A 142,234-nucleotide genomic window follows, 5' to 3' on the forward strand; every position below is an offset into this window, starting at 1 on the left:
AAAAAAAAAAAAGTTAAATATATACTTACCTTACAACTCAGAAATCCCATTCCTAGGTATTTACCAGGGGAAATGAAAACATATGTTCACATAAAATTTCTACATGAATGTTTATAGCAGCTTTATTCATAATTGCCCCAAACTTGAAACAACTCTAATGTCCTTCAGCTGGTGAATTGATAAACTGTGGTACATCCATGCTTCAGAATATTACCTAGCAATGGACTACTGCTGCTGGCAACACCATGGCCGAATCTCTCTGAGTGAAAGAAGCCAGACTCCAGAATTTGTTTATGTAACATTCTGGGAAAGGCGAAACCTGAGGGGAGAAAAATAAAACCACCACAGATTAGATCGATGGTTGTGAGAAGCTGGGGATGGGGGAAGTTGTTGGCTTTACAGGTGTATGAGACAATGTTTTGGGGTGTGGAATTGTTCTGTATCTTGATTGTGGTGGTGGCTACTCAACTGATGTGTCTGTCAAAAATCTTGAGTTGTATTTTACTTGGTGTAAATTGCACTTTAATAAGCCTGAATGAAAAAAGAAACAAAAAAGAAAATACCACATAGTTTAGGTACCAGGCTACAGGAAGGCCCAGGGAGATTTGCTTTCTGAAAAGATGGCCCTGTCACAGCCTGATGGGTTCTTCTTGCCCATTGCCCTGAAGAAAACAATGAGAACAGCAGGTTGTTGCAGCAAAGAAAGAGTTTAATAATCTCAGAGCCAGCCACACGAGCGTAACGGGAGAAACTTCTCAAGCCTGTCTTCCGGAGAATTCCAAGGCTAGGGTTTCTTAAGGGCACTCTGACAGCCAGGGGGCTGGGAAACTGCAACAACTGATTGGTGGGGGATGAGATCACAGGAGTGTCTAAAACTGCCTTTATGCAGCTGAGGCAGGTACTGGGAGGGGGTCTCAAGACCAGGTGGCATCTCTTGGTCTGCCAAAATGCCAAATCTGAAAAAATATCTCTAAAATATCTCAGATACATATGGGGAAGTTCTTTAGGATTCACAATAGTGATGTCATCTATAGGAATAGCTGGGGAAGTTATAATCTTGCGACCCCTGCTTACATGACTCTGGGGTAGTAAAAAACTTCAAGAAAAACATGCTAAGCCGTGGCAGGTTATTGCTTAACTATGCCTGTTCTTCAGCAAAGTTAGAGCCCTTACCATGATTCTAACCACGTATTACAAATGCAACTTCAATCTCTGAACAAGGAAGGGGCAGTTTTTCTGGCCTCAAAGTTTAACTGTAAACCATATTCCTCTCATGGTTGTATTGGCCTCCAGACTAGAATAAGCAAGAAACCAATTTAGCCTGTGAGGTTAGAAGCAAGATGCAGTCTGTCATGTTAGATTTCTCTCATTACTTAGAATTCTGCAAAGGCAATTTCAGTCCCTTCCTGGTGGTGAGATACATAGGAAGTGGGGCAAGGAGGATTAAGAATGACTCAAGGTAGAGGGTCGCATTTTGCTGAAAGCAACAGAATAAGATGATGGCTAAGGGGATAACCTAATCCTAAGAGAGGCTGAAATGAAGTTTTGCTGGCCAGGGAAGGAAGCAGGAGCTGGATTCTGAATGTCCTTAGGAGTGTGTTCATGTGGGTGGTGGAGGCGTTGGGGTAGTGGTGCTATCTGGAATGTATGGATGCCAGAAGGACATGGAGGCAGCGGGAATAAGGATGGGCCTCATATCAGCTGAATTGGGGTGTGTACAGCACAGCACTGAGCCAGAAATGTACTTAGAGCCTCAGAGTCTATTCGTTCCCTTCAAAGAAAACCCCTAGACAGCAACTGCAGTATAAATAGCAAACAAACAAGCACAATGTTCTTCTGCATCAGAATGGAGAAAAGACGTTGGTCCTGAGCAATGTGGAGTCCAGCAGCAGCCCTCCTGGGCCCCAACCCCTCCCAGTGGCCTCCTCAGCTCCCAGAAAACCAGTGCCTTTCTCCCCAGCAAAGCCCACCCTACACAGACTCCTGAGCCTCCCACAGCCAAACAAGTGATGAATAGCAGCCCTCTCCCCAACGGTTCTGCCCACAGAGGCCTGCGGGCTGCCTGCTAAGTGGAAGCTACCTCTGGGGCTGCTGCAGTTTGTTTTGCTGCAGGCCCCTTGGCAGATGTTGCTTGCTCAGCCTGCCCAGCAAGCCAAAGTGAGAAAGTGAGATGCTTCAAGAGAACTAACCAGGAGCTAAGAAGGAGACATCAGAAGGAGCAAACATCCCCATAACAATGGCACATTAAGGCATGGGGTCCTCGGGTCCGGGGAACACAGACTTTAGGTCTCTCCTGGTATTTGGGTCCCTTGGGGTACAAATGCCAAGGGCTTAAGGGGAAGAAATGGGGCCCATACGAAGAGCAAGGGGGTCAATCTGGGTCAAGAATGGCAACAACAGCTGTGGCAGACTTATAGCTAGGAGCAGAGACTGGAGCTAGGCTGGGTTCAAATCCCAGCCCTGCCACTTACGGGTTCTGTGCCCTTGGGCAAGTCGTTTTACCTTTCCTCATTAGCAAAATGGGGATAGCAATAGTACCTACTTCCTACGGTTGCTAGGGAGACTAAGGGAGTTATCCCATGTAAAGTGCTTAGAGCAAGCCTGGCTGTTCCTAAGGACTCAATGAGGGTTACCAACAATGAATGACTGTTTCCAGAGGGTCTTCCAAGAACCTTGCAGAAATTCTTGCTGCTTCTCATTAGGAAAGTGATGTCCTGGGACTGGATTTATTTGTGGGACCAGGTTTGTTCTGCACTCCAGCCCCTCCCCTCCTCACTCAGCCCTCCAGGGTGCAGTTTCAGTGTTGTGGCTATGAATGTTTCAATATCTGATCCTTTCAGTCAGCTGAGACTCTCTCCCCATGCAACAGTGTTGGGATCTGGTTGCCACAAAGCTGGTACTTGTGTCCCTGATCAGCCACTTAACTTGCTTTCCTGACCATTATTTCTCCCCCTATTCCACAAGGCTGCCGGGGGAATTGGGTGAATCGTACCTAAGCAGAAGAATGGCTGCATCTATTAAATGCTCCACAGAGCCTCTTCTGCCTTCATAGAACTTCAAGAGCCAGTCCCCACCCTGTCCCTAGCTCTCCATGTAAAAGGGGAACAAGGCTACATGTACTTATTTTGTATTCCTGCTGTCCTCTGAGGTTTAATGTTATCACATGGTAGGCTGGGTCTATCTATGCTGAAAGAATGAATGAATGAACAAATGACAAACAAGGTAGGAAGGTAGGTGCAACAAGTCACTTGGGAAGGTCAACAAAGGAACCAAGGGCCTTTCTGGGGCTGGAGCACCAGCAGCCCAGTTTCTCCGTGTTTTCAGGAGGAGAGGGTCTAGTGCTCGGCAGGACCTACCCTGTCCTATCCACCTCCAAGGGCCTCTTCCCTGGCTCTGAGTTCCTCTTCGGGGCCCCAGAACAGGCTCCCTGGTGCTAAAATGGAAGATGATGACTACTGGGGCCTTCTCCAAACCTGAGAGGGTTAACATTTGACATAAGTACTGTTGTAATGCAAGAAACTCAAGCAGCCCAGAGGAATGCAGAGTTCTTCAGTGTTGCCTGGGAACAGAGGCCTGGGTGACTTCTTGGGCAGCCCTCTCTAAAAGCTCCTTTGGGCTCTGGCTACAGCCCTCTTCTAGCAGCCTAAAACCTGATTGCTAGGGGCCATCCTCTGGGTGGGAAATATTTTAATTTATTTTATTTTATTTTATTTTATTTTATTTTATGTTTTATTTCTGCTGCTGGAAACTCAGGGAGCCTGAGAGTTCTACTGTTCACTCATCAGTCACTTGTAAACTTATTTTCCGAGGCTTCTAGCCTAGGAAGAACCTAAACACCATAAAGAAGATCTTTCTCTGAAGATGCTCGAAGAGTGTGGGGAATGGGCAAGGTAAAACAAGTCACTAGCATAGCATCAATAAATTCTGTTTTGATTGCAAGTGGTTTTGTACTTTTTTTTTTTCACTCTCCCCCTTCTTTTTCTTTCTTTTTTTTTTTTTTTCTGAGATGGAGTCTTGTTCTGTTGCCCAGGCTGGAGTGCAGTGGCACAGTCTCGGCTCACTGCAACCTCTGCCTCCCAGGTTCAAGTGATTCTACCGCCTCAGCCTCCTGAGTAACTGGGATTACAGGTGCGTGCCACCATGTCTGGCTAATTTTTGTATTTTTAGTAGAGATGGGGTTTCACCACATTGGCCAGGTTGATCTCGAACTCCCAACCTTCAGCCATCTGCCTTGGGAGGCCTTGGCCTCCCAAACTGCTGGAATTACAGGCATGAGTCACCGGACTCGGCCCATTCTCCCCCTTCTTTCTCCCCCTCCTTCTCCGGAGACGAGCAGGGATCCCTCTTAGGGGCCTAAATAAAGAAAAATCTTGAGTTCCTTCCAGGAAAATTGCAGGCTCCCGGCTAGCCTTGAGAAGTAAATGAGCAACTTGGTAAGCAGGACGGTAACAGCGGCTTAAAACAATAGCCAAGGAAGTTAAAGTCCTGTTTGGTTCCCTGTAGAAACTAAAGATAACATCTCAACATATGTCCCTGAGTTTTTTTCAGAAACCTGGACCTCTACCAAATGGATCTGCTGGCATGTCAACCTCAGATAAGGGGGTACTAAGGACTGAACTGCGACCTCTGTTCTTTCTTCTAAATTTCTTCCTAAAGGGCTTGGAGGAGATCATGCCCATGAGCCAGAACTAATATTCTTTTCTGCTGCTCCCAAATTTTTAGACAAAGCCTCCTTAACCAATCACAAATCAAAAAAATCTTTGAGTCCACCTATGACCTGTTCCTCTCTCCCCTACTTTGAGATGTCTTGCCTTTTTAGGTCAAACCAATGTACAACCTCTATGTGTTGATTTATGACTTTGCCTGTAACCTCTGCCTGCCTCCTTGCCTTTAAAAACTCTTACCTGTAAGCCACTGAGGACTTCAGGGCTTAAGCCTTGGCTGCCCAATTCTCTTCGCTTGGTGCCCTACAATAAATGTCTTGGTTTCTCTCGCTGCAGTCCCAGTGTCTGTGTTTGGCTTTGCTACCCTGGGTCAGAAGACACCTGTTCAGTTTAAAAAAAAATAATAATAACTTTCTTTTTTTTGTATGCAAAGTCCCTTTTGGAATTCCTCAGTTGTACCAAGAATAACATAGGAAAGAGACTCCCGCACCCCATCCATTTGACCAGCGAGAATGGGGGAGCTTTGTACCCAGAGGAGAGAAAAAGACCAGAGGTAGAGATGCTTGAGAAGGACTCTCCCCAAATGGAGACCCCCATTCAGCTCCCCTCCTCACTGAAAGCTTGCAAGAGCTTGTTTTTTTTTTTTTGTTTTTTGTCTTTTTGTTTTTTTTTTTTAGAGAGGAAGGCTGGTTGCCTTCCAGGCCTCAATTTGTTCCCCAAAGTAGTCTTTCCCACTGGAAGAGCTGCTTCTTATTCTATGTATAAAACTGGATTTTTGAACCTACCATCAGTCTCCCATATGAAATGTATCCTGTAAACTGGAGTCCTTTATGTAAGGGCCACTTTGAGCAACACTGTGGGTCATTTGATGACCCTGTTTGGAGTGGCCTACATATTTCTGGGTGTCTGTCTGTGTTGCCCAGACGTGCTCCTATTTAACCTTGATCGTCCTTTCTGGCTGAAGGATGCCAAAGTGAATACCGGTCATTCTATCTCCAGCAGCAATCTTAGACAGCCAAGGAAATGTCAACCCTAGAAAATAAACAGCCCTAATATTAGCCTAGATGTGTGGACATGTTTCCCCAGCAGGTGTGGAAAAAAACCCTTTAAATTCTCATGTATTTTTAAAGCATGCCTCATGCACCAAAATCTCCCAGGATGTCACTAAATGTATTTTGGCCCAGAACAGCTGTTATTACCGTATCTCTTACCCAAGGGATGAGCCAGCATCCAGCCCTCAGTTTCCTAGGCTCAGGATAGCTGGCTGTCCCCAAAACAGGTTGAAAAACCCCACCACTGCTGACCCCACATGTCCCCTTTGCCATCAGGCAGGCAGCCATTCTAGAACCACAGCACACGTTAACTCCCTCCACTACAGAAAAATGTGCAAGTGACAGATGCAAACAGGTCATGAAGCAGACACCAGAGGTCATGCTGTCACCAAGGAGCATTTCCTGACAGGGCCTGTGCACAGCATCCTCTGTTGTTCCCAGGGCTATCCTAGATGATGGGGTTACGCGGAGTCTCACCACAGGTGCTCAAGGCCTGACAGGCGGGAAAGACAGGACATCCTCATCCTGACAAATGCTTATTATCAAGCCTGACTGTGCAGGTAAGCACTATCGGAAAGCCCTCAGAAGAGGAAAAGACCAAAAGGAGGGGGTCAGGGCCGAAGAAATGGGACCTGAGAAGTACCTTGTCACAAATCTAGACCTCCATTAGTAGGGGAGAGGAAGGGCTTCTGGAGAAGTACTGGGGAAAGGTGGGTTTGACAAGGTTGATAGAGACAGTGAGGCAGAAGCAGAGCTGTATTGCTAAGAAATTAGAGCTTATCCTATGACCTTCTGGGAGCCAGAGTGGGACAAGTAAATGGGCCTTAAAATGTATGCTACAAGAACCAGAAACTCTCTATTGGCCTGAAGTTTAAATTCACTTTCACAAATGCAGCGGCTGCAGATCAAAGAGGTAGGCGCTGGGGCAGGGTAGGGTTGGGGAAGTTAGGGAAGAGGAAAGGCACAGAAAGAAGAAGAAGCAGTCACTGAGCTCCCAGCTGCATCAAAAGACAAAGTACTCTATGATAAGAAGCCCGAGGTTGGCTGGGTGCAGCGGCTCACACCTGCAATCCCAGTACTCAAGGATGGCTTGAGGTCAGGTGTTCGAGATAAGAAGCCAGAGGTCTAAGGCAGTATACAATAAGCATCACGTAATCGCTATAGCACCCAGAGTCTGTTCTTTTAAGCAAACAAATATTTTTATAACTTTATATTTTATAAGCATTTATTATATAATTATATCTTTATAGTTTTAATAAAATGGAATCAAAACCTATGGCCTCATTCACAAGATTTTAAAATAAGGTAGAAAATTTCGTTTCCAATTCTTTTGTAAGTGTACAGGTATGAGAGATTTAAAGGTATTACAAAACAGTGCTTTGGGCAAAATTGTGTAATGATGGAAACATCTAAACATCTGTTTTCAAATGTTTTTTCCTTAGCATGTCGTCAATTTTTAAAAGATGATAAAGCATCACCTTTAAAATGGAATGCTTGTTGTTTTGTATAAGAAAAACAAGTAACTTTTTAATTTTGATAAATCTTAAGTACTTGCCATGAGAAAATTGGTAAACCTTTATGGGAATCAAAAGACCTCCCTGGTCACTCCATATCCCATTACAAAGTGTTGTAAGAATTCTTTTATATTTTACAGACCTTCTTTTTATGAAATTAACATTACCAATGACAATACAGCATTTTGCACACTTATGCCTTTAACTTCTTTGCTGCCCAGTAAAGGAATATTAAGTGTGGTTCTATCTTTGTAACCGCACCAGATCCCTCTTTTTATTCCAGTCAATACTTTTTCTGTAAAGCATTTTTATTAAGGAAGTCATTTACTCTTTTCTCACTCATCTTCCCTTTAGTGGCTCAAAAATAGTGCTTTCTCATATAATTCTCGTATTTCAACAAAATGTAGCAAATTCCATTATCTGAGATGTTAGAAATCTCTATACTTTAAATAAAATATATAACAGATTTCCTATCAGGCACACTTTGTCCTAATATTCATTTACAATTTTTTCAGAAATGTTTTTAGTGCATCTTTCAATAAGGCTTGCTGACAAAAGATTGCAATTTTTATTGCCATATTGTTTTTCATGTCTTATTTCAGCCATTTTTCATGGCAGAAAAAGCAAGTGTTTCCCTAAGGGCATATGGCTTTTTGTGTTTTGCAGTTACTAAGAACTGCAAAGGATTCATGCATATGTTTATCATTAGATTTAATGAAATGTTGTTAAATACCGGATTAAGCATTGTAATAACTTTAAGCATCAATGAAAAAATTGAGAAAGTTTTTCTTCATGGTCTAGATGCTTAATTTTTAAATATCTTACTAATTGGGCAATTTTCTGCTATCATTAGCTAATATCTCAAGACAAAAACTCTTAGGACAATATCCTTCATTAACAATAATAAATGGCAACCATGTTTCAGAGGATTGTCTTTTTTTTTTGAAATGGACTCTCGCTCTGTCGCCCAGGCTGAAGTGCAGTGGTGCAATCTCGACTCACTGCAAGCTCCGCCTCCCAGGTTCACGCCGTTCTCTACCTCAGCCTCCCGAGTAGCTGGGACTACAAGCGCCCACCACCACACCTGGCTAATTTTTTGTATTTTTAGTAGAGACGGGGTTTCACCGTGTTAGCCAGGATGGTCTCGATCTTCTGACCTCGTGATCCACCTGCCTCAGCCTCCCAAAGAGATAATTGTTTTTTAAATGTTGCATTTTTTTGTCAACTTCTTTTCAGATCTGATTGGATTCTCATTACTTTTGCCTTATAAAGTGGCTAATAAAGAACTTATAAAGAAGGAAAAGGGTCACCCCAGAAATATTCTTTTCGTTTTTTATACTTTTATTATTGATATTATCTCCAACTCGGATTTCTTTGCAGGAATCTTTTAAAGACATTTGTTCATTTTGTGAAGGTTATATAGACACATGGTAGGCACTCGAAAACATGTTGGTTGATTGAGAAAAGCCTGAAACCCGATAGATGATATATTCATCATTTCCTCTTTTTTTTTGCATGCTATCTAGCCTAAGATCATCAATTCCTCTTTACAAAGTCCTAAGATCTTACAGATCCCAAAGGACTTTCAAGATCTACAATCCATGGGGCTATCAGTGGGAAGCACCCTTATGCCCTAAATGGTTTGATAAAGAGAGGGAAAAGCCCTTCTGTTCCTAGTTCAGGAAGATCAAGTTTTTAATTCTCAGGGACTTCTCAGCCAAGATGCATTTTCTTGTATGCCACATTCTCTCTTGAGAGGAGTAAAAACAATCCATGGTATTTTATTCTTCACTTTCTCCCAGAGTGATAAATACAGATGAACAGTCAAAGAGCTCAGCCTCATCCGAGATGCATGCCCAGGCCTGCTGGGAGTTCTGCTGGGACAATGCAGCCTGGCCAGGTCCAACCTAGGAGGAAGTGAACCTGAGGACAGAACCTGGACAGGAAATGCACATTGGTTGGTGAGTCTGCAATCACACAAAAAGGCACCCTCTTTGACAATCTTTAGGCATCACTTAAAATTGTATTTGGCTCCCTGTACTAGAAACCCAAACATGCTGGCTTACCCAAATGAGGCTTTTATTTGTGTCATATAACAAGAAATCAGGAAGTAGACAGTCTAGAGATGTTGTCAAGAAAGTCAAGAAGAACCTCAGATCCTTCTAGCTTCCTGCCCCACCATCCTAGCATGGGGCTTTCCTTTTTAGGAGTGTGAGACAGCTGCTTCATTCCCAGGCATCTCCTCCTCCAGGTGGGAAGAAGGGAAAGGGTAAGGTCAAATGCAGCCTTATTTTCCTCTTGGGCCTTTCTCTGCAGGTACACATACCCGTCCCAGAGTCCTGTACCTACATTTCATGGTCCAGCACTGTGAACATCTGTAAGACAGCCTGAGAGATCAGGTATCAACTGAGCAAATAAAATTGACATCCATTTAGAAAGATGAAGGGGAGGAAAGATTCTGGAATAAGTAGGAATGTCTGGGCTCATCTCATGAATTAAGTACCCGTGCTTCAATTCCATATGGAATAGACTGATCCTTGCTTGTCCACCATCCCCTCTCAAACACCTGTTCATCATGCCTTAGACAAGCAGCACATTGAGAGAAAGTCTTCGAGTGGGTTCCTCATGTGCCCTAGTCACATGCTGAGCTGGCCTACGATTCATTCCTGAACAATTTCCTTGCGGACAGAAGGGGTCAGGATGCATGGGCCCAGCCTTTGGTTTACTATGAGGAAAAGGAGACTCCTCCAGGTCCTTGACCTACCTTCTGGGTGCTTGAGGAGGATACCTCCGATTCACAAGGAAACGGAGCCATCTGTGACAAGCTGTGCAAAGGCTAAGCCTCACCCGCAGAGCCACAGCATCCACCCCTGCTATTCAGCTCTGAGTCCAGATGGGTGTGCAGCCCAGCAGCCCCTGAGGGCATTGGATTTCAGTGTGGAGAAGACCTTGTGTGGGAGGTGCTCCCAGACAAGAGGAGATGGGAGCAGGAGGAGGGGAGGCTGAGGGCTGGGGAGTTGGCTGTGCGTGAGGCTGTGACTCTCATCAGTGCCTTGGAGGATTTGCCACTTCTGCTCCATGCCTCCTCCAAGGGTGATATGGTAGATTTCATTCAAGCTGAATAGAATTGATATTTTGCTCAAATCCTGTTTTAAGAATTTTTGTGCCATCCTCATAAAAGCAGCATAGCCTAGGTGACTCTGGGCAGGGTTAATAGTCATCTGTGTGAATGATTTGAAGGAAGATGGATGGTTTTTTTTTTCTCTCATTGTCAAATCAACATATACATGCTGAAGAAAATTTAGAAAGTACGGAACAATTTTAAGATGCAGGAAACGGCCGGGCACTGTGGCTTACCCCTGTAATCCCAGCACTTTGGGAGGCCAAGGCGGGTGGATCATGAGGTCAAGAGATCAAGACCATCCTGGCCAACATGGTGAAACCTCGTCTCTACTAAAGGTACAAAAATTAGCTGGGCGTGGTGGTGCATGCCTGTAGTCCCAGCTACTCAGGAGGCTGACGCAGGAGAATCGCTGGAACTCAGGGAGGTGGAGGTTATAGTGAGCTGAGATCGCGCCACTGCACTCCTGCCTGGCAACAAAGAGAGACTCCATCTCAAAAAAAAAAAAAAAAAAGCAGGAAACAAAAACCCTTCATAAATCTTAGGCGAAATACAGATTCTAGATATATGAATAGTGTCTCCATACAGTGCCTGCGAAAGTGTTTATGGCAGAAATTTCTAGTTGCTCCCAATATCATTCTTCATTCCTACCACAAGCTCAAATCTGTTTAGCATAGCAGTGTGCCCAGGTAAAAGACAACATGTCTTAACCTCCCTTACTGGCAAGTGCGAAAGGATTATAAGTAGAACTTGGATGGGATTGCAGAAAGACTCCTAACGGGGCAGACAGGTCAGGCATGCACGTCATGTCCTTTTGTTCATTTCTGTTCTCACTTTTCCTGCCTGAAATGTGGATGTGATGGCTAAAACACCAGCAGTAGTCTTGGACATTTTAGGATTAAAGCTGTGTGCAAAAGACAGTGATGCAAAAAGCTAGAAGAAAGCTGCATCCCTGATGACTTGGTTAAAGCTGCCATACCAGCCCTGGAACACCACCTCTGGACTTTTTTTTTTTTTTGAGGTGGAGTCTCGCTGTGTTGCCCAGGCTGGAGTGCAGTGGCATGATCTCGGCTCACTGCAAGCTCCGCCTTCCGGGTTCACGTCATTCTCCTGTCTCAGCCTCCAAGTAGCTGGGACTACAGGTGCCTGCCACCATGCCCGGCTAATTTTTTGTATTTTTAGTAGAGATGGGGTTTCACCATGTTAGCCAGGATGGTCTCGATCTCCTGACCTCGTGATCTGCCCACCTTGGCCTCCCAAAGTGCTGGGATTACAGGCTTGAGCCACCGCACCCAGCCCCTGGATTTTTTTTGGGGGGGGGCGAGGAGGGGAATCAAATACAATTTATTTTAGAACTAGATAGGAAAGATTGAACTGAAGAAAAAGTTTTACCCTAAACTTTCCCAATTGACATCTTCTGGACAGGCTCCATGTTATCAACTGTGTCATTCACATCAGTGGCCTGTACAAATTGAGTAATTCGATTGAAGAGTCAAGTTTGCAAATAACAATCTTTCCATTCTCTGTGCTTTAGAACAATTCTCAAAACACATTTATTATGCTCCCAACCCATAACTGTTTAATTAGGTTTTTCTTCTAAAAATAAGTTGGATCAAGAGAATCATTTACTTTATACATATTCAAAAACAGAACTCATCCATTTTCTTCAGTGTTCCACGGAGGGGAAAACTGGTCCAACCAAACAGATGTAGTAAAAAGTATGTTTCCTGTTTTGGCTTCGTTGTGTTAATGACCAGAGAAAATCTTTTGTTGTTTTCATCTTGGCTTCAACATAATGTATCAATATCCCTTTCTTCCTCTGATTCTTGACCTGGTATCCAGCATTGATCTTTTATACTCAAAAAATGAGTATTTCAAAACTTTGCAGTATCCTTCCTTCAAACACTGCAGAGTGGATTTTCCTTCCTGGACCATACAGTTCAACTGCAACAGACACACACACAGGTCCTCCAGCTTGTCCTTGTAATACTGGGGCATGACGGCACTTCCCGTCCACTGCAGACTCGTCTTTCTTCCACTGCAACCGCTGCGACCTGGCTGGGAGCGAGCAAGGCCCCCGTCGCCGCTGGACTTTTATGAGAGAGACGTAAGCCCCTGTTTAAGTCACTGTGGTCAGGTCTTCATTAATCACAACTAAATGTAATTCTTAGCTGATCCACTGCCTGACACAGGGTGATGTCCAGTAAAAGCTGGAACATCTGGAAAGAGTTAGGGGTGATGAGAAGAGTGGGCAAAAGGATCTTGGCCTTGCTCCACTACAAGTTCTGAGTGACCAAGTTATGTGCTCTTTCGGGGCCTCAGTTTATTTTCTCTGAAGTGTGAGGGTCACACTAAATATTCTCTAAAAGATTCTTTGGGCTCGTATCCCTCTGAATCTATGGACTGGAGAGATCTAGGTGCTTTTCTGGTTCCACCCTTAATAGCTTTGTAACTGTAGGAGGGTTTCATAGCCTCTTGGAGCTTTGGGTTTTCATCTCAGTTGTCTAACATGTCAGGTACACAGGAAATGTTTGTTGAATGCAGGAGGAAAGTGGGGATCATGCCACCTGTCTTGGCTGCTTCCCCAGATGATAGCAAGAATAGGGTAAGATGGTCCTGTACAGTGCCACCCAGAAAAGTGGGCTACTGTAATTCTGATGGCTGCAGGACTGACCTAGCCTTCCCCAGCCTCATGCAGAGCTTGTGTTCTACGTATCTGCCAGAACTGGCCTCTACTACAAAAAGACCCTGCCACCTTCCTCCCTGAGCAGCTTCCAGACTGCTTCTTGGGTGGCCAGATCCCTTTGTGGAAGGAAGGGCCAGGAAGAGAACTAAAGCCATCCACAGCAAGTGTGAGTGAGAAACAGAATCAACCCCTCCCTGAATGAAGTTCCAGAGACAGTGTCCTCCATCTTCTGGCTGACCCCTTCCAAGGGTGCCAGGGACCTCTGCCATCACTTGCCTTCAGGAGAGAAAGCTGTGGCCATCTGAGGAGCTTCTTGATCCCCATTGGCCCAGAGATCCACCTGTGCTGTTGTTTCCTGAGAGGAAGTTCAGTTGTCCTGGCACTCAATCTCCATGGCAACCCTTGCTTTTGAGACACTGAATGGAAACTGCCTGGTGTAGGGAGGCCAGTAGCAGAATACTGATTTGCCTGGGTGTCTGTAACAATGACTGCATCTCAATATCTTTCCAGATACCCAAAGAGCTAAAAATACACCCGGCTCTGTCTAGGGCTCTCCAGCCCCACTAAGCATCTTAAAGTATATCTGTGCTGACTCTAACCTGCTAATATTAGTTATCTTTGGCAACTTGTGCTTGGGGACATGGAGTAGGGTGGTGAATGCAAAACTGCAGAGCCCAAGTCTGAGGGGATGTGTTGGAGAGAAGAGGGTGAAGTGAGGAGGACCCCCTGAGAGGAAACCAGGGGGTTCCAGGGGGACAGCCAGCAGAGAGCAAGTCTGCAGAGCTTAACTCCCTGCAGAGCTCTAGGGAATTTGTCCAACTCAGACGATCTAGGCATTTGCTCATTTGCCAACCATCTATTAAGCACCTACTCTGCTCCAGGCTCTGTGCCAGGCCCTGGGATTACAGGGGTGAATAACAGAGAGTGTATGTTCCCTGCTTTCACCAGAGTTTACCAAATGTCTTAAATCAGAATCATCTCTGCAAGTTCAGAAATACTATCTGTATATACTTGGATGTCTCCTCTGCTATGCAGTGAGCTTCTTTAACTTGACGATTATTTTACTTATGATGCTGGCACCCTTTTCAGAACATAGTAGGTGGTGAGCTAATACAGAATTGAATGGAATGGGATGGACTGGAATGACATTGCTACAACTGCTGTGTCCTGTTCTACAGCACTGCTGCAGCCTTCTTGTGGGCCTCCCAGAGGCTCTGGCTGCCTCTGCAAAGTACGTGCTCAGGCTGTAAGGTGCTGTATTTGGGATAGACGAGGTGACTGCTACACTGACACCTGCTAAGGGAGCTCAGTATAAGGTGATAGTTTGAATTTATTCCTAGTCTCCTTGGCAGGATCTACAGACAGTCCTCCCCGCAACTCATCTTCTTCCCGTAATCACTGCACATGTCATTCAATTATTTCTGCATTTCCCAGGGCAGGAAGCTGTACAGAGTTTAGAGAAAGCAGCCTGTGGCAGGGCTGTTCTCAAAAAGCAGGTGTCACACACTCAGTCCGTCTTTAGCTCCAACCTGGCCTCCTCCACATGGCAGATAAGCCACAAGATGGAGAAATTGAAAATGACCATGACTCTCTGGGGATGTTCTTGGATGTGCAGTGGGTGCTATGAAGGAACATGAGGTGCAAATGATGCACTGGATCACATGAAGATGCCACAATGACCCTGATCATCCTCCCAAGCCTCAGGGGTCAGCCAGGTGGCTGGCTGGTTGGCTTAGAGCAGAGAGAAGGGGCTGGGCTCCTGGATGCGCCCAAATCCTGCAGGCTGTCTAGCTGAGAATGGGAATGGTTCCATGCAACCAAATCCTTCTTTCTGACAAAGCATCTCCAGATATGTCTGGTGGGGACATCCACAGCGGAGCTGCTTGGGGCTCCTGGACCCCTGCAGGCAAAACAACAACAGCAACCGCCCCCACCCCCAACTTCTGCCTATTTCTTCCTTCTTATGAGGCAGTAACAGGCCTCTGAGGGTTTTCCTTCCCCTTCCTGCCAGAGGAAAGATCCTTAGGGTACCTAGAGTTTGGTCTGCAACTGATCACCTGCCTCTATTCGTGGCTCTCTGCACGGCCATGAAGTAGGGCAGGGGCCCTATAGACCCAAGAAGCCCTGAGGGGAACTGGGAAAGTCCTCTCTTGACCAGGACCTCAGCCTACCCAGGTGACTGGAGTCATTCAGAGCTTCACCTGAGATGCTTTCACCACCCCTGCCCTCTGACTTTTGCTGCCCTCAGAGCCAGTCTGATAACACTGTCAACAAGGAAGGCTCCCTTCTCATGGCTCTGTGGAAGAAGGAACCGTGGAGAAAATAAGCTGATTAGGACATGTTCCAAGAAACAGTTGATTATCTGTGGCCTGAGCAGAGGAAAGAGCCCTAGACTCAGGATCAGAAAATCTGGGTCCTGGTCCTGCTCTCCCACTGACCTTAGCTATAGCACTAGCCCCTCAGAGCCTGGGCCCCACTTCCCACTGTTTTCAGGAGGATGCATCAAGATAAGGGACATTCAAGTGCTTTGAATAATAACATACAGATGTGTGGAATTTATTCAACACTCTGTTTGTGGTTGACACTATGCTAAATGCTGTGGCAGATGCATGCATATGGCCTCCACTGCAAAGACACTTGTAGAATCTAGAGTTGACATCTCTGGGCTGTAAGCAATGAGACATCTCTCATGATTGGTTGTTATTCTCTAGGGAAGACCAGAGCGGGCAGGAACAAGGCATACATGGGCAAAACAAGAAGACGCATAAACAGACAACAATGAAGTGCCCTCATGGTCAGTAAATGTGTTTGGAGATTGGAAAGGGGAGGAAGGGATGATCAGCATGGGGTCAGCATGGCTCCAAGTGCTAGGGAAGCCTTTGTGAAAGGAGCCATTGTGCATTGGACTGGGAAGTTATACTGGCTTCAGAGAGTTGGCTGAGAGGATGGGGCTGGGGAATAGTGTTGAGTGGAGGAGACCTAGCAAAGGAAGGGAGGCCCCACTAAATATGGGGTGAGGGAATCAGCCTGCCTAAGAGAGCAGGGAGATAAGATCACAAACATACACTGGGCAGTTGCTTACCTTGGGCAAGCATAATTGGCCTATAATTAGCCTATCTGAGTCCCAATTTCTTCTCCTATGAAAAGTTGATAACAACACATACCTGAAGGGACTGTGGTAAGATTACAATAGATCCAAGCCATGGTTCTGCAACTCACTAGCTGCCTGACCCAGACAAGTTAACTTACCTGATGCTCAGATTTCTCATTTTTAGAGTGGAGATAATAGCTTTTTGGAGAATTGTGTTAGAATTGAATGAGATATGTAAAATATTTGGCACAGAGTAGATGCTCAATGAACGTGACATTGTACCAGAGCCATTCTCGGGAGGCAGGGCATTGGGAAATTTCTTGAGCAGAAAGGCAGGGTTTCAGCTGAGCCATCTAACCTGTCTCTGGTGATCAAGGAAGAACATTTCTTTTTTTTTTTTTTTTTTTTTTTTTTTTTTGCTGTTGTTGAGACGGAGTCTCGCTCTGTCGCCCAGGCTAGAGTGCAGTGGCTGGATCTCAGCTCACTGCAAGCTCTGCCTCCCGGGTTTACGCCATTCTCCTGCCTCAGCCTCCCGGGTAGCTGTGACTATAGGCGCCCGCCACCTCGCCTGGCTAGTTTTTTGTATTTTTTAGTAGAGATGGGGTTTCACCATATTAGCCAGGATGGTCTCGACTTCCTGACCTCGTGATCCGCTCGTCTCGGCCTCCCAAAGTGCTGGGATTACAGGCTTGAGCCACGGCGCCCGGCCCAAGGGAGAACATTTCTAAGTGCTTCATCCAGGCAAGTTCCATCTGTGCCCAAGACAGAGAGCCAGTGGGAAGCTAAGCCTCTCTCCACCCTTCTCTCAGGCCTGAGCCAGTGAGTTAACCAGGCCCAACCACAGGTTTTGCAGGGCAGACTTTCATCCTGTGAAACCCAAATGACCAATTTAACAGCTGTAACCAAAGTAGGGAAGGAATTTGGAGAGGGCTGTGCTCTGGTAGCCAAGGATGGGTTATGAACCTCATTTCTTGGTTGGAAGGAAAAAGAAATCATTTTAATGGATTTATTTTCTTACGGGCACACTGAGAGTCACAGAACTTGGACATCCTCCCCTAGCCAGGAGGCCTCTGAGCTCCCCAAGCTCCCCCTGCCAATGCCTGGTAAGATCAATGAACTCAAGCTCCAGGCTTACTGGGTTCTGAGCACCTTGATTAGGAATGGGGGTGAGAAGTTGGTGAGCTGTGCAGGCCTGGAGTGACTCAGAGCCTGCCCCACCCCTTGCTCCCTCCTTTGGCCCCTCATCAGAAGGGCTGCCTGGAGCAGCTGGAGCACTCACCATCATGGGCTTGTTCTCAAAGTCCCCCTAATGTGGGGCCCCCATTGGACCCATGAAGTAAGGAGAGGTAGGCTGGTTAAGCTAGGACCCTGGACCAAGGATGGAAACACTGGGGTCAAACCCCAACTCCTCTACTGATGAAGTGAGTGGTCAGTAAGGGCCTTAACATTTTGTGCCTTGTTGTCTTTGCCTGCATAATGGGATCGCTGTTTCTGCCCTGCTCCTCTCATAGGGTTACTGTGAGGACCATTTGAGTTAATGTTGTCAGCTTAACACCTTAAAAGTAATTGTGATAACCAAGTCACTTAAGTTCCTCCTTCTCTCTTGGGTAAATAATCCCAAATGCTTGCCCTCTGAGCAGATTCAAATTCTGTCACTTTCTACTATAGACTTCATGTTTGTATTAGTCTGTTCCCAAGCTGCTAATGAAGACATACCTGAGACTATGAGTAATTTACAAAAGAAAGAGGTTTAATGGACTCACAGTTCCACATAGCTGGGGAGACCTCACAATCATGGCAGAAGGTGAAGGAGGAGCAAAGGCATGTCTTACATGGCGGCAGGCAAGAGACAGTGTGCAGGGGAACTCCCCTTTATAAAACCATCAGTCTCATGAGACGTATTCACTATCATGAGAACAGCATGGGAAAGACCTGCCCCAATGATTCAGTTATCTCCCACCAGGTCCCTCCCCAACACATGGGAATTATGGGTGCTACAATTCAAGATGAGATTTGATTCAACATAACAATGTTCTTGGCCTGTGGAGCTTGAAGTCCTCTAAGTGGACTCTCTAAGCCAAGCTGGACTAGCATGCAGTAACGTTGGGGCCCCTCACATGGGGGTCCTATAGGGACTCCTGCCAGCAGACCAGACTACCCTGTAGGCACTCCCCTGCCACCCTCTGGGTAGAAGCAGCTGCCACAAGGGATACCTGACTGTTTCTGTTTGCCTAGGACCTGTCTCCCCTCTCTGCCTGCTACATGGCCCTAGTCCCGTCCCCCAGAACTGACCAAAAGCTAGAGTATAGCTAAGCCTCCAGGAGGTGAGGCCAGGGCTTCAAGGCAGTCCATGCGCTTGAGGCTTCAGGAACAGCCATCTGCTTCCCCACCTGATGGGCTTTGCCTAGCCTCCCCTACCCCAGCCACTCCTCTCCTCCTCCCAGAGAAGCCCAGGGCCTCTCCTAGGAGACTGGTCCTTTCCCAGAAGACTGGCTGTGTATGAGCACACAGTACCTCCAAAGGGGTCCTCTCTTCCTTTCCTCTTTTCCCTTGGGGGCCTTGCCAGGTGCCTCACTCAAAGCAAGTGCCACTGCATGTTTGTAGGATGACTGAGTCAATAAAGGAAGGAATAACTGTGCTGAAGGTCTCAAAACTAATTCATCCCCTTGGCAATTTGCTTTTCCTCAGGACGGGAATCTCTATCCACATTGACAGTGCCTCTGGCCCTTCCTTACACCAACCATGCAGGCATATTTCTCCAAGAGGACAACTCCATCTCTTTTCCTGGGAGTTTCCAACCACAAAGTGGCCCAGGCTTGTGCAGTGGTGCCAAACGTGACACATGAATTATTCTAAGCAACTCAAAGGTTTGGTAGGTGCAAGCCATACAAAGAGACTGATGGGAACTGTGCCCTTAGGGAGCCTGTGGCCAAAGGGAGTGAGTGTAGAAGGCAGTAGGGCAAGATACAGGGTGGCCTACCAGATGGCAGCCTGGAGGACATGGAGGAGGGAGGAGAGACCCCCCCCCAGGGGTCTGTCTGGACTTCTGGCTGGAGATGAGGGTTGAGCTGAGTGGGCATTAGCCAGATGAGTGTGCGAGGCCTGGTCATATGGGAGAAGGGAGGTGGGGGAGCCCGGGAAAGGGAAGCTGTGTCTGGGAACCATTTGGAAGAGAGTGTTTCATGTGGCATGAGAAAAGGAGTGATGACCCATTCCTGTTGTCAGCAACTAATTCTAGCTAAGGTGTTAACTGTTAATTAAGGAAAGTGTTCACTGATAACAGCTTCAAGGTGGGACTTGAAAACGTATGATTCCACTTACATGAGGTAATAGTCAAATTCACAAAGACAGTAGAATGCTGGTTGCTAGGGACTGGGGGAGAAGAGAATGAGGAGTTACTGTTTAATGGGTGCACAGTCTCAGTGTGGGAAGATAAAAAGAGTTCTGGAGATGGATGGCCGTATTGGTTGCACAACATGTGAATGTGCTTAATGTCACTGAAAAAAATGGTTAAAATAACACATTTGGGTTATGTTTATTTGACAACAATTTTTTTAAAGCAATGTTTTTATTCTCCTTTTCCAGAAGCAAAGCCTCTACCAATTTCTCTTTTCTTTTAAGGAGAGCAGACAAGAGCAGTGACACTTCTAAAAGGTCACTAACCCTGAGCTTGATGCCTAATTATCAGCTGATCCTGCTCAGACTCCCAGAGGGGGGATTGATTAATCAGTGTTCTGTCCAGGCCAAGGCGTCTATATATCAGGTTCATTGGAAGGAAGCTGGCTCTGGTGCTGAAGTCAGGCCGAGGGAGGGGAGGCAGATTAGCATTCACTGAGTGTCTGCTGTATGCCAGGCAACGTGCTAACCAGGTGCCAGGCATACAAATCAACAGCTTCTGTCCTCAAGAAATTTGCAAGCAACTTTCACCCTCAGTTACCAGCCTGCCATCCCCTATTGTGGAGACGGACAGGAGGGTAAAGGGGAAGAGACATATTCTTGCAATTGTCTGCCAGGATGCAGGACCGAAAGAACGTTTTCCAGGGCCCCCAGAAAAAAGGGGCCTACTCTGCTACTGACCTCTAACAACAAAAGTGCCTCTGTGTCCAGATGGTGAGAAGCAGTTAGGGTTGTCTGACAGAATCGTCATAGTGATGTAGTTGGCCATGGGGCAGGAAGGTACAAGAGTCCTATCTGGGCTCCATACTTCCTGGAGCACCCAAGATGGATGGACGGGGTGGGAAGCCTGAGAGGACCTCACCCTTGAGCTAATAGAAGGGACTTGCTTTGGCCAGCATCCCCTTGGGATCACAGGCCCCCAAACTGGGAAACTACCCAAATAGTCCAGGATCCTGAAAAGAGGGTCTCATCTTTCCTACATCTGCCACTCTCCAGATATGTGTGGCTGATAGGGATCCCACCACAAAGTTTGTCTGGCAGTTTAAAATTTCGGCCTCAATTCTAAACAAGTGCTTTTTATTCATTCAACGTTTACTGAGTCCCTACTTAATACTAGGTATGTTAATAATTGAGTCTCTGCCCTCAAGCCGAACAGGAGACAGAGATATGTCAAAGTATAATTTCCAAAGAGTTAGAAACACAAGTCTCATACAGTTAAAGTATGAATATGTATCAAAGATTTTATTGAACTCATTAACTGACAAGGGAAAAATACAATAATAAAGTTGATTCAAAGAGCATTTGAAGAACTGGGATTTAAAAGAAAGGCACACCAAAATAATTTTTTAAAAATACAAATCTAGTTAATGTCCTATAGGGAAATAAAACTGGGGTTATTTTTCCTACTGGATACAAATCATCTGAATCTCTATCAGGCAAAAAAAAAAACCCAAAAAAACCAAAACAAACAAAAAAAACCTATAAAGTTAATATGTAACTTCACACTCTGAGTCCTTCATTAATAATAGCAAATGACAAAGTCAAACAATTATTGTCTTCTACTGCAGCACTTTCCAGTGGATATATAATGTGAACCAGGCATATAATTTAAATTTTTCTAGTAGCCACATGAAAAAGTAAAAACAAACAGGTGAAATTCATTTTAATAATTTATTTAACTCAATACATCCAAAATATTGTCATTTTGACATGAGGCACTAGCCACATTTCAAGTGTCCAGCAGCCATCTGTTGATAGCAAACTTCTAGAGAATTAATAATCTTCATGACAGACAAAGCCTTAGTATGATATTGAAGGAACATGCAGGCATCCTCCAGGTCACAGTTACATTTTGGATCATTTTTCCTACATAGGTCCCTGTGATCTAGTTGGCCAGGACTACAGGAAAGGTGTGTCTAATCTATGGCCCTTGAAAGGGCATGTGGAAAGCAGCCGAGTAAACATCTAGTGCAACAAATGCTCTTGTAAAGGCATATCACTGGCTGAGGGGCAAAACATTCTGCTGGTGGGACAGGGTGGAATAGAAAAGACTTGACAAGGCCAGGCGCGGTGGCTCACACCTGTAATCCCAGCACTTTGGGAGGCTGAGGTGGGTGGATCACAAGGTCAGAGTTCAAGACCAACTCGACCAATATGGTGAAACCCCCATCTTTACTAAAAATACAAAAATTAGCCGAGTGTGGTGGCACACACCTGTAGTCCCAGCTACTCAGGAGGCTGAGACAGAAGAATTGCTTGAACCCAGAAGGCGGAGGTTGCAGTGAGCTGAGATCGTGCCACTGCACTCCAGTCTGGGTGACAGAGCAAGACTCTGTCTCAAAAAAAAAAAAAAGAAAAGAAAAGAAAAAGAAGAAAAAAGAAGACTTCATAAAAGAAATCAATATATCAAAAAGAAAGCCAGGCCTGGTGGTTCCCACCTATAATCCCTACACTTTGGGAAGCTGAGGCGGGAGGATTGCCCAAGCCCAGAAGTTCCAGACCAGCCTGGGTAACATGGCAAGACCCCATCTCTACAAAAAAATTAAAACTTCGCCGGGCATGATGGCATGTGGTCCCAGCTACTCAGAGGAGGATCACTTGGGCCTGAGAGGTCAAGGCTGCAGTGAGCTGTGACGGCATCATTGCACTCCAGTCTCGGTGACAGAGCTAGACATTGCCTGAAGAAAAAAAAAAAAAAAGATACCTGCACTCGTATGTTTACTGCAGTACTATTCACAATAGCAAACACATGGAATCAACCTAAATGCCCTGTCTACCAACAGATGATTAGTAGATAAAGAAAATGTGATACACATGCACATGGAATACTATTCAGTCATAAAAAGAATGAAATTATGTCTTTTATACCAACATAGCTGGAACAAGAGGTGAAATAAGTTAGACACAGAAAGACAAATATCTCATGTTCTCACTCGTAAGTGGGAGCTTAAAAATGTGTACACATGGATGTAGAGAGTGGCATGACGGACAATGGAGACTCAGAGGGAGAGAGGGTGGGAGAGGGGTGGACAATGAGAAATTACTTAATGGGTACAATGTATGTTATTTGAGTAACTGATACCCTAAAAGCCCTGATGTGGCTATTGTGCAACTATGCATGTGATAAAATTGCACTTGTATCCAATAAATGTGTACCAAAAAAAAAAAAAAAAGAAAAAGAAAGAAAAGACTTCACAAAGGATGAGCAGATTCACAAGGTGGAGGAAAGCCAGGGGACACTCCAAGCTAAGGGAAGCATGTGACCCAAAGCAGGAAAGTACATTCATTCAAACACTTCTATGTGCATGGGATTGAAGTGCGAGTGTGTGGGAGGGAGGGCAGGGACTGACTGAGGCCCAAAAGGGAGGCTGACCAGACTGTGAAGGTTCTGGGGAAGCCACGCTGAGGCATCTAACCTTTATCCAGCAGGGAGTCAGAGAATACTTTTCAGAAAAGGAAGGGCATGACCAGACTTGCTTTTTAACAAGCTTGTTCAAGGAGCTGTTAGTCCTGTGGCTGGAGGAATCTTCTCCAACTCCCTACCCTCTAGTCACACGGTTGTAGATGGGGATGAAGTCTGAGTCATGGTTGGTAGCTAAAAATATTTTCTGGACCCCAAATGATAGATGTGATTCCTAAATACAGGAAGAAAGCATTGGCAGAGGGTTCAAGGTGGCTTCTGAGGTCAGGATGGAGTAAAGACTCCTTCTGGGATCTGCAAAAGGCTGCAAGATGACTTTTATAGATTGGTGATTTAGTAGCTGATACTCTGGCATCCTTGAGGTTGGGTTAACATGAGGTCAGAGAAATCCCAGTTTGGCATTAGCTTAGCCAGTGAACAAGTGAGGCAAGCAACGGGCTTGGACTGTTTTTATCCCCATCATCTGGATGGAGATAAGAGCTGGCTTTGATTTTTCTTGCCCTTTACATCTGAGAAGCCCAGAGTACTTCATGGGCATTCCTTACAATGCTGGTCACTACCTCCTGCAAGAAGCAGGTCAAACAAGGGCAGCCAGAGCTGGAACAGGCATACAAAGAGCCAAGAACCTCTTCGTTCTCTGCAGCATCCTTCTTGATCCCCACCCTCTCAACGTCAGAAAGAGGAAACTCAACTTCTAGTTCTACCTGAAGACAAGATACGTGCACTAAGCAAGATTCTTCAGGCCAAGAGCACTTGCCTAACAGGAAGAGAAGAGGCAGTGTGGAGGAGAGATTTTGGTATGGTTCCATAGTCAAGCCAACTCTGTTGGGGGTGTGTTATGGGGGCAGGGCCAAGGGGTCTTAAATCAGCTTCCTTATGGTTGCTGATGTGTTTCTAAGGGGCTAGTCTTGGAAAAGAGTGGACTTTAGGGTCCTATTTCCATTTAGGGTTGTACAATCACCAAGTGCAGGATAACTACCCAGTCGAAAACACTGACCAGAGATAAGTCTTCTTGCTTCTGACACTTGTTGCCATGAACTGATCACCAGCTGGGTCTTCATGTGAATGCCTTCTGATGACAGAGAGAGCAGAGAATCCTGAAGCCCAGAGCAGCAGGGGGAACTAAGTTAGAACTTGAGGAATGGATCTAGGTCTGCCAGCTCTCAGCCCCATGTTTAAAACTGAGCTCCACAAAATGTCAAATATTTTATTAAAGCCAAAATCCAGTCTGATTTCCAGCTGTGATCCAAATACCATATACAGGTTCAGTTGCCTCTCTGTCACAGAAGCTGCCAGCACTTACGTTGAGACCTTCTGATCACTCATCTCTCCCCTTCCCTCCTCCGCCAGACCTACCCCTCCAGCCCCAGCCCCTCATGGGGAGGCTGTGGGCTGGGCTGTGTTCCTTTTCTCCTCAACTTAGCTTTCCTCAAAGGTTCTCTAGTGAATTGGGAAAGGTTCTTAGAGCTCATCCAGAAAAGAAGGGAGAGAAGAAGGAAGGAAATTAAACCTTACAAAATGTCAAGTTATTGAGCTAAGTAGAAGAGACACAGAATCTCATTAGAGCTTTATGAGAATCCACTGAGGTGGGCAGTATTATCCCCAATTTTACAAACGGGGAACTGAAGCTCAGCCGTTAAGCAAGTTGCCAAAGACTGCATAGCCCATGGTGGAAGCAAGGTTAGAGTTCAGGCCCCCTAATTCCTGTCCACATTCAGTCCCAAGTAGAGCTGATCTAAATTCTAGAGAAATCAGTGATGGAGCAAATGCCCCACAGTGCGGATTCCTTGGATTGGGCTAAATGGCAGCTCTTGGGGCCACTTGGCTCCAGTTATCTTCATAGCCTCTGCTGGTCATGTGTCTAATTTCTAGATTGAAGGTTCTTCATATTGTGTGTCAGGGGCTGTGGGGAGAGGAGGGGAGAAACACAGAGGTGGCGCTGCTGGTGATCAGGGAAGGAACCAGCCCATGGCAGAGCCTCAGGTGGCCTGGGCACCTCCCAGGGTGAAGTGTGCTGGTGTGTGTGAGGCATGGTGCAGTTCTGTGAGCTGAGACAGGCAGAGGCCCTCAGGCTAGTCCTGACCCGTCCTGAAACTGGGTTTTGTTCTTTATTTTTTTAAAATTATTTTTAGACAGAGTCTCGCTGTGTTGCCCAGGCTGTGGTGCCGTGACTAATTTAGAGGTGCTATCATAGTGCACGGCAACCTCAAACTCCTGGGCTCAAGCCATCCTCCCATCTCGGCCTGCTGAGGAGCTGGGACTACAGACATGTGCCCCTGCACCCGAGTTAGGGTTTGTTCTAATAAGGAAAAGGATATTCCATTACACAGCTTAGATTCCTAAACCTCCATTTAGAAAGTGGATTAAGATCTCTTCTCCCAAAGCCAGTGGCATCCACAGTTACAGTAAGAACCCAGAGTGGTCTTGGTCTCAAAGTAACCCAAACCTTCCACCTGCCAAGGATGGGGTGGCGTCAGGCTAATCCCGCCACCAAGCCAGCCTGTTAAAAATAATGATTACATAAAGAAAACATCCCGGAAAAAGAACCCCGACTAACCTGTGCTGGACTGGAAAACATGCCTCTTGTTCTGACCCACCTCCAGCGTGAAATGAGCCTCTTCTTCCTTGCATTGTTGTCCCTGTTCTGCTCATTCACGTGCTTGCTCAGCAGACACCCAAACAAAGCGTTTGGGGTTTGCCCAGCTGTTCTATTTCCAGCCTGTTCAGTTCATTTTAGGCCCCGCAGCCTCTGCCCAGAGCCAGGCAGTCCCTCCTCCTTCCCCTTCTCTGCCCCTCCCCCTTCCCTGCCTGCTTTTTCTCTCACTGCTCCGCGGCTCCTGCTCCTCTCTCTGCCACTCTCCCTTCCCCCTCCTCCTCCTCTTCATCTTCCTCTTCTCCGCTTCTGAGATCTGCTTTCAATCTTCCCCTGTGCTTCCTCTCACCTACCTGCCTCCTTGAATCCCATTCCCAGGAGCTCACAAGTATGTGTAGAAAGGACTTGGGGGCAGCTCCTGGCCCCTGGTCCTGGGGAAGTGGGTCGAGAGGGGAATGGAAGATGGGGCTAAGGTGCCCTCGCACAGGGAGCAGCCTTTCGAGCCAGCAGCTGTGTGGGTCTCCCTCTGGCTTCTCACTGCTTCGGGAAGCAAGCACATAGGTGTCACCACTTCTGGGTCACCAAGGGGGAAATGGCCATGACAGTGAGCACTGGTGTCCCAAGGCCCTGCCTTAAGCTGGACCTGCCTCCGTCCTCTCAGTCAACAGTGAGTGGCCCTAGCAAGGAATTTCTGGAAAAGGGCTTCCAGTGCTTCTGTTGTGCAAATCAGGCTTGCCAGGCAGGGTCTCTCAGTGTCGATGGGGAAGGACACACAGTGAGCGCTGTTTACTGCCTGGGTCTAGAGCCGCTTCACATATGCCACCTCCATTTACTCCTCTGGGCAAAATCTCTACATATATCATTATCTCCATTTCACGGACCATGCTTAGAAAGGTTAAGTCATTTGCCCAAGGTCACGCAGCTCACAAGTGGCAAAGCCAGTGGAGCCAGAATTAGCAATCTGGCCGTGGACCAGGAATCGATGGCAGTGGTGGTGCTGCTGCCAAGGGGCTGGCCACAGAGCCCGCGTAGGAGCATGGTCAAAATCGCCTGTGAAATCTATCTGTGAGATCTCCGTCAAATTACTCTCTGGTTTCCTCACCTGTAAAATGTGAGTGATAAAAACAGCCCTTACCTCCTGGCATTGCTCTGATCCATTAAGCCATGTAGGGGGCTTGGGCTGGTCGTAAACACTCAATCCATGTTAGCTATTATAACTTCCAGAGGCACCTGCCCTCTGACTCTGGAGGAACACCCAAGTCCTTGAGAGAAAGCCAGAAGAATGATAACCTTTTGCCTCCAGTGGTGCTTCAGGAGTTCCAAAGGACCCATCCATCCACTCTCAATTATCATCCCACCTTGGATGAAGGCAGGGGAAGCTTAATTCCCATTCACAGATGTGGAACCTCAAGCCCAGCAATAGCACAGGATTGGCTCCGACCCCTCTGGAAACAACACTTGCCAGGCTCTTTTTCTATGTCCACTTATGTAGCAGGAGTTTCGTCCAAGAGCACAAACCTGAGCACCTAACTAGCACTCGGAGAGCTGGGGTGGGTGCGAGGCTCACAGAACACCACTAATGAAGACTCAGAAGGAAGAAGATGGAGGGAGAAAGGACCCAGGACATGAGCCCCGCTGCTGTTCTAAGTTGACTGGGATATAAATTGTAGCTACTAACATCAGGAAAGAAAGGCCCAGATGGCTGAAGCCTGGAGAGTTGAGGGGAATGGGGGACTTTGGAAGGGAGCACTGATAGTGAGGGTGGCGTGGGTGAGAGGGGACTTGGCTGGCACATGGTGGTGGGATGGCAGAGTGAGAGGCCCAGCATCCCAGATAATTATTCTGGACAAATCTTATGACCCAACCATGGACTAGAATGACAGGGGTGAAGGACAGAAGTCAGCAAAGCGCAGCTAATTCATTCAGTCCTTATTCACTCACTCATTCCTTTGTTCACCTTTGAGCTCCTGACCACTGAGCAGGGGTTGGAGGTAAAAACATCAACAAGGAAGGCATCCATAAATGAGTAAACAAGCAACAAGTTATCATTGTGGTAGGTGCTATAATGGAGGAATATACAAGGTTCTGTGAGAACATAAAAGACAGAGGAATTCTCCCTGTGAGAGCCCAGGAAGGATTCTCAGAGGTGACAGTTGAGTGGGCCTTGAGGGATGAGTAAGAGTTTGCCAGGCTGAGGACACTCTAGTGGAATGTAAGAGGGGAGCACAAGGAGCAGGAAGATCTTCCAGACAGAGGCAGCTTCTATTGCATATCACTTTGGATTTCTCTTCTGTGCGCCACGTCCTTCTTTGTTCATTGGAGTCAGGCCAGAATTCCTTGCAGAGCTCTGGCCTCTAAGTTGACCCATACAGGAAGTTTTGGATTTCTTCCTCTCCTAATCAAAAAATTATCTATCCTGCTTGGAGCCCTCTAGTGCTAGGACCTCCTGTCACAGAGAACAAGGCTCTCACTCCACAAGTTAAGAGGTCAACAGTCCTGTCTCCTGGGAAATAAAATATTTTCATACTAAATTCATTCTAGAGTGCTGATGACTGACACAAGATATTTTCTTGTGCATAGATCAGAAAATGAAGAGAGTGAAGAGAGCAGGACGACTCTGGAAATGTGTGTGTATGTTTGGGGGCCAGAATGTAAGGGGATAGTAGTTAGCAAGAGCCCCTGGCAGGGATGGGAAAGAATCCAAGAAGAAAGATGGAGAGTATTACAGAGCAACTCTCCAGTCCTGTCCAGGGAAACACAGCTTGTCACCACCTAGCACTGAGGCCCAGAGGGAACCTGGTATCACTGGAGCCTTCTTACTGGTATCACTGTTGCCCTCAACATCCCGCCCCCGGGCGCCCTGGGAGCTGGTTGCCATCTCTAGTGGGGTGCTGAGAGAAATGAGGTCCCTAATCGATTTTCCAGGAGGGCAAATAGTGTCGTCCCCTCAGGGGAGGAGCGGGTCCTGGGGCACACAGCGGGATGCTGCCGGGGTGTTGGAAGGGGGCTGACTGTGACTCCTGTTCCCTGGTACTGTGGCTGCCTGGTGCAGTGAGAGGATAGCACAGACTGGTCTCTCAGCAGTCTAATTAGGAGGGAGGCCCCAAGAGCAGCTTTGCTGTGGTGGCAGCCCTGGTGGTGGTGGTGGCACAACTCTGCTTCCCATGGCAGCTTAGGAGCCGCCACCCCAGGGAGGGTCACCGTGGCAACGGCTACTCTGGGAACAGATCCTCTGGGCCTCTGAGGCTGGCCCCTGGTCTTCTCGAGGGCAGCTGGCAGGCCTGGGCTGGGCATGGGGAGGAGGCAAGGCCCCTGTCTGAGCCGGGCCTCTGGGGCCCCAGGGCTGAGGCATGGAGGAAAGCCGGTATTTGTTTTCCTTCGTTTGCTGTGAACATTTGATCACTGATGCTGGATTTGGAGTTAATCGTCCTTAGACCAGGGGCTCAAAATGAGGAGCTGAGGGGAAGGGAGCTGAGGGGAGTCTCTAGGGATCTCAGAGATGGAACTGGGCCTCGGGTTAAGGAATCCTGGGCTCTGGTCCTGCCAGAGGTCTCTTCAGGAGCAGCCTCTCCTGCCCCGGGCAGCCCGGGGTCTGTGAGCTGAGAGCTCAGGGTGCCCTCGGTGTCAGTGGCAGGCTGGAGGAGCCCTGCTGTCACACCTAAGGCTGGGGCAGACCCAGGAGGCTCTGAATCCAGGAAGACTGGAAGGGGTGGGGTAGGGTTCTGGCTTGAGGTGGACACCGGGCCAGGGTTCTCTTTCCCTCTTTCCCACTCCCTGACCTCACTTCCCTCCCTCCTTCTCTTCTTCACTTTTCATCAACCCCTTTGCCCCTCCCTCCTCTTCCTTTTTCCTTTTTCTCACTCTTCCTTCTTACTCATTGCTTCCTTTCTCACCATCTTCGTCATTCACTTCAACATTTTGCTGAGCACCTACTCTTTATGGACCACCAAGCTTGGCCCTCGAGTGGGAGCTGGGATGAACCAGCACCTCTGAGCAACTCGCCACTGCGGGAAGAGGAATTTGACAAGTACCAAAAAGTACCAGGTAGAAAAAACGGTAGGTTCTAAAAGGAAGAGAGAGGAAGGGCTATGGGAACTCTCTCTCTCTAAGGCTTCCTCATTATTCTGACAGTTTCTCAGGCAGGAAATGCATAATGTAAAAAAAGCTTTCACGTTATTCCTCAAGGACTCCCAGGAATGCCCTAGAAGTGAGGTGCAAAAGCCAGCTGGAGACAGGGCTTGTGAGGGATAAGAGAGGATGGAGTTCAGCAGCTGCTTGTGCCAGGCCTATCTCCGGCCCATTCATTCATTTGTTCATAAAATATTTACTGAGCCCCTATAGGCCCTAGCAATTTACAGGGAAGCAGGCAATACACAATTTATAGTTACAAAGGACTGTAAGTACCATGAAGAAAATGCACTGGCTGCAGTGATGGAAACTGACAGAGGCAGAGGGGCGTGGATGTGTGAGGGGAAAAACGCCTCACCAAGAAAGTGAAATTTACAGCCAGGTCTTCTGGGTCAAGAGAAGGAGGTGGGGTGAGGCTGGGCTGGGGGTAAAGTGGTCCCTGTGAGGGAACAGCAACTGCAAAACCCCTGAAGGTGAGAGAGCTGGGGATGTGTGGGAAACTGACAGCAAAGTGAGCTGCTGGTCTCAGGGGCTGACAGCAGAGGCACGAATGGGTCTGCAGAGGCAGGAAGGGCCTGAGGAGCAGCAGGGCCTCACAGGCCCTCCTAAGGAGTCTAGATTGTACACAAAGTAGGAACCCAGCCATTGACAGGGTTATAAGCATGACATGATCTGATCCAGTTTCCATTTGAAGACACTCTCTCTCTGGTGGCTGGGTGGAGACTGGTGGCAGAAGGGCAGATGGGACCCAGGGAGACCTGGGAGGAGGCTCCTGCAGGAGTCTGGCTACAGGAATGGGGTGAAAAGCAGGAAATGCGAAATCCCTAACATGTATTTCAGAGCTAGAAATGTAGAACTTACTAATGGGTTGGAATATGGGTGGGAGACATTTTTTGTCTATTGGTCTTCTGGCCTCTCTCCCTGATTAGAATGTAAGTCCCATGAGGGCAGGGATCCTGTTGGTCTTGTTCACCATTGTTTCCCTAATGACAGAGTACAGATGTTTAATAAAGATTTAATGCATGAAAAATGAGTGAGTGAATTAAGGAATGAGAGGGTGGTTTTGACAACATCTGCCTCAGCCTCAAGGTGGATGGTGGCAGCACACTGAGGCGGACCAGGGAGGCAGAAGGGTGGGATCACAGCTCAGCATCAGGGAGCTGTGAAGACACCCAGGCACGGCCACGCAGGCGTGTTTGTGAGCAGGGAGAGCATAGGGGAAGGGGTGTCTGTTTGGGTCCCTGTTGTACACCCAGCATGTAGAGCAGTACCTGGGACAGAGATGCCACATATGTTTGCTGAATGAATGAAAAAATGAATGAATAGAGCTGATAGGGGATTTCTGGACTGGAACTATATCTGTGGATGACACCAGTACCTGGAAGATGTTTAAGGCAATGGGAGGGGATGAGGTCACCCAGGAAAGAGTATGTGGAGAGAGAAAGGGAGCAAGCCCTAGCCCCCATCAGCCAACCAGAAATTAGCAACTCTGCTAATTTCAGAAGCAGAGACCCTAACTCAGCCCCAAGTGGAAGCCTACATTTCTGGTGGACTTGTATTAAAGGGCTATAGCATATACTTGCTAACCACTGCTCTTCTAGGGATCCCTGGAGAAGCAGGCAGATAAGAGCAGGGAGTGGAGGAGCCCCCCCAACCCTGTGGGGAAAGAAAGGAGAGGCTTCCAGCGCCAACATCAGAAGGCCTCTGACCCCTCTGACTTGCAGCTGTAGCCGTTTGGCTCCCTCTCCTCAGCCCCTAAAGCTGGATCAGGCCCAATTGAGGCTGTCCAGGAGACAGCCTTGTCCCCAGAGTCCCCGGCAGCCCTTTAGCGTGATGCTGCATTTTGAATGTGGTTACCACAGCCCCAAGTGACTGAGCCAGCTCACGTGCTACCTCTTGTGTGGGTACCAGTGTATGCACACACAGGGCTTGGAGCCAGGAAAGGAAGGAAAGTGCTCACTGCAATAATGCCACAGGAGCCCCACGAGGGTAGGCACTGGTTGGCATCACGACCCAGGCCCAGGACACTCCCGTCACTCCAGACTAGAGGAGACACAGATGTTTCTCTGCCCTGCCCTATACCCCTGATGGGCTGTGAAGAGGCAGAGAAGAATTTAAGGAAAATCTTGCTAGGAAAGGAGTTCATCTGAACCCGGTCTGAATACCTGTGTTCTGGCCCTGCCTCCACCACTAACTAGCTGTGCGTGCCACGTGAGTCAGAAAGTCTTAGGATTGGAAACAGTCTTCTAATTCCACCTCCCACGCCAAGCAGAAATCCTTCCCACAAACCCTGGTGCAGCACATGATCATCCACTGTGTCTCCAAACATGTTCAGGGAAGGGAACTTCACTACCCCGCAGGGAAGCCCATTTTGATTTGGTAATTTTGTTAGAAAGCTTCTTTTTCAAAAAGCCTGGGAGGACCCACACCAGATGTTAACAGTGTCACCTCTGGGAAAGAAAGTGGGACTGTGGAAGGGTGACAGGGGACTCCCTGTTGATTTGGTATGGGGATGGTTTCCAATACCTTGTATTAAATAAATGTTTGAGACACGGTCTCATTTTGTCACCCAGGCTGGAGTGCAGTGGTATGATCATAGCTCACTGCAGCCTCAACCTCCTGGGCTCAAGAGATCCTCCCGAGAAGCTGGGACTACAGGCACACGCCATCACACCTGGCTAATTTTTTTTTCTTTTTTTTTTCTTTTTTTTTTTGTAGAGATGGGGTCTCGCTACGTTATCCAGGCTGGTCTAAAACTTCTGGCCTCAAGCAATCCACTCTCCTCAGCTTCCCAAAGCGTTAGGATTACAGGCATGAGCCACCATGCCTGGCAGTATTAAATTCATAATAGCAAGGGAAACAACAGAAAATAAGGTTCTTATATATACTTACTATGTACCCACAAAAATCACAAATCAAAAATTTCATTTAAAAAAGATTTTTTAAAATTTAAACCCAATCTGCCCTCCTAATATTTCCACCTATTATTTCCAGATCTGCTCTCTGCAATCAGAGAATAATCTAAACCCACTTCCTCATAGGTACCCTTTAAACACCTGGTAGTTGGGATCAGGTTTCCAAGACTTCTCCAGCTTGAGCCACTCCTCACGTAACGTGGGTTCCAGAGCAGCCCTACCTCTCCTACCCACTCCTGTGTGTCAGAGAATAAAAATCCAGTGGGGTCGCAGAGGGAAGGAACCAAGCAGTCACTGAGCTAGGTGTTACCTGCTGCTACTTAATGAATGGATCCCAAGAGGTCATTCCTCCTCTTTCTGTGTGTGTGGGGTGTGGTACATACACGTAAAAGGGAGAGTGAGTTTAATGACTCACTTCTCCAAGCCTTGGTTTCTTATCTGTAAAGGGGGAAAACAATACCTTTGCTATGAGAATCTGTAGTTAAGGAAATAACATAAAAAGTACAAACTCCTACACTGGGGGTTATGACTCACGAGCCCATTCAGTTCAGAGAGTGGCTAAGCATTGGACCCACAGAGCCTGACTGTTTAAGTTTGAATCCCAGCTTTGCTAGTTAATGGCTGTGTGACTTTGGAGAAATGACCTGACACTGCTGTGTTGGTTTTCTCCTCGTAAAACAAAGGTAATGATAACATCAATCTTCGAATGCATCTTTATAAGCATGAAATGTACTGCCCAGCACTCAATAAATGTTCGCTGTTAGGCATAATCATCCCCTCTCACTCCTTCACAAGGAGATAAGGACCTCACTGAAATGAGGCTGATTCATTGAAAAGTGAGGACATCAAACCAAACTGGTCATCTGTTACTAAAGTGAATTGACCCAAAATACTCCCCTCTCCCTCTAGCAATGGTTATGTGCTAGGCACTGTGCTCAAGGCTTTGCAGGCACCGGTTCATTTCTCCTCATGGCTCAACGAGGGAGATACTACCTCAGGCAGAAACTACATTTAAAAGATGAGGAAATAGAGGTTCAAACAGGTTGAGTAACTTGCCTAGGGTCACACGACAAGGAAGTGATGGAGTCAGGACTCAAACCAAGTCTGCCTGACTCCAAAAATCTGTCTTGTTCTTTTAAACAATGTCCTGTTCTTTTAACCAGCTCCCTACCTTGGGCTCGACTCCAGCTTTGGGGGACAGGAGGAAGCCAGAGCCGTTTCTTCCTTGACAGCACGGCCTGCTGTTTCTGTGAGGTGGGGAGAAGGGGCGATCTGCTGCTTCTCTTGCCCACCCCTCCACCCTCCTGCACACTGCCCCCTCCTCTTCCGGCAGCCTGAAAGGGTCACTGGGGACCCCAGCTGCCACCCCTTCAGTTCCCTCAGGACCACTCTGGTATCTGGTACCCCTGCTGCTGGCTGGGTTCTCAGCCCCTGACCATGAAATGGTTCCACATCGATCTACAGAAAAAACAGCCACTTTGGCCGTAGGCCCTGATGCGTAATGTCATTATGGAGTCAGCAGCGCATCCCGTCCCATTATCGCCTGGCCAAGCTTTTCCAAGGCCAGCCTGGCTGCAAATGGCTTTCTCCTGTCTAGGGGGGCCACAGCTGCTGTTTGCCCTCCACTACCGGAGAAGAGATTTTATCTTTAATTGACACTGGCTGTCTGCCACCCCCTTGCCTCGGCTGGCCCAGGCTCCAAGCCCGATCTTTCCTTACACTTCAGGAACAGGCTTCCCCTAGCTTCTTCCCTCTCCTCGGCCATGCCCTCCTCACCCTGCTGTTCTACACTGCCCGAGACAGCTCCCGGGTGTGTTCTTATCCTTTCTTGGTGCAGGTGGACACAGAGATCTCAGAAATCTGTGGAGAAAAGTCTGAGAGTGACAGGAACAGGGCAGGGAGGGAACTGACACTGTACAGCTACTATACATCATGTCACAGGTAGACACATGACACCAGGTCAGGCTCTCCACTCTGTCTCTGAAACAGGGGCCATCATTATCTTCTAACAAACAGGGAAACAGGTTTGGTGAGTCACCCCCAAGTTACCCAGCTAGCAAGCAGCAAAGCAAGACTTTAAATTAAGGCCCCTATGGCCCTACGTGGATGCCCAGAGTAAGAGTGAGGAGTAAGACAAGAATAAGGAGAGGTGAGCAGGCAACCAGACCCGCCAGAGCCCAGTGCAAGATGGAAATGCAGGGCCCCTCTTCAACCATTATTAATTTCATCATGGTAACAGCCAAGCATTAAACCCAGCGTGGGGCCCTTCTGAGTGGCCGCACAGGTTGCACACCCATGAAGCTGGCCCTGCGTGTGCCCCTATGTGAATGTGAGAGGGATAACAACAGTCAGAGCCAAGGGCCACATCTGACCATCACTTGCCATCTCCCTGTCCTATCCAGGCCCAGGATGTGTTCACTCTCCATCCGTAAGTGGTCCCCAGTTGTGCTACCAGTCTCTAGTTGGCCTCAGTTCATCAGCCATCCAGTCAATAACTTTGGCATCCTCAGAGCCTTGGCCCATTTAGAACTGGCACAATTGCAGGGAGGAGGGGAGGCCCGCTGCACAAACGGAATACAGTGGAATTCCTTAAACAAAAAAGTCTTTTCTTCCATGTTATGGCAGGGGCTTAATTAGGGACAGCAGTGGAGATTAGAACACTGTCTGGGACGCGGGGTCCTGAGTTAGTCCTCTTTGTGTGGCTGTGGCCCGATGACTTGTCCTCTCTGAGCACTAGTCTCTCCTGTTAAATGCAGGGGTCAGGCCGCACTGATGATTCCTGCTGGAGTGGGGTTATGCTGAGTGTGTGCACTCCTCAGGTGTCAGGGGTGAGAGCCCCAGGAGGTCCCGATATACACAGAGCCAGAAAGGAGAGGCAGAGGCAGGTGCTCACACAGCAGGAGCAGCAGGATGCTCCAGATGTCTTTATTGGGGCTCGAGCACAGCATGACAGTTGGAGGCACGCAGACAAGGCACAGGGCCCAGCCTGAGCATGCCCCAGACACACACGAGAGGACAGCTTTAGAAAAGGACTGACCAACACCACGGAGGAGCAGGGAGGGAAGGCCAAGGGAGGGGCAGAGGCCAAGGCTGAAGGGGTCACCTGGCCTCTGCTATTGCACGCATCCTCTGGCCACCGGCCAGGAAGTACAGTATTGCAACTGGTTTCCTCTCGCCCAAGGCTTCCCTTCTCAGACCCCCTGGGCCAGATGGGCAGACAGATCCTTTCCCTGCCCATCTGCCCAGCAGCATCTTTGACAACAAACAGACGGAGACAGAACAAAATCAAAAATAAAAGACAAAATGCCCCCCTAAGTCAAGGACATAGATGGGGTCGAGGAAGGAGTGGAGGAGGCTGCAGAGGAGCCCCCTGGAAGTCCCCCCACAACGAGGGTGTGGGGTGGGAGGTAGAACCCCAATCTGGGGTGGGGTGGGGCTAGTGAAGCAGTGACCATGGGGGGCAGTCTGGCCTTCAATAGACTTCACCAGGTTACTTGCTGACAGGGGAAACACCCCTAAGACAGGAGCCTGGGACCACCCAGCTGGACTGGCAATTCCCAGATGCACTTTTCTTGGGACTTTCCACCCACACAGTCAGCAGAAACAACAGAAATCAGTGAAAGGGATGGGAAACTCTGAGTGGGGCAAGGGCTTAGGGAGACAAAGCCTAACAAAGAAGACAAACCACCAATAGCACGTGCACTACACACAATAGTATAGTATGTATGAATATAGATACTATATGTGCATATATATCTCTTCAATGTACAGTAGAACAGAACATCAGACCCAGATGGCTCTGGGCCCCAAGGGTTGCATGGGAGGTTTTCCACCAGTCCTGTGCAAACAAGGATATCTGAGTCTTTCTCAGCGAAAAGATTCTTGTCTGGGTTCCAGAGTTTCCCTAAGCCTCTGGCTTTCTGTCTGTCTGCCTGTCTCTCTCACGTTGGTGCCGCTTTAAGAGAGGGTGAGGACTTCAGCCTGGGCATAGTTGGATGAGAGGGCATCTTGGCAGGTCTCTGTGTTTAAAGAGCACAGGTGTGAGACACTGGGACGCACGCTTTCGGCTCAACATTGCCTTCTGGGTTGGGGGGAGAGGGAGTTCAGCAAAAGTAAGGGAGAAACAAAGAATGAGATGTTAGAAGGAAGTCAGCTGCTGACCCATAGGGTGCAGGCTGAGGAGCAGGCCAGGAGCAGAGCTGGAAGGCATGAGGAAACCAGGGCTAAAAGGCCAGGAAGAGCATGGATGGGTCAGGGAATGGGGTGAGCCCTTCACCCCTCTGCCAACCCAACTCTGGTGACTCAGGTGATGTTGTAGCTCATCGCCATATCTGTTCAGGTAACCACTAGCTCCAGGAACCACTAGCCTCTTAGGTCTTCAAAGCTCCAGTGCAGTGGAGAAAGGGACCATAGCTCTGCAGCCTTGCATGGAGGCAGTGGGGAAAGTTCCTGATGTGGCCTGTGGCTCACAGGCCATCACCCCAGCTGCTGCCTGACCAACTCGAGTTCTCCCCCAAGTAGCTCCATCTGCTGTCACCACCCTGGGATATTCCATTGTCCCAAGGAGCTGGTGAAGAAGGCTCCTGAGTATGATGCCATGTCGTGCCCAGCCCCCTTCCTCAATGTGGCAGGAATAGAGTCCCAGCAGTTGGAGGGCATGCAGCCTCAGGTGAATGTTGAAGGGGAAGGTCACGGAGAACGAATGTGCCTGTCTCAGGAGAGAAGGTCAGGAAATAGTACCTTATTGAGAAACCCGACCCCTCAGAGAGCCCTTTTGGGATCCCATCCTCAGCCTGGGATGTCTACGACTTGGGTCTTTCCTTCCTCTACCTTACCAGTGGGAGCACAGGTAGGGCAGGTAGGAGTACCGCTGTCCCAGCTGTAGATCTGGGTCAATAGTGGAGGTGGGAGTTCCAGACCCGCTGGGACAACCCCTGCAGCTCTTGGGTCTGAGGTCTAGGGCTAGGCCTCCTGTCAAGGCAGAGTGCAGACGTGGCATCCAGACCTCACAGTTTCCATCCTGGGCTTTGGGTGCCTCCATCACCTTTCTAGGAAGTGGTGTCCTCATCTTGGGGTGATGCTGTTTCCATCTTCTTAAGACTGTATGCCCCAGCCACCTCCTTAAACACTGCCCCTTTGGCTACGAGTGTTCTGGGCCTCTGAGTACTATCCTTGAAATCAGAGGAGCTCAGGGTTCTTCAGAGCCCCATTTCTGAGGACACGCAGACAGAGCTGTGGTCTTGCCCTGGACTCCCGTCTGCGTAAATTAAGCAACGCCTGCCACTGATCCCCACTCACTAGGGGACAGGGGAGTGCCTCTGGGCTCCCTGCAGGCAATTAGGCCCTAAGATGCACTGGTGAGAATGCCTGGGTTACTGAGGGGACTTAGATGGGCACTGTATGAGACAGAAGGAGTCACAGCAAGGCTGTCAAGTGTCCCAGAAGCCAGGGAGCAGAGCAGCCCATACTGAGATAAAGGCCTTAGATTGCTTTTCCACTGGCTTCCATGGACTCTCCATCCTCAGGGACCTCTTAGAGTTGGGGAAGGGTCTTCCTAGGAATCTCGTCCTGGATTCTTACCTATTTGACCCACCAGGGGTGGGGCAGGGATTTCAGAGGGTGACACTGGCCAGAGCAGAGCAGGCCCTCCTCTCCCAGGAAGCTCTGTGAAAGGGCAGCCTAGGCCCTGCGGCCAGTCCATGGCCTCCCCTCTGGCTCCTGTCAGCCAGCCACTAGGTTGCAGTGCTCTGCCCCCTGGTTCTACCTCTCAGAAGCCCTGAAAATTGGCCTCTAAGTTGCCAGTAGCCCTGCTATAGACTGGAAGGTGAGGTTGTGAACTCCTACTCAGACTGCCTCCCAGTTCTGTGGGAAGGGGCTGAGCTCCAGCTGCAGGGGAATGGCGTCTGACAGCAAAGTAGCGGGTGCAGGTCCAAGTCTAGTCCGAGGAAAACAAACTCTACTCTCAGATGGTGGGTGGGAGAGAGCCTTCTCCCAAGGAGGGAGGCCCAAGGCCTGGGTAAGCCTGATGCCTGTGCAGGCAGCCACTTCCTGCGGCAGTGCCTGGTATGCAGGGGTTCTGCAAATGCCTGGGCTCACCCTGCCCTTTCCCAGGGCCCTGGGCAGGCCCAGAGGTGCTAAGAGGTAATAAGGGCAGACAGTCTACTCAGTCCGCCTGCTATCTGGGTTCTGTCTCTCCCAGATGAAGCCAGAGAGCCAGGAGGGATGTGTGGGAGCCAGCTCCCCAAGGCATTAGGGCTCCAGCCTGGCACTGCTGCATCTTGTCGCCCAGGGACATCTGTGCCCACCATAGGGGTGCCATGAGCAGGCCCAGCCCTGTGGGAGGGAAAAGAGGGAAGGAGGCGGTGGGTGCCGTGGAAACTTGGGCTCCTGACAACTTGAGGGCTGCCACAGAAATAGCGGCCTCGGTTCCCTGAATCAGAAAGGCAAGTCAGAGGAGAAAATAGCAGTGGCATCCCTGTTAACCTGCACACCCGGCTTGTTGTGTCCCTGTCAGAGTCCAAGCCCTCTGTGCCAAAGAGCCCTGTCACCGTTGGGGGAGTGGCCCTTGCATCTCCATCCTATTCCACAGGCTTCCCCATCCCTGTCACTTCAAGGGCCTGCTCCCTCCTGAAGGGCAGTTGCATGGAGGCCCCCACATCCCCTCTTCTCAACTCTTAGGGGTCAGGTCACTTCATTCTGAGAGCAAGTGGGAGGCAGACCCCACAAACCACTGCAGGGTAGGGGCAATCCTAGCACCCACTCTGAACAGACCTTTCCAGAAGGACATTTCTGTGTCTGCCCAAGACTGAGGGAGGTGCTGAGATGGGGACACTCCCGGCACAGGCTTTACACAACACCCCCAACTCCATGCAATAATCTGCTCTGCCTCTGCCCAGCCCTGATGCTGCCCTGCCGTCCTATCTTTGCCGACCACGGAACGAGCAGATCTGGACCTTACTTAGTCATTCTCTCCGCAAAGTTGCATAATCTGACTCTAAAAATTGCCAGGCGCACGGCTCTGCTGTCAGGTCTAATTCCCATCAGGTGAAACAGGAAACGTCTTGGCTGAGGCAACCTTGTTCCTCAGGCTGTGGAGGGCCCTCTTCCTGGGAGTGGCAGGAGCAGGTGGGGGCAAGATGGCCTCTGTCCCCACACTTCCCCTCAGCTGCCCCTGCGCAAGGTGTACCCCTGCTCACCCAGTGACTCACAAACCTGTTGTGCTCCTGGGCTCGTTAGGTAAATGAATACACTTAATTATAGAAATTAGATGAGTCTCCGGTTCTGGCAGGAATACAGAGCGCAGAGGCTGGGTGGGAACGGCAGGTGACTCAGAGGCAGGGCTGGGAGTTTGAGGGAGAGGGAGAGAGAAGAAAAACTGTCGCAGAAGCAGAGGAAGCAACGTGGAGAGCGATGCCGCAGCTTGGGGTGCAGAAGGGACACCAGGTGCTGCCAGTGGGAGTCACCACTGAATCTGGGCAGAGGCTTCCTGAGAGAAGGGCCTCCCTCGCCTAGGCAGCCCGCCCACGGCCTGCACCAAGCCTGAGGCTACAACGCTAGGGACCTCCACCTGCGCCCCAAGCCGGAGATAGAAAACATCAGGCCTCTTCTCCCAGGGCAGCACTGCTCATAGGCACTGCCCTTCCAAGGAGTCAAACCACCTTTACACCAGCAGAGATGCCCCACATGACAGCCTTGTTCCTTGCTGGTCTGGGTGTGGGGTGGACAGACAGACAGGCTGTTTGGCTACTAGTTAAAGGCTATGAGGAATGGAAATACATTCACAGTGATTAAAAACATTAACGTAGGCCTGACTGCTCAGCAAGGCTGACTGGCTCCAGGCCACTGTGCACACATACACGCCTGGTGGCTGAGACTGGCCCTGATGGGACCCCAAAAGGGAGGCAAAGCTAAAAGGCAGGTCTGGGGTGTGCACCTACAGCCCAGGAAGAGTCCAATATGGGGAGAAGCTCTGGGATCGCTCTCCCCTTTGCTCTCCGGTTCCAGAGCTGAACTTTTCGGGAAGCTAAGAGCTATGGAGGTGAGGCTCGGGACCTAAGTTCTCCTCTGTCCTGACTGCTCCCTCCTGCTGCCCCCGTGGGCCCTGGGGAGTCAGCGTTGAGGGCATGGAAGGGCACCTGTTTGTGCGTATGTGCCCAGAGGGGAAGGTGCAGCTAAGGGGCAGAGTGACCAGGGGGTGGGCCGGTGAGGGGGTGGAAGGGGGTGAGCAGGAACTTTCTCAGAGGGTAGGGCGAGCTGTATCGTGATACCAGTGGAGACAGCCCCAGGCTGGTTCCAGCTGCTCCAGCTATGTTGTTTAGACTCCGGGACTTTCCACAGCCTTGGTGAAGAAAAGGCACATGGGTCAGTGGGCGCAGCTTCTCAGGGTCCACGCTCCAAGAGACACTGCAGAGCAGGTGGCCCTGGGCTGGGGTGGAGGGGCCTAGCCCTCCTTGACTCTCCCTGGCTTCTAGGTCTCCTGGACTCCTGAGGACAGACTCCAGGGGCCCACACCCAGCTGACTTAGGTCCTGTCCTGCCCCCAGTTAAGCTCCCCACTAGCTCCTTGATAGCCCAGCTAGACAAAGACCCCACAGCCTCCAGCATCAGCCTTCTTGACTCTAAGAAGCCCTAATTATAATTAGCACCTACCACCATCCTCCCAGGGAACTGACACTCTGACACACGGGCTTGTGTGGAGGAGGCCCAGGCCCACTCACTCCTGGTCTTAAGCGTAACCTGAGTGTGGAGAAGTGCGGCACGGTACGGTGTGGGGAAAGTTGCCGAGTGCACATGAGGAGTTTGGCGATGTTAACTGCCACGCTTGCTTAGCAGGGCCTGTTTCCCAGCAACCCACCTGTTCTTCTCGAAGGTCACTCTAATTGGCTGAGCTACATGCTTGTTGCCAAGAAGCAGTGTGGAGGCATCTTGAAAATAGAGCAGCCAGGCCCCAGAGGAACCCCAGGGATATTGGATGGTGGGACGCTGGCTCCCCTGCCCCATGCACGTGCACATGAAACTCCTTCCCCAGGTGCAGTCCACTCCCAGCACCTCGTGGTCCCTCCTGACTGCTACCCTCATGGCCTCTGCCACACCTATTTCCACTGAGCCCCTCACAGCCCAGGGAGGAAAGCAGGTGTGTGTGGCACTCAGCTCTGTGTGCTCAAGTCCTACACAGTGACCGCTCGTTCCAGATTGTCCGCTTAGCGTGGTCCAGCCAGAGCAAGGCTTTGGGCCTGAACAGGACACAGTGGAACCCGCTGCCTGTTTGGGATGGTAGGCAAGAGAGAAGGCCAAATCCAGGGCTCCAGGACAGGGCGCAGGGGTGAACAAAGGAGCATAGGCGAGGATAGAGGTCTGAGCACCCTCCATCTGCAGTCTTTTGTTGGGGTTGCTGGACCACCTCCTTTTAGGCACCAGATCGCGATTCCTGTTTCTGCCAGTCCACAGAATACATGCCCAGCACAGCTGGACACACACCTTTCAGGGGCTGGTTAGACTCAGGGTGGCCTGGGGCTTCCATGGGAACAGTGGTACTGAAAGGGCGGGGAAAGAAACTAGAAGGTGCCCAAGAGCCTGCATGGGCTGGCAGGCCACGGGACATCTTCAGAGGGACAGAGGCATCACAGGCTATTCCCGTAGCTGCCACTGCCCCTTCCTCACTCAACCTAGTTTGGGTCTGGAGTTTGGGGACAGAGGGATGTGGGGGATGGGAAATCCAGCTGGTTAAGAAGTGGCGGAGAACCTGGGGAAGAGCTCTGTTTTGGAGGGAGTCAGGGTTTATTCCAGAAATAGGCAGAATGTTGAGGGAGGTTAGGTAACAGGGACAGGGCAAGGGAGATGAATAAGCGATCGAAAACTGGGTAGGAGGGCCTGGTCCTAAGACCCCTGGTTCTCAGCCACCGCAGGCCCTCCACAATCCTTGGTCACTCCTAGCCTCTTTCCGAGGCCAGGAATCCCTAGCTCCACAGCCTAACCTCTGCCCTTGCCTTGCTCCAGGCTTAGGGCCTGGGGATGGAATTTCAGCCTTTTCTGACAAGCAGAGGATGGACTGCTCCTTCTATCTCTCCAAATACTCAGAACATTCCTCAGATGGGACCCACTCTTCCTGCCCACCTACCCCACCCCCTGGTCATCTCTGGCACTGCCTCAAGAGGACAGTCAACCCCTAGGTGCTTGCAGATGGAAGTCCGGCCATCCTGTGCTCCAGGACACCTGGCGCAGGATGGGAGGATGTGTGGGGCTCCCTGACTCCTGAACATTGCTGGCACCTCGAGGGGTGATCTACTTGGGAAGGCTTAGCTGTGTTTAAGGGAGGCCTAGGGAAAGGCTGGCAGTGACCCTGTGGAATGGGGCCTGAAGGCAGCAGTGGGAATGAGAGGTAGAAAGAGATGCAATGGAAGCATCGGGCGGGGACCCTGGCCTTGTGTGCCCTCAACCCTCTAGCGCTGCTCTTTCCCATGGGCAGCTGGATGGGAGCCGTGTGCCCTTTGAGATGGAGGAGGCCTTTCTAATCCAGGGACTGGGAGATCAGGTATCCATTCTAAAAGTGAGGGTGCATCCAAGGCAGAGGAGATGGCGGCCACGTTCTCAGGGGAGGGGGGGACCTCAAGCTCTTGGGGGGTGACTCGGGAGACTCAGCTCTGTGGGGGCTCCCCACCTGTGCAGCTTGGGAAGCCATACCTTTCCGGACACTACCATCGGCGCAGGCATAGTCCCCAGCGCTGAGCAGGAAGCAGGCAGCTGCCTTCTTGTTTCTGTCTCGAGTGGTGGAGCGTCGCAGGGCCCGGCGCTCCTCAGGGGTGGGGGAGGAGGCCAGGGGTTGGGTGAGGCCAGCTCCCTCCTCATCGGACAGCACTGCGTTGGCATCGCCATTCTGCTTAGAGTCTGAAGGGGGCACACAGAAAGGAGGCTGCGTGAGGGGCCACCCGGGCCTTGCTCATGAGTCATCCGGGGTCTCCCAGACCCAGAGTGTTACTTCCTCAACCTCAGGAGGGGCCTAGCATCTACCTGGGAGGCAGTGTTGTCAAAGCCAACGAGCAGAAGGCAAAAGGCAGGATGCTGCACTTGGTGTAAAATGACTTCCCTCCCAGCCTCAGCCTAGGGTCTCTCCTCGGGGATGAAGCCACAGCGCAGAGGCCCTAGAGCAGCGACTCTTCAAATCTGCCTGCTGACGGCTGCCTCAGGAGATCAGCCCAAAGCAGGCCGCAGACTCTACTTCCTCCTTGGGTCTGGCTCAGGCTGACTCTTGGATGAGTCTGCATTCCCTTGGAGAATACCTGGCTTGCTAGGGGTGAGGGGTGGCACGGCAAGGGTTAAACCTATAAAGTGGTATCCATGCTTTCTCCCTGGATGACAGTCATTCTTGTTCACTGGGCATCTAGGCCAGAGTCATGTGCCCAAAAGACCTAGAGCCCTCTGCAATTAGGGCTGACTTTGTCTGAGGAGGATACCATGGGAAAAGCTCCAACGCAGCTCCCAAGTGCTGTGGGCTTAGTCCCCACCCCTTGCCTCTGGGCCCTTGGATCTGGAGAAGGGGGTGCTACTCTATCTGAAGACAGTGGCCCTGCCATTGGCCAGGCATGCCCTTACTGTGGCTGCTATCAGGGTTAGGCTAAGGGCAAGGCTGACAGGGCCACAGTTAAGTGTACCTTGAGGAGCTGACTTAAGGACTTCTACATTTTAATACTGGGATTCTCTTTATGCGCTGAATGGGCCTCAGAGTGCAGCTGAAATTCCCCGGGAGATTAATATTCACAAATTAGGAAGCAGTGCCACTTTGGTGGGGGAGAAATGGGAAGCCTGATGGGTGCTGTTCTATCAAGGCCTTTGGAAGACCCAGGCCCCTGACACGACCCCAGGGAATAAGTGGACCCGGGCATGTATGACAGGCACATGCCAAAGGCCACAGGTGAGTGTACCAAGCTAGGCGCCTCTCCTGCAGGGTCAGTCCCACTTTGCCCCAGAGCTTACCCTTAGTCTCCTGGCTCCAGTCCAGCTCCCCATACCAGGAATTCCATACCCTTCCCAGGAGACCAGCCTACACATAACAGTCAGGATGCTTTTCCCTCTCTCCAACCTAAATCCGTGTTGCTGGGGATTAAACTGTTTTCCATTCCCCAACTCCTGATTCAGGGGTGGAGATGAGCTTTCTTGGGATGGCCTTTCCCGTCCTTAAGGGACAGGATTCAGATGCCCAGGCTCTCCCCTTCCAGGGCACAGATATTAGTTTCTTCCATGTTCCTCCTCTTCCCAACACTGTCTGGGCCACTCCTTCCTCAGTTCCTTTCCATCCCATGTCAAACCCTGAGCCCAGGACTCAATCTAGCTTGTGCTGAACAGAAGGCAGCCTCCCACTGCTATTACGTTATCACATTTATTAGGCCAAGATACCAGACTCGAACGTTTGCAAAGAAGTGATTCATGTGTTGACGTACCTTGGAAGAACAGCTGCCCTGCTCATTGGCTAATATTGACAGTGCCTGACATTTGTAAAGTGGTTTTAACTTCTCAAAGTACTTTCATATCTGTCATTCATTCGGGTCTCTCAAAATCTTGAGGGTAGGCTATGATATTATTCCCATTTTACAGGTGCCTAGAGAGGAGGGGTAACTGGCCTCAGGGCACACAACACAGTGGCCAAGACTGGATTTAAAACCAGGGCGTCTAATATACAGCCCCATGTACTGCTCATCACACCCTACCCTGGGTGGAATACTCAGTCCAAAGATCTGATGTTTGGGAAGCTATCAGAGACCCAGCCAGAGGATACAGAAATTCGGCCTCAACACCCTGCCCTCATAAAGGCACCTCTTATGCTTAGGGAAGCCCCACACAAAACACACGCCCAAATCCCAAAGGCTGAGGTTCATTTGGAAACTCCCTAGGCCACTGGGGGAAAAGGGATTTTCCTTCCCAACCCCTAATCTCACCTGCCCGTTTCCTCTCGATCATACCCTCTTCCCGGGCAGGGGGGCTGGTGTCACTGTAGGTGCTGTCCCGGGGGGAGATCTCCTCAGACTTGCAGTACATGGGTGACTCCAGCTGGGCCGGCCGTGGCACGTGCTTCTTCCGCTTCTTGGGCAGCTTCTGCTTGGCCATGGCCAGGGAGTAGTACATGCCGAAGTTGTTGACGATGACAGGCACCGGCATGGCGATGGTAAGCACGCCAGCCAGCGCACACAGTGCCCCTACCAGCATGCCTGACCACGTCTTGGGGTACATGTCTCCATAGCCCAGTGTTGTCATGGTGACCACAGCCCACCAGAAGCCAATGGGGATGTTCTTGAAGTCCGTGTGGTCATTACCCCGAGGGTCGGAGGGCCTGGCCCCGATGCGCTCAGCATAGTAGATCATGGTGGCAAAGATGAGCACGCCCAGGGCCAGGAAGATGATAAGCAGCAGGAACTCATTGGTGCTGGCCCTCAGCGTGTGGCCCAGCACGCGCAGCCCCACGAAGTGGCGTGTGAGCTTGAAGATACGCAGGATGCGCACGAAGCGCACCACGCGCAGGAAGCCCAGCACGTCGCGGGCTGCCTTGGATGACAGGCCGCTCAGCCCCACCTCCAAGTAGAAGGGCAGGATGGCCACAAAGTCGATGATGTTGAGCAGATTCTTGATGAAGTCCAACGTGTCGGGGCAGCACACTATGCGCACCAGGAACTCCAACGTAAACCACAGCACGCATACGCCCTCGATGTAGGTCAGGATGGGCTCTGTCTCTACCTCCCGCCGGAAGTGCACGCTGGTGATGTTCCCCACGCGGAGGATCTCTGTCACATTGCGGTCGATATTAAAGGCCTCATGTGTCTCCAGGCAGAAAGTGGTGATGGAGACCAGGATGAAGAAGAGAGAGGCAAAGGCCACTACCTATGGGCAGGGGAGGAGAGCAGGGGGCAGCTGTCAGACACGGATGGATGGGCCCAGCTGGGGACATGGACTTCTGCATGAAGGTTACCAGAAAGGGCATTCCAGGGTGAGAGGTGGGATTAACATGTGGAGACAGGGCTGGAAGTCCCTCCTCAGAGGGTCTTTATCCATATGCTTGGGGGCTCTCAGGCAATGATTCCCAATCTTTATTACAGAAGACTGAAGCTGCTCTTGGCCGGAAGCAACTGGTCAGGGATCTACAGCTGCCAGACCTGCCTTTGATAGCTTTGCCCACCTCTGACCCATATGCATTTTAAGGCTTCTCAAGCTGCAACAGGTATCTTGTTACAATGCACTCCTGATCCAGAGGCTTGGGGCAGGTCCCATGATTTTGCATTTGTAAAAAGCACCCAGGTGAGGCTCTTTGTCCAGGCACCACAGTTGCAGTAACTGGGCTTTAAGGCAACGGTCCTCAAAGTATGGTCCTGGACCAGAAGCATTAGGTCTCTGGTCCTTTGGTTAGAAACGCAAATTTCAAACTTTACCTAAAGCTACTGAGTGAGAAATGCCGAGGGTAGGATCCAGCAATGTTTTAACAAACCTTCTAAGTAATCCTAATGCATACTAGTTTGAGGTCCATTGTATGAAGGGATGCTCAGAGGCAGGTTGCTGCAAGGAATGGACCTGGACCACTTTCTGCTGGCTGAGCCTATTAGCCATAGTCTCTTCTTCTGCCTCTCACCTTAGGATGTCCCCGCTGACTGCCTAGATGGTGAGGAAGTCCCCGAAGGCAGACAACATGCACCATGGCAGTGGAGACGGTGGTCTGGTCACAAGAACCAGTCTCACTCCTTCCTACAAACTGACATTTCCTGGAACTCTGAGCTCCAAAGAAAAAGGAACCACACCCATCGGCATCAGAGTGGCAGGGGCTAATCCCGACAGCTGCTGGGATCTCGGCTAGAAGGATGACAGCAGCACTCGGCAGAGGAACGGCGGCTGGGTTTAAGTGTTCAATCATTATGAATGGAGATGAAATGCATGTGTAATAACACCAATTATGGAGCCTTCATGTGTTATTCATGCCGTGCCATCCACCACTGTCAGGATGCCCACTGATGGGGTCCAGTCTCATGCCTCCTGCTGCGGCCTATCCTGCATGATGGCTGGACTGGGCTTCCTCCTTGACCAGATATGGCTGTGCCTAAATAGGTGGGTAAGGGAGGTCTGTGGCCTCATGGTACCATTTGGTAATCCCCATGTCTGTCTGACCCACCCTGATTTCCACCTGGCTGCGTGGGCAGGCACTGGCATGTGCCCATCCCCTATCCAGTGAGGACTCAGAGAGGTTTTCCTCCCTGGGAGTCTGCACTGGGAAGGGGAAGGCATACCTTGTTCTTAGTACTGCAAAACACCAATGAAGAATACAAGGGGACCTGGGAAAATGAAGCAAGCAGCAGCACCTCCAGGGCTTCTGGAGTAGGAGAAAGTTTGAGGGGGGAGATCTGGGAATGAACAGTCCTCAGCTGTCTCTTCCGTGCCTGGTACTGTTAAGCACTCTGTATATGCTTCAATCGCCTTCAGTCCTCCCTACGACCCTGTACAGCACGCCTCATCATCCCATTTTATGCAGGATGAACTGATCATCAGAGACGTTACATACGTGCTTAAGGTCACACAGTCTGGAAGGGGCAAAAACCAGATTTGAACTCAGAACTGTTTAACTTCAAAGGTTGTACCTTTTCTTTATACCACAATGTTTTCACCACCTCCCAGGCAGGGTCGATTCACAGGCCTGGGAAAGCCATCTCTGAATCACTGATCCTGTTCCCAGTTAGTTCCCTGACGACTGCTATTTCACCCATGGGAATGTGTGTCTCGGGCTTAGGACCAATCCCCCATCACACACCTCAATGTACCTCATTTACACTTTAACTTGGATGGATTGGTCAGAAACAGCACAGAAGGAGAAGGCTGGGCCCAGGGGATGAATGGAGATGAAATACGTGTGTAATAACAATTACACAGACCCACTTTCCCTATTTTACAACATTACTGGAGTTTTTCCTGCTTGCTTCTCCCCAGTGAAGGTAAGTTTAAGTTCCTTTTCTGGCCTTATTCTTCCTCCTCTGAGAAAGGGGCTGCCAAGTCAATACAGGCTGATGTGGGCATTAAGTAAATGGCTCCAGCCTGTGGGCTCTCCATGGCCATTCATAGGTGGGCTGGCAAAAGTGCCTGTCCATGGCCTTGGTCGTGCCGGGAATCCAGTCCTGGCACCACCCTCTCCCCTGAAAAACAGAGTGGTTGAGGTAAGGAGCAGGGACAGCATATCCCAATTCTGCCAGGAACAATGGGAAGCAGAAGCTGGCTCTCTGAGGAAAAGTTAGCCAGGAGAGTAGGCCCACCTGGGAGACTGAGCGTAAAGTTAATTAGTGACTTGGAAAAACAGGTTCAGGAAGAGCTGCCTAGAGGGTGAGCAGAGGGAGGGAGGGAGGACGGCGTGGCCCTGGCCATCCTCTCATAGCAGGGCCAGGGAGCCTGCCTCGCTGCCCTCCTCACCTGCCACCACCACGGGCTCATTCTGCAGCAGGCAAGAGAGTCCTTCAGGCCCCATGGGTACCAGCCACATCCTGGATTAGGGAACAACCCTCTGGATTCCTGTCTGCCTGCTCACCTTTGCTTTTTTTTCAAAATACAGAACTGTTCCATCTACTGTTAACTGCTATCCCTCACTTCCACCCTGAGAAGAGGAGGGGACCTAAAGAGTGGTCATGTGTGCCCATTTTTAAAGTGAAATAGAGGCACAAGAGACAGCAGATGATTTGCTTAGGATCACACTGAGGCCAAGTCTCCTGACTCACAGCTCAAAGCTCTTTCCAATTGGCGCCTCTGACCAAGCAGGTGGGTATAATCCCCTCCTCCTTTGTTGAAGCCTTAGTGGGGCCTCGGTCTCCACTGTGGCCTCTCCAGGGCTGGGGCAGCAGGCACTCAGCAGGCCCCAAGAAGCCCTCCCTCCCTAAGGAGACAGAGATGCGGCCTGAACTGTGGCACATTGCTCCAGGTGGGCCCTGAGGTTACAGGTTCCCCTTCAGGGCCCAAATTATTCCTTTCTGACCTAAGTTGCTCCCCAAACTGAATTATTTCGTAAGTAGTTGACCCTGCTTGCAAATGGTGCTTTTCCCCAGGCCTCCTTCTCTGGAGGCAGGGATACACAGCTCCCTTGACTAGGGCTTCCTAGCACAAAACAGGGCCAAGGGAAGAAGAGGTGGTTGCAGCAACACCACCCTGCTTAGAGGCCAAAGCCTCAGCCTCGAGTCTTCTATTCATTCCCCACTGGACCATCCTGCCATCCTACAGAGCTGGCAGTGGAGATGAGTCTCCCTCCCATGGGCTCCTGTGCTGAAAGACTAAGGGCAGAGAACAGCTAAGGAACCCTACACTAGAAGCCTTGGGCTCGGGTTTAGACTTCCAGGATTTCTCATCCTGGCCCTGCCACTCAACCAGGTAAATGAATGGTAACCTCTGTACCTGTTTCCTCTATATAAAATGGGGACAGTACTAGTACCCCCTTCACAGTGTTACGGTAGGATTAAATGAGCTTCTACATGGTAAATGCCTGGCACCCAATAAGTGCTCCATAAAGTGGAAATAAGAGTTGAGGAGGGGTAGGGTCCTCTGCGTGCAGCTTTTGGAGGTGAGCTGAATCTGGAGCCAAAATATCACAGAATCTTTGCTTTTTAGAAGTGAAAAAGACTGAGAGTTACCCAGTTCAACTCCATTTCTGCTGTTTTACAGATGAAGAAACTGAGGCCCAAGGAGGAGTGGCTTGTCCGGATTTTCATGGCTGAAGCTGCTAGTTCTTTCCACCACAAAGGGCATGGATTCTGCTGGAAGTCAAAACTTCCCAAGTAGAAAACTGCCGGTGAACTGGCTCCACTAGGGGCAGCTCCTCTCCTGCTGGGAGGATGCAGGAGGGTCTCAGCACCCTGGACAGCAGGCTCCCATCACCCAAGCAGGAGAGTGTCTCTCCTCCCAACTCCCTGTGCCCCCTGGGCTCCTCAGACACACTGGCTGGCTGTGTCCTGCTGAAAACCCATCCATCTGCAAAGGCACAGGTGTTCAGCACTATTACCAGCCTCCTCCACCAACCCCATCGTTGGACTGTCCCTAGAAATGTAAAGTCACACACTTCTGGGTTCAAGCTGGGTTCTGCTACTGACTGCATATGAGACCTCCATGAGTTCCTTAACCTCTCCAAGCTTAAGGTCTTCATTTATAAAACGGAAAAGGGAGTGCCTACCAAGTACCAGACATTGCGTTTGGGAAAGTACCAGACAACCACCCTTGCCCCTGGGACCTTACATTCTAGCGGAGGCAGACTGTTAACAAACAAGCAAAATACACAGTATGTCAGGTGGTCTAAGTGTTATGAAAAAAATAAAGAGAAACAGGAGATAAGGGGTGTGAGGATAGGGGAGTTGTTTCCAATAGAGAGATCAGGTAAGGCCTTAATGACAAGGTGATACCTGAACAGCCCTGAACAGTGAGGGAGTGAGGCATACGAAGACCCAGAAAGTTCGAGGCAGAAGGGATGAGTAGTGCAAGGGTCCTGAGGCTACAATCTGCTTGCTATGTTTGAGGGGACGAGAGTAGTATTTGCTTTGTACAGTTGTTTTGAGGATGCAAAGGAATGATACTTGTAAAACTCAGCACAAAGCCTAGAGCGTTCCAGGAATCTGGCACAGGCTAGGTCGAGGGGAGAGGTGATAGACACCAATCACTGGGAACTGAATACAATCAGCGAGGGCAGGGGAGGAGAGCCCAGGGAAGAAGGGCCAGGGAGACAGATGGACAGATAAACATAAGGAGACTCAGGCCCAAAAACCTATATTAAGGATGAAGTGTAGGAGAAAGGAAAATTGAGAACACAGCCAAAGACACTAGCAGAGTAAGATCTGTGGGGATGGGGTGAGGGACTGAGGGAGTGAGCCTTCCGGGGAAGCAAGATCCTCATGCCCAGGCAGTGCTGGAAGACCATGGGGCAGTCCTGGGGGTAAGAGGCAGGAAATGAGAGGGTCTGCCAAACAAAGCATCTCTGAGCTATCCCTGGTTCCTGGCTGAGGGCCCGCACTAAGGCCCAAGTCCCAGTAGAGAAACATCCCCTCCTCCCCGCTAGGAACAGGACGTGGCCCTGCCCCCACCCCATGTTGAGCCAGGACCCTCTGATCCCAGTGTCCAGAACCCACCTCTACCTATGCTCACCCTCCGATGAGCCAGCACTTGGGGCCTCTCAGGGCCTCTGGGTTGCCCAGAACAGATGAGTCCCTACCTACCCCAGAAGGAATTCAGTTTAGCCTGAATCACTAACTAAGAAGCCACTATTCAGTCTAACAGAATTCCTGGTTATTGCCCATTTGGGCCCCAAAATGTCCTAGCTCTGCTTGGGCTGGTCCCCTGACCAGAAAATTCCCCCTTTCCCTAATGCTGCGTGGTTTAGCACTACCCATACGGAACTTTTATTTATTTATGTATTTATAATGTACCTCTTTAAAAAATTATTTAAGGTGCTAATTCAGTATCCTACAAGGCCCAGCCAACTCAACTTCTATTTCCTTGTGGAAGCCTCTCTGAACACCTCCTACATCTCATCCCACGTAGAGGTGGGATTGATTGATTCCTCCTCTCATTTCCTATTGAACTTTACTTGTTTATGACTCCTGTGGCACCTCTCCTGATCCATCTTGTATTACTGTTGCAATTTCTTGCCACCTAATTTCCCTTGACTGCCACTTACTCCACCCGACTTGGCTTTCGTCAGGAGCAGGGGACCCCCTCTGACTCATCTTTGGCTTTCTAGAACCCCATGTGTGTATGGCATGTGTATGGTAAGTGTGCAGTAAGTGTTTTCTGAATGACTGGGGCCAAGGTGACCCCCTGCTCTCTCTCCTGGTCCTGGTGAGCCTGTCAGAAGAAGAGGTCGTCAGACCCACTGACTGGGACGAAGTGACAAGGGTATATGCCCAGTAATACCTCTAGGGACTGGGGCCCTAGGACCTTTGCTGCCCTCCAGGGTGAGCCAGGTCCACTTCCTGATAAGGACCCTTGCTAGAGACCAGGTGACCACCCCTTAGCCAGAAGAAAATTCCAGAAGGGAGCAGGGCCAGAGGTCATGGCAAGTCAGTTATGCATAGGGAATAAGGGAGGCACAGAGCTCTGGTGCCCAGCATCCCAGGCTGACACTGCCCATGGGTGGGGGTGAAGGGCCCAGAGTCTCCTACCCTCAAGGCCAAGCTGCCTGGCTCTGCTCCTGCCTGCCTGCTCTTCTCCCAAGTCTCCAAAATAGCTTGTCTATTTTCTCCCCTTCCCCTACTCCACACCCCACCCCAAATGTGACAACCAGAAACCTCAGCATTCAGAGAAAAGATGTTCAGAGACAAATGTTGGTTTGTTCAGAACAAGAGAAGAAAACAAACCCAAGAGGAAACCGGGAGGTTGCCCTGAGGGCAGGGTGTACAGGGAGTCCTGCAGCCTTCAGCCTGGCCCCTGCCTGCTCCTCAGGAAGGAGATGGAGAGGCTGCCCAGGGCAGGCCGGCACTGCCCTCCTGGGGAGCTCAGAAAGCCAGGGTACTGCCCTCCTGGGCTCACGTTCCTGGCTCACCCTAGCTCAGAGGGCACAGCATCAATGAGTACTGGCCCTCACTCTAAAGCCTGTTGTGACCACTGACCTGTCCCCCAGGCAATGCCCAGACCAGAGAAGCCAGGGAACTTCAGAAGCAGCAGGCAGGAATGCAGCTCCGCTCCTTTCCTAGAAGGCCTTGGTTTCATGCTCTGCCGGGGCGAGGGAGCTTCCCTTAGTCTTTTCTCCTAATCATGCCTCCCTTCATTTTTCCTATGGAAATCCCACAGTAAGAAGAGAGGTTAGACTTGAGCAATTCTAGGGAGTGAGAAGTAAAGGAAGAGATAAGAGCAGAGTGGAGGAAGAAGCTCTCCAGTGAGGAGCCACCCTCCGGAAGCCAGAGATCCTCTCTGGGCAGGAGCCAGAGGCCATAGGAGGAGCATGGACTTAGATTCATGAGACCTGGGTTTGGATCCTACTTCTACCACAAGCGGTGTGACCTTGAGAAAGCCCCACCAGGCCTGTTTCCTCATCTGTATACTGATATACAGATGTTAACAATACCTGCCTCACCTAGGCCGGATGAGTAGTAGCAGAAAGCACAGGCCAAGCCTCCCACATAGTAACTGACACTTAACAAAGGGGAGGACCCTGCTGGAGCTGCCTTCATGGAGCAGGGAGTTCCTGTGGGTCCCCTCCTCTACTCAAAAGGGAAACATCACAGGAAAAATGCACTGATTTAGCCAAAGGAGAGGAACTGTAGTCCTTAATAAGGCTGATAGCTGAGCTAAAGCCAGCCCTGCCCCGGAGACCTTGGAGACTTGGGTAGGGGAAGGGGGTCCTGGCCCCATTCTTCAGGCCTCTTGTCCGCTCTCAGAAAAGAAGGTGCAGGTTTCTAAAGCTCTGGACGCTGCCAAACCTCCACTGGGCCCCCTGAGGCTGTGAAGTCTCCATGGTGAGCCTTCACTCTGCCCTGGGCAGTAGGCAGGTGGGGACAGAACCAGTCTGCCCCTCGTGCCTGTTCCCAGCTCAGGCCACAGAAACAGAACCACAGCAGCAGCTGCCCATGGGCCCAGCACAGTGGAGCAGGGTTGAGTATCCCAGCCCAGGAGGCTGCCTGAGCGGAACAGCTCCTTGGGCCAGGTCTGTAGCTAGGCAACAGGCTCTCATAATCAGCTCAGTTCACTTTCCATTTGTATCATTTTGCTCCTGTCATAATGCACTACTCGAATGACCAGGCTGATGTGTGCGAAAGGATGCCTCAGGGCACAGCACTGCTCCTCTGCCCCTCTTCACCCACCACCCCACAGTGCTGCGGGCCCTTCCAGGAAGGAGGTAGCTGTGAGCGAGGGAAGGAAGCACACATACCCAGGAGAACAGGGGTGGGAAGAAACGGACAGTGTGACTAGCCAGGGGCAAATGGAGGGGGGAAAGTGCAGCCCCAGAACTCCCCGCATGACACAGTACCCTCAGGCCTGGAGGGGTAATACAGTAAGTCTTCCTTCTGACATCTCCATCTGCCCCTGGGTTTTCTGATGCCATCCACAGGAATTACAGAACCTCAGAAGGACACCTCTCAGGCCAGAGTAAGAAACAAGCTCTCTGCCTCAAAAACAGCCTAGTTCAGTGGAAAGAAGGTGTTGTAATCACAAGAGCAAGGGCTTGGGAGTCAGGGACTCTGGCTTTGATTCAAAGCCTGACCACTATCTGGCTATGTGATCTCAGGCAACTGTTTACCTTCTCACAGCCTCAATCCATTAAACAGGGATAATCACTGGGTTTTAAGTTTATTGAGAGGATTAGAGATTAATGTAAAGTATACATAGCAATGTATCTGTCTGGGGTGCTCAATAATGAGCAGTTATTCATTAATTTTTAAAAATTACGTATTCCCACTTGTGTGTCCCGGGAGCAGGTGAGGGTTGCCTTTGCCTGGGCTCCTCAGCAGGAGGCAAGTCCTCTTTTGGCACATGTGCTGGCCAGAACTCCATCCAGGTATTCACATCAGGATGAACAACCAGAAGGCTGGAAACTAGGGGTGGTTTCCTGGCTCTGCTATTAGTTAAATGTCTTTGGCAAGAAACTTAATGTCTCTGAATCCTGGTTTTCTCAATGTTTAAATGAAACAATTAACCTTACCCCATCATAAACTTCAAGACCGCAACTGGAACGCCTGGGCCGATGTGACTCCATGTGAAAGGGGCAAAGCACACCTTGGGTTCCTGGAAGACTTCAAGGGGCAGGCCAGGCTCTGAGCTTACTCAAAGAGGCCCCCCTGGCTTGGCCATTCAGCAGTGAGTTAGGAAGAAAATAAACTCAGTGATATGTGGGGTGCCACTTGGAATTCCAGAGAGGAACAAGAGTAGGTGAAAAGCCCCCAGAAATCCCAGAATGCTCAGAAATAGGGCCTAGCTCCCCTAACGACCTCATCCCATCCCTGCTTCCCTGGTTTGTCCCCTTTCCCATCTCTCTCTCTCTCTCTCCTCCCCCACCCCCAAGAAAGAGTCTGAATGATGTGTGCCTGTCTCTCTCCCCTAATGCAGATAGCCAAATGCTAACACTAGCAAGGTTAGTGATCTACATAAGAAGCCCGTGGAATTCACAGCAGACTCAGACCAGGGGCATCACTGTGCCCTCACCTTCTGAGCCGGTCTCAGGGCTACAAGGAAAGAAACCCAGGCCGTTGCCTCTAGCTTTGTTCTCAGTCCTGCGAAAGATCCCTGCCTTCTCATGGCTGCCTGCAGCCCCAGCCCAGTATGCCAGGGCCCCTGAGACCTCTGCTCCTCCCTTCTCCTCCAAGCAGAAGATGTATCTGCCCTGGCCTGGCATTTATGCCAGCCTCGCTTTTCCCTGCAGGCCTGTTCCCCAATTCTCTACCCTGCCTTCTTCTATGTCTAGGACGGAGTCCAGCACAGGAGTGCTGGGAAAGGGAGGGCGCTCTGAGACTCATTAACATGACAATTTGGGATGCCGGAAGAACCAACCAGGTTCCACAGCAAGCAGCAGTCCCCAGACCCAACAAGTTACATTGCTCTTTCCTGTCTCCCAGACAGACCCCCCACCAGCCTTTAGGCTGCTGACCATGAGATCCGACACCAACCCCCAGACTTTTCTTTCTTTGAAGAATCTAAAGCCATCCTTCAGGGATTTTTTTTTTTTTTAGCTGTCCAAGCATAATGGGGCAAGCATCTCCTTCCCCATTTTCCCCTTCCACCTAAAGGGGTTAGGGAAACTGGATTTACTTGGGGAGGAGGTAGTAGGTCTTGCCTAAATCAACCTGTGCTTCCCCCTTCCCTCATACACCCATTTCAAGCAGTAATCTGAACCAGGGCTTTCTGGAAAGATAGTTTGTGCTGCAGCAGAAAGAAAAGCGGCAACAAAAATCTGGTATAATCACCAGCAAGCCTGTGGCTGGTCACTGGCGGTGGGAGCCTGCAGGGCCTAGAACATTAGGTCCTTCCTGTTTAATTTTCTTCTCACCCCAGCTGAGGCCAGGACATCCCAGGTGTGCAGGAAGCCTGGGGGGCATGGCATTCTCCCTGGGAGAAAGAAGGCCTCTCCTAAACCTGGAAAGGAGGCCGGATTGTGGTCTCAGCTTTGCCTCTTCTGAGCTGAAGATGCTGAAGCCTATATCCTCCTCTCTGAAGTGCATAGTTGTGGGCACACTGAGCTGCTGGGAGGATGTAAATGAGGTGGCATCGCATGGAAGCATCTAACAAAACCCACCCTAGTTTCCTTCCTCTCAACCCTGCCTGCCCCCAGCAGAAGGCCAAATTTCAGCTCTCCAGGACCGTAGCCCTGTGCGGAGTGGAGGGCAGCTGAAGATAGGGCGGCCTGTGCAGACCAAAGAAGGTGGTGGAGGAGCTGAGCTGGGCACCCCACTCACTGGAGGGGATGCGGCAAAGCAGGCAGCTGGGACTGGGTCCAAGTAGTAAGTCAAGTGTGTGCAATCTCCTGATGGAGCGTGCAGGGGAGAGGGTGGGAGTGTGTAATTCCCCTGCGGGCCTCGGAGGGGGGATGAGAGGAAGGCGGGAACAATCTGCGGTGGTAAGTTAAGTCAGGCTCGGTCCCTGCTCCTCCCGGCCCCTACACGCCACCCACCACGGACCCCTTGCAGACCCAAGATGGGGAGACATGGGCTCCTGCCACTCACCCTAGCCGCCCGTGAGGAGTAGGGATCCTCGAAGAGCGCCCACATGCGGGGCTGCCAGCCGCGGCAGCCCCCAGACCCGGCGCCGTGGCCCGCACCTCCCTCGTGGGGACCCAATCGCTGCAGGGCCAGCTCCCGTTCATCGTCGCCGGCCTCGTCGCTGGGCCCCGCGCCGCTGCCTCCCCCGTCCGGACTCTCGAAGATGTCGAGCGCCTCCTCGGCGTCGCGGTGCTGCCGGTAGGTCATCCAGCAGCAGGGTTCCACGTCGGTCTCATCAATGCCCCAGAAGGTGAGCTCCTCCTCGAAGAGCGGCCCGCACACGTCGGCGGGGCAGTGCAGCTTGCCGGTGCGGTAGTAGTTGAGCACGTAGGCGAAGACGCCCGGGTGCCTGTCGAAGAAGAACTCGCAGCCCCCGCCGCCGCTGCCGCCCGCGCCGCCGCCCGCGCCGCCGCCATCGGTCTCGGGCCGGCCCCCGCCGTCGGGGTCGGCCAGCCAGGCGAGGCGGGTTCCCGGTAGGGTGCGCAGGGTGCTGCGGTAGGTCTCATGTCGCGTGCCGCCCACGTTGATGATGATCTTCTCCGACGCCTCGCCCTTGGCCATCTCCTCCTTCAGACATGTTTTGGACGGAGGCTTGTTCCCCGACTTGCGCCCGCGGTAGGAGGAGACACACACCGAGCTGATCATAAGAAGCGCTGCGGGGCTCCGGCTTGGGGCGGCCGCTGCCCTCCAAACACCCTTCCCGAGGAGGCAGCGTCAGACGGGGGAGGGGGAGGAGACGAAGAAGAGGCAGGAGGCGGCGGCGGCCCCCTCTGCGGCGTGGCCCTGCCCCTGCCTATCCCCCCTAGGACGCGGAGCGACAGCAGTTGGATTTCTCTGGTGCACAGGTGGTTGGGGTTAGGGCAGGAAGCTCCGGAGAGAGGGAGGCGGAGAGAGGGAGGACCCGGGGAAGTAGAAGCAAGCACACACGCGGTCCCCGCTAGGACGGGACAGACAGACGCTCTGGGCCGGGGACACGCCCCCGCCGTCACCCCGATCAAAGACAAGGAAGCGCACAGTTCAGGCGCACCGCGAAGGTCCGGGGCGCGCGCGCTCACATTCACACGGGCCACCCTCCGGCTCCCAGACCGCACCAAGCCCCGGAGCAGCCGGCTTCCCCGCAGCGGCGGCAGCGCAGCAGCAACAAGTCCTCCGAGTGGCTGCCGGGGCCGTGCTGACACTCTCACGGTAGCCGTAGCTCCGTGGGCCCGGGCTGCTTGCGGTCAACACGAGGCGGCGGCGGCGGCATGTGGCCTCTTCCCCCCATTCATAAATCCAGCGCCGGGCGAGGAAGGCAGGCGGGGCAGAGCAGAGCGCGGCGGCCAGGCGGGCGGGGGCTGCGCAGGGCGAGGCGGCAGCTGGAAAACAAGCACGCCCGCAGGAGCGAGCCTCGGGTCCTGCGTCCTCGGCTGGGAGCTGAGCCGGACCCGGCGCAGCGCTGCGGGGGCCGCGCTGGGGCGGGGGGGCCTCAGACGGGGCGTCCTGCGCTGCGCGGCGCCTGGGGGGCGGGGCCGCTCTAGGGAGCCGGGCTCTGGGCACTGACGAAGGAGTACCCGGGGCGGCGGCCGAGCTGCCAAGGACACCTGCAGGCTTCCCGCGCCGCGCGGAGAGGGAGCCTCAGCGCAACGCCCCGGCGCCGGGTTCCTGCGATCTGGCGGCGCTGGGAGCCACGCCATCTACGCGTCTGCCCATCTCCGGGCGGGGCGCCGGCCTTGGCTCGCGCGAGGCAGGGGGCGGGCGCGAGGTGGCATAGGGGAGGGGGCGCCTCGGCTCTGGTGGGCTGGAGCCCTAGGGGCTCTTGGTCTCCCTCCCGCGCTGGCAGCGGCCGCCACGCTCCAGTGGCGCCTTTTCTCCGGGGCCCCGCCTCGCCCAGGCGCGCCCTTCGCGGGCGGGGTGGGCGGGGCGCGGCGCGGGGCCGATCTGGCTAGCTGCAGGCCCCGGCGACCGAGCGCAGTCTTCCTCCCCGGAGCCGAGCCCAAACCAAGCGCGTCACCTCCTCGCCGCCAGTGCCCAGCCCAGCGCGCCGCCCCTGCGCGCCTCCGCCGGCAGCCCCTCCCGCCCCCCTCCGCCCTGCTCCCCTCCTCCCCCGGGCCCGCAGCTCCTCCCACTGCAGCCCGCTGACACCGAAGCGCTTTCAACCCCTGACCTCTAACCTGCCCCCGGCTCCGTCGCCCCCTCCCCGCCAAACTGGTCGAACTGTTGCGGTTTCACTGCGGCTGATGGAAGGCTAAGGAAGAAAGAGGGTAGAGACGCTGTCGCGAGGATCAAGCTGCCCTCTCCTTTCCCAAGCACCGTGTTGGGGCCTTCTGAGCACCCCGCCCCGCATCCTGCGCCTCGGAGGCCCAGCGGAGCCCAAGACGCCCATGGTCTTCATGCTCTTCGCCTCTGTCCCAGCCACCAAAGCCCCCGCGATGGAATGGGGGACGGGTGGCCTTGGGCAGAGAAACGCCTCTTGTGCCAGTTGGAAGGAAACCGTAGCTCTGGCTCTGTTCATCGCGAAACGTGTTATGGATGTGGGGTGGGTGGGTGGCCCTGAAAAGTCATTAGTTAAAGCCTTTGCTCGTCATTACTCTGGGGTCCACATAGGAAGTGCCTGTGTCCTGCCTCATGACTTCCTCCTGCTTCTACTCTTATTCCACCCATTAAAATTTGACTTTGCCTGTGTATATGCCTCCTCTCCCCTCCCTAACCCTGAGCTCCTGCAGGCAGCATTGTGCTTTTTCCATCTTGATAGCTCCCACAGTTCCTGCCTCTGAGAACCTGTTTGCTAAGTGATTGAGAAGCTGCCATACCCAAAACATAGGCACCAACAAGACTTTACTGGCCCTATCCCAAGAGCAATTTCCAGATTGATTTGTTTTTGTTAAGTCCAGAACCTATTTTACATCTTCATATTAATCCCCAATGTTTTTTTTTTAATTTTTAATTTTTTATTTTTACAGCTTCAGGCAGCTTCCATGCCTGTCTGGATGATGTAAGGAGATCTTGAGGCAGAAATGAAAGGTAAATGACACACCTACCCTGGACACCTGTGCACCTTCCCATTTCCAGATCAGGCAGTACCTAGCTCAACTGGGAAAAACAAGACGAGAGCCTGTGTGTGTCTCAGGAAAGGTTAAAAGCCCAGTGCCAATGCAAGGGAGTTTTACAAGCAAGTCTCGTTATTAATGAGGCCAGAAAACCAAAATGGCAATGATCTTTGATGATCTGTACTGATACATATGGGAGGTGTGTTATCAGAAACACACATTTTCTGGCACCCCCTTTGTGCCCAGTCCCTGCTCCTCGAAACTGATGTTTGTATTTCAGAGTTTAGCTGGCTTTGAGTTTGCTGCAGTGAAAAGAAATATCCCAAGAGTAACTGGGAAGAGAAGACCCGGGACATGCCAGAAGCTGGAGTGAGGAAGAAAGAACCATAGAATATTAATGTAATGAATAACTTTCAAGTCCTATCTGGTCCGTGTCCTGGCAAAGTCCCTTGGGGTCTCTCCCCTGCTTTCCGTTAATCAGGATGACGGAGCTCAGTCATTGGAAGAAAGGGAGTGTAGTGGGCAAGGGGAAAAAACCCATAGTATCCCACCCCTGATTGACTTATTCACTCAATGAATACTTATTGAATACCTACGATATGCCAGAAGCAGTTCCGGGCACTGGAAATACATCAGTGAATAAAACAGCCACTCGCCCTAGTAAATCTGTCCAACTGGTGCTTCCACTCTGCAGTGCTTATGGATGGTGATGAGCACCTGGGGAGATGGGTAGAGGAAGAAAGTTTCCAGGGAAAAAGGAGGCCAGGAGGGGAGGGAGGGAGATCAGAAAGTTGGGACATGGGCATGGGAACCTAGGAAGAGCTGACAAAAACAGAGAGCCCAGCCTGAGAGAGGCAGCTGGGTAAAGGTGCATGGGACCAGGTCTCCTGGCTCTGTGCACTGACCAGCTCCGGAGGGGGGAGCTCAGCCTCAGTCCTGAGGCCTCTAGAGAATGCCTCACCCTTACTGGAGATTTATTCTGGAGCTCTGGGCTCACCTGTTACCTGTGCCTCTCTGTGGGAGTCGCTATGCTGCAGTTAGCACTATGGGACTTGTCCCCATCGGTTCTTTGTGTGAGGTCTTAGTGTTCCCTCAAAACGCAGAGCTGGAGAAGGATAGGAGAGCCCCCTGCCCAGGCTACTGTGACACAACCTACCATGGATGTGAGGGTGCTGCCCCCTGGTGGTGCTAGGATGTCCTGGCTCCAGACCTTGCCCTGAGCTCTGGGGGCTGTGATGTGGGCAGATGGGGTGGCAGCTGATTCTGGGCTTCCTCTTGATTCCAGGACCTCAGGTACCTCTTCTAGCCTAACTCTGCCATTGGGACTCTGCCTACTCCCTTCTTCATTCCTCCAAGAACCTTGATACCTGACAGGCTTAAGCAAGACCACAAAGCAGCCACTATTGGAAATTCCTAGTTCCCCAAGCTTCTTTCCCTCAGTTTCACCTTTTCTCTTCTGTCCTCTCCTGAGTGTCCTGGTTTCTTCAGGCTGTCAGGGAAGAGCACCTGTCTGAGAGCCAGTTCACAGACGGTGTCAGCCACAGTGGATTTCCCTCATCAGGGGTGAGGGTGTGGCGAAAGAATAGGAAGAGAGGGCCATGGGAGATTCTAGAGGGGCACCGATGGAGGCTGTCAAGCACCTGCACCCTTTTCAGGCCCACCCCCCCCCAATAATAAGGTCCTCACCCTCTGAATGCTGAGGCTGACCCTGTCCGTAGGAAGCTGAGAGCCTGAAATCAAAGCCATTTACCCTTCCCCTTTCCACACTGGGAGCTTTGTATGGGCTCAGCCTCTTTAGAATTACTGGAGCCATCCAATCTCCTCTCCATCTTCCTTCTTTGAAACCCGTTTGTGGTGAGGGGCTGTAGGCCAAGGCAAGGTCCTATCCAGCGGTGCTCACACTTTCCCTTTTTGGTATTCTAGCTCCTGCCAGGGACTGACCCTCCTCCTTCAGGTCCAGGCCAAGGAGCCAGCATCCTTTCCCAGCATGCCTTGCTCTCTCCCAGCCGGGAAAATTGAATTGCTTTATCAGAGTCATTGGAAGGTGATAGGGCCTCCCCGCTCGGGGAACAAGAGAAGGGAAGGCAAGAGCAGGCTGGCAGCCTCCTGTCTGCGTCTCAGCTCATGTCATCCTGCCTCCCCCCACCCCAAGCAGCCTGCAGAGACTTGCAGGCTCCAAATCAAAAGTGATAGCCTTCCTGGCGGGGGCGGGGGGGAGGGGTTGTGGGGGGGAGGGGGCTCTGGGGAGAACCTAGCCCTAGTGATTCAGGTCTTGTGAAGATCAGTAGAACGGCTCTGCCTCAGGACTGAAAGCAGGGTTGGGTTGCTGGGATAATATAATCCCAGTGAAGTTGTATCTGGGGCTCAAAGGCAAACTTTGAGGGCCCCGCTGTTAAAGAGAAGAGACCAGAAGCTCAGGCCTGGGCAGGGCTCAGGGCCTCATACACTATGGACCTGGAGTCACAGGGTTGGAGGGGACCTGAGTGTTAGCTCATGGACACATTCCCCCCACTTAGGGATGTCAGGCCTAAGCAGCAGCAGCGAACTCTGAGAGACTGAGCTAGGGCTGGGGTTGGGCCAAGGACAGAGAGCGACGTGGGGGCCACCAGCTGAGTGGACCCTAGAGCCCTCCTTGTTTAAGGCTCCTAGGCTGGGAACTCAGCCTGCATCCAGAGAGTACCCCCCTGCCCCCGCCGGCCGGCTGCCCGCTGCACACACGCTAGCCCAGAGTCCGGCAGGCAAGACCTCTTGACACTTAGTATTTCTCCATCTAGAAAAGTACAGATTCCTCCCACCTGGGCTAAGTTCCAGGAAAAATTGGTTCATTCCATTAGAGTAGTTAATTAGTCCTGATGGGCTAGTTCCCTCAGCAATGTCCTGGGGAAAGGGGAAGCAGCTGTCTGGAGAGGCAGGCCAAACTCAGGTTCCTCTTGGGTGCCCCTGAAGTCCAGGGATTCTTCCCTGCTTGGGTCAGCCCTGGGCAGAATGGAGGGACCCAGAACCCAGGCAGCTCAGACCCAGGGGCAGAAAGCAGATCCCCACTGAGTCTTTACGCTCCGCAGCCAGCACTGTGCCTGGCATGGATCAATCTTTGTAAGGGTTTGTGGTTGAATGACAGGCATAGTCTCCCATCTCGCAGGTTTCTTCCTACCTAAGAGCCAGAGACTCTTGCCTAGTCTTTTGTATATTCCCAGTGCTCAGCACAATCCCAGGCACTCAGAATACCTGATTCATGCATGGAATTAATGAGGTGGGGGGGGTGGCGGGGGAGGAGTCCTCCCTGTCAGTTTCTTGCTGTGTGGCAGAGAGTGCACTAGATTGGGAGTCAAGAAACCCAGGCATTGGCCCCCAATCTTCCCCTTGCTTGGTTGTGGGAAATCTGATCTTTTCCTCTTTGGGCCTCAGTTTTCCCCATTGTTATACAAGGAGGTTTGGCCAGATAATCAGTAAGGTTCATGTTCTGGTTACTATTGTTATGAAACAAATTACCCCCAGTATGTAGTGGTATAAACCCAACAGTCATTTTATTTTGCTCATTATTTTATGGGTCAGGAAATTAGGAAGGGCTCAATTGAACAGTTCTTGATTAGGGTCTCATGCAGCTACAATCAGATGTCAGCGGGCTGCAAACATCTGAAGCTCAGCTGGGCTAAACATTCAGTATGATGTGTTCATGTGGCTGGCAGTTGACACTGGCTGTTGGCTGGAAGCTCAGCTGAAGCTGTCAACCTAAGCATCTGCAAACATATCGCCTCCCTACCATGGCAGTCTCAGGGTGGTTGGCCGTCTTACATGGCAGCTGGCTGCCTCTAGAACCAGTATCTCTAGAACACCAGGTGGAAGTGGCATGGCCTTTCCTAATCTAGCCTTCGAAGTCATATAGCATCATTTCTGCTATATCATGTTGGTCAGAGGAGGCATTTGCTCACCCAGATTCAAGAGGAGGAGGATAGACTCCACTTTTGATGGGAGAAGTATTAAAAAGAATTTGGGGCCTTTTGTTAAAAAAACAACAACAACAAAAAACAAAAACAAAACCCCACCATAGCCTTGTGGTCTGTGGAATACTTTAGCCTTGGCCCAAGTCCCTGTGACTGGAGCTGTCTGGTGGTGACTGCTGGGGTGAACCCAATAATGTACAGGATCAGTGAGACCCCCACACTCTGGTACTTCCTTTCCTGGAGAGAGTTCCTTTCCTCCCCTCCTTCCTTGGTTTCTCTGGATTTTAGGATGAAACTGTCCTTTGTGAATAGCTTTAGGAGATGGCTCATTGCATGGGTGATGGGGCCCCAGAATGAAGCAGGCCCCTTGGCCTTGCCCAGGATGGCAAGAAGGAGATAATATTTAATGAGCACCTATTGTATCCCCATATAGAAAGAAGTCGATACTGTATTCCAGTAGATGTTACTGAAGTTCATTTTTCCCTCATACCATCTCTAAGGAAGATATTTTATTGTCGTCCTCCTTTTACAGATCAGAAAATGGAGGTTCCAGGGTTTAAGTGGCTTCCCCAAGGTGGTATGGTTGGTGACAGACCCATGATTCAAACCACTCATGCCACCTGCCCTGGGGCAAACCTGAGGCAGAAGCAGCAGCCTCACCTGTCCTCCCGCATGCCCTTCCCATCTTCCTCCCTAACTGCTCCCTCCACCCAGGGCCCAAACTTAGCCACTCACCTCCCCACCAGAAATGACCTGTTGTGTGTCCAGTTCTGTGTCTCTAAGCTGATAGCCCCTCAGGAGGACGCTTCCGCCCAGGTGCTGGTGACTGATGACAAAGATCCCTAACGCTCTAGAATCGGCCCATAACATGGGCAGCCAGATTTTCCCCACTCCCCATCAACAAGTGGGGGCTTCTGTGTGCCCTCCCCTTTATTTGGGCGGATGTTGTGACCCACAGAAGATGGTGGAGGTACTGTGCCATTTTCCAGGCCCAGGCCTTAAAAACCTGGCAGCTTCCACCTCCTGTCTCTTGAGATGGTCTCTCTGGGCATCCTTAGCCCCTCAGTCAGAAGTCTGGCCAAGTAGCCATGCTGGAGAGGCAGTGGTAGCTGCTCAGTCTGGCCGGCAGGCCCAGCTGAACCCAGTCTTCCAGCCATTCTCACTGGAGTGCCAGGCATTTGAGTGAATGTGAAGGCAGCTGCCTTGGACCCTCCAGACTAGTTCGCTGCTAGTTGAATATCACTGAGTGACCTCGGTTGCCACCAAAAGAGTTGCTCAGACAAGTCCTGCCTGAATTCCTTACTCACAAAACTGCGTCATAGAATGGTTGTTTTAAGCCACTCAGATTTGGGGTAACTTGGAACACAGCAATAGATAACTGGACCAACATGTGTTATCTCACTGAATCTATTTATTATCTCTGTTTTACAGACTAGGACATTTAAACTCAGAGGGATTACATGACTTGCTCAAGGCCTCCCAGGAAGCAGGAAGCTGGGTGGCATTTGAACTTGAACTTTAGAAGTATGACTCTAGAGCTCCTTCGAACCAAAGCCCTTGTTATGCTGCATCTTGGCGGGTCTGGGTGCCCCTCCTGGCAGAAGGACTCGCATCTCAACCAAAAACATTATCTTCAACCAAAAGACTGATACTTTACAAGGTGTGACTTTTCCAGCACCAGGCCATTTCCCGGTTTGAAAGATACATGGGGAGATGTGGAGTCATAGGGCAGGGCCCCTCCCTCTACCAAACTCAGGAGAGCAGGGGCTGATTTTATCTTTATTCATCTATAGCTGGCATGGAGCCTGTCCAGGGTGGGTACGTAATAAATGTTTGTTCAACAAATAAACTGACCTACAAAGGAATAAATGATGGAGAGGAAAGGAAGGCAAGCAGGCTACGATCTGGCGAGAAAGGTTTTCCTGCCATCTGGTGGCTATTCCTGGAACAACACTTTCTATGGCAAGAGAAGAAAATGACAGGTTTCATCAGGGTCCTTGGCTGTGTGTGTGTGTGAGTGCAAGCAGCATCATTCCAGCCTGGAGCTAGGTGGGGTGGGGGTGAGGCCTCCTCCAGGAGTCAGACTTCTTGCCTCTTTCAATGTCGGTGCTCCTAGAGGGTGAGGCAGGAAGAAGAGCTTCCCCAGGCCCCAGCATATTCCGTTCTTCACAGTGCTGAGTATTCAGTGGGTGTTTAATAAGTGAATACTTGGGGCTGGAATGTTAGAACAGGGGTGATGTCAGATCCCCTAGTTCATCTTTACCTTCTACTGAAGTTTGCAAAAGGGATAGCTATCTTGAAGAGAGGGGCAGAACTTTAGAATATGCCTGTTCCAGGGGAGTCCACCCCGCAGCACCCAGGAGTCCCCTGCCTCCTAGTCCTCGCTTTCAGACCTCTGAACACGGGCACCTTCCCACCCTTGTCCTTCCCTGGGGTGGGCCTCCACACACCCCGCCCTTGCCAGGCTGACAAGTATAGCTTTTCCTGGCAGTCAGACGGGACAGGAGTTTCCCCTACAGGGTCTTTAAAAACCACCTTAAAGTGGTTCAAGGTCCTTTAAAAAAGACCACCAAATACCATCCTTATTTCAGATGCAGTTTCACCTGGAAAAATCTAGACAGCAAAGGATCTCCCTCAGGAAATGGTTGCAAAGATGACAGGAAATTAGATACGGGGAATCGCTGGACCCCAGTAGGGCCCTCTGCAAGTGTATGCGTTATTAATACCTATGACAGTTCCTAGGAAAATACAGAGATGAACCTGCCCACACTTCCCATGCTGCTCCTCAGCCAGCCAGCACCCACAACCCCCTCAGCAGTCCTGTCCACCCATCCCAGTCCAAGCTTTTCCCCCCAGAGTTTCCCACAGGATCCTTGGTCACCCATCCCTCTCCCTCATTGCAAGAGCAGGTGAGAAAGGCAGGAAGGGTTTGGTAAGAACAGACACTTTATTGCACACCATGGTGGGGGAGAGAGGAAGAAGGGTCTAGGCTGACAATGCCTCATCCCCTCCCCTGGGCTGAGTGGTTTTGACCCAGGGCTCTGACCAGCCATGGGACACAGGGACTTGAATTGTTCTGAACTTATGCCAGAACCCAAAGTGACAGCCTGGTGTGTGTGCTTGCGTCTGTACAAAGCAGAGCTTTCAGTGAGAAGGGGCCCTAGGCCCCCTCCCCCAGCCGAAGTCACCAGGCCCCAGTGAAGCAGCAGACCTCACATCTCAGGGCCTATTTGAAGGATACAGGGGTGCTCAGGGAGCCAGGTTCATTCTAACTGGTTCAGTTTCCAGCTCTTTTCACAGTAGGGAGTACTCTGTGGGAGTGGGATGGGGAAGTTGGGGTGAGGAAGGGCAGAAAAGCAGCCCTTCTGCCTGGTAATACCGTAGACCTGTGCAGTGCCTGGGACCATGGCTCCTGGGTCCCAGTCCCATGACCCACACAGGCTGACTCAGAGCGGGGGTTCTCCTGGCACTGGGAAAGCAGCAGCCCCTGCACATGTATTGCTGGAGGGCAGGAGCCGACCTCACTGGCATTCACTGATGTGCCCTACCTGTTCAGCCCCCATCTGGGCCTCGGGCTTCATGTTGCCTCAGTGAGGAGGGCAGAAGGCTCCCTGAGCAAGAAGCTGGTGATGGGGCTGGAGGGCAGACACAGGTAAGGGATCAGGAGACTGTGGACTCTTTCAGGCACATCCCGGCCCTGGAGTTCCCTCTGCCTTCTGGTGGGCACTGTTTGGACAGCACCAAAGCCAGTGGGGGTGGGGACCCTGTGAAAGGACTTGGGGACCTGGTCCTCTCCTGCTCCTCCAGGATTCTGGGGCTGGTTCTTAGCTCATCAGGTGACCCCACCTGCCTTTGACTCCAAAGGCGTCAGAAGTACAGTGGGGAGGGGGCAGGTGGCCCTTTCCAAACACTGTCAGGACCGCATCAAGGGCAAATGCAGCAGTGCTGTGAGATTCCTCTTGGGGTCTCGCCATCTTAAGAATCCTAGTACTTTTCCTCTGGAGAAGAGCTAGCGATTCTACTGGGAACAGCAAGAAGCTGACTGGTAAATACATTTGAGGATTTTTTTTTTCCCCTAACGCCCTCCTTCCCTGTTTCTGGCAAACCCAGTGGTGTGAAGGCAATGAGTCACCAGCAAGAAACACATGCCTTTCCCCAAAGCAGGGGGCTCCCGAGGCACCCTGCTGGCCCTGAGACTCCCCATAGATAGAGCCGAGAGGAGGAGGAGGCAGGGGGAGGGAGCGTGGTCTTTAGGAAGGTGGTGAACACTGGGAGTCACAGATCAGCACACTACACACACCCACACTCACGTATGTGCACACCATACACGCACGCACACACACACCCTGAGCTCTGGGCCCTACGTCTAACACACAGCGAAGACACAGCAAAAGCTACAGGGAGCACTAGCGCGCCCACACCTAGCAAGCATACAGCCCCAGCTCAGCCCCTCCCGCTGAGGCCTGGCCCAGCCACACGCTACAAAATTAAAAATATATCAAATATACAATGAAAATAGATCTGTACAGCACTGAGGATGAAAATAGTCCACCAGCCACAGTATAATATTGGGTTTGTCATTTAACAGCATTTACACCCACATGTACAGAGTGAATATACAATAGAAACAGAATATATAGAAGAGTATATATAGTAGAGTGTCTCTCCTGGGGCTTTGCTTTTCCTGTTGCTAATTCTGTTTGGGATTTGGCAAGGGGCCAGGTAGGAGGTGTTGTCAGGTGAGGGGGCCTGCGGTGGGATGTTGTGCCCCAAAAGCTCATCTCTTTGAGAGGTGGGTCTCTCTCTCCCCTCAAACACTCAGGAAAGGCAGGTAGGGCAGAGGGGGCTAGAAAGGGGAAGGTGTGGAAGAGGGATGTGTAAGAGAGATGGCAGGGTTGGGGGATAGACCGCTTCCAGGCTTGGGGGGACAGTAAGGAACTGGGGGGTGAAGGAGGACACCCTGATTCTGGTCTGTCCCTCCAGGTCCTAAGAGCAGTCTGAGCCACAGGAGTGACGTGGGACCCTTCGTGAGGGTGTCCGGGTTGAGCACTGTGGCCTGTTTCTGCCCTGCCCACCAGAGCTCTCCGAAAGATGGAGCCAGTATTCCCTCCTTTCTCCCTCCTTTCCTTCCTTCCCCCACCCCATCCATCCATCCATCCATCCATCCAACCCCATCCCCCAATCCATCCATCCATCCATCCATCCATCCATCCATCCCTCCCTCCCTCTGCAGACATTAACTCTTGGGTCAGGTTCCTCCCTGGCTGCACTCTGAGAATGGGTTCTCTTCCAGAGGAGGCCCTGAAGGTAATGGTGGGTGGGGTGGCTGTTGTCAGCTGCACCCTTCTGCACAGGCTGGCCTCCATTCTGAAGACCAGCCCTTGCCTTTGGCAGCCTCTACTGCCCACAGCACTGCCTGTGGCACTGGTCACTATGGGCCAGGAAGGCTTGGGAAAGGTTTCCAAAGTGTCTGCACATGATGTGCACACTGGGTGGCTGTGCTTTTATAATAAGCAGAGTGAGTGGTGGCTCAAAGGGGCAGTGAAATTATCTGTCTTTCCCCAGGAGTGAGGCTTCCTGGGGATAAGCCCCTGAACTCCGGGGACCCCTGTTCCAGGGGAAAAGCTGCCACTAGACAGAACATTGGACCCCAGCTGAGGAGGGCGGGAAATGTGCTTCACAATTGTGCTCCAAACTATCTAATTTGTGCTGGGAACCAACAATTTGTGCTCTGGAAACCTCTCCTTGCACTGTTTCCTTCTCTCTCCAGGAAAGAGGCAGAGGCCACCACTGTGGGCTGGGGAGGGGTGCTGGGGACAGGGAGATGGCTAAGTCCTAATTGAGGTGGGGAAGGTTCTGGTCCCAGTCACTGCACTCCCAGACAAGATGCAGGAGCACACACCACCCACCCCGGGCAGGGCCAAGGACATGGGAAGATTCCACCCAGGGACCAGGGCAGAGGATGTTCCTCACCTTCTGCTACCAAGGCTCATGCTCAAGCCGAGGGCAGCACCCACCTCCGACAACAGAACTTGGGGCTTCTGCCTATGCCCTCCCAAGTCTGAGCCCTGAGCCCTTCTGCCTTCAAGCAGGTAGCCGCTTAGACTAGGAGCAACCCCGTCTGGGCTGGGCAGGATGGTGTCCTGTTCTCGTGGCAGAGTGAGCCAAAGTCCACTCTCCTTCCCTGGCCCCAAGGCCTCTCACCACCACCATCTGGCGGCTCAGGGCACCCCAGAGCCCTAAGAACTGCAGGTGGCAAGTTACAGGAAGAGAGGGAGGTGAGTGACTCCTGCAGTGGCCACCTGGAATCTTCCAGGGACTGGGAAGCCGGACTAATGGGTTGTTCCAATTACATGGCTGCAATCTGGTGGAGGCTCTTGGAGGGCTAGACGAGTGGGGTCCTGAATTGGGAAACAGAGCTGCTTCCAGCCTCCTGCTCAGGGCTAGGGAGCAGAGTCTTCTGGGACTGAAGAGGGGAGTGAGGCAGGGCAGACCCTCTCTTCTTGGGCAAAGGGCCTGGCCTGGGCCTGGTGACCACCTTGAGGAAGAAGCCAGGCCTGGACGAGTGAGCAGGTTGAGTGTGGGGGGAGAGGCGGACAGGGCTGGGGCAGTGGTCACAGCTCCGACTCAGGGGTGCTGGCCAGGAGGTAGCCGCTCCCATAGCGTCCATTGGGGTTACCACCAGTTTCCAGGGGCGATGTGCTGCCGGGCCCCAGATAGGAACGGTGAGTGGGCATGGGGGAAGGTGCCTCACTGGGCACCTTGCTGAGGATGAAGCGGGTCTCATCGTTCTCCTCCAGGTTGGAGATGTCCTTCATCATGCGGCCCTTCTTGTAGGACACGGAGAGGGTGTTGGAGCCATCAGAGAGCAGGTGGAAGTGTCGCAGGACGAACACCACAGGGATGGGCAGCGTCGCCACGACGATGAGGGTGATCAGGAGCGCCATGGCCCAGTTGGGGAAATACAGGTAGCGCTCGGCCGCCTGCAGGTGGGCTGCCTTAAGGGCTGCTGCCGGCACTGTGACAGCCCTCCCCTCCCAAGCCCTCCAAGACTGCTCTCCTGCCCTCACCCATGGCCTTCCACTCCTCTCCCCTCCCACCATCCTGGTCAGGCATAGCCAAGGATGGGGGTTGATAGGGGTTTACCTGGTCACCTTGGTGAAAGGGTCTAGGGTGATTTCTACTATTATAAAATGGACTAATTCCACTCCACAGGCATGGAGAGAGAATATGGGTTAGAAAGACTGGATAAGTGCATTAATCCTTCTAAGCCTCAGTGTCCCCATTTGTGCTACAGGGATGATGCCACCTCTGTCTTTGGGCTGTTGTAGGATTGCGGTTTAGGTGTGAGGCACCTGGCAGGGCCTGGCACATAGCACCTGCCCGAGAAAGGTGTATCCCTATCAGCGGTTGCATTAAAGGCCTGAGAAGATGCAAATGTCCCTGGGGTTTGGGGCCCCAACCCTCACCTCCTCCTTGATCCAGGCGCTGTAGCCCGGGGGCGTGACCCCCAGCTGAATGACGCTGGCTGTGGTGAGTATCGCCATGCATAGTGGAGACACGAACTTCCACATGTAGAAATAGAAGCGGTAGGGGCGGAAGCCCAGCATCTCCGTCAGCTCCTGCATGAACCTGCCAGGCATAGCAGAGGGTCCAGCAGTTGGCATCCCTCAGTCACACCTCCCTCTTCCCCCTTCACCATTTCCTCCAGAAAGTCTTCGTTTCCCAGTCCCTCCCTCCTGGGCTCTTCTATTCTTCACATTCAGTGCTCATTGTGTGTGGTCTGGCTGGCCCCTGGGAAGGCTCTACTGTCCTCCTCTAACTTCCTCTGATTCTGTCACATCACACCCCATCCAGAGATATGATAGGGCCCACCAGACACACCCTGGGCAGGTGCACGTCTGTTTTATGTATAGACAGCTTGTGTGTTCAGGGAGTGCCTAGCCCTTTCACACTGGCCTGGCTGAAGGTTCCCCCTGCTGGAAAAGCAGTAGAAGTGCACTTCTCTAGAGTCCAAAGGTAGAGAGCTGCCCTGACTCAGGGGTTTCTCACGAAGGGGTGAGCAGAATTCGGAGGGCCGGCAGGTTTGTGCTTGAATGGCATACAAAAGAATCATCTTTACCTCAGTAACCCCTAACTGAAATATTGCATTACTTTCTATTATATTATGAATGCAAGCAACCACAGTAGTATTAACAATACCCGTGACTGTAGCCAATAGATTAAATTACAGATATTTTCATGTTACATCCCAGTTATGGAAGGTAGCGTCATTGCTGATTTTCATCACTACTTCAAAGTTACTATTGTTATTAGATCTATAGCTAGATCTTGTAACAATGCATTAAAAATAAAATGCTCATACATTACTATATCACAGATTTTAAACAATATTTCGCTATTTTTCAATATTATTAGTTTCTTATATAATCCTACACATTTTATCTTATGCATTTACAATAACAGGAGTACAGGGACATCACCAGACTGCCGAAGGAGTGCGGGACACAAAAATCAGCCAGAGTCCCTTGTGGCAGTGTCTTACAGCCCTGGCCCACAGCGGGTGGAAGCAGAGGAGTGTCCTTTCCCCCACTCCCTGTCCCCTCCTGTGCTCTCCTAGGAAGCAGACGGCCCCTGAGAAGGAGCCCCACTGCCAAACCAGGTCCAGGCATCAGGGAGGGTCAGACTGAGTGGGTTAGTGGAGGTGGGTCTTGCCAAGGACAAAGACAATGTGGTCACGGTTGATGCTAAGTGAGTCAGAGAGACCTAGTTCTAGAACTCCTGGGAACACGTATTTGCCCTAACTTGAGGGATGAGGCCAAGAGCTTACAGTAAGTGTACGACTGCCCTAGGCTTAGGCTGTGAGACCCAATCCTTTCTTAGGGCTGAATCCTTTTACTCTGCACGACCCCAGACTTGGGGCCAAAACCACACCTCATCTCATACCCCTATCTAGGCCCTTACAACTGTGAACAGGCTGCTGAAGTCTACACGTTCTCCGAGGGCAAGGGCCTATTGTAGACCCACTAAGCCCTTCATAAAAACTTAACAGAATTCTGAAGAGTTGGTACCCAGGAAAGGTGCTACGGTAATTTAAGGATGATGCGAGGACCTGCACCCAGGACACCCAGTCCTCAGACTGGCTCTGTTTCTCCCTGGACAAGTGGCCTTAGGCAGCCCTGTCCTTGCACTATGCCTCGGTTTCCCTAAATGACTTGTAAGGGTCCTTGCAGCTCTGCCATTGTGACTCTATGATCTGCCTCTCCAGGGAGTCATGACAGGACAGACCCCTCCTCCCGTCCCACCTTTCCCCCATGTCCCCCTTACTTCTTGGTTCCATAAATCCAGGCCACAGCGATGTTCTCAAGGATGACAATGAGAGTGAGTGGCAGGGTGGCCGAGTAGTCATCGAACATGGTGACAAAGTAGTTTCCGGAGCGCTGGACGAACAACAGCCCCACGAAGAATGCAAAGACACAGCAGCCCACTACAGAGAGCCGGGAGGCCGGTGTGGGGGCAAAGGTGCAGGGTGGGTGGGGCCCTGGGGGTCTTGGGGCACCCAGGCCCCTCCTATCACATCCCTCCCCCACGCATGCCTGCAGCCCTCCTGCCAGCAGGCCCAGTCCTGCACGAGGGATCCAGATGCTCAGGTTCTAAGCCCCGCTCTACTAGTCGGGGAGCAACTGAGGAAGGCATTGTGTCTAACTTTCATCCCATGCCTCTGCCCCAGCACAGTGCCTGGCCCATGGCAAGCGCTCTACTTACTTGCTGCATTTAACTTAAATGATTCATCTGATTGTTCCCAGTCTTTTTCTCCACCTCAGTTTCCCCATTTGAGAACAGAAAGATACCCGCTCTAGGGATGCAGGTGAGAGGTATCCCTATATGGGCCCTAGATCAATTCAGCAGACCCCAAAGGGAACTGTGGACCGGAGTGACAAAGATGGAACAGGGCGCAAGGCCAGTGAGCGCCCCTGCCCAAGATGACTCAGCACCCCTACCCGAGATGACTCAGCAGACCCTTGGGGAGAGGGGTAAGTGAACCAACAGAGAGGCCTAGATGCAGGCCTCCCAGCTCATGTTTGCTCCACATTTCCAAGTAGCTTTCTCTTCCTGGCTTGTGAGTGCTCATCACTGAGTGGCACAGCCAGGCTCCAGCTGTGTCCCAGTGCAGGGTGGAGCCTTCTGGGTGTGGGGTCATGAAGGACCCAGTCAGAAGCCAGAACAGGATTGCTGTCCACAAGGGCAGCCTGCGGAGCCCGGGCGTGGGGGCAGGGAGGAGTTACCTGTGAACATCTCCTTGGGTACCTTGAAGGTGTCGATGATGGGCGTGGTGATGCCCGCCATGGTCCCGATCATGCTGCCCAGGCCCAGGTTGATGAGCATCAGGAAGAACATGACGGACCAGAACGGGGAGGCGGGGAAGTGCGTCATGGCCTCAGTGAAGGCGATGAAGGCCAGGCCTGTGCCCTGCACGGACTGAAGGTGGAGTGGAAAGCAGGACCTGTGAGGTCACCCCTCCCCGGGGAGACTGCTGCTGCCTTCCTTCTGCCCTTTGAACTCTGGAATAACTATTCCCTCTTCACAGGGGTTCCCACCTCCACCTAAATCCTGTTGATTTTGGCCAGTGGGTCTCCAACTTTAGCAGGCATTGGAATCCCCTAGAGGTAGCTCAAAAACACCAACTTGGGAGTTCACCTATGGGACCTAGAATCTACAGGTCGTACCAGGAGTTAGGTGATTCAGAAGAAGATGCTCATGTTTAGAAATACACCCAGCTCAGGACCCTGCTCCTCTAAGATGTCTTCCTAATTGCTCCAGCCACACTGTGGCCGCTTCCAGCTCAGAACTTCGGAACTGCAGATCTTCATGCAGTGGTCTCAGCCTCGGCTCTCAATGGAAGCACACTGGGGCCTTTAAAACACCCACACCTGGGTTTCACCCCAGGGACAATGACTAGACTGGTCTGGGGTGAAGCTGGGTGTCGGAGTTTTTTGTTTTTTTTTTTTAAAGCAAAAACAAAAAAAACCCAGGAACTCTAATAGGTAGCCAAGGTAGAGAATCACTGCTTTAATGACTGGGCCATGCTTGTGGCTCAGGTGACACACACTGCCGCCTGTCACTTATACATTGCCCTGTAATATTCAGTGATTATAAGGGAACATTTCTTCCCCACTAAGTGAGTGTATAATTCTTGTCATTTGAGTGCTATCGGAGTTGTATTTTATGAAAACACTGCTATAGTTTTATTCAGAGAACCAGGCCATGCCCAGGAGAACTGGGCAGGGTTTTAGAGAACGTGAAAAGGGGAGGTCCTTTATGCTGCCAGTCACCTGGGGAAGAATCCAGGGCAGGGGACCCGAGATTGGGCTCTCTTGCTCTTGATCCCCGGGGAAGGGGTCAGGGTGCAGGATGCAGCTCCCTCAGCATTAGGACGGTGCCAGTCCAATGGAGCTGACTTTTAACATGGAGCCCGGGAAAGCACCCTCTTCCCCGGTCCCATGAAGGACAGGGTTGACCCAGGCTGATGGGAGCTGGCTCTGCCCCATGTGAGCCTTGGCTCCAGCCTGGTTCCGAAGACGCTGTGGGTATGTCCCTTTCCTGTTACCCCTTCTGACAGAACAGTCATTTTGAAAGTGTCCAGCTATGTAAGTATAAATAGAAGCAAGGTGTCCTAACTTGGGCCTGAGCATTAAGGAGCAGTCAGCAACCCCCAGCACCACCCTAAAGTCTAAGTATCATCGTGGCAGTGAGATTGGAATGGGGACAGGTGGGGGAGGGCTAGAAGCATCAAGGGGTGGTTCTGAGCATGGGCTCTGGACCCAACTAACTGGATTTGAACCCTGCCTCTCTCATTTACTAGTTGTGAGACCTTGATCAAGCCCCCCACCTCATAGGCTACTCATCTGTAAGGTAGGGAACAATATGAATACTCAATTCATAGAACTGTCTTGAGCATCAAAGGAGACAGATAGCAACGGACAAACACTAACGTCAACACTTCTTTGATGCATACCAAGTCAAGGCACTGTTCTGAGTGCATTACCTATGGCAGTGACTGGTGCACGAGAAGCCCACTCAGTAAATAGAAACATCGTCCCATACACTTACTGTGACTTCTGAGAGGTGTGTGTCTGCCCTACTCCTTGTCTAGGCTCAAGCCTACCTCTGGGCAGGGACTTTGGCCAATACCTTTCTTCCCTTTCACTCCCTCTGGACACATAGCAGATCCTTGCTTACTAAGTAAACTAATGACTACCTGTCAGCATCCTAAGGCCTGAGCCCAAGCTCCAGCCAGCGACAGCTGCTCTCTGGGTTCCTGCCTGTCCTGGGAAGGGCAGCCTATCCCCGCACCTTGTCCAGCTCATCCTCCAGAAGGCAAGGGTCAAGGCCCAGGGCTGAGAACTGGTCTTCCTTCACGGTCATGATGACATTGTACATCTCCATGTAGTCCTTTGTGGTCAGGTGGGAGAAGTTGACGTGGGGTGGGATGAGGTCCCGGCTCAGGACATTGGTGTTGAGGTACCCTAGGATTTTCTCAGCATTCCTGCAGCACAAAACCGAGGGAGCCAGGTAAGAAGGCAGGGATGGGTAATGGGTGAGATCCTGGAGGCTCCTCCCAGGCACCCAGGTGAGACCCTCATGGGCCACCAACAGAGGCATTTCTGAGCTTGTCCTTGTGGACCAGAGCTGGTGGGGACAGAATGCTCCTCTGATCTCCATTCCTCAGCCTGAGTGGAGGGGACCTCTCTCCCCATGCACACACCCGCCCCCTACTCCCAGGTAAGGTAGACAGGGAGAAGGAGGGACAGGAGGAGAGATGCCACCTACTCGACCACACACTTCTCATTCATGATATTGGCCTTGAAGCCCAGCACGGCAAATACCACGAGGGTGGCCAACACTGACGTGAAGAAGTTGATGAAGGACACCAGGGCGGCATCGAAGTGGCAGTTGTTGTCCTGCTTGTTGTAGCTGGAGAAGGCAATTACACCACCAAAGCCCAGGCCCAAGGCAAAGAAGACCTGGGTGGCTGCCTCCCGCCACACCTGGGGGTCCAGCATCTTGTCCAGCTATGGCAGAGGACCAAGCAGAAGGAAGAACAGAGACACAGAGAAGATGGTTTTATTCATGTGCACACCCCCTTTCTCACATGCACACCCCCTTTCTCACATGCACACCCCCTTTCTCAGCCTCAACAGAGTTCAGAGGCAGCAGCCCATAGTGGTAAGAAGCTGTGTGAACTTGGGCAATTTCCCTAACTCCTCTGAGCCTCAGTTTCCCCAATATACAGATCACAAGAGTATCAACTTCAGAGGATGATTGTGAAGCCTTGGTAAGACAACATACATGCTGAGTGCTTACATAGTAATTTAACTGCTACCATGGCTTACCATGCAGCCATCATACTAAGGAACATCATCAAGGCCATCACATACGGTCACGTAGTGCACAGCTCTAGAGAGGGCCATTCACTTAGACTACAGTGTGACAGATGCCTCCTAGAGTCCTGCAGTGAACAGCTTGCACAGCAGCACAAGGAAACTGAGAATACCAGAATGTCCATGATGCCTTCTCCACCTCAAACTCCTCTACCTCATGGAAAGAAAAAAAAACAAACCACCTGCTTCTCCCCACCACCACCCAAGCGGAAGCACAGAGCCTAGACAATTCCTAGAGAAAGGGCCCCCGCCTAAGCCTCCATCTGCCCTCACACCTGACAGAAGCCTGAACTGCAACAGCATTTGCATGGCATGGAGCAATTTCCAAAGCCCCTTTCCAACCCATTTTCCTTTTACTGTTTGTTCCTTGGGGCAGGGACCAAGCCTTGGACCCGGCATGGAGCTTTAGAGTCTCAGACAGATCCAGATCCAAATCCTGACTCCCATGTTTAAATGGCTATGAAGCCTTCAGGAAGTGGCAGTGACTGTGTTATGAGCCTCGGTTTACTCATCTGAAAAAAGGGAATAGTAATAGAGGCTCTGAGTGAATGTGAGGATCAAATGTATAGCAACAAGTAATGCCTGTACATAGTGGCACTCAATCCTAACAGAGTGATGCTGACCTAGTCAGGACAGGGTGTTTTGTATTTTGCGGGGGTGCAGGAAGCAAGGATTACTATTCACATTTTTAAAGGGTAAACTGAGACCCCAAAGATGAAATTGCTTGCTCAAGGTAATGGAGCTGGTTAGTCAGGGCAGAGTGGTTACTAAAATATAGATATTCTGGGCCAGGCCCCCACCCCCGACCCCAGCACTAACTCCTGACTCAGTTTGCCTATCACTTATACTCTTTAAAGCATTTTCCCCTGCAACCTGTGCTGCTGAGGTGAACCTAAGTGACCTCACTCCAGACAGACTAAGGAGGTAAGGAGCCAATTAGAGAGTTCACTTCCCTGTGGTGACAAGCCCTGTGTGGGTCCTGGCACCCCCCTTCTGAGTACCTGTGGGTAAGTCCACATCTGAACAGTGAGGTGTTGGACTTTAGGGTCCATCTGGACCTTAGCTGTCTTTAATATCACAGCCCTAAATAACATCCACGTCACAGGGCCCACTTGCCGCCATCTCAGCAGCTTCCTAGGCACGTCTCAACTCCTGGCAGCACTCCACCAGCTGATATGTCGGCAAGCTCAGAGGATTGGCAGAGCAGTGAGGCTGAGGGTGGCAACCCCCCATGCTGAGGGGAAAGAGGTGGGGGATGGCAGTCGAGCCTTTGAGCTTCAGGGCCTGGGCACAAATGGAGACCAGGAGGACTGTCTGGTCAGAGAGCATGTGTGCTCCAGGGGAGATTAAGGTCCCCTATCCAGCACAAAATAAGTAAAACCATCTTTAGTCCACCAAGAAAGCCCAGAACCCAGAACTTAAGGATCTAAGGGCCCGTTGGCATCCATGAGGAGACCCTCTCCCCAGCCCACCCCTGGGTACTTATTAGGTGTAAGGTGTCAAGGCCTCCCTGTAGCAATGACATATAGCCACTCATCCATTAATCTCTGAGCACCTGCTGTGGGCCAGGCCTGGTGCCAGGCAATGCAGAGACCACGGGGAACAGAGGCAAGCAGGGTCTCCGAGTTTACACTCTAGTTGGAGAGAGACACATTGGTCAAATGATCCCACGAACAAATGCTAAATTGCAAATGTGACAAGGGCTGTGAAGGCTGGGCACCCAGTGCTCCGAGAGCCCATAAGAAGGGGATTTGAACAAGTTGGGAGGCCAGGCCAGAGGAAGAGGTCCTCAAGCTGACATTTGAAAGCTGATGAAAGCGAGGCCATGAGGGGAGGGTACAGCATTCGGGAAGAAGCGTAGACAGAGGTTCTGAGATGGGACAGATGATGGTGTGTAAAAGAGAATGGAAGCTGCCAGGGTGGCTGAAGCAGTGAGGGTGAGGTGGGGGTGGCACAGGTGGGGCTGGGAGAGGAGAGAAGTTAGATCAAAGGCCTGTACAGATCTTGTCTTTAAGAAAGCACGTAACCCGAGAAGCCACCAAGGGATTTAAAGAAGTGGCGACACATTGTTCAGTTCCCACCTATGAGTGAGAACATGTGGTGTTTGGTTTTCTGTTCTTGTGATAGTTTGCTAAGAATGATGGTTTCCAGCTGCATCCATGTCCCTACAAAGGACGCAAACTCATCCTTTTTTATGGCTGCATAATATTCCATGGTGAGAACTTAAAGTATAATAAAAAAAATGAAAAATAGATAAATAAATAAATAAAGAAGTGGCGACACAATCATGTGCATTTCCAAAAGAAATAAGTGGATGCAGCAGACCTTCGAGGAAGCAGCTTCTGGGGTCCAGGCTGGAGGGGACAGTGGCTTTGCTAAGGGGCCGGATGGTGCCAATGGAGAGATCTTCGCAGGACAAACCAAGGAGACCTTCGGGATGGACTGGAGATGGGAGATGCTGGAGAGGGAGAGGCTGAGATGAGGGCCATGTCTCTGGCCTGCATACCTGAGCAGGTGGAGACGGGGACAATGGGACAGGAACAGGTTGATGGTGTTGGGCAGGGAGGATCAAGACATTAGTTGTAGAAAGGTTGAGGTGAACATGTCTTTAAGACCTCTAAAACAAAATGCCAAGTGGTCCGCTGGACAGATGAGCCTGGAGTCAGAGAGAGGCAAGCTGGAGATAGACTTTCTGAGTAGCAGGTGTGCCGGCAGGAGCTGAGGCTGTGGCTGTAGTTACAGAGGGATAAGAAGCAAGAGCCTGCTCCTATCTCCAACACTGAATGCAGGGAAGAGGGAGAGTCTCCTGAAAGGGAGTCAGAGAAGAAGTAGCAGAGGCAAGAAGAAAACCCAGAGCATGGAGGAGGAAGGGTCAGCGCTGCCAGTGACAGACCCTGAGGGAGTCCGCACAGGAGGCTGCTGGGGGCTTCAGGGCTTCCTCGGAGTTGCTCCCTGGTGAGAAGCCAGGGGAAGTGAAGAAAGGAGAGAGGTAGAGGGGAGGAAATGGAGGCAATGTGGATAAGCAGATCCTCCGAAAAGCAAGCCACGGATGAGGAGGAGAAGAGCAGTATCAGAAGAAGGCTATGAAATCCACGAAGGGTTGCATTTTTGTATGTTGTCTTGATTTCGTTTTTGTTTTTGCTTTCGATGGAGTGTCTTGAAAAGCTGGAGGGTAGGATGTTGGGCGGGGCGGGGTTGGGGGAAGCTGTCCTCTATAGGACTACCCTTGGGCTACTCATTTGAGAGAGAAGGGAGGGAGGACAGGATGGGGCAGCTGCAGGCAGGTTTTATGGTCGGTTTCTGTCTCTGTCATCTGAGGGAGTTTCTTGGCAGCTTCTGTTTTCCCTGTAAAGCAGGAGGCAAAATCATCTGCTAGGGATGAGTATGCCGGAAGGAAGGTCAGAGGGTGTGGAGGATTGGAAGGGTTTAAAATAGCCACAGCAGAGCATGGGAGAGCCAGGTGACCAGAGAAACAGGGCAGGGCTGTCCTGTACTGCTGGGGGCCCACCCCCTTGCATAGGAGGATGACCAGAGAAACAGGGTAGGGCTGTCCTGTACTGCTGGGGACCCACCCCCTTGCATAGGAGGATGTCTGGTTTTTAAAGTAAGATGAAATGTTACCTTCTTTACAAAAGTAATACAGGCCCACGGTTCCTTATCTAAAAGCCCTGGGGGCTGACTGGTTTTGGAATGCAAGCTTTTGTTTCTAATTTAATTTTAGAGAGGTAATGTGATGCATAAGCTACTTAATTACATAACACCCCCAGCGGGGTCTGGGGCAGCACCCTGTAATCAAACATATTAGTATTTCTGCAGCAAAATATGAATATTCACACCAAGTGAATCCATAAAGACTATAAATAGCCTCACATCTGTGCAGGTCATTTTGCTTCCAAGTGAGTTCTGGAGGATCAAAACCAAACCAAGGCCGGGCGCGGTGGCTCAAGCCTGTAATCCCAGCACTTTGGGAGGCCGAGACGGGCGGATCACGAGGTCAGAGATCGAGACCATCCTGGCTAACACGGTGAAACCCCGTCTCTACTAAAAAAAATACAAAAATATAGCCGGGCGAGGTGGCGGGCGCCTGTAGTCCCAGCTACTCCGGAGGCTGAGGCAGAGAATGGCGTAAACCCGGGAGGCGGAGCTTGCAGTGAGCTGAGATCCGGCCACTGCACTCCAGCCTGGGCGACAGAGCGAGACTCCGTCTCAAAAAAAAAAAAAAAAAAAAAAACCAAACCAAACCAACTTTTGTTTTTCAGGACTCTTTGGATTTTGGTATTGTGGATAAGGAAATGGGGGCCTGCACTGTGCCTAGTAGAAATTTGGAGAATAGAAAAGGAAAAGAAAATAATCATAGTTCCACTGGGAAAGGACTTGTGTTCATTCCCATCTCTTGGGTGAGTTTTTGAAAAATAATTTTTCAAGCATGCTCCAGAAATGGGCATAAGGGTGACTTCTCTGGTATTCACAAATGTCAATCACAACAGCCCTACTGCAATCTGCTGGAGCCTGGGCGCTTCTCCTAGGCTAGAAACCAGGACCTCATGGCTCTGAGCAGTTTGGTGAGTTCTAACTACGAAGAATTATGAAATTTTCTAAGAGAAGATATGTTGGGATGATTAAATCAAGTTTAGCCGAAAGCTGCCTCCTTACATATTTTAAGTTTGGCCTAAAGGTTTCTCTGTACATCATGAACTATAAGAAGTGGAGGTGTAAACAGACTGTAGCCTACTCTTGTGCCAATCACTGAGTTCTGGCCACCAATCACTGAGTTCTGGCCAATCAAATGTGGCCAACTGTTCGAACCGACTTCAAATAAGGCAAACGCCGAGCTGTGACCAATCCAGCTGTTTCTGTACCTCACTTCCGTTTTCCATAAGTCACTTTCCTTTTTCTGTCCTTAAGTCTTCTTCCATCACATGACTGCACTGGAGTTTCTGAGCCTACTCTGGCTCAGAAGGCTGCCCGATTCACGAATCGTTCATTGTTCAATTAAACTTTTAATCTTAATCCAGCTGAAGTAAGTGTGTGTGTGTGTGTGTGTGTGTATGTGTGTGTGTGTGTTAACAAGATGAACACAGCTCTGTTCATGTCGCTTGCATGCTGAAAAATCTTTGATGGTTCCCCACTGTCTTCTAGAAAATCTTTTTCCATTCCTTTATATTCTGAACATTCTAAATGCAGGTAACTTACTCCTCTTCAAAAGCACCATGGTCTTTCACACCTCTGGCCTTTGCCTAGGCTGTAATTGTTTCCTGAAATTCCTTTCCTCCTACTCAGTTTCTGGTAAACTCCTACATATTTCTCAAAACCCAGCATGAATATCATCTCTTCTTTAAAGCTTTTCCTGACTGCCTCTGGTCCTTGAGCTCACAGCTCTTGTCAATACCCGCATCACAGTTTTATGTGTCTTGTCTTCCTTTTAACACTTTGTGCTTAGGGGTGGAGCCCATCTCCTCTCCTGTTTGTATGAATAGTGCCTGGCATGTGGTAGAGAAGGAAAGAGTCAGGAGCACGAGAGAGAGAGAGACTGGACAAAAGTTGACCTTTTTCTATGAGTTGTGAGCTGAGCAGGAGGGACCAGACAAGGGGCTGCAAAGTCGTACCAGCCTTTTGGGCTAAGACGCTGTTTTCTAGAACAAGAGGATAATCTTAGGACTTCAAACTTCTACTTTCTAAAACATGGCTATTTTAACACTGGCTTCATTTTATTACCCTTTCCTCTTCTCTTTCTTTCTTTCTTTTTTTTTTGGTAATTATTTCCTTTTTTATCTATGTCAATCATTTTTACAAAAAGGTCCAGACTATCTGTAAGACCCAAATTCATACCATCATTAGGATTTCCATCACTCCCTAAACCTATAAGGTTTAGGATAAATGAAGATGTGAATCAATTCCTCAGCCTAGTCACAGTTCAGGGCCAAATTTCATAAATGGAGGCAGCCACTCCTGGGAGGATACCACAGTGCCAAACTGCAGATCAGAGCCGGCCCTATATAGCTTGGAGAGTTCTTGGAGGATGGAATATTCAACAACTTTGGATTGAACAAAAATTTGTTTGTTAAGATTGCTCTTTTTCCACTAAAAAATTATGGAATATTTATTATAAAATGTACAAAAGTAGAGAAGATAGTGTAATGAATACCCATCACCCACACACGCATCACCCAGCAAACTGATGGAACCAAATCTGACATTGATAGGGCCCAGGAAAGCATCTGAGGGTGAACTTGACCTTTGAGGAGAAAAGTGCCTGGTGCAGGTGGTCCTCCCTTCCAGCCTGCAGCTTGGAGGGGTACTCTTGCTGATGGAGATGACCGCAGATGCCCAGCGCTAATCTGGGGGTAAATTGAGCCTGGCACCTTCAGTACATAATGAATTTAAGGCTCTTTCCAGGATTCCTGGGGTGATGGTGCATGATCTCTAACAAGCAACAACAGAGGATGAACCCTTGCCCAGACTCAGAAAACCCCACCCCCCTTCCAGGCATCAGGATATGACTGCAAGAGGAGGATGGGCAATGGGCTTTTCCCTCAGAAAAGAGGGCTCACCCCCTCCTCGGGGTGTCTGCTCTAAAACAGAGGAACAGCTTCCTGCTACTTCTTCAGCATGATGGCTGAACTACTTCCTCATGCAGGGAAACAAAGTGTATCAAGGCGTTTGACTCATGCGCATGAAGATGCTTTTGAATCCACAAGCAGTTGCTGAGCCCTAGCCTGAGCGCATGTGTGACAGGAGCACACGCCCTTGCTTCTCAGCACTGCTGTGCACCTGCCGGTGTGGAGCCAGCCAGGGCCACGAGGCACCAGATGGCACTGGAGCACCAGGCTCCTGCTGCCCAAGAACAGTGTCACCTTCACAAGGGATGAGGATAATAATAGCTAACATTTGCCACATGCTCTCCACTTGCCAGAAGCAGTCCTAAGCACTTTCCTGACGACCCCGTTGGGGAGGTGCCACTGTCCACCCCATCTTGCCATTGCAGAAACTGAGGCCCTGAGGGCAAAGGAACTTGCCCAACAACTGCTGGGTGATGAGCTAGAGTCTGAACCAGATTGTCTGGCTCCAGAGCCCACGCTCTGGTCATGAGGCTGGGCCTCCTTCATCATCCTGCTGAGAAGCCCTCTCTCTAACTGTGAGAGTCAAGAAGCTCCACCCCTAACCTCCACCCCTGGACCTTTAGAACTTGCAGAGATCCCACTTCTCTTCTCTAGGAGTCGATGCACACCCCAGATCCCTCGGTCTCCTTTTCCTCATCCCTGTATCCTGTAACACCTAGTTCTTCTCCTCCAGATGTATGCATGATGTCAGTTTCCTGTGTACCCCCCTGTGATATTTTATGCATATACCAGCAGTATACACTCACACATACATTACATGCACATATACATACACACACATGAATAAGAGTGGGTGTGTTCTGCTTTTTCCCTGCTGTCCACACCAGAGCTGTCATGGAGCTCTCCACACTCCTGGGGCCACTGTCCTTGCTCCCAGCCTCGGCACTTCCTCAACATGCTAAGTTGGGAACCCACAGAGTCCCAGAGCTCCTGGCACACTGCCCCTTCTGCTCTTGTCCACTCACAGCCCCCTCCCTACAGTTATCCACCCTTTCGGTGCTTCAGTTTTCCCATCTGCACAGTGGTGATGAGATCACTGACCTCTCCAGGGTTGTTAGGAGGTTTAAATGGGTTCATATGTGCAAAGTGCACACAAAAGTGCCTGGCACAGAGTAAGCACCATCCATTGTAAAACACAGGCTTGTGGGCCGCGTGCGGTGGCTCACACCTGTAATCCCAGCACTTTGGGAGGCCGAGGCGGGCGGATCACAAGGTCAGGAGATTGAGACCATCCTGGCTAACACAATGAAACTCCTACTAAAAATACAAAAAAATAGCCAGGCATTGTGGCACGCGCCTATAGTCCCAGCTACTCGGGAGGCTGAGGCAGGAGAATCATTTGAACCCGGGAGGCAGAGGTTGCAGTGAGCCAAGATCGCACCACTGCACTGGGGAACAGAGTGAGACTCCACCTAAAAACAAAAACAAACAAACAAAAAAAACAGGCTTGTATAATTACCTCACTGATGGTTGGAAACAGCGTGCTTTCAGAGATGTTCAAATGTGAAAAACTGTCCATCTTGGAGTTGCAGAAGTGTTGGCGATCTCCATGCTGGAGAGTCCACTGCACACTCCTGACCCCTAGCCTCCAGGGAGCCCTTCATGCTGCCGCTGCCCACACATTTCCCCCATCTCTTACACAGTTACTTCACACTCACTCCTCCTTAGCCCTCCAAGTCCTCCTCCTCCCTTCCTGCTCTCAAAATGATCACCTCGTCTCCTACTTCACGGCAAAAAAATGACACAATCGGCAGAAAGCTGCTCCCCACACCATCTTACCTGCCAGCGTCCAGGCGCCATGGCCCGGCCTATCCCTCCTGCTACTATGGGGACTGTGTGTGGTCCTAGCTGAGACCAACTCCTCCAGCTGAGCACTGCAGTCTCTCCCTCCTGCTTATTTCTCCTCTCCTATAACATAAACTTCCTCCTCTTTTTTGAATTTCTTAAATGCACAATTCAATCGTTTTTAGCATATCACACTGTTGTGTAACTTTTACCACACTCAATTTTTAAAACCTCTTCATCACCCCCGAAAGAAAACTCAAACACTTAGAGTCATTCCGCATATCTCCCCCAACCTCCCCACAAGCCCAGTACTAACCACTAATCCACCTTCTTTCTCTATAGATTCACCTATTCTGGACATTTCATATCATTGGAATCATACTATGTGTGGTCTTTTGTATTTGGCTTCTTTCATTTAGCTTAAAGTTTTTAGGAGTTGCATGTTGCAATGTGTATCACTGCCTCATTCCTTTTTATGGCTGGATAATATCCCATTGTATGCATATACCACATTTTAAAAATTTATTCATCAGTTGACAGACATTGGGTTGTTTCTACGTTTTGGCTATAATGCACAATGCTGCTATGAACATTTGTGTACAAGTTTTTGTGTGAACATCCTTTCAGTTCTCTTGGATACGTGCCTAGGAGTGGAATTGCTGGGTCATATGCTAACCCTGTTTAACCTTTTGAGGAACTGCCAGGCTTTGTTTTCCAAAGCCATTATACCATTTCACATTCCCACCAGTGGTGTATGATGGATTATTTTTATCATATAAATTGTGAAATAACACCCTTGACCCCATGGCCCTCTCCAGTTACCATCCCATTTCTCATTTCTCTGTTCCTCTAAAGCAAAACTCCTGAGAATAACTGGTATCTATTACTTGTCTCCAATTCCCCACCTCCCATTTTCCCTTCAATTCCCCACCTCCCATTTTCCCTTCAATTCCCCACCTCCCATTTTCCCTTCAATTCCCCACCTCCCATTTTCCCTTCAACCCATTATTATTAGATTTGTCCTCAGCACTCCACCAAAGTAGCTCTTGTTGAGGTCACCAGTGACCCCTCTGTTGCCAAGTCCCTTGGTCAATTCTCAGACCTCATCGCCTGACCTCTCAGCAGCTTTGGACACGGCTGATGGTTTCCTCTTTCTTAAAACATTTTCTTCACTCTGCGTCTAGAATGTCTGTCTGTCAGCCTGCCTGTCTCTCTCTCTGCTCCTATTCTTCGACCCCCCCACAGCTATCCCTCCCTCAACCTCTAAACACCAGGGCCCCAGTGCTCAGCTCTCTTCTCTGTCTTTGTTCATTCTCTAGGTGTTTGGAAACCAATCTGTGGCTTTAAATTCTCTCTGTTATCCCAGACTCCCAAATGTAGACCTCCACACCTGACCTCTAGATCCATACATCCAACTGCCTCCTCAGCATCTCCATGTGGAGATCTGTTAGATATTTTAAGCCTGCCCTGTCCGAAAGAGTACTCTTGATGTTCCCCACTGAATCCGTTCCCTCCACTGTCTTCCCCATCTCCATAAATGTCAATTCCATCCTTCCAACTGCTCACATAAAGGGCCACAGTCATCCTTGACTCCTCTCTTCCTCTTACACTTCACAACCAATCCAAAAGCAAATCCTGTTGACTCTGCTTCTGAAATGTATCTTCCATTAAACCAACTCTCATCACTCCCATTGCCATCACCTGGGCTCACACCCCAGTCATCTCTCACCCAGAGGACCTCCTAGCAGGTCTCCCTGTCCTGTCCTTATTCCCTCAGATTTTCTATAGAAGCCATTTAAGAGGCTTAGAATGATCATCCTAAGACAGAAGCCAGATCATGCTGCTCCTCTGCTCAGAACTCTCAATGGCTCCCTTTTCACCAGAGTAAATGTCAAACTTCTTACCTTAACCACACCACCCTCATGATCTGGCTGTACATTACCACTGACCATACGTCCTACCTCTTTCCCCTCCTGTTCAAGCCACACTGGCCTCCTTGAATATGCCAGCCACAGCCAGTCTCAAGCCCTTTTCACTCATTGTTCTCTCTGTTCGGGATGGAATGCATTACTTCCAAATATCCACATAGCCTGCTCCCTGACCTCCTTCAGGTCTTCTTTCATACGTCACTTCTCAGCGAGGCGTTCCTTGACCGTACTGTCCATAAGTGCAACTCTTCTCCCCGAATGCCCTAAATCTTCTTTCTCTGCTTTATTTTTCCCCTTGGCATCAACAGTTAATGACAATTCTTTATCTTATAGTATCTGACAACATCTATCTCCCTCCACCAGAACGTAAGCTCCATGAGGACCAGGAAGTCTGTCTGCTTTGTTCACTGCTGGATCCTAGGACTCGGAACAGTGCATATAACAGGCATTCAATAAACCTTTGTTGAATGAATAGGTGAATGGTGGTTATTTGGGTTGTTTTCAATCTTTTTCCACTAAAACAAATGCTGTAATGAGCAATGTTGGTCATTACATTACATTGTACACTGATCATTTTGCTTATGTATAAGTACATCTGTTGGACAAATATGTAGAAGTTAAATTGGGCTGAAGGACATGAACAGTTGTAATTTTGATAAACATTCTCTGAACATTTTGATGGTTAAAAATCCTACCATAGTCTACCACTTTATATTGAACAAATCACATGATTAATTTAATTGCATGGTACCCCATGCTGACCTGGGTTTTTACCTACACGGAAAGAAAGTAATCAGGAGAAAAGCTGCCCAAGGAATTCAAGAAGTTCATTGGCTGTCACCACAAGTTACTGTCCTATCAATGATGCTAGTGGGTCATCATGGCAGCCTGGCCACATTGCATTCATCATACCCAGTAACTGCTTGAAGACATGGACTGCAAAGTCCAAGTCTGATAGCCTGAATAATTTCCGATGTTGGAAGGCTCTATGGAAGGGAAGACCTTCCAGGTCATTGAGCATAATCTATGGAGAGCCAATGCTTCTCCCACAGGGATTCTGAGATGCCCTGGCCAAAAACTCTTGGACTCTGCCAGAGGTACCAGACAGCATGACTCTTGGGGATGTCATTTACATTATAGTCTATATGAATGGAGCAGTGCACAGCATGGGCAGCTAGGGCATTGACCTGGTACTTTACAGCACCATTCTAGGGCAAGAACTTGAAATGGCTCCTAAGACCCCTCATATCTCCCCAGTTCTGTGCTGAAACAGTCACAGCTCTGCAACAGTAGTTTGCCACATATAGACTGTCAGGCATTTGCTTCTGAGAGTTGGCCTATCCTTCTGCAGATGACTTGGAGGGATTTGTAAATAGGAACCTCACCCCAGCCATCACCATTGGCCTCACTTACTTGACTCCCTGAGGGGGCTTGGATGAAGCCCCCCAGAGCTTCCTTCTCAGCCAGCTCAGCTCAACCATGGGGTGTGAGATGGGGAAAGGCAGATTAGCAGTAGTGTGCTGGGGGTTTTGTTCCTGCAAAACCTCTCCTGCCCACGTCCCAAAATGTGGGTTTGTTTTTAGCCATTCCCAGGAATATAAGAAGGAATGGTTTTAGATGAAATTGCAAGGTAGGGGACATTTCTATTTAACCCTCCACTCTTGCCACCTGGCTCTCAGCCACCAATTTTCATGAAGCCAGTTTATCAGCCGGAGAGCATGGGATGTAGAGTCTGTGGACATGAGTTCAGGTTTTCCCCTGCTTCTTGCCGGCTGTGTAGCTTCAGGAGAGTCACTTTATTTTTATGTTGATTTTTAATTAATTAATTACTTTTTGGAGATGGGGTTTCACTACTGCTACTCAGGCTGGTATCTAACTCTTAGATTCAAGGGATCCTCCCACCTCAGCCTCCCAAGTAGCTGAAATTACAGGCACACGCCACTGCGCCTGGCTCCTGGATTTGATTTTTTTAAGTCTCATGAAGACCCTGGCCTCTGCAAATGCCAAAGTGGATTCACATGGTTTCCTGAACATCCAGGAAACCATTTTAGAAAGAAGTACCCCAAGGTCAGGCGCAGTGGCTCACGCCTGTAATCCCAGCACTTAGGGAGGCCAAGGCGGGCAGATCACCTGAGGTCAGGAGTTTGAGACCAGCCTGACCAACATGGAGAAACCCTGTCTCTACTAAAAATACAAAATTACTCGGGCGTGGTGGCGCATGACTATAATCCCAGCTACTTGGGAGGCTGAGGCAGGAGAATAGCTTGAACCCGGGAGGTGGACATTGCGGTGAGCCGAGATCGCGCCATTGCACTCCAGACTAAGCAACGAGACCAAAACTCTGCCTCAAAAAAGAAAGGAAAGGAAATGGAAGGGGAGGGGAGGGGAGGGGAAGGGAGGGAAAGGAGAGGAAAGGAGAGGAGAGGAGAGGAGAGGAGAGGAGAGGGAAAGGAAAGTGTACATAAACCATTTTGCACCCATCTAATTGGCAAAAATTGAAGACTGACAAATGTGGAACAACTGGGATTTTCATGTACAACTTGTGGGAGTGTTAGCAGATACAACCATTCAGGAGTGCAATTTAGTCAACATCGAATAAGACTGAAGATGTGCATACCCTTTGAGACAGCAATTCCACTCCTAAACATAGATACTCTAGAGAAACATGTATGCATGAAGACCTGCGTAGTGTTTATTGTAACATTATTAGCAATGGTGAAAACTGGAAACAACTTAAATGATCATTAACTAGAGAATGAATAAACAAATTTCAGTTTAGTCCTACAGCAAAATACTATGCATCCATGAAAACTGATGCACTAGAGCTATACACCAAAATTGGTAAATCTTAAAAAATCATGTGAAGCAAAAATAAAAGCAAGTTGCAGAATACATATAATATGATGCCATTTACGTAAAGGTTAAAAGTATGCAGAAATGCTAAACATTGTTTATGGGTACACATATATGTATAACAAATTTCAAAGAATGTATGATCAAGACAAATCCCAAATGCAGGATAGTGGATGCTATAATCTGAATGTTAGTATCCCTTCAAAATTCCCATGACAGAACCTAATACTCAGTGTGATAGTATTAAGAGGTGGGGGTCTTTGGGAGGTGATTAAGTCATGACAGTGGAACCCTGACGGGATTAGTTTCCCCTATAAAAAGAGGCTCAAGGCTGGGCGCGGTGGCTCAAGCCTGTAATCCCAGCACTTTGGGAGGCCAAGATGGGCGGATCACGAGGTCAGGAGATCGAGACCATCCTGGCTAACACGGTGAAACCCCATCTCTACTAAAAATACAAAAAAAAACTAGCTGGGCGAGGTGGCGGGCGCCTGTAGTCCCAGCTACTCAGGAGGCTGAGGCAGGAGAATGGCGTAAACCCGGGAGGCGGAGCTTGCAGTGAGCTGAGATCTGGCCACTGCACTCCAGCCTGGGTGGCAGAGCGAGACTCCGCCTCAAAAAAAAAAAAAAAAAAAAAAGAGGCTCAAGTGGGTTCCCCTGAACCTCTGCCATGTGAAGATGCAGTGAGAAGGCGCCATCTTTGAAGCAGAGTCCTCACTAGATACTGAAGCTGGGTGCCTTGATCTTGGACTTCCCAACCTCCAGGACTGTGAGCAATAAATTTCAATCGTTTATAAATTATCCAGTCTAAAGAATTTTTGTTGTAGCAGTAGGAATGGAATAAGACAGTTGCTATCTTTAGGCAGGGAAGGGAATGGGATCAGGGAGGGCTACGCTGACACTTTAATGGCATCTGTAATATTTTATTTCCTAAGAATTTTTATTATATTATTAGATATGTGTTTATACGCCTGAGATATTTCATAATTAAAGAGATAATTGGCCGGGCGCGGTGGCTCAAGCCTGTAATCCCAGCACTTTGGGAGGCCGAGACGGGCGGATCACGAGGTCAGGAGATCGAGACCATCCTGACTAACACGGTGAAACCCCGTCTCTACTAAAAAATACAAAAAACTAGCCGGGCGAGGTGGCGGGCGCCTGTAGTCCCAGCTACTCGGGAGGCTGAGGCAGGAGAATGGCGTGAACCTGGGAGGCGGAGCTTGCAGTGAGCTGCGATCCGGCCACTGCACTCCAGCCTGGGTGACAGAGCGAGACTCCGTCTCAAAAAAAAAAAAAAACAAAAACACACACACACACACACAAAAAGAGATAATTTAAAGTGTGTCTGAATCCAGTGGGGAGCAGTATTGTGTGTGTTGAGACCAGCAGCTGCTCCTATGAATCTGTTCCTCTTGCTCCTAGAGTTACATACAGGTGGCTCTTAACACCATTGAGGAGCCCATCTGGAGACCTTTGTGAAGTTCCACACTTAGCAGCAACACCAGAGCATATAATTTCCTCCTAAAGTATAGTAAAGTCGAACTGGAAAACTGAAGTGAACATGTTAGACTGATCATGGTTCTAGAGATACAGTTGTAATTTGTTAAAAACAGTTGGCTTTCTTTTCATGGCTATTTTCTCCCAAAGAAACCAGGTTAATTTTTTTTCTTTGTCAGATATCATGTGTTTACAACAACCCTATGGCCAGCCACATGGCTCAGGATTCACATTCATGCCTCAGGAGATTCATTAAGTGCTTCATAAAGTGGATCTTTGAAGTTGGTCATGTGTAAACCTCCGATAATATATCCAAGAACACTGAGGGACCATTTAGGCACTGTCTGGTGACTATGGAGTGGCATGTGCCCTAACCAGTGCTACACCTGAAACATCAGGAGCCTACGGGGATTTCCAACCCTATCAGATCTGGGTTCTTCTTCCTGTGTCATCCTGCACAAACTGTTTGTGTAAAGGGGTGTGTGTGTGTACACACATGTGCAAGGTGGCACCAATGGACACTGAAGCCTTCAAGCTGGCCTGGCTGAGCTCTGACCCTGTGCCCATGGGCTATAATCTCACCAGGTCCCTGCTGGTTGCTACTGATCAGCTGGCATTTAGAGATGGACTCTCAGCCTGACCAGCTGGGGTTTCCAGTGTACACGGCTTGGGGCAACTTGAAGGGAATGCCAATCTGCATTTGAAAATCTTTTATTCGTCCATGGACTGAGGCATGCCAATTGTGCCCAGTGGTCTGAAGGGTCATAGACAGGCAAAGCCATGGGTGGAGACAGACCATCTTTAGGGAACCTGCATATACATCTTCAGGATGCCCGTGCCTCTGCTGCACCCTTCGTGAAATGTGAACAGTGATCCTGCTCCTCTTGCTCCCTGGGCTATTGAGAGAATTAAGAGGAAGTGTGAATGGCTTTGCTAAGGTTAAAATCACCACTCATGTAGTCTATTATCTTTAATAAAATAGCAACTTCTTTCCTCTGATTTGGGTACAAGGGGAGATTCCCAGGAGCTTTCTTCTCTTAGGCATCCTCTTGGTTCCTGCTGCCATACAATCAATGAATGAATGAATGATGAATGAATGAATCTCCCTGCTCTCATGCCCTAGCCAAACCTGACTTCCCACTGTTGCCTCAAGCATGTCCAGGGTTTTTCCATACCCCTGCTCATGCAGTTCCCTTTGATTATAATGTCCTTTGGCAGTTCACTGCAGTTCACTGTTCCCTAAGGCTCTTTCAGTTGTTACCTCCTCTCTGAAGCTTTTCTAATTTCACCCAAATCGATGTGACATGCCTCTCTTTGGAATCTTGAGGGCAGGGCCCATGTCCCCTTCCCTGTGCATCTCTTCAGGGCCTGGCACAATACCCAACATATAGCAGGTATTTGGAGTGCATTAAATTCCATGAAATTGCATGAAGCTGACCAGGCCCAATAGACCTGTTGCTGTTCCCTGGCATGTGGGAGCCCCAAACCCTTACCTTGGGAGTGAACATGTGTAGGATGCCATCAACTGCCCCTCGCAGCAACAACCCCCGGACCAGGAAGCAGGCCAGCACCACGTAGGGGAAGAGGGAGCTGAAATACATCACCTGCAGAGAGGACAGGCACCCCCCGTCAGGCAGAGCCCTTCCTGCAGCTGGCACCCCCCATCCCTGCTCACATGTAGGGCACATGAGCTGCCCCTGACGGCGGCAGAAAGCAGAGCCCTAGAACCCCTGGGCATAGGGCCAAGCCTGCCACACATCTGGCCGGGAGCCAAGGCAGAAGCAGGAACAGGACAAGCTGGAGTCTGCATGGCTACTGTGCCTGGGGTTGATTTTCTCCCTTCCAGAGCTGGCGGGGCTGAGCTAACAGCCTCCTCACCCCAGAGAGCTGCCAAGAGGGTGAGGGAGTCCTTTGCTGCCCCCCTCCTGATTCTCCCATGTCTCATTTCCCCAGTGGGCCTCCTAAGGATCTCCCCTGTCCTTAGAGTTCCTTTCACGGAAGACCTGCAGGAGGTTATAGACACGGCTCCCAGGCAGAAGACATCTGAAGAAGTCCCTAGCCCCTTGTGAGGATGAATCGTGTGCTCTTCTCTAGCACAGCATTTCTCGCACATGTCTATATCCCTGCGTGCGTGGTACACAGCCTCACACAAAAGAGATGCTCACAAAATGTTTGCTTCACTGAAATAAAGGAAGAGGGCTGTTTGGGCAGGGTGGAGTAAAGGCTAAGGAGAATGCATGTCTGGTGTTAGGCTGCCTGAATTGTAACCCTGGCTCTACCATTTACCAACATGTGACCTCAGGCATTTCATTTGACCTCCGTGAGCCTCCATCTCCTCATCTCTAAAACAGGTGTAATCATCCCTAACTCATAACGTTGCTGTGGACCAAACGCGTTCATGGGTGGCAGTATCTGAGAAGTGCCATGAAGCATCAGCTACTATTTCAGCCTCTGGAAAGAGAAGAGGTCAGTGGCTGGGGTCACTCTACCTTTCAAGAGCTTAGCTTCCTTGCTCATCAAATCCAGTAAAGAACCTGAAGCCTCAAACAGCCAGGGTTCTAGCTGCAGCTCTGAGACTGACTGGCTGTGTGATGTTAGCTGAGGTGCTTTCCCCTCTCTGGGCCTCACTTTCCTCATCTGTAAAATGAGTAGCCTGGGATATAGGATCTCTAATCCAGTCCTTTCCATCCCTGGCAGCACATGAATACTGACAGGTAACAAGTAAGAAAGGGCCTTTATTTAAAGATGATCTGAAATACTGGGAAGAGGTGCGGAGCTTGGCTGGTCTACCCCTCAGAGACTGCTATGGAGCTGCCCCCTGAGACCTCCAAGGCCCCCTTCACTCAAAGGGCCCTTTAGCTGTAGTCATGGCAAGCTGCTGGTTTTCACCAAAAACTGCTCAAAGCTGGTTCTTCCAGGGCTTTTGCTCTTGGGAACCTGAGGGTCGAGAATCTAGACAGATGTTTCTGGGTCAATACTTCTAATTTTCCTCTTCTCTAATGTTTGCATTAGAGCAGGCCTGAGTTATCTGAGCATGGAAGTGGCTGGGGTCCAGGGCAATGACTTTCCAGCTATTCTATTCCAGGTGGGCTGTCCATGGTGAGCAGTACTACAGAAATGATACTTCCACGCCCTCCTCTGGGGGCCCCTGTCATCATCCAGAGCCATCCAGAGCCCAAACCCACCTGGAAGACCCTGCAAGGGGCAGCCTGGAATTCTTTGCCCTGTGCCCTCTGTGCCTTTCTGCTGTTCCCCATTTGGGTCCTGGGTGCCCCCCAGCACTCACCTTCCCCGAGGACTGGATGCCCTTAACAACAGCCATCCCCACGATGCTCCAGGCCACGAGGAGGCACAGGGTCATCTTCCAGTTGAGGCCCCCACTCTCCGAGATGGAGTCAGAGATGTCCAAGGCCTCTCGGTACCAGAAGTAGGTAGTGGCTGAGCTCTTTTCACACTCTGCTTCCACCACTGAAATAGCAGCAAAGGTCACAGTGCCTCAGTGGCGGGGCCTATGGGGTCACTTCCTCTGCTGGACCCCAACTCAGGGCAGTAGTGGGTGAGGGAGCAGCTGAGGGTGCACAGTTGGGAGGGGCTGTGCTCATTCTGGGTTAGCCAGGATCTGGCAGACCCTGAGGAATCCTAGGCTCCCAGTGGGGTCTGGGAGGCTTCAGGACACACCAGCCTGGCTGATTCCCACCCATACCTCCTGCTGCCCACGTCTCTCCATGGAAGGGAGGAAACGTGAGGCTGAATTGGCCTAAAGTTCCTTGGGGAAGGTCCTGAGCTGGGAGCTAGAGACCTGGATTCTCATCCCAGATCACTGGTTAGATGAGTACTGTGAACATGCGAAAGTCACTTCTGGGCCTCGGTTTCCTCATCTGTGCGGTGGAATAACAGGGTGAGTAGTAACAATTAAAGTCATACTTTCCAGAGTTTTACCTACACTCATTATTGTATTCAATCCTGTCAGAAATAGGCTCGAAAAGAGACCATTCCCACTGGGGAAGGGGAAATGAGGATCAGAGATGTTAAGTGACTTATCCAAGGTGACACAACAAGTCTGGAATTCCAAATGTGGGCACTAAGCCTGTGAGACCCCTTCCTGGGACAGGGCAGGCTGGCATCCCCAGCTGGGCCCCATACTTGCCTGCCACGCTCCCATTCCTGACGACAGGACATTCACTCCAGGGCAGCGGGTACTGGAAGGACTTGAAGAAATAGAAGATGCTCCACCCGATGATCACGTTATAATACAGCCCCACAAAGAGACAGACCTGGGGACAAGCCCACTGCGGGGTCACTGAGGCTGCAGGCAACTCCACCCTGCCCCCACATTCAACCCAAGGCCCAGCACTGGGCAGCAACATTGAACACAGCAGCACAGCCTCAAGGGAGGCAAGGAGGGATGGGGTGTGGGCCGTGGAGGAGCTCCCCTCACACTCCATTAATCTGGTATTCAGGGAATCCACAAAGGAATTTTTCAGATGTTAAAGTTCTCTCTTTTAAGCCACAAACTCTTAAAATGTTAATCCTTTCCAGTTTGAAATTCTTCTAAGATACTTGAAGTACTTTGTCCTCCTCATTTCCTGATGACTCGGGATTGTAAAGGCAGAGATGCCCTCCAGGATTGTGAAGGAATGCACAGCTTTGACCCCTATGGTAAACAGACCCAGATTGCTGTGCTTTTAGAGATTCTGTGGGTGTTTCTTGTGGATTCTACTCTGTCTTGGGCATGTTAGCAGCTCGCCTCTAGAAAGATGGCACTTGTCATTTCTTGGAAACACAATAACTAACGTTAGTAGAATTTTATTTAAAATAGGAGTGCATGGACTCTGCCTGAGGGTTCAAGGGGCTTCTTTGAAAGCAATGTTTCTATGGGCAGGGATTTGCTGCCTCCACTCTGGACACAGAGTGGTCCCTTCCAGAGCCATGACTGTCTCCTGTGGCAGTGAGACGGGCGTCAGTGTGAGAGCTGAGGGCCACTTGCTTCATCAGTCTCACCTGAGCATATGTGTGCAGGAGCAGCTGCTCATACAGCAGAACTTTCCGGGAGCACAGACAGAGTGAGACACCCACTTCCTTTACTTGTGTGATTTCAGTACAAGTGGGAGACCATACACACACTCCTGTGTATCAGCACACAGCCAGCCCCAGCAGAACACATGGCATTGGCCAGTGCAAAGCTGATGGCTGCCATGAGAGCAGGGGGCTGCAACAGGCCCTCTCCCAGCCTCTGCCTGAGGCAAGTTTGGGCTGGCCCTACTGCCAGGCCTGGCAGAATCCTTAGTCCCTTCCAGAAGTTCATTCCAGTCTTTATCCCAGGTGTGAGCAGTAAGCATGGGCCCCTATAGGCTTTGCCCTTAAGGGATGCTGTTTCCTCACCTAGAGCTCTGAGCAGGGTCTCGTCTATAGCCTTGTGGATGAGCCTGGAGACCTCACAAAGTTCTCCATCCAGGGCCACGAGAGTCTCCCTGTCTCTCACTGTTCCAAAGCCTCACCCGCCTTGGGTTGACCTTAAGTTGCCTGTGTGAGTTCTCCAACTCTGCTCTTTGGCACAGCAAAATGGCAAGGAGACCCAGAGCCCCAGGCCTGCCTTTTCCTGAGCTCGCTACTTGCCTGATTAAAATACTCTTTGAGTAAGGAAAGAGGACGGACCTCCCTCATGGGGAGCTGAGGGACTGGTAAGCAGAGAAGGGCATCTGGGCTAGTCCATGTGTCCCCAGAGAACTCTGGCTGAGCTGTCCCAGGCGGCCCCACGTGAATATGTCCCAGCTTTTCCTCCTTAGCACCAGTGGCAAATCTTCCACGCTGTTTCAGGCAATGTGGTCGACTTTCAGTTTAGGAAACATGGTGACTGGGGTCCTGGAACCCCAGCTGTGAGTAATTCCCATGTTGAGGATCCCCCTCCCTGCCCTTGTCCTGACGTAGGACTCTGGCCTGGAAACTTGGTGACCTCCTCTCCAATGCCCAGGAGCAGCCCCCTACCTCCCGCTCAGGGCCTGCCCCAGCCCTTGACTCACTATGCAGCTGGAGAAGCCGATGCCCCCCAGGCGGGGACACACATAGTGCCACACACCAATGCTGCCGCGACGGATCCTCTGGCCCACGGCCAGCTCTAGGAAGAAGAGGGGGATGCCGATGATGATCAGCAGCACCAGGTAGGGCACCAGGTAAGCACCTGCAGGGAGAGCAGAGGGATGGCAGAGGGGCTCTGGAGCACAGCAGCAGAGTGAGGGAAGGCGCTGCAGCCTTGTCCTCTAGTCTCAGCCACATCTCTGGTCATCCGCAAGTTGTCACCAGTCCCGGTGCTCCTCCATGAATGATCTGGCCATACGTGTGGCCTACCACACAGCAGCCCACCCAGACCCACCTTCTCCCCCTTGGCTCTCCTGACCTGAAACACTAAGGCAGGAAGTGTATGTATGTCAACTCACAAGGCTAGGTTCAGAAACACAGACATTGCACTGCCTCTCCAGAATCCACATGCCAAGGCACAAGCAGCAGACACACTCACCTCATGAGGTGCTCCGTGGACACCTGTTCACACCCCCTCCTGCCCACAGAGAAGCAGCCCCAGATGGCATGGGGGCTTACTCACCCCCAGACGCACAGACACTGGGTGCAGCCTTCCCAGAGTCTGAACCAGACGCTGATGTAGCAGACTGGGCAGCTCCAGGGAAGCAGAGCTTGGAAGCTCTCCAGGGAGAGGGGGGTCTGACCAGCTTTGCCATTAATCTCCAGCTAATTGAGAGGAACGGGAGAGAAATTAGCAGTTCAGAAAAGCGTGGCCAGGAGGATCATAAAGGATAGAATGGGTCTCGCTAAAGATTCCAGATGATAAATTAATCTTGCTGTCCTGTCCTGGGCCTCACTGCAGAAACAATCTCAATTCCAAGTGACAGGGCATTTAGCAGGAGAATTAAAACCATGTCTGGACACAGACGAGTGCACCCCGCTGAGAGCTGTGCCAACAACCTAGTCCTGTTAGCAAGGCCCTGCCTATCTGTCAAACACTGTCAGGCCAGCCCCAGTCACCAGGGCCCTGATGGTCACCCAGCACTCTCTGACTAAGCCTTGCCAGTAGAGAGCCTCCAGAAGCCCCCAGATACACTGCTCTGCCCCCATCACATAACATCCCACATATTCACCAACACGTGCCCAATCTGCCAATGAACATTGGCAATCGGGCATCTCCTAGGCACAAATTCTGCCACTTGGCAATAATTAACTATTTACTGCAGGTCCACTCTGTGCCATGCACATGCAGCGGGGGGACAGTGGAGTAACAGAAGGCACAGACACCATCCTAGAACAGTTCACGATCTGCCGGGGAGCCAGGCAGAGTCACATGAGCAATATGAGCACGCATGTGTATACACACACACACACACACACCCCACAGACCAGTTACACAGGCCAACCAAGCACATACATGCTGAGGAAGGGGCCAGGGTCCAATGGAGCTAATCAGGAAAGCCTTCTGGGGAGGCAACCCACCGAGCTTTATAGGACAGCATCTCACTCACTAGATGCACACATGCACACATACATTCAACTCGTCACTAACAAGCAGTCCCATCATGGTACACAAAGGACAGAGGGCCCAAAAGGCCACATGCTTAGACCCCTGGGTCTGTCTTTAACTCAGTCTCTTGGTCTTGGGTGTGGGGAAATGGAAGAGGAGCTAAGTGATCTGCTGCAGGAGGGCAAAGCGAGACAGCCTCACTGGTTTTGTATTTCACCCCAGTGTTCTGGGTGGGGCAAGATGTGCAGGGAGGTGAGTTTCAGGGTGTCTGCAAAGTGGGCTGGCACCTTCTATGGATGGCTCTTTTTTCTCCCCAAAGAATCAGGGCAAGCCTCCAGGTAACTGCTGCCAAAGAGTGACAGGGGTGGGAGTGCAAAGACAAGGTACTGGCCCATCACCATCCAGGCTCTGTCCACCTCAGGGAGGCTGCCAGCCCTGAGTTGACTACAGGTCTCTCTACCACTCCAAGGCCTAAACTAACCAGAGTGCTCAGGGGGCCACGGTCAAGATAGGCAGAATTTGTGGTTAATCAGAGGTACTTTTTCATATCAACCTTTGTTGCAATCACTTGAAAATGCAGCAGCACCCTCTTTCGCCTTAGAAAATACAACCTGGGGACAGAACTGGATTTCCTTTTATGTTTCTTTTTTTTTTTTTTTTTTTTGAGACGGAGTCTTGCTCTTTCGCCCGGGCTGGAGTGCAGTGGCCGGATCTCAGCTCACTGCAAGCTCCGCCTCCCGGGTTTTACGCCATTCTCCTGCCTCAGCCTCCGGAGTAGCTGGGACTACAGGCGCCCGCCACCTCGCCCGGCTAGTTTTTTGTATTTTTAATAGAGACGGGGTTTCACCGTGTTAGCCAGGATGGTCTCGATCTCCTGACCTCGTGATCCGCCCGTCTCGGCCTCCCAAAGTGCTGGGATTACAGGCTTGAGCCACCTTTTATGTTTCAACAGCTTTTGGGAGCCTCAAGTTGTTCATCCAAATAGCGGGAAGCACTGTTCAGGATGTTAGGAGATTTATCAGGACAGGGCCAGGATCCAGGATCTCTGAGGCCTTCTGGATCTCTTATCATCTATGCCTCGGTCAGTATTCTAAGCCTCACTTCTGGCAAACCCTGAGGTTATTCCTGGGGTTTAAAAGACCATCTTGGCGGTAAGAGCCGGGTCCTGAAGTCAGACCACCTGGTTTTAACGACTTACTAGCTGGGCAACTTTGGGAAAATATTTGATCTCTCTGCGCTGCTGTTTTCTCATCTGGTTGAAGAGGATGAAAATGTTACGTATAAAATTGCTGATATTTGGCCATTTTTGACTTACAAAAATGGCCATTTCATAAACTTTGACCCAACACCTATCACACAGGGCTGTTGCAAAGATCGAATGAGTGGCTTACCCATAGTAAGCAATGGTTGAACACTTGCCTTTTTCTCATAAAAATAAACAGAAGGAAAAGTAAACTAGGAAGATGTCAACATTTCATGGAGCTAAGGAAAGTGTTCCAGAGTTTCTGTCCAGAACTACGGAAAGTCTGATTAGATCGACTATGGCTCAAAAGCACAGACTCAACTCTCAGACCAAACAGCTGTCTTCTTCCTATGATAATTTCCCTCCTCCTAAAAAATATTTAAGACGACTTGCTATAGACTCCGTCTCAACAAACAAACAAACAAAAACCTGTAAAAATACGGGACAGTTAAAGGTAGAGATAAAAAGGGATTGCAGGAATCAGAGAAGATAGAAAAAGGCAGGCAGGAATGTGGAATGGAAAGCTCAGAATTCTGAGAATTGACAATGCTTTTCCTCTAGGGTAGTTCTTTATGTCTGGTGCCATGGTGACTGGTGTCATTGTGAACAGTCAGACTGTGGCAAGAACACCGCCCTGGGTGTGAGTGCTTGTGTGTGGCATAGAAAGGGACTCACTCTAATTCATCACCAAGTGCCCAGGCAGAACTGATCAGTTAAGCTAGAAAGAACAAGGTTAGAGATTCCCAGCTAAGTCCTCCAATGCCACATATCCTTTGAAGTCATTTTAGGCACCTTGGAGCTCTTCTCAACATCTCACAGTGCATAAGGAAACCATACACTTTTATATCTTTGCTTTGGGCTAGTCTTATATCAACTCAGTTATCATGCCATGCAGGCCACAAGCTCTGATCAACAGTTACTTATTAAAAAGTAAAAAAGCTCTTTCAAGCAAGGAGACTATGCAGCTAATATAGCTTGCTATGGGGGAAAGATGGAACCCTTTGGCCTAATTCAATCACAAGAGTTCAGGTGGGCATTCTCACTCCCTGCCCTTCAAAAGAAACTGGAAAGGAGGAGAAGCCTCCCAGTCAAATGTGGCCTTCTGAACTAGGGAAAGGTGCATCCTGGAGAGGAGGGGACTGTGTCTTTAGAAGAGGCTACATGGCAAGAGTTCCACAACCAAGGAAGGAAGGAAGGAGCTGGGGTAAAATGCCTGCCAAGGTGGGGCCACCCAACAGGCTGGAGCATGCCACGCCAGGCACAGGGACTCAGGAACACAAGAGCTCTCACTAGTTGACTTTCTCAGGACCAGAGGTCTGGGCTTGCAAATCTCTTTGTTTCCAGCCTATTGGGTTTTCTTTATTTTTAGTTAGTTGATCCCTGGTTTCAGAAAAAGCTGCCTTTGGACAATTCCTGGGGGCTAGAAGTGGTGGTAGTGGTTTGATACCAGGGGCAACATCCTCAAGAAGGATTCAAGCCTAGGGGACAGTGTGAAGGCCCCTCTTACCCGGAGGCAGTAGGTGTGGAGGCTAAGTGCCCAGGCTCTGGGCAAGCCTGTCCAGGTTTGAATCCTGACTTTATCACTAGCTGTAACCTTGGTCACACACAACATTGAACAAGTTATCTAACCAATTTGTGCCTCAGTATTGTGGTCTCTAAAACAAAGATGCTAACAACTCCTTTATATAAGGCTGTTGGGAAGATTCAATGGTTGAATCACATAAAATTGGTGCTTTGGTTGTTCTAAGATGCTCAAATATCAGCAGCTTCAGGCACTTAGCCCTAATATCCATTAAGTCCTTAGAACAGTGCCTAGCACCTCGTAAGCATTTATAATAATGGCCAACAGGTGCCCCTTACCATGTCTGGTTGTGTGTTGCCCATTCTGCATGTAAAGCTCGTTTAATCCTCCCAACTATCCTGTGAGGCAGGAACTGCTATTATTCTCATTTTGCAGATGAGGCACAGAGAGGTTAAGCAATTTGTAGGAGGTCCAAAATTTGATTGGCAGGGCTGGAATCTGAACCCAGGCAGTCTGGAGCCAGAGCCCACTTTCTTAGCATGTCCTGTAGTCTCTTGGTAGCTACTAACCATCATTGTAGCTATTCCTGGGGCATCTTACTCTGGAATCCTGAGCTCCAACCTACAAGGGCTCCAGTTCTGCCTCAGCAAAGGGGTGTTCTTTTTCACCCCTCAGCCCGGCCTATTTGCAGGGGACCCCTGATGCAGGCATAGCTGTCTCTTACCTCCTCCATTTTTCTGGCACAGGTAGGGGAACCTCCAGATGTTGCCGAGGCCCACAGAGAAGCCAATCTGGGCCAGGATGTACTGCAGCTTACTGTTCCAGGCCGGCCGGTCCTCTGAGTCCAGCTCCTCCTCCACTGCCTTCTGCTTGCCGCCTGCCTCGCCAGCCACATTCAGTACACTCTGCTTATAGTCCACAGGCTCCTCGAGGGCCAGCAGGTCGGCCACCGACTCAGTGACATGCTCACTGCTGTGCTCACGCTGGGTCACTTTGCTGTTCTTCGGCATGGATGCCACCTGGGCCGTGTAGCCCTGCTCCCCAGCACACAGAGAAGATGGAATTCAGCTGCTGTCAGCTCCTTCTCATCCAGGGACCTAGGAAACCAGGAGAGCAGGAGAGGATTATCTGACCACACCAGGAAGCTGAGGAGCCCAACGTGGACACAACCCAAATCAATTCCCCATCACACTCTGAGGCAGGTCAAGGGCCTCAAATACTGAGCTTGCCCTCCCTCCCCATCAGGGGCTGCCCGGTGAGGAGCTCAAGGCCTACAGACTCAGTTTCTCCACAGGCTTTACCCGAGCATTATTTGAAAAGTAAACCTAAAGGGGCAAAATAGGCAAAGCCATACGCCAAACCCAGGTAGAGCGTTATCTGTGAAGACATTTCTCTCTTCCGTACTGCAGAGCTTAGAGTGCTCAGGCCCCTTTGGAGGCCCATACAGCCTTCCCTTTCCAGGTGTTCTGCTTAGCCAAAACCACCTGGTGGGAGCCATGGAAGCCAGTGCCTGCCTTCCTTAGGGCCTTTTCATTCAACATGCAGGGATTATATCAGGAACTGATTAGAAATGCGGCATCTCAGGCTTGCACCAGACCTCCTGAATCAATCTCTGCCTTTTTACAGGATCCCCAGGTGATTAAAAGGGATATTAACATTTGAAAGAAAAAAAAAGGGCTCTTGAGCCATCACCATGGGGCCCCTGGACACCAGTGCCTATGGTATCTCCATTCCCCTCGCCGGAGTGGCTGACCAGGCTCCGCTAAAGATTCTGGCACCAGAAGCCAAGAGCTGTTTGCTCAGTGCCAACGAATCTTGGGTCATTGCTCAGCACTGACATTATCTGAGGACTTCTGCAGCCAAGAGCTGGTTCTCCATCCTTCGGCGACAGTTTTACAGCAGATAATGTCTGCACAACACGGGCGGGGGAGGCAAAACCCTCCCCTGCTCCTGCCAGTCCTCATTTGTCTTTCATGCTTTCCCTTAAAGAAATAAAGCACCAAGAAAATGAAGCCTTTGAAGAATTCCACCATTCTGTTACATTTGAAGGCACCCCCTCATTAAGGGAAGGTTGGAGGATTTAAAATTAAACATACACACCCCAGCCTGCGGTTGCCCTGCATCTTTCTAGGGATGTAACTTACCCAGCTCTGTAATTACTTTATTAAGGGAAAGAGCTGTCTCTGGAAGCTGGGCTCCCTGTTTGTTCTCCTCGTAGGTGCATGCCACCTGAATGGCACAGGCAAGGTTGCTGTGCAGTACAAGGGCCAGGCCTGTCCTTCCTGCCAGCCTCAACCCAGACCTCCTGGGGCCTGCCAGCCAGGCCCTGTTACACATGTAATGAAGCTGGGAGGTTTATGGGGTTGGCTAGCCCTCCCTAGGCCAGGTCTTGGACCACATTAGCAGGTGACACCTGCTACCCTCCTCTTCCAAGGGGACAGTGAGTCTTTAGTGACTGCCCCCTCACACCTCAAGAAAAGACAGGGCCAGCCTGGTTAGAGGACCACAGAATTCCCTATAAGAAGCTCTCTGCTGGGACTCACGTCACAGCGGGTAAGTTGAACACTCCATTGTGTCAAGAAGGGTGCCCCATGGGTGGCACTTGTGCATCTGTAGAACTTTCAGCCCTCAGCCTCCCCCCAGGGCTGCCGTGTTGCTTGTGCTACACAAGTGAAGTGCGGCCCTAGGAGTTACGCAATGGAGAGGCCTGTGTCCTTGCCTGGGCTGCCAGCATGGGTTCCTCTCCTCACTCAGCAGGTCCCCCGTCTGCAGGGCGTGCAAACAGAGAAATGGCTGCTTGTCAAGGCGTCTCCCCCTCCCCTACAGCTTACATCCAGAGCTGTTACTAAAGATGAGATCTGGAAAGAGGGTGGGGGTCCCTCTGGAGCCTACAATCACTAGGGTTCCTTGGCTCAGAGCCTGTCTTCGGCTGCTCTGCCTACAGCAGGGTTTGAGCAGAGCAATCTGCAGTGCATTAGGTATGATTTACTGATCATCAAGCCACAGCTAGAGAAAACCAAGGGGGTTTCCTGCAAGTCTGCAGAATTTATCTTGCTGCTGACCAATTGGAGCACATGTTTCTCCATAAATAGCCTAGTGAATGGCAGCTTCGGTCACCAAGATGAGAAAGGGCTGGGAGGAAAAAAAAAAAGCATCATTTTAAACAAGGAGGACTCAAGGACATTCTGGTAAACCGGAGAAGGATACCTGCAGCAGCATCCGGCAACCACAGAGCATCAGCTAACATGAGCTTCCTCCTTTTTCCCAAGATGTCACTGATGCCATGCGCATCCCACACTGAGGGATGGGGGCCCAAGGACTCCTGTGCCATTAGGTCTGCAGGATGCAAAGGGCTTGTACAAACCTCCAGGCTAAGGCACTGGGCTGGGCTGCAGTCATGACTGGAACCCTCTGTGTCCAGTGAATATGCCCAGGTGACAGCAGGGTCAGACTCAGAAATTGAAGCTTAAGGGACCTAGCAATTGTCTGACTCAATGTTCCCATTTTATCTCTGAGGAAACTGAGGCCCAGAGAGAGGAACTGAATTGCCCGAAACTACTCAGGTTCTCCTAACACCCTGACCAGAGCCTTGTCTGGAACAGAGTCAGACTCAGTAGGGGTGGGGGACACAGGGAGAAGACCACCGGGTGTGGGAGTGTTAAGCATGGGCTGTGAAGCTGGACAGGCCTGGAGTTGAGAGTTCATTCACTCACTCACTCACCTGACACACATTTCCTGAGTGCCTCCTATATGCCAGCCTCTGTTCTAGGTGAGAGATACAGCAGCAAACAAAACAGGCAATGTGTCTCCTCTTGTGGAGTTTGCATTTCATGTGGAAGGGCCAAATACTAAAGAAATCGATGTGTAATATAATGGCCAGGGGTGATACATGCTGTAAAGAAAATCACACCGGAGGGGTGGAGCAAGCTGGCAGGCAGCTCTTTTATGCTGGATGCAGGGATTGCGGGGGGCAGTCAGGAAGGGCATCTCTGAGGAGGTGACATTTGAGCAGAGGCATGAATAACAGGAAAGAGCACTGGCAGAGTGAACAGCAGACACAAAGCTCCCAAAAAGGAAGCAGCCTGGGAATTCCAGGAACAGCAAGGTGGCCAGAGCCACGGGGCAGAATGAGAGGCAGAGACAGGGAGAAGTGCGCTGGGGAGGGAGGAGCATGGCTGTGCTGTGTGTGAGGACTGGGGCTGGTGCTCTGAGGGAGGTGGGCAGCCCTGAGGCCTTGGCCACACACTAGCTGTGTGCTCTTGACATGGCACTTTAATTATGTGAGCATCCGTCTCCTCATGGGTGAAAAGGTTGCATTTAATGACGCCTCTCATCTCCCAGGGAGGGCTGCTGTGAGGGTCCAAGGAGCGGCCACACACAGAGTGCCTGGCACAGAGCTTGGCACACAGAAAGGACCCAAATGGTAGCAGCCACTGCCTGGAAGTCTTGCATTGTTTACCTTTACACATTTAAAAAACATGTAAGTCCCCATATTGATATTTGATCCCATCAATCCCATTTCTTCTCAAGAAAGGCCAAAGAGAGCTGACCGTGGGAGCGGAGGCGGGTGGAGAGAAGCATCCTGCACCACCTCAGCAATGCCCACTTTCTTCTCCAGAACTGGTGTCCACCTAGGGCAGCCCCTAGAAAGTCCTACCACATACCACACCCCAGTGTCAAAGAAAGCCAGACAAAGGCTCCCAGCTTGGATCCGAAAGACCAGCAATATTATTATTAATAAAAACAAGGCCTGTAGTAAAAGTTAAGCATTATTGTTATTAAAATGTACCTCATGTTTGGAATAGCTTGAGACCACTTAAAACCATTTTTTATTTTTTACAACATGGGTTGGTGATCCTGCTCAGGAGTAAGATGGCCTGGGTTCCAACCCTGGCTCACTGCGTGCCAGCCACCTGGCCTGGGCAACTGTTCTAGCCTCCCTGAGCTGCAGTTTCCTCATATGTCAAGGGAGGGTGCCAGTGGTGCCTACCCCACCGTACTGTGAGGAGAATACGTTGTACTTGTCTTAGAACCCTGCCAGCACCCAAGAGGCGCTCACAAATGGTACTGTTTCTTTAGCTCTCATTCAATTCATACCCCAGTGGAGGCAGTGACTTGGAACAACCCTCCCTGCCCCACCCCCAGTTCCCTGACGCCATGTGCCGGTGAAAGGTCAGCTTTTACAGCAGGCAGGGCCTGGAAATCCAAAGTGTACCCAGCCAATGACCCCAAAGCCTTGTCTGTGAGGAGCATCAGGATCAGAGAAGGACCCTGAGAGGGGCGATTCCTCTCTTTCCATATCCATGCATCTCATGGAACCAGCCACGATCCAGACATCAGCAGGCCAGCTAGGTACTGGGATCGACCAACCTACTGTGCAAACTGGTACCATTGCCCTAACTTCCCCAGACCTCAGTTTTCCTGTGTGTAAAATGGGTTGGCACGGATGGCCTCCAAGACCCCTTTCAGCTCTAGCATATATCCATTGAGAGTCCCTCCTGCTTGTGGGTGTGAGCAAGGAGCCACCTGCCCCAGGCACCTGTAACAATGGATGCGAAAGGTAAGTTCTGTCTGCCCTGCCGCCCTCCATCAGCTGAGAGCCCCCTGGAGCATGGTAGAGATGTGATGACAGACAGCCCAGCTGTATTCTAATTATCCCCCCGTAGTAGCTGGGGTGGGTTGTGAAGTGACTTTCATGAGCAACACGTCAGATGATGAAGCTGCAAGGTACTCTCTGAAAGGAGTGCCTCCATCCCTGAAAGCACAGCGCAGAGGGGCACGAGTGCCGAGCAAGCCCTCGGTGCCAGCTTGTCACTTAGCAACAGAGGTGGCTTGCAGCTCAGAATAGCTCCTGCGAGAGAAACAGGTCGGAGCAAGTGAACTGCGAATCTTCTTGAAAGGAGAAAAAATAGTGTGACTGGGAGGCAGACAGGTAAAAATATCTCCTGCCAGAGGGGTGAGGTCTCCATGAAAATTTTTCAAACACACCATCCGGCAATTAGCTCAAGGTGGTGGGGGATAGCCGCTCTCACCCTGGCACCAGGACAAAGCCTGGAGCCGACAGCAGCCACGGAGGAGAAGGGAAGAGGTGCCCTTCTGTAATGATGAAGGCAGCTCCCTGAGCACCCGCCTCCTGGGCCTGGGGTGTTTCTTGCTAGGGAGGTTCAGGTAACTCAAAACACAAAGAGAATCATTTACTTTCCGAGTTAGACTCCCCAGGGGAGGTGAGTGGGGGAGCCACCAATGTGGGGAAGCAGGCAGTCACCTAACTACAACGACACACAGATACCACAGGCCCGCCCTGCCCAGCCCCTGCCCGTGCTCCTGACCCTGCTACCCTTGGGTCTTGTGGCTCTGTAAAGAGTGGCTGTGGCCAAGCCCATCCTTAAAAAGCACCTCTTCGGGGTGTTCCAACAGGCACCCTGAAGAGCCCCCAAGAAGAGGAGAGCAGTGGAAGTGGTCCCTACTCAGGACCTCAAAGCCAACATCTAACTCAGGTAGAATCGGCAGTGAGTAGGAGCCATGTCAGAATGCTGGGCAGCTTCCTGGTTTCTTCATGACAGGCAGTTGTGGCCCAAACTGTTCTCCTAATTACCTCAGAGCCTCTGAGCTTTTACTGAGCCCAAAACAGGCCGGACTGTTATCAGAGACACAAATTATTTTTAATTGTTTTATTAAAACCTCTGACAGTCACCTGGGGCAAACTGCTCCTGACAGAGCCTGGCCTTGACTTGGAGGCTTCTGCCCCTGGATGTTCTGGCCCAGGACACAGGCAGGGACCACACACCCTTCTTGACCTCTCTTTCCTCCACCCCCACCCAGGTCACAAGTCCTGTCAGTGTGTTCAGCTCTGTCCTCTTCCCACCCCCCTGCTCTAGTTCAAGCCTGCTCTCTGGCTAGATGCCTGCAGCAGGCTCCCAGCTCACTTTCCCCACCAGCATCCTACACATTGCCTTCGGTGGCATCTTCTGGAAATGCCACGCCGCCCCACTCCCACTGCCTACTGAAGGGAGCCCAAGGCCCTTTCCAAGGCATTTGGGCCCGTTCTATCTCCTGGGCCTCAGCTTCTACTTCCTCCTAGCTCACTCACCACCACTCATTCTAGACTAACCACTTCCCATCCCCTGACAGCTGAAGCCTTCTAGGTCCCCTCGCCTTTATGACAGCTCCTGCGAGTCTGTGAGTGAGCATTAACGCTCTGCCCTTCTAAGCACACTCCTCGTAACACTCTTTTACACTATTTTACTATTTGGCTGTCTGGTACAACCAGTTGTCATTATGCCTGATCCCTTTTCTAAACAGCAAGCTCCTCGAGGCAGGATCGAAGGTGCACTCAGCTTTGTGCCCACCCTTCACTGCTCCTACCCACCCAGTGCCTCACACACACAGATGATCTGTGGGCACAACATGGTATTTACAGGTGTTCCAGCGTCCCTGCCTTCCAATCCTCTCAGAACAACCTGCTTCTCATGTAGAAATCTTACTACCGCCTCACCTTTGAAACAAAGAGGTAGGGGTAAAACACCAACAGCAGTGACTAGAGAGACATGTGAATCTACCGGAAGTCTGCATGTCCCAGCCAGGGGGACTCTAATCCGGTGCATCCCTGTAGCACACATGGGGAGAGCCCCAAGACTTGGAAGCCATCTGTAAAATAAGGAGCGGTGCTTGCCTGCTTACCTACCAGCTGCATCTGGTTACCACATGGATGGAAGGAGAAAGAGAAACAAAAGCTCACTGAATAGTCAAATGAACAGAGTGGGGATTTTTTTTACTCCATTTCACAGATTTGTTGGGTTTGTGTTTTGGTCTTCCATTTCATACCTCAATTGACACCATCTTTGCATCTGCAAGGCCAAATTCTGGTATCTTATTATAATATGAGCATGATAAATATGACATTATTGAATTGAATGAGTGCATAAACGAATTGATCCATTTTTGAACTCCCCAAAGTTTCTGGAGTCTGATGTGTTTTTCCAGCTTCCAGTTTTTTCCATTTCTTGATGTGATATTCTGATGCCAAGACCATATCATGCCCCAAGGATGCCCCAAGGATGCCCCAAGTGACAGTTTGAAAGCCAGGATACACTAAGAAACCTGGCCATCCCTTTGTGACTTTTTGCCACTTTCAAAAGAGCCAGTCTTTGTGCTGTACCTTCCCTACTTTATAGACAGAATCCATCCTCACCTCAGGGAAATCATCTTTGGGTGGGCACAGCATGGCTTGGACTTGTGGGACCATTCCAAACAAGAAATCTAGCTGAGGAGCCAATGGCACCTTCTGCAGCCCTTTCTTACCTTCCTGTTGCATTTGCCGAGTCTGTTCTCTTCAGTCGATATCTTGTTTTCTTAGTCAAGAAGGAAGGGAAGCAGGAAAGGGGGCAGATGGTCCAGAGGGGGAGGAACTGGCACTGAAAAATGTGGGTGTGGCCAGTGCAAACAGATCTTGTGGTTCCATTTTACCATCTCACGTGGGAGAACACATGCTCTGTGTGCATGTAAACAAGGGCAGCCCCAGGACCTACCCCCCGCCAACCCATGCATTCTCTCTTTACTGGAATTCAGGTGCTGAGGGATCCACTGGGGGAACTTCTGAAGGCAGAGTGGGGTGTAGTAATAATAACAATGATAACACAGCACATAGGCCATAATTCTTGAGTCCCATCTCTGTGGCAACCACCATGCTGAGCACCAAACAGATATTAGCTCCTTTAATCCTGCCAGTAATTATATCAGGTAGATACCACTGTTATTCCCATTTTACGAATGAAGATATGGAAGCTCAGAGGGATAATTACCTATATTTCATTGAATCTAGGATCCTGTGATGCTAGCACTTTCTTGAACTTACCAGAAAGGATCCATTGAAGGTTTCTACCCAACTAAGGTGAGCTGTCATAGACCCACAGCCATGTTGAAACAGCTATTGATTGCATGTCGTGTCCTGATTTTACGATGTGGTAATGTGCAAAAATATGCATTTTGGAATTGATGAAATAAGGCAAGTCATCCAAAGCCCCTGGATCTGCACTGACAGACTGACCCTGGAGCCTGACTCTCAACCTCAATGCTATCATGGGTTTCCGAGCCAGGAAAACCTAAAGTCCTGCTCTGCCATTTATGAGATGTTAGTCTTTGGGAAAGTACATAATCCCTCTTGGCTTTACTTTCTGGACCCGAAGAGATAGGAATGAAGGATGCTACACCTTGTGGGGTTGTCATGAGTATAAAATGAGGTAACACAAGAGTTGTGCTCAACTCAGGCCAGGCCCTCAGGGGCATGCCATCAACCAGTGCCAGCTACCACCTTCACGTGAGAACATGTGGGAAATGGGCTTAGCCAGGAATCAAGGCATACTCACCCACATACCACAATGCCCTGGAGCTGGGTGAGACATGCACGTGTGAGCCCAAGGACACAGTGGGCTGACAGGGGATGCTGGGGCTCAGTTCTCCGACTTCTACTCGCCTTTTGGCCTGGAAGGAGAATAGAGCCCAGAGACTCCTATAAACTAGAGGTACTGCTAAAATATGGGATTTTAAAATATTCCTCTTGCTGTTTTTTAAATCTCTTTCCCTCCTTCTTTTCCTTTACTTCTTTCAACAAATATTTGCTGAACATTACGTGCTAGGCCCTGTTCTCGTGCAACAGAGAACAGAGCAAATAATGTCCCTGCCCCATGGGATTTATATTCTAGCGCAGAGGGACAAATAGAAATCAGACAAATATATAATTTATAGTGTACATAAAAACATACACTATAGGCCGGGCACGGTGGCTCAAGCCTGTAATCCCAGCACTTTGGGAGGCCGAGAGGGCGGATCACGAGGTCAGGAGATCGAGACCATCCTGGCTAACATGGTGAAACCTCGTCTCTACTAAAAAATACAAAAACTAGCCGGGCGAGGTGGCGGACGCCTGTAGTCCCAGCTACTCGGGAGGCTGAGGCAAGAGAATGGCGTGAATTCGGGAGGCGGAGCTTGCAGTGAGCTGAGATCCGGCCACTGCACTCCAGCCTGGGTGACAGAGCGAGACTCCACCTCAAAAAAAAAAAAAAAAAAATACACTATATCTGATAGTATATATAAATATATCAAATAAGCATATACAGTATAGAGTATGAGGGGGTGGAGCACAGCAGGAATGCTGCAACAGAGATAGGGCGAAGGAAGCATGCTCCAATAAGATGACATAAAGACTTGAACAGAGTGAGAGAGTGAGCCATGTGGATGTCCTGGGAAAGCATTCAGAGCAGAGGGAACAGAAAGTGCAAATGCCCTGAGGCAGGACCTGAATGCCTGGTGAGTACAAGGAACAGACAGACGGCCATGTGCCTACAGCACCCTGAACAACGGAAGAGTGGGAGGTGCTGGGCTAGGAAGACAGTGAGTATTCAAAGCAGGCAGGACTCATGGAGCATGGAAAGGAGTTAGGGTTTTCTTTCAAGGCTAATAGGAAGCTATTGGAGGTTTTCAAGCAGGGGAGTAATGTGACCTGACTATTTTTATTTTTATTTATTTATTTATTTTTAGATGGAGCCTTGCTCTGTTGCCCACGCTGGAGTGCAGTGGCGCAATCTCAGCTCACTGCAACCTCCGCCTCCCGGGTTCAAGCAATTCTCCTGCCTCAGCCTCCTGAATAGCTGGGATTACAGACACAGGCCACCACACCTGGCTAATTTTTGTATTTTTAATAGAGACGGGGTTTCACCATGTTGGCAATGATGGTCTGGATCTCCTGACCTCGTGATTTACCCATCTCGGCCTCCCAAAGTGCTGTGATTACAGGTATGAACCAACGTGCCTCGCCTGACCTGACTATTTTTATAGGGATCAATGGCTGCTGGTAGGACAAGTGAAGAAACACGGAGGGTAGGTAAGCAATATTGGTGATGTGTATCAGGCTGTTGATGAGACTTGAGTTTTGAAGAGAAAGGGAAACTGAGGACCTGAGGTGCTGAAGGGCACACCAGGTCTCAGACAGATAAAGGACCCATGAGAGTATACCAGTTTGGAAAAAGAAAAATTTTAAAGACCAGATATGCATATAAAAGTCCAGGAACAACTAATGAAAGCCTCATTCCCTTCTTTCCTCATTCATGGGGGGACCACCATGGGGACAGATGACTCCTCACAGCATCTGCCAAAAATCATCTGACCTGGATTGTCTTAAAACCACTATTTTCTGTTGTCTCAGAAAGAGACAGAGGGAACCAAGGGTGTCCAATTACCTGAGTTACCAAACGGACTGCTGAAGAGCTCTTGAAGGAATAGTGATCAGAAACCCTTAATTACAGTCCCAACATGATGTCTCTTTCCTGAAAATGAGAAGGGTTTATGTCTCTTTCCTCACCAGCCTTCAGTGCAGCTTTGTAGAGTGTTGGGCAGAAAAGTGTCCTACTGGGACAAGCCACAGGTGACCCACTGTGCTTACATACGTTATTTATCCTCACAACAACAACTTGAGATAAAATACAATTCTTATCTTCAAGACAAAGAAGCCTCTATCACGTACAAGATTACCCAGCCATACAATAGAAGAGCAGGGATTCAGACTGTCATCTACCAAACTGTAGCTATTTTCTTTCTGACATACTGGTACGTTCCGATCTTTTGCATGTCATGACACAGAAAATAACACTCGCATGGCACACTGGGGTACATGGAGGGGACACCACCATGCTAGGCCATCCCAAGCTACTCCAAGGAATGAGGGCATCATTATTTCTGGGCCACATGTTACCCATCTGTAGCACTGGTTGGGAAGTTCTGCAGTGCTCCATGCAGCCTTGCAAAATGATACGTTCAGGAAGTCAACCGTGGACTGAACCCATCTACCACCATTTCTCCCAGAGATCAGGATCTTCCTCACTTGACCGAGTTCTCTTCCAAAACTCACAAGATAAAGCAATTTGGGGAACTGGTCAAGGAGATTCCTTCCAGCCGTTCTTTGGAGTCCCAAATTACTAGCAGGCAGATGGCCCCCGTGGTGTGGCAGGACCATGGACAGCGCCCACCCGGTCATTTCTGAGAGCCAGCCCAGGTTGCGCACGCAGTACAGAACATCTGCTCTTCTTCCTTTAGATCTGGGCAAAGGAAGGCAGACCCATGTCCTCAATGAATACTCATTTGACAGTACATTCTTTAACCACCCTATGGAGTGACTATTCATTCCTCTTGCAAGGTAGTTTTAGCAAACATTGCTTCTGCTCCATTTAGAGCTGGTGTGGGATTTAAAGCCTCAGGAACCCAGGAATCTTGTAATTAAAGAAAAATGTAACCAGCAGAATTTTGGGGTGTGGACCAGTGAATTCCATTTGTAAGCAAAATAGAAGGTGGTAAATTAGTGGTATGCAGAATCCAGCAGAAATTCTAATTAAACCAGTAAATAGAAACGATGGCGTACAGTGACAGACAACTTGTTATCTTCAAATAAACTGCTAGGTAGGCTCGGGAAGGCAGAGTGGCAGCTCAGTGGGACAACTGCAGCTAATGAGCTGTGAGCTGGTGTACTCACTCCCCTGACTCTATATGTGCCTCACTCCCACTCCACAAGAGGACACAGAATGGACAGGGCTTTGTGCCTCAACTCCCTAGTTGCGGACTCAGGTAGCCTAGGACTCACCTGACCCAGAATTATTCCCTAACAAAACACACCTGGTTCTGAACATGAGAATAAGTGTATACAGTAATTCATACTGCATCTGAGCTTATGTTCTCACATGTTAATTTTCTGTACGTATTGAATGTTTAACTATATATTAAAAAAAAAAAACTGGATTTGCCCATAAATGAGCAATGTTTTAAGAATCACTCACGGGAGGAGGAGGAAGAGAATGAGAATTATCAAAGGACTTATCTCCACAAAATGGCTGCCTATGAAGCAAGGGTTTCTGGAAAGTCCTCTTCGCCCACTGCCAGTGAGGAACATTAATACTTACATTCAGTTATTCACCTTCAGGAACTTCCCCACTGAGATCTCAGGTGGTTTGGAGATGATGGGCAGGTTAGGACAGCATGGACCTGTTCTGGAGATGGCGATTTTTCAGAGAAAGAGAAGAGACAGAGAAGCTGGAGGAATCAGGTGCCATGTTTCCCAGAACGGCCACGGACATGCGTGGCAGAGTTTTGGAGTGAGGAGAAAGTGGGCTCTCCATGGGACAAGACCAGGAAGAAGCAAGTGGCATCTCCCCAAGCAGCCCTGCCAGCAGCTGCTGTAATAACCTTGAAGTGTTCGCAGTTTTTCTCTGGGATCTGGGGCCTCACCAGAAATGGCTACAAATCCCGGGCATACACTCTCCAGCAGAGACACCTGATCCACCAAGCTCCCATCAGCAAGTGGCCGTCCTTGATTCTGCATATGCAGAAATTCTCAGGGCAACATCCACCTGGCTCTGACTCCTCTCACTGGTCTACACACGAATCCCTAGCTTGGACAATGTTAAGGGAATGAGGTCAAGGGCAGTAGAGGTCAGGAAGAGAAGGGCAGGGAAAGGACAAGAAAACACCAAGATGGAGCCTGGGATCTTTTTCTGGATTTCAACCCACCTGGAGCCAAATACCATATTCCCCAAACCTTGGACATTTGGTTATGTTAGTTTTCCACCAATTTCCAATGAGTACAGGCCCATTTCCCCTTTTCCCGGGGCACTAACTTAAAAAAAAAAACTGGACCTACAGCTCTAGACAATCTTGTTTGGGCAAATGCCTAGGTTGTCAGCATTTATTAAGAATGTATTATGGAAAAGTATCACATAGAGGTTAGGAACATGAAGTTTGGACTGATAGAGTTCCAAGTCTTTGGTTGCCACTCATTACCTGTGTGACCTTGAACAAATCATTTAACCTCTCTGAACCTTAAATTTTACGATCTGTAAACTGGAGATAGCAATATCTGTCTCCTGGGATTGTAGTGAAGATTAAATGAGATGGTCTGGGAATAAAGCACTTAGCACAGCACAGAAGCCTCAATAAGCAACTGGATATTATCAATTTGTGCCAAGCACAGTGTGAGCTACTGGAATCCAGAACTGCACTCGCCCCTCCTAAAAGCATGCAGAGTAGGCATTTCCTCACAGATCACTGCCCCACTTGAGTTTGGGATAGTGCTCTAGCAATCAGTTCCACCTATGGCACTGTGCTTCTGACCTCTGGCAGCCAGCAACATCAGTCAGGGAAGGGAGACACAGGGGCTGAGGTCACAGGTTGTTTTTTCCCCCATCTTGGTGCTCCAGATGTTTGGCTGTGAGGACTGCTTGTAGCTCAGCCTGGGAGCGAGTGATAACTCAGAGCTAGTTCTAGCAAAAAAGCTTAAATCCATCTTCCCTTCAAACTATTCCACTGCTTATCTTAGCAGCTTTAAAGGGATTAATGATGAATTGTCCTGCTGCAGCAAACCTGGACAGAAAAGGAGTATAAAGGAAGGGAGGGTATACAGGCAGAAGGAACCTGCTTCTCTGGAATCTTCTCATCTCTGTTTCTGTCATCCTTGGAATTTGCTCCTGGATCCAACGGGGAGGGCATTGGCTCCAGAATGAATGGTGAATGCAATGCACGCGCACGCGCGCGCACACACACACACACATTTCCAGTAGCAGATTGGAGTCCCCTGAGCCAGCATGGCTTCTTTCTTGCTGCAGTGGGGATCCCCTTATTTCCTTCACTCTTAAGGCACACACATCTTAGCTCAGCACCAAATCTGGACATTTTACAGACAGAGAAAACTAGGGACTCAGGGTCCTTCAGGAAAACAGGAGTCACACACCTCACTTTCCTCTCCAGGAGAGGCCAGCCTCAGCTCTCCTGAACAATTCTCTTGTAACTTTCAATTCTTTATGGATATAATGGGTGGGGAGGAGGATGGCAAGACCTGAACAAAGAGAAATGACCCCTGAAGTCCACCCAGCAGGTGCGGCAGCTTGGGACCAGGCCATTCAGAAACAACCCCAAGGAGTCAAGGTCTGTGCTGGAGTCACCCGAGAGCTGTTGCAGGTGGCCAAGAGCAGCCAGCAGACCCAGCACAGCTGAACGCCACCCCTACCCCAACACTAATCCTGCTCTTAACCAGGCTTCCCAATTTAGGGTCTCATGGGGAGACTTGAGGGTTGGAAACAAGTCTATGTGAAGCTGACTTATGGGTCCTTCTTAATCACATGGGAAGCACAGAACCTTCATGTCTCCCCACATCCCCTTTCATGATAGAGCAGGGGCAATGAGAGAAAGAACTGCCTCTGGTTAAGGCCCATAGGGAAGGGATGGGGAAGTAACATCTAATGAGCACATGCTGTGCCTAGCACCTGGCTCAAAATAAGCCGGCCGGCAGAAATAATATCATAGGCATCCCTGTTTTACAACTGAGGAAACTGAGACTCCCGAGGTAAAGTGACTTGCCCAAGGTCACCCCACTGGCACATGGCAGAACACTGGGCCCAGTTTTGACCTCAATCACAGAGCCTTTCCTCACCCTCCCCTTCACCACTCCCCATCTCCCTGCCCACACCAGCCTGGCCCTGCTCACCTTCCCATGGAGTCAGAGCTCCAGGACCCTTGCTCAGCAGCCAGAGCTGTGCTTAGCTCCCTCAGAGGACTTGCCCACCTCTGCCCAAAACACTTGGGCTCAGGTCATTCCTGCTCACGAGTCCTGCTAAAGAACTCCATTCAACTCACAAACAGCTGACACACGACTCTGTGTGTGACTCAGGCCAAACAAACTCACTCCAATCAGAGCTAGTGGGCATGATTTGCCTCCTGCACTGAGTCACCCTCCAGGCTGAGCTGCAGAGATTCGCTGAAACTCAACCACCTACTTAGCCACAGATGTTCCATTAGAGAAAAATCCGGCAGTGGAGCTAAAGCCTCTGATGGTCCCTGTGGATGAGCCATGGCCAAGGACAACCAGGTGTGACCTCAAAGCTCTTCCTGCCCAGGTGATGGGTCTGCCTCACAGAGCCATGGGATAATGTAAGCACAGAACGAGACACAAGAACTCCCCACTGTAAACCTCAACACACTCTGACCTTGTTCTCCAGACATAAGTGAGTGTGTCCAGCAAGGCCTTAACAGGCGCTAACTAAACTTGTGGTTGAATTTTTTTGGAGCCATTACAGGATTGTCTTTGTTCCTGAAGTTCCTATTAACAAAGACAATGCCTGGAAAAGAATCTTGTTTCTCATTAACACTTCCCTGTCTCCCCAACCCACCCCCACCTGCCTCAAGTTTACAGCTGAATTGCCCCAAAGGTAGCTCTGGTTAGAAATCTCCTAATCCAAAACGCCTGTTAAAGTATTTCTGGAAAAAAAAAAAAAAAAAAAAAAAAAAAGGAGAGAGGAATGGGATCAAAAAATATTTTCTAAAGCCAACTTGACAGGACCTAGGTCCTGTAAGGTGAATGGCCTTGGGATTTCTGAACTTGATTTCTGACAGGGCTGTCTGGGCTTTAAAAGGAAACATCACGCTTCTTTCCAAGGCGGCCGCGCCCCTGGGGGAGCGGCCCTCCCTGTAGTACTGCGAGCTTTCAGCATTGCTTCAGAACACCGGACACAGGCACAAATGTAGCAGAGGCCTCTCGCCCGGCCAGGACGGCGCCCCCTCCAGATGGGCACCCCACGCACGTCCCCTGTCTCAGCCATTCCGTTCCCCAGATGCGCTTCCCACGAGGGAGGAAGGGCTCTCTGCTAGCTCCGAATCCAGCGAGGACCAGACCCAGGACTGAGAATTAAATATTCATCTCGGACGTGAGAGTTCTGCTTCGCTTGCCAATGTTACTGTCAAGGTCACAGGCCTGAGGCCGAGCGGCTGGGGCTGGGGGTCTCCAGCTGCGAAGGAGGCTCCCAATGGAATTGCGCCCAGGGCGCGCAGTTTCAAGCCGTGGATGGACTGGGCGGGCCCCCTCCCGGTTCTCCGCGGGCGGTTGCCTCCGCAGGTCAGCCCATTTCCTCCAGAGTTCTTGGGCCCTTCTGAGCACCAGAAGCTGAAGCCTGGTGTCCAACCCGTGCGTGCGCCGCTGGGCACCCGGATGCGCGAAGGAGTGCGGGCCTCGGGGCTCCGTCGCCAGGCAACCGCGGCTGGAGCGGCGAGAGGAACCCGGGACCAGCGCAGGGTCGGGCGGATGCCCGGGCAGCGCCGCCTCGCACCTTGGTTCTCAGCCCTCCCTGGCTGGGGCGGGGCCAGAACAGGGAAAGTTGCAGTGGCCGGCCCGGTAAAGCCCGGTGGGGCGCGGCCAGCGACTCACCTGTCACGCGTGGGTAGTCGCGCAGACTCGGCCCGTGCACTCCGGCCGAGCAGCTGCGGTCCCCGACGGGTCGCGGACGCACAACTCCTCCCCTGGGCCACAGGCCCCCGGCTGGGGCTGGGGCGACCCGGGGCTGCGCGGCGGCGCACGCGACTCCGCTCGCTCCTCACTCCCTGTCTCACCGCCCGTCTCAACCCGGCACCCGCCCGCCGCGTGCTCGGGGCTCAGGGGAGCGGCGCGGGGACCCAGGTCCCACGGCAGAGAGCACGCGGGGCTGCGAAGACTGGGGCCGAGTGCCTCCCTCCCTGCGCCCTGCCCGCGCCGGCTCTGCGGAGCGGAACGGAGCTGGGCGGAGCGCTGCGCGCACTGTTCCCTCGCTTTCCGAAAGGCCACCCTGGCGGCGGGGCGCCGTGACGCAGGCTTGACTCACGCGCGGGCCCGCGTCAATGCGAGGCTCTCGGGCAGCTACCGAGGCTCTGATGGCCGATGTAGGCGGAGAGGGTGGGCGGGGGGCAGGAGAGGGAGTTGCCAGGGGGCTTAGCTTCTTGAGGCCACTCGTCAGGAGATGCAGACCCTGGAGCCCTCGCCAGGGCTTCTGCCCTGGGAGGGGAATGGGGTCCCAATGGTTAAAACCCTCCTGGACCCTAGGCCTCACTTTCTTCTTTTCAGACTCACCTCTTTCCGCCTTCCTTCATGAACTCAATCTCAATTCATGTGGTTATTTCCCCTGCCCTGGACATTTCCACCTCCGTGCTTCTGTTCCCTTTCCTTGAGATGTCCTTCCACTCCTCCGTCCATCCATCCTACCATTCCACAAGGCTGTTCCCTGTGCAGGTCAACTCTTCAGGACATCACTCATCTGTTGAGCACCTGCTGTGTGCCAGGGGCTGCAGAGGCTGAAAGGATCACAGAGGTGAGGGAATGGAACCTCCTAGAGAGGCAGTGTGGGTTGACCCAGGTCTTCACAATACAAAGCAAAAGGATTGGAGAACCATACAAGATGAGTAAAGTGGGGAGACAGTGACAGGGAAATTCTGACTGGTTTTTGAGTAGGCCTCTTGGAAGATCCTGGCCTAAAGGATGGACAGTCAGAAGGGGAGAAGGATGACCCCTGTGGAGTGGACAGCATGACAAGGGCATAGATGCAAGAGAGTAGGAATGTATGCGTGGGGTGGGGTAGTGGTTGCCTGAACTGGAGCAGGGGTGGGGATGATGAGAGGTGAAGTTAGACAGGGAAGCAGGAGCCATCCTGCTAGGGCCTTGGGTGGCTGTTATGGGAGTCTGGATGAATTCCCTCTCCTCTAGGGAACACAAAGGGGACCTTTAGCATCCAAGGCAGGTGTTTGGGAGGAATGGGAGATGGAGGTTGTCTCAGCTGTCTTAGTGAAAGGTGGTAAGAGCCATTGTCAAGAACTCTGAAGGGTCTGAGATTTTACACTTACAATCTAAGTTAGCCTGCCAGTTTCATGGATGCCAGCAGAAGACAGGAAACTCTGGGCCAGACACAAAGGACTTTAATTACTCATGGCACAGCAGGCTGCAAGAGCTTCACATTCAGATCACCTTCCTTTAACTCTGAAGTCCCGTGGGAGGGACATGAGACTGGACCACACACACTGAGGAACTCCCAAGTTTAGGAAACCCCAATCTTTTATAATGTGCTGCAAGCAAACTTGGCCGACATTTGCCCTAGACATATCTTTATTATACTAGACAGCAAACAGAACTGCCCTCCGCTCGAGGGAGATGCTCTCATTGGAGGCTGTTTGCTATGCAACCATCCTCCAAAAGATAATGGGAACAAAAAGCCATCAGTACGCCTGCCCACAAAACTTGTGGGAACACAAGACACCCATAGAGAATTATCTCCTGATAGAAAAATGCTTTCAACAACTATTTAGTGAGCCTAATGGTAACTTTACACTGTTCCAGGCCCTGAGGAGATAGCAAAAAATGAGACAGATAATAATCTCTGCCCTTATAGGGTTTACATTCTGGTGGAACCAACCAGGGAAGCAGATGGGGTGGAATGGCATAGCAGGAAGTAGCAAGAGACAGGACAGAGATGAACAAATAGAATGTGACAACTGACGTGGTGTGGGAGGTGGAGGGAAGGAACCTATCAGAGACAGGCAGTGTTAAGGCAAGAGAACTTACAGGTGGTGTGGCCATGGGAAAGGGGAAGGACTTTGGAGGCTCATGGATCTAAGTTTTCATCCTGACTGCCATTTACTAGAGACCTTGAGTTAGTGACATAACCTCTCCAAACTTCTGTTTCCGTGTCTGTAAAATGAATGATACGTACCCCATAAGGTTGTTATGATGATCATGAGATGATTGTTCTAAAATATCTGGTATTGGCCAGGTATGGTGGCTTGCACCTGCAGTCCCAGAACTTTAGGAGGCCAAGTTGGGAGGACTGCTTAAGCCCAGGAATTCAAGACCAGCGTGGGCAACATAGCAAGTGCCCATCTCTAAAAAAAAAAAAAATAGTAAAATATCTGTTATCATATCTGATACCATGTTCTTAATACATAACTGTTATTAGGGGTATTACTAGATGATTGTATTGTTATTAACAAGATGGGGAATTTAGAAAGAGGAGCAGATTTGGGGAATAAGGTAAAGAAATAATGGATTTGGGACATACTGAAAATGGCATGTCCTTGGGATATCAAGGTGACAACCAGAAGATGCCTTGTCTCACTGCCTTTTATCACATCCACCCAGTGAAACCCCAACCTTGAAAGAACTTAATACCTGGTTTCTATGTGCCAAGTTCTCTAGACAGAAACACACCACAGCCCAGTCTCCGTCTGCCTTCATGGCCACCAACTTCAAGTGGGCTCCTTATGCTTCCTAAGGACTTCCGTATGATTCTCTGGTCAACTTACTTCCCCACTCTGATCAAGGCCGCTCCAACCAGAACTCTCCCCAAATACTCATCCTACTTCCCCCCGCACCCGCCGCCCCCCGGCCGATGCCACATACTTCCCTGCTGTGTCAGGAACTGCCTTACTTCATTTGGAAGCCCCCTCGGTTTTCCAATGAGAATTAAACCATTTCCATCTGCACATACCCTCTTCTCCCTCTTCCCCAGATACAGTAGGGAGAGTTTCTCCTTCTCTCTAGACCAGCCCCCAGCTATCCCCTGGGTCCCATGGCCCCACACCTTCTTGAGAACCTCAGCCACCCATTAGTTAATCCAGCCTCTCCTGTCTGTCTCATCAACTTTCCCTTTCTCCTGGATCCTTTTTAGCAGCTCGTGAGCATATGCAAATATCTTCCTTTAAAATGTCACTAGAGTCCGTCTCAAAAAAAAAAAAAATGTCACTAGGCTCTCATCCCTCATTTCTTCTGCATTCTCTGCCTCCATTTCCTCACCCCAACACACTGCTTAACACACTTCTGCCCCATCATGCTGCCAAGAAGTGTCTCACTAAGGTCACCAGTGTCACTAAATCCACAGGACATCTTCCAGTCCTCAGCTTAGTGGCCTCTCTGTAATGCTTATCATGGATGCCCGCTCCTTCCTTCTGACACTCTCTTCCCTCCCTTTCTGGAACTCTGCACTCCCAGGTTTTCCTCCTAGCTTTCTGCTCACCCCTCAGTTTCCATTGCTGATCTTTAAGTATTGGACATCTCCCAGCCCAACCTCTTCTCACTCTGTACCCTTCCTAGACCATCTCCTACACTGATGACTTCTGCGTGTCTGTCTCCATTCCAGACAGTCTTCTGAGCTCCACATACTCACCCTCCAACTCCACCTTTCCAGTTGCTCCACAGAGCTACACATGTTCAAGAAATGAACTCACCATTCAAAGATCTACCCTGCAGAACAGTCAGCATTTGGCTTCTTACTCCTCCTCCTTTGCTCCCTGGTTCTGTGAATAGTTGAGTCAGACAGAACCCCAATAATCACCCTTGAGACTCCCCACTTCATAAAATCTATCAGTAAATCCTGGAGATCTTACTTGCTACATACCTCTGGGATCTGGGCGTTTCTCTTTAATACTGCTGCCACCAGCTCCTGCCCCCAACCGCCTATTCCAAACCATAATAATCACTCACCGGAACTCTCACAGTCCCCTTGACACCAACTCCAGTCTTACTCCCTTCTCTCCACATAGCAGCAAGAGTGATCTTTTAGAAGTACAAATATAATCGCACCCTTTTCAAGCTTGCAGAGTTGCACCCACATCTTCAGCATGTCTTTCAGGGACCTTCCCTGTCTCTAGCCTCATCTCGCACCCTTTCCCCGATGGCCTTCCCTGTAGCCCCCTAATACACCGCCCTTCTCTCGGCTTTTCCCACCCTCCCACTCCTTCCTGACTCAGACTTTAGCCCATAAGCCCTCTCTGACAGGGATCTGCTCAGTCCCCCTTGTTCTCTTCCCTCACTGCCTGCCCACTCGTCCAGTAGAGTTCACCTTGAACTGGATCCTCTTCTGACCATGCAGAAGAACTGGGTCAACCTCCCAGTTGGACTTTTCTCCTCCTTTTTAGTCCTTGCCACAATTGTAATTAAGTACTGATGGCATGACTGGTTGCTTAGGGACAGTCTCCTTGGTTGATGTGGAAGCTTCACAGGGCAGAGGCCATGCCCAACTTTAACACACAGTGGACTGTCCATAAATAGTTGGTGAAAGAATACATAAGATGTGGTTAGAAATATGGGTGGAAAGTCCAGGAAAGAGGGCAGGAGACACACACTTGGAAGTCATCACCATAAAGGGGTTGGGGGAAGGCAAGACCCTCTGAAGGAAGTACGCAGAAGACAGTCATGAGGATAGAGGCTTGGCAGGAAGTGCTTATTTCTGAGGAGGAGGAGGGGCAGGAAGGGACAGGAAAGAAGACAGAGAAGAAGAGTCAAGAGCTGAGAAGATAACATGTATCACAGAAGAAAGAGAATTGTAAGAAGGAAAGTTAGTTCACAGTGTTGAAATCTTCAGCAAAGTTAAAAAGATGAAGCCTGAGAGGTGTCCTCGATGACAGCACTCATGGGGAGGTGGGCCTGAAACCACAGGAAGGGGCTGAGATGGAAACGGGAAGTAAGGCCTCCACTATGAAATCTTCCTGAACACTCCAGCTCTCAGTGGCCAGCTTTCCTCTGAGCATCTAGAATACAAATTCTTCCTTTTCTACGGCATATGGAAATACATAAACTTATACAGTGTAATATTATAAGGTCAATATTACTCAAATTCCCGTTTCACTAAAGGGGAAATCAAGGCTTAGTGTGGTTAAATAATCTGTCCAAGTCATACAGTGAGATGTATCCTGGGTCTAAAGCCCTTGTTCTCAATCCTGGCCTTCAGGGCCTTATAACATAGGTCTGCCTTCACGTGTCTATGGCTTCCTCTCAAATCAGAGTGTGATTCCTTACAGGGGAGGGACCTTTTCTTCTTCATAGCTTCATGCCATACAGCCCCAGCACAATGACTTACATATAGTAGGTACTCAAAGCTTACACACTGGGCAGCCCTGTCAAACATGGTGGGTCCAACACGATGACCTAAGCCATTCATCCCAGCACTGGTCCTCCTTGAAGGAGGAGACACATGTATGGCTAACCTTTCCTTCCCAGCTATCCCCCATCCACTCAAGCTTGCTTTCCTGAAAAGAAAGACATTGAAGTGATGTTCCTAATGTTTCTCTCCTTCTACATAAGCCTCAAAGATACTATTCCCAAATATGTTAAGTAGGAAGATGTAGGAGGACATATTGGCCTTTTCCCAGGACATGGAATCAACCCAAGTTGCAGTTCACCTAAGTCGTGTTTGTGTTTCTGAGTGTCTTAAACATACAGATACTAAGATACGCCCTCTCCTTTGTTTTTGGTGGCACAGTTATTAGAGTTTCCTCACTGTGTATATTTTAAAACATGGCCTCAAAATTCTTTGACAGTGCCGTCTTCAAGAAGTGAAGTCTATATTCCCTCCCTTTGAATCTACGCTCTGAGACTGTGTGAACAAGATAATTAATATCATGTTTATTTCTGGACACAGATCATAAGAACACAGTAGCTTCCATTATCTCTGTCTTGGTATGCTTGCTCTTGGAATCTACCTACCATTCTGTGAGAAAGCCCAAGCAGCCTATGGAGAGGCCCATGGGAGAGAAACTGAGGCCCTCAGCCCACAGCCGTGGCTGAGCTCCTGACCTCCAGCCATCCCCAACCTGCCAGCCATGTGAGTGAGTTATCTTGGAAGCAGCTCCTCCAGCCTCCAGCCGAGCCTCACAGCTGACACTGCATGAAGCAGAAACCACTGCCCCTCAGTCCTTCCCAAACACCTGACCCATAGAAACTATGACGGAGAAAAAATGACTGTTGTTTTAAGCCACTACACTGTAGGAGGATTTGTTAGGCAGCAGTAACTAACCAGAACAGCCATGTAATCATTAAATAAGTGTGGGAGTAGCAAGATCATTGGGGACCACTTATCCACCTGCTCCTCCACACCTTTGTGACTTCCCTCACCCCTGGCTTAGAAGCAGTAAGTGGGGCCTCTTCCCGTAGCCATCATAGGAACCCCATCCTCCTAGATTGTGTTAGATCAGCAAAGAGGATAAGTAAACCTCACCAAATTAGCATTCAAAATCTCAAACACAGCTGATAAGAAAGTCCCCAGCCACCATCATTACTGTATAAATGTACCTGTAGAATGAATGCTAGGCTATGTGGTACCTTGAGATATGGTTATCCTGTTGTGGCCTCCGAGGAAAGAGCTGATCTGTGTGGGTAGGTGGCATTCTACCTGAAGGAAGAGGCAAATGCCAGTGTCATTCCCTGGGGGAAGTAGAAACTGGAACCTGGAACATGAGCTCCATGCTTCTGCAGGGCTAACCCACATCCATGACACTTCTGTTTCCTTCATTCCCTTTCCTTGCCCATGGCCATCATCCCTAATACATTTTGGTTTGATTTCCCATTGAGACCCTACTTGGCCTCATTATGTCACCAATCAGTTGGAGTCAGCAGAAGAAATGAAGCACGTTTGCCATCCTGAGTTGGAAAATGAGGAGAGATGAAGCTTCAACTCTCAGAGGCAGGAACGAGGGGGCAGCATAGTGTGATGGCACACTGAGGGTGTGGTTAAAAACTCGACCCAGGAGTGGAGGCGCCAGGGTTCATTGTCTCACCCTATATTAGCAGCTTGGGACGTCACAGGGCCTACATATCCTCACCTGTGGAATGGAGATAATAACAGTTCCCTCCCTCACAGGGTGTTAATAAATGAGATTTTTCCAGGCAACACATTTATAACAGCAGCCTGGCACACCACAAGGACGCAATATATGTAAACTGCTGCTGCTGTGATAATGATGATGATGAAGATGAAGATAACAACATTGTGAGGGGCAGGATCAGGAGCTTAGAAGGCGGGGGGTTGGTGGGGAGGGGTGCTTCAGGTCAGAGCTCTTCATCCCGGGATCCTGTGTGGATGGAACAGAACTTTGATCTCGCAGAGGGAGCTCTGCTTTGCAAGCCAGGCCATCCAGAAGGTCATCTGTCCCAACATGAGCCGTGTGTTGAGCAGGGAGCAGTGAAAATCTGAAAGGGGACAGGGACTTCCTTGGGCAGAGTCAGGAGAGAGTGGGCAGCTGCCCCTCCCCTGGCCCACCTGGTGCCAAGCTTGGGTGTGGCAGCCCTTCCCACAGGTCCATGCCCATCCGCTCCTGTCTGCAGGCAGTGGTCTGGGTTTCAAGTCCAGCAAGTCATATTTGGGGGAAATCTACTGTCTGTCATGTACTGTGCCAAGTTCAGCCAGCCCCAGGCAGAATCCAGAGGAAAGGTTTATACAGTCATCCAAGGACAACTTGGAAGATGTCAAGGAGCTAAACAACTTTCCTCTGTAGGGACCAGGGCCTAGTAAGAGCCCCAAAGCAGCCCCAGAGGAATGGAGACAGTGATAAACTTCACTCAGATATACGAGATGTTTCCTGACGTTTCCTAAAGCAGTGACAAGGGGACTTTGTTATGTTGCTTTGAAGAAGGATATAAAATTGATATTCTCTCTTTCTCTCTCTCCATATACATCTCTCAATTCCATCAGAGTTTATATGAAAACTACCTAGAGTTTTAGTTTATTTCAAGCTAAAGAAAAGTGAGGCAACAATGTGAAACAGCCACTGAAAGAGCAAACTTAAATTTGAGATGCATTAATAGAATTACATTTTTTCAGACAAAAAAAGGATTAAACAAGTACATCTAGCTTCCTATCTGGAGCTAGGAAACCACTGCAAAGAAACAGAGAACAAGCAGGGATTAGCTCAGGAAGATCAGCATGTCCCCGATCTCACAGAACTGGGTCTGGATCCAGGTGGGCCATTGAGAAGCTGTGGGCTTAGGGAACTAGTGGAAACTAAAGCTGGAAGGTGATCTTGATTCTCTAATGTGGAGGCCTGGAAAGCCTGACGTGGAAAGCCTCTACTTATGTCAGAGGATAATAGGGAGCCATTGAAAGTTTTAGATCATGATAGTGACATTGTGGGGATGATTTTCTTTTTTTTTTTTTTTTTTTTTTTTGAGGCAGAGTCTCGCTCTGTCGCCCAGGCTGGAGCACAGTGGCGGGAACTCAGCTCACTGCAAGCTCTGCCTCCCGGGTTCACGCCATTCTCCTGCCTCAGCCTCCGGAGTAGCTGGGACTACAGGCGTCCGCCACCTCGCCCGGCTAGTTTTTTGCATTTTTTAGTAGAGACGGGGTTTCACCGTGTTAGCCAGGATGGTCTCGATCTCCTGACCTCGTGATCCGCCCGTCTCGGCCTCCCAAAGTGCTGGGATTACAGGCTTGAGCCACCTCGCCCGGCCAGGGGATGACTTTCTATCTAGGCTTAAATGGGAGGTGGAAACTTCAGAACCCTTCAGAAGCATCCCTGCTCCTTCAGAGGAGACATCAATTTCTATTCCCAGGTTCCACCTCACAGCAACTTCTAGAAAGCTCTTCATTCAGACTGCAAAATGGAAGCCTCCCTGCAGGGCCCCAGGAGGATTCCTGACACTAGTAAATCCCAGTGGCGAGCAGGGTTGGGGGAGGTGGAGGAGAAATGGGGCGGAATGTGAGGAGAGAGAGGGGCAGAGAGGGGTCAGAGGCCCTGGAGGACAAGAGCAAGTGCCTCCAAATCCTTTCCCGTGCCTGCCACCTCACCTTCCTCCATCGTGACTCAGAGGAGCCTCTGAACCACCATGCCCAATGATGAAGGAGATGGGAGCAAGAGGCACACGCAAATAAAGGTCAGGCCCCCTTGCCCAAACTCCCAAGGCGGCCGTGCCTCTTTGGCTTGCTGGAGCTCAGAGGCACAGCACATTGCCCCTGGAGAATCTGACTCCACAGACTCCTTACCGAGCAGAGCAGGCGTGCCCCCAGCTAAACATACCTACGTGTGAACATCCAGAGTGAAAATCAAAGCAGACCTTTGGAATAAGTGATTCTAAGGGACCCTTGACTTTACAAAAAGATTCACCCCCTCTTGCTTTTCCTCAAGACAATGTGATGTATATAGTCAGAAAAACTTAGGTTCTCACCCAAGCACTACCTTGACAGATGACATTTTTTTTTTTTTTGAGACAGAGTCTCACTCTGTGTCGTCCAGACTGGAGTGCAGGGGCACAATCTCGGCTCACTGCAACCTCCACTTCCCACATTCAAACAATCCTCCCACCTCAGCCTCCCAAGAAGCTGGAACCACGGGTGCACACCACCACACGCAGCTGATTTTTTGTATTTTTTGTAGAGATGGGGTTTTGCTAGGTTGCCCAGGCTGGTCTCAAACACCTGGACTCAAGCAATCCGCCCACCTCGGGCTCCTAAAGTGCTGGGATTACAGGCATAAGCCACACGATGTCTGGCCTAGCAGGTGACTTTTGACATGTGTGAACTTCAGAATCTTTATTGGGAAAATGGAAGTAAAATCTGTCCTCTAACCTCATGGGGGTCATTGGAAAGATTAAATGAGATGAAACTCTGTAAACTCAAGGCAGTATTATCACTGTTGCTATTAGCGATAGCTCGTAAGATGTGCCAGGCCCTACTCTAAGCAACTTACATTTATTAGCTCATTGAATTCTTAAATAGCCATTTACCCTGGGGGGTTTAAATATAATGTGCATTGTTCCCTTAAAGGCTGAAAGCTTCATTTAAAAAATAATTTACAACTGGCTGGGCTTAATGGCTAATGCCTATAATCCCAGCACTTTGGGAGGCTGAGGCGAGGCGGGTAGATCACCTGAGGTCAGGAGTTCAAGATCAATCTGGCCAACATGGTGAAACCCCGTTTCTACTAAAAATACAAAAATTAGCCAGGTGTGGTGGTGCTGCCTGTAATCCCAGCTACCTGGGAGGCTGAGGCACGGGAATCACTTGAACCTGAGAGGTGGAGCTGCAGTGAGCCAAGATCGCGCCACTGTACTCCAGTCCGGGCTACAGAGTAAGACGCCGTCTCAAAAATAAAAATAAAAATAAAAAATAATTTACAACAAAAAAACTTATACAAGATAATTCAGTAACATGGTTGGATACAAAATTAACTCATTAAATATCTACACCTTCAGATATACAACAGCCAGTAAGAAGATATAAAAAATGCTTCAGTTACAATAGCAAGAACAACAAAAAAGAAAAATACTTAGGAACAAACTTTAAAAGATTTGTAGAAAATCTATGTGAAGAGGCCGGGCGCGGTGGCTCAAGCCTGTAATCCCAGCACCGTGGGAGGCCGAGACGGGCGGATCACGAGGTCAGGAGATCAAGACCATCCTGGCTAACACGGTGAAACCCCGTCTCTACTAAAAAAATACAAAAAACTAGCCGGGCGAGGTGGCGGGCGCCTGTAGTCCCAGCTACTCGGGAGGCTGAGGCAGGAGAATGGCGTAAACCCGGGAGGCGGAGCTTGCAGTGAGCTGAGATCCGGCCACTGCACTCCAGCCTGGGTGACAGAGCGAGACTCCGTTTCAAAAAAAAAAAAAAAAAAAGAAAATCTACGTGAAGAAAGCTTCCGAATGCTACTCAGAGATCCAGAAGAAGGTGTGAATATAGGAAAAGAAATTATATGTCCTCAGAGTGGGAGACAAAACAGAAGAAACATGTTAATTCTCTCAGAATTAATCCATAATTCTAAAATGACCCCAGTGAAAATAACACAAGCTTCTCTTCTTTTTAACTAAACAAGCTAGTTAAACTAACCCTCATATAGAAAAAGAAACAAAGAAAAAGCAGGGGAATTAGGAAAGGGAGAATTCGTGGGTGTCAGGTGAGGAATTAGCCTACCAGAGGGTGAGGCACATTACAAAGCTACAAGTTTAAATTAGCGTGGACTCAGAGATGGCACCACTGCACTCCAACCTGGCTGACAGAGTAAGACCCCGTCTCAAAAATAAATAAATAAATAAATTAGTATGGACTTAGTTATGAGAAATACAAGACGAAGAACACACAGTCCAGAAATAAACTCAGGTACAGTCATTTAGAACATGATAAAGGTTATATTTTAAACGAGCAGAGAAAAGATGGATTTTTAATCAATGATATTGATGTGGTCATTTGAAAAAAGTTAAGTTTGACTCCTTACCTTACTCTTCACACCAAAATAAATTGTAGATATATCAATATTGATAAATGAAAAAATTAAGCCACAGGAATGCATCAAAAGCAGTACGTAGAGGGATATTTATAGCTTTAAATAGAAAAGAAGAAAGGTTGAAATCAATGAACCAAGCAACCATCTCAAAAATGCAGGGAAAGAACTACAAAATAGACCCAAAGGAAATAGAAAGAGGGAATGTAGAAATTAATCAAATAGGAAAGCAAACATACAATAGAAAGGATTACCAAAGTCAGAAGTTTGTTCTTCACAAAAGGGGATACCAGAGGCTGGGAAGGGTAGAGGAAGGGAGGAACAGGAGCTAGATAGGAGAAATAAGCTCTAGTGTCTATAGCATTATGGTTAACTATAGCTACAGTTAACAATAATATATTATATGATTTCAAATAGCTAGAAGAAAGATATTGAATGTTCCCAACACAAAGAAATAAGTGTTTGAGATCATGGATATGCTAATTATTCTGATCTGATCACCATACATTATACGTATTACAACTTCACCATGTACCTCAAAAATATGTACAATTGTGTCAAAAAAGGTTTGTTTTTTGCAAAGTCCAATTTAAAAAAAAATCATAAAAATACTATGGAAAAAGAAAAAACAGAAAAAATTGTTATCATGTTGGGTGAAATGGGTGGTGAGATCTCTCTAAATATGACATCATCACTGGTTTCCCCTTTGCCTTATCCTGCTTTATTGCTCTTGAAATCATGTATCACCATCTGGCATTCCACTCACTTTCCTGTTCATCTGTTTGAAGATGAAAGCAAACTGGATGAAAGCCATATCACCAGCGCCTAAAACAGTTCTGACACATAGTAGGTGTTCAGAAATATTCATTGAGTGATTGTTAAAGAAGGGGGACAGATTTCTTTAATGAGCAAAAAGCTCCTGAAAATCAAGTAAGAAAGAGATAGAAAAGGATATGAATAGAAATCTCATAGAAAATGAAATATAAAGGCCCTTACACATGTAAAAAGATGTTCAATTTCATTCATAATCAGAGAAACGCAAATTGGAAAATAATGAGATTCCATTTTACCTATTATGTTGGCAAATAATTAAAACAAATGACAAAAAGTTAATAACACACATGTTTCTAATGAGAGAAGAGTTAAATGATACAATCTCTGTGGAAGCTAATTAGGCCATATTTATTAAAATTATACGGGCACGTACCCATTGATCATTTGGCCATATCTATCAAAATTATGAAGTAACCTACTCATTTTGCACATGTGTTTGTTTAAAGATGTTCATTTAAAGATACCCCTTCAGCAGTGTTGGTAATAATAAAAACAAAGGAAACGATTCGATGTCTATCAACAAGAAACCATTTAAATAACTTATGGTACCTCCGGGAATGAAATTCTTTGCAGCCATTAAAGTGAACAGGTCTGCCCTATAGGTTCTGATCTGGAAACATCTCCAAGACATATTGTTAAGTGGAAAAAAAGCAGAATAGTGTAGAGAGGGTATGGCCATTTGTGTATGATACATATACTTACAGAGGCATTGAATACTTCTGGAATGGGACATAAGAAACATAATAGTGCTTGCCTCTAGGGTGAAGAACTGCATGAGTGGGGGCAGGCACGGGAGAAAGATTTACTTTTCATCATCCACCTTTTGAATTTCATGCCATATGTCTGTACCATATATATCCAGTACATCCATATCTGCTCCTATATGCACATGAGATCTCTAGAAGGAGAATATCTGAAACCAGCCACAGTGACTTCCTCTGCAGAGGGGGACTGGACACTAGAGGACCATGAGAAGGGAAACTTAGTATTGGACTTATTTTAATTTTGTTCCATTTCTTTTTCTTGACTATGTGCATGTGTTACCTGTTCATTAAAATAACAAAATGCATTTCTCCCCGCTCCTCTAGACTGTCCTTTCTGTGACTCTGCCCTCAGCGCCAGCCTTCCCTCCTGCCTCCTCCTTTTGGACACACTATCTGCCACACTCCATGGCAGGGGACCGTGGGAAGAGCATAGACTTTAGAATTGGATGATCCAGGTTCTCACACTGACTCTGAGTGTCCTCGTCCTCATCTGTAAAATGGGGATAAAAGCAGTCTGTTATAGGGTGTGGTAAGAATTACATGAGATGACTTATAAAGTGAGTGCACAAAAACAACAGTTCCTGCTTGCTCGCTTTTCTGGAACACGACTGTCATACCCATGAAGGGCAGAGGTGGCTGAACCTTTCTGTGGCTTGGACTCAGAAATATCCTCCCTCCCTTTACCAGCAACCTCCAAACTCTTAAGGAAGAAACAAGGGGCAAAGGCTTTGAGGAAAACAGGATCCCTCTAATATTTAGAGAGCAGCAAGGACATTCCTCCAGTTTGTACATGAGGAAAAGGGTGTCCCAAATTCCCAACACACCCAGCATCCTGGGGCCCCAAACTCCAGCCTGGAAGGAAACATCATTCAATGTAAACAGACTAGGGGAGTCAGCTCTGGCAGGACCGGTATCAGCTGGGAGTGGGGGTGGGGGGTTGTGCCAGGAGACAACAGGAAGGGGAGGGGAATGTTTGCCCCACCAGGCATGAGGAGAGAGAATCAGATGCAAAACCTGCCTTGCCCCAGGGACAGCATGGAGGTTTCAGTATCAGAGTCAAATATAGACCCATTTCCATAAAGGCACCAGCCGCTGCTTCTATAAATACCACAGCCAGTTTTCCGGGGTTCTCATGTGACTTTGATGCCTACCTCGTCTGTGGGGATCCGTCACCATGGTGACCGGGCCATGTGACCAGCCACTCTTCATTCATGGCAGGTTGCAGTGTCCTGGATTGGGGGTGGGGTAGTGAAGCAGGGCTGGAGGGAGGGCCGAGGAGAGGGAGAACGAGGATGAACAATGAATAAAGATAAAGTTTCCAGTCTTTGGGGAGACTGCAGAGCTCTAGGTTCACTGCGAGGATGCTCTGACAGAATTATCGATTTCCCCAGGCTGGCTGTCAGGAGAGGAATATATTTTTTCAAGAAGCCTTGCCTTTGAGTCAGGGAATCAAAGGCTTAGAGCTGGAAAGCACCGTAACAATCCTCTAGGCCACTACCCTTGTTTATACAGATGAAAACAGGAAGACCCAGAAAGGTAGACTAACTCTTCTAAGGTCACACAGCAAGTCAGTTGCAAAACTGGGGCAAGAACCAGGCTGTGTGTCATTGTCAGATTCCTCTCCATCTAACTGGGGCCTCTGGGCTGGGGTCCATAGTGGGCCACAGATTTAAGTGTGACTCTGATGAGTGGGACTTTGAATCACCAGGTGGTTCAACACAGTTGGAGTCATAGGTTCTCCAAAGAAGGTGAAAACAGATCATTTCATCTGTGCCAAGGCTCAGTCCTGGCCCCTTGGCTAATAAATGTGGGAGACAGTGGCTAACACATTATGAGAGGTCTCGCATTATTGAGCAAAGCTAGCTGTCATCCTTGGTAATCCGTGGAAATCTTTTTGATCAGAATGTCTCAGATCTGCCTCCACTGCTGAATCCCTCAAACATCACCAAGTCCTGTACCCTCCCTTGATGGGTGTTGGGGATAAGATGAAGAGGCAAGAAAAGAACACTTCCTGCCTTCACGGACCTCCCATGCTTATGCACATGTGGAGAAGTAAGTAGAAGAGAATGTTGTTACCCAACAAGCTATGCTCCAGGGAGTTCTCAGGTCTAGAAATAGGACAGGCCACCGGAGTTGGGGAAGGCTTCCAGGAGGAGGTGAGGAGAAGGAGGTAGCCCAGCAGGTGGATGAGAAGGAGCATTCTCAGGGGCACCAGATAGTGGGGCAGGAATTGAGTGGGCGGGGTAGGGGAGAGTATATTTGAATGAGGTGACCAAGCCTTCAGATAGGTCGGCTGCCAACCGCATAGCTGATTCATATGGTTCAATCACGTGGGTGCAAGCAGCTGGCAGCGAGGGTCCAGGAGGAGATGGATTCACAGAAGACAAAAAAACACTTGCTTTGAAATATTCGTGAAAGAGACCAAGAACAAAGCAGACATCATCAATAAGCCGGAAGACCGTCAGCAGCAGTTATGAGCTCTGTCACCACCTGGTCTTGAGACAGCAGTCCAGCAGGCTTCACGGAGGTTAAAATTCCCCATGCTGGAGCCTGGTAGCAGATAGAGTGTCCCAGCCTGAGGTTCTGCCTCCCTCCTTCTTCACTTAGATCGTCCTGGTGGATCTTAGGGGTAAGGGCAGAAGACAGGGGTGAAGCAGAGGGCAGAGCACCTCACCCGCCCCCACCCCACCATCTGTTTGCCAGCAGACTGACCATCACGGCCTCCTCCCACATGGAAAGGTGAGAGCATGTAGTCTGATAAGGGAGGCTGTGCCAGCCCATGTGAATGCCACACTTCCTCTGTGCTTCTCAACCAGCTGAGCACCCACACTGTGTGTGTTTACCAGAACTGCAAGCTGCTGGAGTCCTGAGAGAACGCCCAGCCTATTTCTATAAACCCCTCCTCTGGCTTGTAACAGGGAGCATTGAATGGAAGTACCAAGTCATCTGGGTGGGCCTGGGAGGGGTTGGTATTTAGCATGCCAGTGCAGACAGGGCACACCTTGGAGACAGACCTGAATCTCAGTCCCGGCTGTCACTTACTTTCATGGCCTTGGGGACCTTCTTTAGTCTATCTGAGCCTCAACTGCTTATCTTGCAAAAGGGGATAATGTCACCTCCCTGATGAATGGCTGTGAACAGTAGACGTGATGATTACAAAGTGGCACATAGAAAGTGATTTTGAAGGCAGTTGCTTCTATTACAGTAGGTGGATGAATGGGAGCATTTCCTTGTGGGTTTCCAGCTTCCACCTCACCTCGAATTCTGCTGAGACTTCATAGCTAGCACCTTTCTGTGCATCATCCCTTCTGCCCAGAAGGTTCTTCCACTTGGCTCCACTCATCCAAAGCCTCTCTGTCCTTCAAAGTCCCATTTAAATGTCACTCGTACCTGTCTTGCTCGATCACCTCCAACCCAGAGTGATGTTCCACAGGCCAACTCTGCCAGCACTTATGAGTGGCCGCAGCACCATCCTTCAGCACATAGCACACCCTGCCTTTAACAGCAACAATGAGAAGTATCGCATGGAACACCATTTACTGTGCCAAGAACCTGACATATATGAGACTTGGAGAGGATAAGTGACTTGACCATGATCACACAGCTAAAAGGTGGCAAAAGTGCAAAATAAGCCCAAGCCCCCACAGTCCCATGCTTACACACGCTGCACATCACTGCTCCACATCCTTACTGTTACTCACTTGAACACCTTGACTCTCTCCAGCTACATTATAAGCCAGTGTGTGTCAGGAAAAACACAGTCGCTAGAGTCAGTTCGAAATGGATTGAAAGCTTGCCTTTGCCACTGACTGGGTGGGTGACCTTGTGTGAGTCGTTACCTTCTCCAAATCACAGTTTCCTCATCTAGAGTTACTGAAGGGTTTGTTTAAATGATATGACATGTAGTGATGAAGCCGTCTTATAACAACATTTGCACTCACGCTTCCTGTTTGCTCCCAGGCAGCTGGGTACACAATGAAAGCTCCAGCTAATACCTGAGTGCATATCAGCATAATCTAAGAGGTCCCTGTGCATCTGTTCATTTTATTCCTTACAACGCTGCAAAGTAGATACTGTTGGTGTTCCTACTTTCTCAACAGGTTAAGAAACTTGTCCAATGTGACATAACCAAACAACAGAGTTAGGATTTGCCCCTAGATCCTTCGGATCCCAAAGCCCATGCTCTAAACCATGATTCTATGAGGCCCCTCTACACAGTGGGTGGTGGGTAATTCCTCATCCATTTCTCCTGTGAGATAGTTCAAGCAGAAATCACAAATTCCATCTTATGGATGGAGAAGGAGAAGCCCGGGGGTATTCAGTGACTTGTCCAAGGTCACAAGCCAGTTGATGGCAGAGTCAGTCCTAGAACTCAGGACTCCTAAACCCAGTGTTCCACTTTCTGTGGAGCTGCTGCCTGTGGCTGAGGTTCCTGAGATAGAGATGCTGGGACTCTGGGACCTTGGCCAGGAAGTTGGCCATAGGCCTCAGCCTGGGCCCAGGAAGCTTCCAACCATGGAGGAATTTGCTTTGAAGACAAAGGATGACTCCTGGCAAGGGGAGTTGTTCCTATTTCTGCTCCAGACAAACGGGAGGCTGCTGCAGATTCCATGATAAATCTTTTTGCGAAAGATGATGCATCACTTTGGGCCAGTTATATGCACAGTCTTTGGACATTATACAAGTCAATTACTAAGACCAAGTTCTCAGCACTGAGCAGAGATATTTTCATCGAGTCGCTGTAACGGAGCCAGAGCCTCCCAGGGATCTGGCAGGGAAGCTGCTCCACTTCATATTTTATGCTGGGGGTGACTGCAGAAGGGTGAGACCTGCCCAGGTGCCCAGTGGGAAAGGCGTCCAGTCCCATCAGGATGACTTCCACTCAGTGTTTGCCCCCGAGGATTATTCTGCCCATTTCAGAATCCCCAGCCTAACGTGTCCTCACTCTCAGCTGCCTGGAGTCAAGGAAATAAGTTTCCATTTAAGGCTGAACCCCCAAGTACAGGTCTGCAAATAGGGCCTTGCTTTTCCAGCCTTAAGTCCCAGAAGCACTCTCCTATACCCTAGGTGTGACCTTATCTGAGTCCCAAATACTTCCAGGTCATCTCTCCTGCCCCCTCAAAACCTCTTGGGCGTTCCAGCTTGCCAGGTCAGTCCCTAGGAACTGCTCCAGGCCAGCAGATCCAGCCTCCCCTCTACTCCCCAGATGAGAAGCACATGGCTGGTCCTCCTGAGGCCAGGGATTTCAAAGCTAATACGTTTATTTCAAGAGGGTCCTTCTCTGGCCTGACAGTGGCTTTTGGTGTTTCAGAATGAAGGTTTGAGGTCCTGGTAAGAGCACTGTAGGCTTTACCCACTGGCTGTGTGGCATTAGGCAGGCCCTTAACCTCTCTGGGCCCCAACTGCCTCAGCTGAAAATGTGGCAAGTGGTCTGCCTAGCTCCAAAATGCTCTGATTCATTCTCTGGGCCTCCAGGAAGGCAGTTGGAAGTGGCTGGAGCAGAAGATGAGGGGGCTGTGGGTGATAAGAAATAAAGAGACGAGATTAAATGGCGAAGGCAGGGGCTTGAAGCATGGAGAGCTTGAATTTTATGCTACAAAGCTTAGATTTTATTTTAAAGCTAATAGAGAAGCAGGGGAAGATTTTAAGCATGGGTGTAGAATTACCAAAATTAGCAAATAAGAATACCAGACATCCAGTTAAATTTGAATGTGAACTGACCATCCTGTCTTTTATCTGGCAATCCTGCATGGGACCGACAGAGAAAGTTCTCTGGGTGCTGAGTGGAGAATGTATTGGAGGGGACAAAACTGGAAGCAGGAAGATACCATTTGGGAGGTTATTATTGTACTCTAGGCAATAATTACAAAAGCTAATATTTGTTTAATGCTTTTTTGTGGGTTGCTTTTTTTTGGGGGGGGGGGTGCCAGGCACTGTTCTAACTACTTTACATATATAAATTAATGTAATTCGTGTAACAAGCCTATGAAGTATAGTATCTAATATCACTCCCATTTTACAGGTAAAGAGGCTGAAGCACACAGAGATTAAGCAACTTGGCCCAGGTCACACAGCTAGTTAGTGGCAGAACTGGGGTTGGAGTCCAAAGCCTCTGTGCTTAACCACTTTAGCATACTACCACCCGGGGGCCACTAGAGCCTGGCCCCAGGCCATGTGATGGGAACTGGGTGATAGACTGTTTTAAAGCCTCAGCTGCTGGGGTGGGGATTGGGATACCATGACAGGTAGAGAGGTGAGAAGGGAGGCTCAGGAATCCGGCTGTGTCACAGTGACACTCACATTTTCTTTTATTTATTTATTTATCTCTCTCTCTTTTTTTTTAAGACAGTTTCACTCTGTCGCCCAGGCTGGAATACAGTGGCGCCATCTCTGCTCACTGCAACCTCCACCTCCCTGGTTCAAGCGATTCTCCTGTCTCAGCCTCCCAGGTAGCTGGGATTACAGGTGCACACCACTATGCCCGGCTAATTTTTTTATTTTTAGTAGAGACAGGGTTTCACCATATTGGTCAGGCTGGTCTCAAACTCCTGACCTCAGGTGATCCACCCGCCTTGGCCTCCCAAAGTGCTGGGATTAAAGGCGTGGAGCCACCGCGCCTGGCTGACACTCACATTTTCAGATCACTTGATACTTTTCATAGCAGAAAGAGGGACTGGTAACAAAAACAAAAACTAGCCTTGAAGAAAGGCATCTACCAAACACCGGGCCTGGTGTGCAGTACTTTCTGTCCATCATCCCACCTAATCCCCTCCACTGCCTGCTAGGTAGGTAATGAATTTACTCCATGGGTGAACAGGAGATTTTTTTAAGCCAGAGGATGAGCTGCGGGTGGTGGTTGGAGGGGGGCGCAGCTGTGAAGCGAGAAGCCAGTCAGATGGCTGCCATGAGTGCCTGGGCTGAGGGCAGCATTCAGGACCCTGAATGCAGGGTATTTAAGGGGCACACTCAGCAGCACTTGGCAGTTGCCTGGATTGGGTAAGGCAGGGGAGGGCCGAAGGACCACTCCAGAGGTCCTGCCTGGGGACTGCCAAGGGCCAAGGATGACATTAACCAGAGAGCAGGTGTGGGATGAGGAGCAGCATGGGGCCTAGGCTGCAGAGAAAATTTCCTCAGCTCAGGACACGCTCACCTACTCAGGCACAAAGCAATGGGGCCGTCGAGGCCCAGACAGGTAAATGCCTATCCTGGAGTTCCACAGAAAGTGTTAGGGCAAAAAATGGACCTGACGTCTCCTGACAGTATTTGGGGCACCTGGCACAGATGGAGCCCTAGTTCACAGAAGGATGAGGATGGAGACACCCAGACACAGCCATGGTCAGCACTTTGGGGCCTCTGTGATGAAATTCAGGCACACCTGGGCACCCAACTAGAGAGCAGATGTTGTCCCTTCAATGCTGAACAAAAGCTGAGGCGAGGCCAAGAGCAGTCTCCGCAACAATTTTTCTCCGTCTGTAAAAAGAGACAACCACAACCCGCGGCAAGGTTGCTTTGAGGACTAAATGAGGGGAACCCACAGGGACGCAGCTGCACCGCGCAGACCACCGCAGCCCCAGCTCCTTCCATCCTCTCCATCGTCCCCACCCCCATTTCCTCATCTTCCCTCCCCTCATTTTAGGCCTTGGGGCAGAACCGTTCCCGAGGGTGTCAGGCAATGAGCTGCCTGAGACAAACATGCCCACCTCCCAGCTCGGCCAGCCTGGCTCCCCCTGCTGCTCCTGCTTTCCGCCTGCCTCCTGCACCCGGACCACCCCCACCTGCCGGCCGACACACCGCGCACGCCCCTCCCAACTTGGGCCTGGCTCACCTGGACTTCCTTCCCACCAACCGCCCCTTGCCTGCATTACTTCCCCTCCCCCCTCATCCAGCGTCCTCCCACCCCCAGGGAGCTGCCGGAGGTGGCCGTAGGGACCGCCCAAGAGGCCCAAAGGGATGGGAGGCTCCGGCCTGCGGCCTGGAAATGTACAAAGCCCATCCTTTGGGACCGTGAGAGCCTGACGTCAAACCGAGGCTGAAAATACAGTCTGGAAAGTCACGCGGCACTCGTGAAAAATGAGCCACCCTCCCCAGCCAGAGGCGTGGGAGCGGGGAAGGGACATAAATCCCGGCTCTTTAGAGTCTCCAAACAGCAGGGGCAGCCGACAAGCCTCTAGAATGCCTGCTGAGAGGTCTCGGGGTCCCCAATGCCCCATTCAGAGGCTCCCTTGGCCAGAACATCTGCAAACACTCCCCCCACCACTTTCCCCATATGCTCCCACCATACACACACTCCTGAGAGTGGCCAGTGCCCAGAGAAGGAAGGGGCACCAAGAGGGGACGTGGGGGAATTTCTCACAGCTGGTCCAGTGTTCCCTTCCCCACCCCCACCCCTGCCCAGGGCATCGGGCTAGGACACAGTGTGCTGGGGACAGGATTTCCCAAACCATACCCCAAAGGCCCAAAGAGTCACGAGTGGTGGATGTCAGGGAGGGACCCTGAATCCTCTGCAGCATGTGGTTCTCAGAGACCAGATTTCCCTCCTGCTTGCTCTCAGAGACCCCAGCATCCCCCTCGGACTGAGGTCAAAGGAGCAGAGGAGCCACAGGCTGCAAGGGCTAGTCAGGGATTAGGGCTTTACAAGGCAACCAGATCAGGCCTTCAGGACCAGACGATGGCAAAGGCAAATGTCCCCACCCAAAATTACCAAGGTTAAGTTTTCACTCCCCTGAAGCAACAAAGTCAAAAGAGAATTTAGGCTGGGCATGGTGGCTCACACCTGTAATCCCAGCACTTTGGGAGGCTGAAGCGGGAGGATCACTTGAGGCCAGGAGCTACAGACCAGCCTGGCCAACATGGAAACCCCATCTCTACTAAAATACAAAAATTAGCCGGACGTGGTAGCACGTGCCTGTAATCTCAACTACTCTGGAAGCTGAGGGAAGAGAATTGCTTAAACCCGGGAGGTGGAGGTTGTGGTGAGCTAAGATTGCACCACTGCACTCCAGCCTGGGTGACAGAGTGAGACTCTGTCTTTAAAAAGAGAGAGAGAGAGAGAGAGAAAGAGAGAGAGAGAGAAAGAGAGGGAGAGACAGAAAGAATTTAAGCTGTTTTAGAAAATAAAGAACTTTGATTGACTTCCCATCTATTTTGAGGTTGAGACTTCTACACATGTTCATGTCTGGGTCTTGTTCACAGTGTTCCCT

At 50.2% G+C, this 142,234-nt stretch overlaps 2 protein-coding genes and 1 pseudogene across 10 annotated transcripts; all 3 read right to left on the reverse strand.

Moving 5' to 3' along the window:
• Positions 1–22,159: 22,159 nt before the first annotated feature.
• On the reverse strand, positions 22,160–59,088 carry KCNC4 (potassium voltage-gated channel subfamily C member 4). Of its 8 annotated transcripts, XR_004433584.1 has the most exons (5): positions 57,216–59,088; positions 45,510–46,446; positions 43,261–43,464; positions 24,732–24,848; positions 23,943–24,042 (listed from the first exon to the last, which is right to left on the reverse strand). XR_004433584.1 is itself a non-coding variant. In XM_033195874.1 (4 exons), the coding sequence occupies exons 1-4, from the start codon at positions 57,894–57,896 to the stop codon at positions 22,192–22,194; spliced, it is 1,833 nt and encodes a 610-aa protein (XP_033051765.1). In that variant the 5' UTR covers positions 57,897–59,088; the 3' UTR covers positions 22,160–22,191. The 8 variants fall into 8 exon arrangements, 7 of the variants coding, with proteins under 7 accessions (XP_033051765.1, XP_033051761.1, XP_033051764.1 ...); XM_033195874.1 differs by lacking the exons at positions 23,943–24,042; positions 24,732–24,848 and adding an exon at positions 22,160–22,202; XM_033195870.1 differs by lacking the exon at positions 24,732–24,848 and having other exon boundaries at positions 22,209–24,042.
• An 8,058-nt stretch (positions 59,089–67,146) lies between these two features.
• On the reverse strand, positions 67,147–69,608 carry LOC117075127 (annotated as a pseudogene). The gene has a single exon (XR_004433858.1). The product of XR_004433858.1 is annotated as an uncharacterized LOC117075127 (transcript).
• Positions 67,147–120,231, reverse strand: SLC6A17 (solute carrier family 6 member 17). The gene is made up of 12 exons (XM_033197204.1): positions 119,864–120,231; positions 103,355–103,727; positions 98,361–98,518; positions 96,488–96,614; positions 95,627–95,808; positions 93,834–93,944; positions 77,050–77,291; positions 76,573–76,765; positions 74,505–74,697; positions 73,546–73,705; positions 71,688–71,850; positions 67,147–71,201 (listed from the first exon to the last, which is right to left on the reverse strand). The coding sequence occupies exons 2-12, from the start codon at positions 103,638–103,640 to the stop codon at positions 70,833–70,835; spliced, it is 2,184 nt and encodes a 727-aa protein (XP_033053095.1). The 5' UTR covers positions 103,641–103,727; positions 119,864–120,231; the 3' UTR covers positions 67,147–70,832.
• Positions 120,232–142,234: the final 22,003 nt, after the last annotated feature.

The sequence above is a fragment of the Trachypithecus francoisi genome, unplaced genomic scaffold (genome assembly GCF_009764315.1).
Source record: "Trachypithecus francoisi isolate TF-2019V2 unplaced genomic scaffold, Tfra_2.0 Lachesis_group5, whole genome shotgun sequence".
Classification (NCBI taxonomy): Eukaryota; Metazoa; Chordata; class Mammalia; order Primates; family Cercopithecidae; genus Trachypithecus; species Trachypithecus francoisi.

Coding starts and splice junctions, on each gene's coding strand:
- SLC6A17 (XM_033197204.1), bottom strand. CDS start 103,640: ATGCCGAAGAACAGCAAAGTGACCCAGCGTGAGCACAGCAGTGAGCAT. Junction 96,615..98,360: donor TCGGCTTCTCCAGCTGCATA/GTGAGTCAAGGG, acceptor GCTTGTCCCCAG/GTCTGTCTCTTTGTGGGGCT. Junction 71,851..73,545: donor TGGATTTATGGAACCAAGAA/GTAAGGGGGACA, acceptor TATGCCTGGCAG/GTTCATGCAGGAGCTGACGG.
- KCNC4 (XM_033195875.1), bottom strand. CDS start 57,896: ATGATCAGCTCGGTGTGTGTCTCCTCCTACCGCGGGCGCAAGTCGGGG. Junction 46,447..57,215: donor ACTCCTCACGGGCGGCTAGG/GTGAGTGGCAGG, acceptor CCCTGCCCATAG/GTAGTGGCCTTTGCCTCTCT. Junction 40,920..43,260: donor CGATGGTAGTGTCCGGAAAG/GTATGGCTTCCC, acceptor TTCTTCACCAAG/GCTGTGGAAAGTCCCGGAGT.